We start from the raw sequence: 134,583 nt of genomic DNA on the forward strand, positions 1-134,583 counted from the left end.
ATATATAAAATTTTCTAAAAAAAAATTTAGTTAATCATATTTTAGATATATGTCGAATAATACTTTTTTAGTTTAGAACAAACATACATTTTTTTTATTTGTGTCCGGTTTTTCTTATTAAAAATCCTAATTTTTAAAATCAATAAAAAATCATACTATGTTATTATTTTAAATCGTCCTGAACAATTTTTTAATATTATTTTAATCAATTGATGGCGCGCTAACGTGATATTTGGTTTTTAACACAGTTTTTTAAAATCTTGCACAAATTGCTAAAATTTTGTTAATGTTGTTTAAACAATAGAATACATATATCAATTTTACATACATGATCATTGACTTTATATACATATTAATAAAAAGAGTAGATGCATTTACAACACTATTCCATATTACATCAGCAGACATTTATGGTTGTTGTTTATTTTTATCATAATTATGTTTGCGTTTGTGTCTGTATAGAAATAAGAGTCTATTCATATTATACATTACAAGAGTTAGGTGATTTTTTATGGGCGATAAAATTCCATTTATTTATATATGAAGTCAAATAGATTTAAAGGATATCTATTGCTCGATATTAAATTGTATTTTTGCGCGGTATAATATTTACGTCAGCATGAGGCCACCTCATAATGCCCATTGTACTAGTTACTTCTTTCAAATAGGAGCACGGTTATGCAGGTATAATACTTGGAGGTAAAATTTTTCTAGCGGAAATGTCAGGGCGCCCTGGAACTTGCCTTCACACAAAAGAAGCCAAGAGTTTAATTACCGGGCTTAGAAGGCTTGAATTTTTAGTAGCCTTGTGATATTAATCTTAATTTAAATATTTGATTATAAATTAAATTGAAGTATTACAAAAAATTAAAAGTTGGTGTCTATCTATTTATTTCTAAAATTGATGAGTACGTTTATTTGTTATTAGTTATTTTATTTAATAATCATGATGAGATAATGAAACGTGAATAGACGTTAATTTACATAAATAATTTAAAAAAAAATTACAGGAACAAAGATATAACCTTATACCATAAAATAATAATTTTGAGAGTACTAATATTTTTTACACTTTTTTTACAATAATTCTTTTTCTAACTACCAAATATTAAGTTATGTGTAAATGGAGGGAACGTTAATCTCAGAGTTGGATAATATTACGTCATCATTATAAATATATTACGGTATAATACGGAAAATATTGTTTCTATTAATGAAATAGTAATACATTGTATGACCCTATAAAAATTAAAATTTTTGTTGCCAGCATTGATTTATTGTTTGTGGCCGAGCTTCGTGCATGCGTTGACCGTTGACGTTATTCTTCAATTTACCTGGGTCGGCCATATTTCTCTGCCGACGTGCTCGTGTGTGCATCTTATTGAAGCACGTCTCAAGACCCTAGGTAATTATTATCTAAACGAAAATAATAGCAATTTGATCGATAAATGCTTTTAAGTGCGTGACATAAGATATTTAATGTAATCTTTATAGTTGGTGCTTTGGGGTAATTTAGCCTACTTGCCACCATGGTTCATTAAGTCGTGGAATTTGTGTATATTAAATCATGTGTCTGCAAACACAAGGTGCAAGCGTAGTTTTATGCAACGTGCGAATCGTCAGCTATTTCAGTTGGTGGATATGAGTGTTTTTTATTTGCAAGCCTTGCGGGATATCCATTTTGTTCTTAAATTTAACACTATTCTTTGTTGAGTGCTATTCTCATCAAGAATTATTAACTTCAATTAAATAATGAAATCAGTTTGCAACTTATAGTACAAGTGATTTTTTGGCTAAAATATATGCAATCAGCACATTTAGCTTCCCAATAAGTGATAAATTGTGCATAAATTAATTAATCTTAACTTACTACTTTATATCTCAATTATCATCGATTTTTTTTTATTTAGAAATAAAAGTGCCATCAATTCAAGTAACAATTAGTTTTGCAATATTCATACACTGTTCGAAACTCCGAGTATATATATATATACATATATATGTACTATAAATATGCATGTCAAAGACACATATGGAATGAAAATATTAAACATCAATTTAACTTCCTTCTTATAAATAATATCCTTTTTAATTAAATTGCTAAGGATACCTTAAAATTGTCTCATGCATTGAAATTACATTTCTTTAGGAAATATTGTAGTGTTTACTCTTTTGTTTGAATTTAAAGATAGTGTTTTGCCTTTCAAACTTTTAGTTAAATTTAAAAGATTTGTTGGAATAGAAAACCCTACTTCTGAATTCTAGTGGCTATATTATACATCATGACAAGTCTGAATTTTTGATTTTTGTATGCACCTACCAAACATTGCAGCAATCTTATAAACTGCAATATTTTTAAGCCATCCACTTACTTTTTTTAAATTTGTTATTTCTATTAGGGGGACCGAAAAGTTATGTAGCTTTCATAAGTTAAATTCACATGACTACATTTTAACAAGTTTTCATTTCTTCTCAACAATATATTAACCTTCATTATCAACAACCTTTTGCCATCTAGTATACAAATTTACTATTCCAGAGTGGTAAAAATCATCTGGTTTTTCTGTAAAATATGTAGACAGAAACACTTATTTTCCGTTCCCCCTAATAGATTTATTTACAGATGAACACCAACATTGCTTTGCATATAGTCATTTTTTGCCAAGTCCTAATTGAACCTTCATAATAATTAAATTACAATGATTTATATGGCATGTTTCTGTAATTATTATAGTTTTAAAGCTCAAAAAATACATGAATTAATCTGCCAGATACAAATTAACTTTTAGTTATAAAGTGTTTTGTTAAGCCGTGCGAATTATTTAATATTAAGTAAAATTTCAATTTCTTTTTAATGCGAGTGTTATTGAATACTTATTGTTAACAAACAAACATTATTTATAAATATATTTTAGTTTTAAGTGACATTATCTTCTATTTATAGGTTATTGCAGAATAATGTCTAAGCAATATCTTTTATTACAATAGAGCTTCAGTCACAACAAAGAAAATTTAAACAAAACAATTTTTTTGTCTATATAGCCAAAATGCATAAAACCTAGGGCACCACCACTTTTGTCAAATCACTATACATCAAACAAAAGCTGTACAAGCCTAAATATCGGGATTTATTGTAAAAATTTGTTTTGTTTAAATTTTCATTGCTGTGTAGGGTAGGGTATTAAAGAATATGTTACACTACATCTTGTGACCTAAATATACCTAGATAATAATCGATTTTGAAAAGAAATTGATTTGTTTTTACTCTATTTTAAACAACTTTGTTGTAGAGAGAAAGTAAAATGAACAAACCTAGAAAATGTAATCTAAATGAAACTATGTATGTTTTCTTTTAATATATGAGAGTTGCCATAAAAGTTTTTGGGAAATCTAAATTTACATAAAATTATAATTATAAATATGATTTGCTTTTCTATAAAATCATATATTGTAGCATCCTGTGGCATTGTGAAAACAGTGTGTGCCCCCTCTTTTTTGGAGGCCTCTTATGCAGCTATCATATCTTCGGCATCTTGAAACCATGTTCACTTGTGCTGCATCAATTTGATGTTAGTTTCAGTTTCAGTTGTGACTGTTGAAGGAAGCGCCTCACACAGATCATCATTTAGATTATAGTGCTACCAAACCGCTGTAGCAAGTTATAGATATGCACAGGGGTGGCGCTAATACCTTTTTTACCTCGGCCCCCACTTCCCAGTGGTTTCCTAAGTCGCGACTATAGTGTACTATAGTACAACCATGTTAGAACTTATTTTATTAGACCTTGGTGGGTTAAACCAGTTATAAATAGTATAACAAAATGGAACTATATCACCAAGAGCTATCAGAACTCTATTGTGACTTTGTTACTGATAGACTGCAACTAAAATTGTAATTAAATCTACAAATGACGATAAAACGTTATTTTTAAGTTAGCGCCAGTTTTTTTGAACAAATGACTATGAAGCAATGTTTCTGAAGATGAGTCACAGTTTGTTTCTTCAAATTTATTTGATATTATACTCTTTCGTAATATTATTTTTACATTATTTTAATTTTAAAAGCTTTTAGCCAGTGCATTATTTTGTAGCTGTTATATGACAGACAGTCTGGACAGATTTAACATTTTTAACATTGTTTATATACTTTTACAGTTATTATAAAATTCTCAGGGCTACTGTTGCTTGTAATACGGTACAAGTTATCCCCATAATTTGTTATAGATTTGTGAGTCGTTTTTGTTATTGGTTATTGATTTTGACCTAAGGTATTGCATTATAAAATTCTGTGTTTTCGCGGTTGGCCTCTGATTTTGCCCGGGTGTACTTACATATGGCGCCTCTGAATATTACGCGTGGTTTACTTAGTGATTAATTATTTTCGCGAACATAGGACGCGACAGATTGTCATATAACGCGTGTTTCTTTAAAATCGGATCATTGAAACTTGATGACGCATGTTATATTGGTGATACACTAAATTTTCGAATTTGTATTGAAACCTGAAACTGATGTTGCTAGCAAATAAATATGTTTGCAACCTCTCGGTTTTGTAAAGCATACATAATATAATAGTCCAGTACATTTTTCTAAGTAGAAATTAATTAATACATAACCTCCCTGTATGAATTAAATTAGACCATTAATTAAGAATATTCTCATTATGCATCTACATTACTAATTCATCAAGTTTGTTTGAAAACAATACTATCTAATGACTTTCTAATTTACTCAATGAAATTAACCAAAATAATGTTACTATTTACTTTAATGTTTTGTAATGTTGGCTTTTTTCATCACTAGGCGCCAATTTATAGTTATATAAGGAAATATAATTTAATTAAATCGTTACTATTTCGCGTATTAAAGTTTATTTTTTCATTTTACTGTTACAGTCGCTGCAGGACACAAGGTGCATTTCGCCTTACACAAAAGAAATCAATTATTGAGATGGGTGATCGCAATAACCCCATCAAGTTTGGTCCTGAGTGGTTGCGTAACTTTGCGCCAGAACGTAACGCTGGCGGTACTGTGAGCAGTAGTTCAAACACGAATTCCGGAATACCAACTTCGTCCGCTTCTACTGCATCCACTCAGCCTTCTGTGGTGTACACAAGGGCCGCGAGCCTTTCAGTTTTTCCTGGAACCTTAGGGAGTACGGTCACTTCAGGCACTGTAAGCCAAGGAGCAGCCGCCTGCTTGAATACAAACACCAGTACATCTCAGATCGCAAATTCTAGAAATCTCACAAACAATGCGCCAAAAGTGCTCCTTGCAAAACAACGGTGAGTAATTTGTTAACGAAGATCAATCGCTTTCATAGCAGTAAGCTAAACCTCGTTATAATCGAGTTTTTGGCTATAAATGTCCTTTTTCTCAATTATGCCCTCTTTATGGACTTACACTTTCTGGTCCACTTATCATACTTTATGACGCGTTTACTGTCCTCTTCAAGAATTTTCTTACAATCTGATATTCATTGTGAAAGCAATCTAGTCGAATACTTTTTTCGTGTCTTGAAACACTCATGACCTCGGAGACTTGATTTCTTTTCTCCGTTTCTAGGCCGTTTACACTATGCTATTAACATAGTCTGTAACTGAAGGGTTGGAAGGATTTTGTCACTGCGGACGCTTATTCATCGGCATATTGTGCCTAATTGGCAGGAGTTTAGAAGTCTTCGTAATTCCATAGTCGCATGTACAATGCTATCCATATACTTTTTTAAATTTTTTGCTAGAGGTTTTTTAGTTAGGTACTCCCATAGCACTATTTCTACCGTCATTGCGAATTAATCAATATTTGTCTTCTGACTTGACGAGCGCGGTCAATATTAAATTTACTGTGCCATTTAGACGTGCCCGTTTATTTCTGACTGTGCCCGCCATTTTTATTTCAATCAGTACCACTTTTAAAAATCTCTGGACCATTAAAGTCTACCGAGTTTCGCGGTCAATGATCCGCAATTGTCTGATGCATTCCATTCCATCTTTATTTGACATCATAAAGTTTGCGAGCTTCTGATTTCTTGTTTCTTTTTTAATTATGAAATCTTCCGGTGGATTGGATTTAGTTGTGTGAATGCGCCTTGATGTCTTGGTCCGCACTGAAATATTGTTTAATTTTAATAGTTAATTGAGAAAGCTTTCAAAACTAAATCACAGCAGTCATATATAACTCTGCCATCCCGATGGATGATTATTATTAGAAAATGCTTGCTTGTTTAAATATTGTGATTTTAATTAGCCATCAGTGACTGCTGTGTTAACAGACGTGACTTGATTTCATAGCAAAAAAATATGTAAATAAACAGGTGGCATAAACCATTTTTGTAATTCTTTTTTAAAGTTGCATGACGGTCGGATTTTCAGGATGTGATTTTTGCGTGATTTACTTTTAATTAACTTGCTTGCGTACTAGTTGAAGAGTTTTTAATTTTAGATTTAAATATTAAGCCAAAAAAGTTTTTGACTAGAACATTCAGAACTCGAACAAAATACACTATGTTTAACTCTTCAATATCCTATGTGGATCCGTCAGAAACTTTTGACTGACTAGAGATATACGTAAAGAATTTGCTTTATTACTAGTACATGATACGGACGTGACCTGTCGCGCTTTTCGTAGCAAATGTTTGTGTTGACTTCATAATCACAAAGAGTGATCTAAAACCAGTGACAAATGTTATAACAGCTTAGTCAAAGCAGTCGTTTATAACATTTTTGGCTATTTGAAGCACTTCTGTTAGAGTATGACATGATAAGTTGCATTTGTTGTGCAAGTTTTCCTATGTTCACGTTAAGTCGACTTTGACTTTCGTTTTTCCTATTTTGTTTAAATAAATGTTAATTTTTAGTGATTATTGGTAGATGAGGGGGCTTAAAATGGTTTTGCGTGGGCATTATTTAATTATAGGCATAGCTTGACATTTCAACTACCTTTTCACACTTTTTTTTTCTTTTTTACACTTAACGATAATATCGATATAATTGTGTATTTACATACATCTAATTAGTACTTAAAGGCAACCACAAAAATACATTTGATTATATTTAATGTTATTATGTTTATAATATTCAAACTTAAAAAATCCCTATTTGACATCAAAGAAAATCATTACTAGTTTTTTGACTTTTATTCCAATTGGTTAGTCAATACGAAATTACAGTTAAGAAATTGAAGCTGATATATATTAATATTATGCCTCAATTTATTAATGATACTGCTTTGATGTTTTTGCAATGTTATTTTATATTGACAAAAGTACTGCATGTAGGTTTTAAAGTCACAAAAGATTTTTTTTTTAATTTTAACAAGATCCACATCGTTTCAACTTTCCATAAAATATACTAACGCACCTATTTACTAATAGTTGTCATTGATGTAAGGAAATGTTATTATCATAGATGAGTTTACGCAATTTTAAATATTCTTTTTAATGAAGAGAGTATTGAGGAATGAGTCCAACATTGTTCAGTCGATTCATCTCGTTTTGACCTCTCGAGCGTCTAGTAAGGACTTCACCATTAATATATGTTGTTCAATGTTATGACCATCTTCTAACGTAATTCGATAAAGTGTAGCAAGCTATTGAATTCAATTTCGATATTTAAATCTGTTGATGCGTTGGTGTTGTCCACGTCACAATTTAGACTAGCCTTCATATGAGTAAATATCTCTATCAAAATAACCCTAGTTTTATCAGTTAACAGATGTTTAAAATCAACTCGCGGTTTCAATTGCCGTTTACAAATCCTGATAAGTCACATACGGTCTTTTGTTAACTAGCATGGAGTATAAACATCACTTGTCTATTTTTGGTATTGAGATGATCTTTTTTATATAATGGAAAAATTATTGCTTTAACAGTCTATTTTCTAGTGCTCAAGATGTTATTGCTTATTTAAGCCCATGTTATGTATGCACCAAATACATACAATGCTGGAAATTTTCAAAAAATCAATTATCTGTAGTCAATTAGTTCCGTGCAGGAATTTTTAACTTAAGGCATAGTTCACAATTAAGTAAAACTCATTAATCTCTTGATAAATAATTTATTTAAATAGCATTAGTTTACATTTATTATAGACTATTAATCATAGTAAAATTAAACAAATTGTTTTTATGTAGTGTTCATATGATGTACAGAAAATATATTTTATGTATACCAACAATACCAAATGTTTACCTAATTTTCTTTTCTTTTTTTTCAGGTATGGCAGGGAAGAGATGTTGGCATTATATGACAGAACTGTAGAAGCACCGGAAGAGTTAAAGCGCTTCGAGTTTCTATATAAGCCAAGAGGAAAATCACCAGTTGCATTAAATAGCACATTTGAAGAAATGGTAAATATGACCATGTAGTACTTGTTATACTATAAAAATAAAACTAATGAGATTTATATATAAAGAAGATGTAAATTGTTATATAACTATAAAAGTGCTGATACACATTGTTATGAAATAATTCCATCCATTTTGAAACAAATTAATTACTGACTCGCATTTATTCTAATTTAAGTAAAGGATGACCACAGCCAACTACATCCAAATTATTAATAATACAGTTATTTTGTTTTTAAATTAGTCAAAAACTAGTCTTCATTTTGTATTCTATGTAAATATGAGGTGAGCATTGCTTTTATTATTTAATGTTGACAGGTGTTAGGGAAAATCTATGAATTGTGTATAGTATCAACTTTTTTTTGTAACATAATACTGTAGTCACAGAATTACACTTTAATGCTAAAATTATTATTATTCAAACTGTAAATGCATTTAATGTCTGTGAATTGACAAGATTAAGTGGCAGTGGGCAGCCACATTGTACATAGTAGGGAGAATGGAGACCACCAACCAGCAAGCACAACAATGGACTACAACACACATGGGGGACAGATAACCTTGTTAAGGTCATTGGATAATTCCAGATGCAGGCTGCTTTCCAACAACACCAGTTTCTGATCTAAATCTAAGAGGGAAGTCTTATAGCTGAAATGATGATGAAACAAAATTATTCTTTATATGTGTAACATAAATATCAATTGATGGAATGGGATTTTAAAATTCTAAGTTAGCCAGCTAAAAATTCGTCTTAAACAATATGATGAATTTTTACTTATATAAGTATTAACAGCCACATTTTTTTGCAAATTGAAGCAGCGCGCCAATACCCGAGGAGGTCCATCAGTGGGCGCTGTATCGCAGGGAGAGAGGTTTAGTGGAGGTCGTGGAACAGGACGGGGTGGGGCCACTGAGAACCGCGGCCGTAGTCGCATGCCTTTTGTTAGGCAGTCTGCAAGGTAAAAAATGTCATTGTTTTCATTAAGCTTAAGTAATAATGTATTGTGCTTTTACATGGTATCTTTTTAAAAGGCCGTACATAATTTTCTTCATTTTTATCTTTATTACTTTTATCAATGGTAAAAAATAACAAAGCTTTCAAAAAGGTATCAAAACTCTTTACTTGGCAATATGATTTTTCAAATATTCCATTTAAGTTTGTGATGTCTATAACTCAACCACTAACTAATCCAAAATGAGTCGCCAGTTTCTGTCTGTCTCCATCATTGCAGACTGCAATTGGATGTAGTGGGATGACTTTTGTCAAGCTATTAACTTGGCATAACCTTCACAAGAAAACTTTTCCAAAGATAGATACACCGAAAATGAAAAAATCTGCATTATTTTTATATTGTGTCATAAGCAGCAATAAGTAACCTCAGTGATTAAATATTGTTTTATTTTATTATTATAGAACATTAAATTCCACCAAATTTCTTCAAATGGATTCATAAAGTCTATCAGTAATAAATCAGATCTCATGCCTACACTTTTTATATTGGTCATACAAATTAAATCAAGTATTACTTTATTTCATCCATTTCTTTTAGGCCATATTTTTGTGCAATTTAAACAGACTCAATTATTATTGATAATTCTTACTTTGATGTGCATGCTTCAATAAATAATTATGATGAGATTATAAAAATACTAATTTCTTTTTATTTAGAAGTGCATGGCACATGGGAAACACAAGACCACCAGTGTATAATACTGCCCCTGAACAAGATGCAAATCCTCTGAGACCATGGGGTGCAAACAATGGTATCACCCCTTTACCAGCAAGGTCAAATACTGAACAACAAGAATGGAATCCTAACAGAGTATTCCGTAGGTGAGTAATTATAACTTATTTCTGTTAGATTTTTTTTAGATTTATATTTTAATATTGACTATATAGTTCTTCACTGTTATATATTATATTGTTATAATGTTGGTAAAAATGAAGAAAATTAAACTAAACAGAGAATTACTAGTCAAAGACCTGATAAAAACAGATGTTTTGTTTTGTGAATTTAAAAAAGTCAAGCATTGGTGATGTGCAGTCTACTTATTATAAAATTGAACATTATTGCAGCTTTATATAACTAGTTAAATAAAGAAGTTTATGGAATAGTTTTGCTATGGTGACTGAAAGAAAACCTTCCAAAATTTTATAAATATCAGAGTGCTTAGGAATGATAAAAAATTAAAGTATTGCACATCTACTTTTTATGTTATCTAAATAATTGGATAATAAATACTTAATCTTAATATATCTTATATCTAATCACTATTTTTTAATAAAAATATTTAAATAACATTTCATGGATAAAAAAATGTCTTGTAAGTTTACACAACAAAAAATATACAATATGTACCAATTTATTTGTAATAGGTATATATCGTAAATTGACTATTTTGTATACAAAGTATACATTAATACTATTATATATAGAAATTATTATTATATAAATTAAAACTATTGAGATGAAAGTTTTTGGCTTTGATTTATATGAATAACACTCAAGCCTTTGAAAATTGTTGCAGACGCCAAGTTTATAATACTAATTGGAGGCAGCCACAAACTCGGGATGAAGGAGATAAATGGAGATCATCGGATGCAGCACGTGGTCGTTCTAACATCGACAAGTGGAGTAAGTTATTAAGTTAATATGTTATTCATAATATAGGGTAAATACATTCTCTTTATTTTATCATCCTGTTATGTTACATTTGTATTTTTAGACCGTGATTGGGGCGAGAGACTAGGGCAAGACCGTCCGCAGGCATGGAACTCTAATCGTCGGACGTGGGTTGGAGGGGAAAGACACAACGACGATAATCTACCAGAATGGTTAGTTTTATTTAACCATAATTCTCTCGATTTCAACATGTTTAATCAAGATTTTATGAAGTTACAGCAAAATTAATAAACAAAAATATTCAATTTTAAATCTTTGATTTTTTGCACAGATTTATATTTAATGTTCATAAATACATATGTTACTCTGTTTTCTCAGTAATGAATATCCTTGCGAAAAGTTTAAATATTTTCTTTAGCAATATTCAATATGCCAGTGAAGTTTAAGTGAAACATTTATGATTTTTATCCTGTGATATGTTGGGGCCTGAAATGAATACATATCCATAGATAAAAAATAGTTATTTTCATTAAAAACTTTATGTACATTTTTAAAAGACAAAAGTGTGCTGTGGTTCCTAGATTCATTAAAATCATTCTTAATTTGAGTATATGTGGTTGATTATGCCCTTCATTCTGTCATTTACAATGTAAAGCATAAAATTGTCAAGTGAAATAGTGCACTGATTTGCTGGTAGTTCTTATAGGTTTTGCAATTAACGTGGTGTTATTCACGGTGTGCTATGTTTGATGTCCAATAATTACACTTGTCTACCTTTCAAATCCAACTAAAACTAGTAGTAACTGGTGTTCAATATCGGAAATAAAAAAATATCTATATTTTTTAACAATTTGAAACAAATGATGTTATGTTATATCACATTTTCTATAACAAAAATTTCTTTTGACTTATTTGTAGCAGTTTAGGTTGTATTAATTTTTCCTAGATAAATAGGACTTAAAAAAATGTCTAATACTCTCTAGGGCCATGGACAATGCAATAGGCGGATCAGGTACTTTCGACTCTTCTGGAGCATTTCATGGTTATAGTAATGATGATACCAACTTGCCTAAGACACAGGATACCTCATTCTGTAAGTAACAAAATAAATGTTTTACAAAGTGAACATTTCTTATAAAAAATTTATTCATTATAAAATCTTATATCTTCATTATAAAATTAAAGTTATTGTTGGCACACATAGATTATTAAAGTTATAATAAACTATATGTGCCAACATGAGTGCCGTTGCTTCCCTCACTAGACAAGGCCTGTACCGCAGGGGCAGTGGTAATCTTGTGTATATGTAGTAATGTGTACATTGGGAGTAATCTACCAACATACAGCTTTTGGATCTAAAAACTTAATCTCATTTAATACTCATAAAGTTCTGGTAAATAGTAAAAAGTACTTTGTATTTGAAAACTATTTTTGATATAGTTACATTCTAAAATTTATAACCTTTTCTGCATTTTTTGGCTTTTTTATAATTAAGTTTTATTTACAGCTCTTGTACGTTCTCAAACACATGGGAGCTTTGTACGATCAAAAACTGACGAAGAACCATCTGAAGACTGGTGGGCTTCCGATAAAGCTAAAAAGTTATCAGAAAAGAAGTTTGATGCTAGCGATATCAAATTTAAGAAGGTATTCTTAAATTACTAACTTAATGAAATTCCTGTGTAAAAGAAAAAAACTACATATTTTTAAATTTTTAGCCATCAACCTCTGGTGCCAGTGAAGCAAATGTCAGTGGATCAAACACAGAAGAAACTAAGCAGGAGGAAACTGTTAACCATGAAAAATCGGAAGAATATTTAGCAGATCCATTGGATAAACCTGAAAATGCTGAAGAAACACTTGATAATATTAATCAAAGTGATGAAAAGGATGATAACTTGAAACCCAAGTTTACAGAAAGTAAAACCTTTGATGCACTTATGAGATCTGACATTGATATAGAAAAAGTTACTGATGACAGAGGCAACTTTCAATCTGTGATGATTACACAAAACAACAGCTTACGTCAAAAACATCAAAACATTGTAGCCTCTGGTAGTGAAAATGCTCCAAGACAGGGCCAGGGCCGTATCCCAGTTCTACAAATGCTTCATGGTACACAATCAAATGAAAAGTAAGAAAGTCCTGTTTTTTATATTTTTTATACTAGCAATATACAGGAAGATAGTTTATTCAGTAATCTCCAACAGCATTGTGAAAATGCAGGCATTTAAGTATTGACATATGCGGTGCTGAAACATTTACAGTTTGGTGATACAGCCTGCAGTCTACAACTAGTCAGTTGTAATAATATATTAAGAAGGAGGGCGTGAATCATGGTCCTACATAATTGGTTCATTTTTATGATTAGTCAATTTATTTAGTCAGTAATTATAGTTTAATACTTAATTTTGTTATGTTGCTTAGGAAGTCCTAAAGTAACAGATGAATTTAAACCAAACATGGTATTCCTGTGAATGAAGTTACACATGCTAATTTTAGAAAATTTGTTTATCTGAAATCTTAGGAAAAAGGTAAACCATTCATTTCAGAAATCCCTTAATAAATCTTTTGTTATTTTAGTGACTGCCGACAAACACCTGAGAAACTTGCGGAGGATATGTTTGATATGACCCTCGAGGACTCTAAGAATGCAACATCGAAAGGAAGTGTAAATGATTCTAACATTTCTGGTAGCCAAAGTGATCATCGATTGTTTACGCAAATACCAAATGCACCACCAGGAGGAATGTCTAGTATTCAGAGTTCTGGCATTTCTAATAAAGTTTTAACTATGACTTCCACTGTACCAACATCTAAAATTCAAGGCACTACATTAACTACACCAGGAATGCAAACTTGCGGAATGCTGTCTGTTGGAATTCAGTCTAATGCAATCCACTCTGCAGGGATTCAGTCAGGGGGAATCCAGGTGGGTGTGATTCAAGCGGGTGGTATCCAATCGGGCTCTCTCCAGGCAGGTGCACTACAAGCTAGAGACTTACAAACGGGTCTTATGCAACCTTCAGGGAAACAAGCCGTAGGGTTACAATCGGGAGTTATGCAATCAAGTGGGATACAACCGGGCGGAATGCAATCAGGTACTATGCAACCGAGTGGTATGCAACCTGGTGGGATGCAACCTGGCGGGATGCAACCTGGCGGAATGCAACCTGGCGGAATGCAACCTGGCGGAATGCAATCGAGCGGAATTCAACCCGGCGCAATGCAACCCGGCGCAATGCAACCCGGCGCAATGCAACCCGGCGCAATGCAACCTGTCGCAATGCAATCAAGCGGAATGCAACCGGGCGGAATGCAACCGGGCGGAATGCAACCGGGCGGTATGCAACCGGGCGGAATGCAACCGGGCGGAATGCAACCGGGCGGAATGCAACCGGGCGGAATGCAACCGGGCGGAATGCAACCGGGCGGAATGCAACCGGGCGGAATGCAACCGGGCGGAATGCAACCGGGCGGAATGCAACCGGGCGGAATGCAACCGGGCGGAATGCAACCGGGCGGAATGCAACCGGGCGGAATGCAACTTGGTGGAATGCAACATTGTCCAATACATTCTAGTGGTGTATTACCAGGTGGAATGCAGCAAAGTATTCAACAAGGTGGGATGCAACAAGTTCTACAGCGAAATATAATCCAACAAAGCAACATGCAGCCAGGAGGAATGCAATCAAGTAGCTTACAATCTACTATGTTACAAACAGGTATGCAAGGAACAGCAGGTTTGCAAGCACTTCAAGCTGCTGGGTTACAGGCTGCTGGTATGTCAACAGGAATACAAAATATCGGAATACAAAATGCTGCATTGAATTCCTCTTTGGGACTTTCTAATAATAATGGACTGATGCTATCTATGCAAGGAGTTTCAACACCAGTTCTACCTAGCTCGGCACTGTCAAATGCCGGGTTAGGTTCTGCAGGTTTGCAGCAACGCAGCTCTATGTTGCCCAATTTTCCATCAAGTGGATTATCTATGATGTCAAACCAAAATGTGGCTAATTCATCGCTATTTCTGGGACAGGGTACTACTTCAGTAAGTATTAATCAATTTTTATCTTTGTTAAAGATACATTTTAACTTTACATGACATATCCATCTACTAGATGGTAGTGATTACCATTGTAATAGCATTGGCAGATAGTTAATTCTGCTAAATATCATTTACCTATTTCTTTTATAAATCAACAATAATGTCAAGATAGTAGTAGTAATCACCAGCACAGCTCGAAGATTTCTCGTCTAAAGCGGCTGTGTGCGAGGCTCTTCGCTCGTTTAACGAAAAAGGCCGAATAGTTCTCAAATTGCCACTACGAGCCGGTAGACGCGGTGTGGGTAGATTTTTCACTTGGTGGATCGACATAGTTAAGGCCGCGAGAAGTCACAGGATGCGGGCAGCATATGACTGGTCTTTGTGGTGCTATTTGTGAGAGGTCTACGTCTTGCAGTGGGCGTCAATCGGCCGCAAAGAAGGAGAATAGTAAAATAAACTATTCATTCTCTTCAATAGATATGATAAATGTTAAATGATCCATGTTATACACAATTTGATTACTTTTCTACAGATGCAATCGTCAAATGATCTACAACTGCAAAGCCATGGAACCCAATCCAGCTTGTTCCCAATGCACAACCTTCAGCTTTCAAACTCGCAAGCATCATATGGATCAATATATAGCAACATCATTTCATCTTCGCAGGGACAATCTACACAAACTGCACAGAATCTTGCTGATCAGTGGTACTACCAAGATCCTGAGGTATTGCCACTTACATATATAATAATTGTGGTCTTAATACAATATATGTTATATATAATCCGTTGTTCAAACCCAGATTATATTTCATTTTACAAAGTCAGCAAATAGTGTAGGAGCATTGGTGATTATATTATTGTGTATGCAACAGTCTTACGTCAGTTAATTTTTCGCGTGTCGTTTGATATAACTTTAACTTATAAAAGAGGCATGTAATAACTTATACCTTCATTAGTATCCATTTTTAAATTAAGATTTAATTTTGAAATTTATTCCGGAACGAAATCAAAGTACAAGAAGATGGTCTTATGATGGACCTCTGGAAAAATAATTATTTGTTTAAAAAAGTTTAGATTGTGTTATTTATAATATGAGAAAGGAGACAATTGTAAGATACCAATTGGATTGTATGTTTGATGTGATGCTTCAGATTATTTGACTGGTTCTAAAGATAAAAGGAATGATTTCAAAAATGTCTGACAAAATAGTTAAGTTTAATTTTAAATGGGGCGGGAACTGCATGTTTTAAGTTTTTTGCTTACTCCATGTGAATTATTTTCTTTGTTATCGCAAAACAAGACCATTGGAAGAGAGGCAAAACAGGCGGTAAGACTGACAACTGTATTGTTTCAATTTTATTAATTGCGGTTCATGTCAAATAAGAACCTTTGTCTGTATTTAAGCAGAGACAATTATATCGAGTTTGTGTTTAAGTAAATTTTAATGTTAAAAATTTTAAGTTTTGTGTGGGATGAATTACATAATTTAATATGCATCATTAAATTATATAATAAATACATACCTAATATTTACTTTAACTATCCTAAATTCATTATTGAATTTGTTATTTTAATATATTTCATTTAAATTAATATTTCAGCATAAACCTTATCAATTTTTATATTTTATTAGTGTCATTGAAACTGAAAATTAATGTACATAAATTAAGTTTTGTAACAGGTTAATTATTATGAATGTTTATCCGCGACTATTTAACAGGTCCAATTTAGCAGACAGTTACTATTTTAGATATGTAGGTTAATCTTTATGTTTGTACTTTTGCTATGTATTTTTTTTTGTTTACTATGATTACATTGGTGACATTTTACCAGGACTTTTGTCTTAGTGTAGTTTTGGTCAGAATAAAGATATAATAAAACTACTTAGAGGAACTAAACTACTTAGTGGAGAGCTCATTATAGACTTAAAGAAAGTAAAGGATCTTTTTATTTATATATTTTTTAGTTTTGAGATTCATACTAATAAATTCCTTATCCACAAGAAGTCATTTTAAAAGTAGAAGGGACTAGTAGTTATGGGTGTAAAACATGATGTAATTGGACTCAACAAGTGAATATTTTTACAGTTAATATTATAAAATGTATTTTAATCAGTTGTCAATTAATTGTTATAACGGTACTGAAACACAATGGTATAGTTATAAATAAAATTGTTATATGTAAGTACTTATTCATTTAATAAATATCTTTAATAATATCTCTCGATAAACTCATGATAATTCTACCAACAGCTTTACCAAATGCAGAATTGTGATTAAGGTTAGGTATATAAGTTTGACCTGTGTTGTCAATTCCAACTATATAATTATCAAGTAGTTGGAATTGCTTGTTTTACTTAAGTCTTGCATAACAAAATTTACTTAAAATTATAGTTAGTTTTGTTTAGCTTTAGAAATCATAAATAATATAAATATAATTATATACATCCTATGTGCAGTTCTCGAAGTTGTAAACCGAATCGATATAATGTACTTAATATACACTAAAATATGCACCAAATTCCGTACCCTATTTACTATTTTATTATAAATTGGATTTATTACCATTTGGTTTTTAATCACTGTATGTTATAAACTAGTGTTAAAGGTTTATATATTAACGTAAAATTGGACCTGTTATATTATTCCGGGTTAGGAGAGTAAGTAGGTAAGAAGCAGGCAAATTTTTCATCTGTTGCAGAATGTCATTCAAGGTCCATTTTCATCAAAAGAAATGCACAAGTGGTACAGAGCGGGATTTTTCACCCCGAGCCTGATGGTTCGCAGGGCTTGTGACTCGCACATGCGTCCTCTTGGGTCTTACGGCTCCATGGTACCTTTCGCCCAGATTGTAAGTATTATCATTAATCATACATAAAAGGCATAATGACGAAAGTTACTTATAGAAGAAAATTCTGTAGTCACTTTTTAGTTATAAAAAAGTCCATGGGCATATCACAGGATGTAGAAATATTGATAAATATAATACGTTATTGTTCTTTCTGAAACGATGTAATATTACTTGATAATTTATTGTGTCAAAGAAGCCACATGGCAAGTGTTAAGGATGTGCTTGCAGAAGTGTCTGAATGTTATATTTTGTCATAGGAACTACCACCATTCCCGCTGTCCAGCGCTTTCGAAAGACGAACACAGGGGTCACGCGATATTATAAATCAATCCGGACTCGGATTAGACGTAAGTTGACATATGTGCTTCCTACTTAGTAAATTGCAGATAAAGATCACACACAAAATAATGTTTAATTAAGGCTTCAATCGGAATTGCTTGTTATGTGTGTTAATAGGAAACTATTTTACAGGACTCGCTTTGGAGTCAACCAACTGCTTCTCCTGACCTGATGTGGATGCAACAGGCTATGAACGCGCGGAACGAGTCGCGCGTTAACCACTTGCCGTTGTTTTTTTGGGACTCTCAGGTTTGTAAATCATCTATTTAATTACCATAGAGCCTTGCTTATGTCGCGACATCTAGTTTTGCATTTTTAATATTGGTTGATAAATTTCATGTAACAAAACTTTCATTCAATTTATCTCTTATGTTGTTCACTTCTCTTAACACAATGTATCCTTTATTTATAAAATTAAAATATTATTAGAAGAAGTTTAAGCGGAGTACAAAAGCAAACTAATCGCTTTTATTGCAAATGAATTTAATTACAATTTTAACTCAATAATCATTATTATTTTATTTTGCTTGCTGCTTTTTGCCACTCAAGATTTTTGAGAAAGTGTTTAATTTATTTTTATGATATAAAAATAAAATAAATACTTGTAGTATTAATTTTAACGAACTAAGTCACGACACAGCTTGTGGTCATATAACTGATTTAGTAATAGTTATTGGTAATTACTTATTAATTTGATTTTTGATGCTCATATCTAGAATTGTCTAACCAAGTTACATTTCACAAAGTGCTTCACAATTAACCAAGGAATCATGAACGACATTAATATATTTCTGATCATTTCTTCTTAAATCGTATAGCATTGTGTACTTTTAGAAGTAGAATTCATTTATTTACCTTTTCTTACTATAGCTGATATTGTACTAAATTTTGTGCGCCAACCTTTTTCTTTGCCAGCTTTTCCATTTTCTCTTTCGCTTGACTAGCGCCGGACGTGGACAATCAGTAAACTAGTTCAAATGTAAAACAATCCATAGACTTTGTAGACTTTGTTTAGTTTATTGACGCAATTTGCAATGTTTAACTTAAAATAAAATAAAATTTAATCAAAGTTAAACCAATGCAAAACAGAAAGATGATAACTAGTGTTTTTGCGGTGTGAAAGGCCAAGTTAAAAATATAAATATAATTGGAAAAAAAAAATTTAACCGCTAAAACTATTTATTTGCATAGCTCGCAGTATATTTGACCAACAATAAAAGCATTTCCAAGTCTTATCAAATTCAAATATTTTGTTTAGATCGTAGGAAAATCCTGGATGCTGGCGGCTTCCAATCAGTTTTGTGGGATGTCCTACGACTGAAATTATCACGTGGAATTCAGATAATTTAGTAGCGATATTAATCTTTAAGCTCTAGTTGTGACAAAACAAAAACCCTCTTCTATCAATCGCGCTAGATCATATTGGCTGTGCGACTCCAACAATGAGCGCGAAGATTAAGATTTTTATATCATATTCTCAGCCTAGTTTCTTATTGCTTTATTTAGGGCAATAATCGTTTGACAATTAACTTTTCTCTATAGAGCATATACTTTAGTGGTTTTCCATCACAAGATATGATTATTTTCTTCCGGTCGTTTCAATAAAATATGACTTAAAAAGTGCGAACGGCAACTAGATTTTGAAATAAATGTAGTAGGTTACATATACTTTGGGCCTACGAACATGTCACCACCATTTCGCGCTCAACGATATACTTAGTCTTGCCATAAATATTGTTATAAAGAAAAGCACGATTTTTTTTTTATACGTAACATTTATTCCTTTCATAGTGAGTTAGTTTAATACATCAATATATAACTATTAAAAATATACAATGTTTATTCGAAGTGGTCTCCATTGGCTGCAATACAGTCTTTTAAACGTTGAGGCCAGTTATCAATAGCAGCACGAACTCTTTCTAGAGGAAAATTCTTCACTGCCAACCGAATGGATCGTTTTAGGGACTCCAAATTATCATGGCGTTTAGAGCAAGCCTTACTCTCTAAAACTGACCATAAATCATAATCCAATGGATTTAGGTCAGGACTTGACGACGGCCAGTTTTCAGTGCTGATAAAGTCCGGAACGTTAGTTTTCAACCAAGATTGGGTGGATCGAGCTCTATGACCCGGTGCCGAGTCTTGTTGAAAGCACCATTCTTTGTTATTGAACATGGTGTTAGTTAAAGGCTTAACTACCGTCTCAAGAATGGTATTTTGATAAACTTGTGCCGACGTTTTAATACCTTTTTCACAAAAATATGGCTCAGTCACCCCTTCATAGCTAACACCCCACCAAACCATCACTGAAGTGGGATAATGCCCACGTTGTACTCTGTTTACTAATTGCGAAGCTTCTTTAGAGCTTCCAGCATAAATACGGTCATTTTGTTTATTAAAATACTGCTCAATTGTAAAAATTTTCTCATCCGTAAACAAAATTTTTTTGTGACCTCCCTTTGCGTACCGCTTAAGTAGTTGTTTGGATTTTACCACCCTATTCTTCTTTAAATTATCAGTTAAGAAGTGACCAGTACGTCTCTTATAGGCTGCAAGTCCTAAGTCATCTTTTAATATACGCGACATGGTTCTAGGAGCTATCTTCATCTCCCGAGATAAAATCTTTTGCTTACGGACAGGATTTCTTCGAATTCTTTCCCTAACTGCTTTAATCACCTTTTTCACACGAACGGTACGTGGACGGCCAGATCTTTTTCTGTCACAAACAGAGGAGGTATCATTGTACCTATCAATAGCCCGGTAAACAAACATTTGACTAATACCAAGCGGGTGGAGGGTTTTAAAAATTGCACTTTTCTCCATACCTACTTTATGTAAGGCAATCACAGCGATTCGGTTCTCTTTATCACCCCACTCCATTTTAATATAACAAAATATTTAACAATATAATGGCGCGAAAATAAGAAAACACATCAAGCAATCATATAAAAATGACAGATTCCAAATTCAAACGTAATATTTTCTTTTTTTGAATAGTAACAGTATTTATGGCCAGACTAAGTATTTATAAGCTGTGGCTTGTTTGTCGTTTTAATAAGCTTACAGATTTGTACATACAGCGCTAGTCACCTCGATTATATGACGGATTATGACAAGAATTTATCTCCGGACTCCGAAGAAATGTAATATAATCTTTTTAAGGTTAATTTCAAACGGTATGTACACTCAGTATTTGTTCTTTTGCAAGAATTTAGAAGACATGTATAGTACAGTTCTGTCTAAAGCCAACTAGGACAGAAGGTCAGACCTTTATATTTTAATTAGGTTTAGACATTTCCGACATAGTTTGAAGTATTGTAGTGTAGTTATTTAAAAGTATTTGTAGATGTTTGGGTAACGTATGTGAAGTCCATAGCTTCTTAGTCTATGGGCTTTATGTATCATGTGATTTCATGATGTTCTAAACTGTTAGTCTACTTTCATGGTTCCTTAATTTGCTTAAATAGCTAAAACCTATAATATTAGTATTAGCTTTATTTGATTTTTGACAATTATGCTCTTACTATTATTGATTTTTTGCCATGGCTAATTCTGTACATGACTTTAACAGCTATTAATAGTTTCCGCTAACACTGCTTATAGTTGCTTTGCTGTACCTGTAATGTATGCTTTGCTGTTCAATATTACTTTTATTCCGAAGGCAAAGTATGCATGGGACATTATTTACATATTTTTCCATTTTGCAAAAGTCTTTCCATGCCTGTAAAACTAATATTTCTTGAATACGTCGGAGATAAAAAATAATTTTCCATTTATTTTAGCTACAGTCTTCACCGTTTACTCGATATAAGTATATGCGAGTAAATTAATTTTTGATTAACGAATATTATATGTGGTTAATTCGTAGATTACATCAAAAGTTTTCAATAAAGAAATAATATTCTTGAAATAACATAAAATAATGCGTTACTATAACATTCACAATATCTATTGAAATCATATAAAAAAGGTTTCCCCTGCTGTTTTTAAGATTAAATAAGTACAAAAGAGCACTGGGCTGGCTTAATCAATGACCAGTACATGCTATTTCACATTGTCTTATACAAACGAAATTCTCCTCATCCCCTTTCTTGTAATTGTTTCGATGGTATTTTTGATTTATTATATACATCAAAGCAACTTTCTCTGCTGTTTTGTAGCTAAATGTGCATCCTTTCTTACATGTCATATCTAACTGTTAAAAAGAAAAGCTCTGTGCAATGTTTTGAATATTTTTCCTCGGTATTCTTCGCCATACCTATTAGTAGTTTTTTACGTGTGCAAGGTTGTAATTTTATCCATGTCAGATATCTCTGATTAATGTATTTGCTTATATGTTTTATTTAAAGCGTTCTGGTAATTTAGAAACTGACTTTTCGTGTTGCTTGCTTCCGCGGTGAAATCTTACTTATATAGAGCAAGCGCCCGCGAGCGCTAGGTCTTTGTTATTTTATAAAAAAACCTAAAAGTATATAGTAACTGTTATAGGAGACCTGTATAAAATAAAGACTTGATATCGTGAAAATACGAAGCGTTTCATTTTAATTTTTTTTAGAGTAATGACGTCATCTATTAGATATCCCTCAACAGCAATTGTAATTTTAGTTATGTTATAGTATAAAAAAAAGATTTTATTACGACTTTGTTACTTGAGTAACTACAACGAGATATTTCCTTAGTAGCCAGACAGTTTTAACAGTTCCATCCCACACCCGGACATTTGGTATCTGTTATTTACCATAGCCAAAATGAGTATTAACTTCATAGTTGACCATTGTTGCTATGTGTTCGGAGCATGTGATAATACATATGTGCTAATATAGTATAAGATTATATATATTGATATATAGATGATACACTATTAAAACATAAACCTTCAAAATGACGAGTCGTTAGAAAAAAATGGCTTCCATGAGATTTATTTTCTTTATTTGAGCTTTAAAATATTTTAAACATCTTTTAAATTTATTTGCGTTGAATTTTAAAGTCTTAATTTAAATTTCTTACGTTTTTTTTTTTCAATTTTACTTCTCGGTTATGCAGAATGTCTTCATCTGTCTTTCATGATTCCTAGAAAAGAATTTCCGTCTTAAGGTTTTAGAAATAGTTAATGGCCCATATGGTTTTCAGGATGAAACAATAAAAGAAATTAAATATGAAAATAAATTGGAGCTGTTTAATTGAAGAATTAATATTTAAAGTATGTTTTATGAATTTATTTCAGCGGAAGAGCTGATTAGGACGTATTTGTAATTATTTTAAAAGTAACTGGTTGCTGTGTTATATGTTTGCCTAAGCTCCTAGTTATTAGCAGATAAAAATATTTAAAAATTGAAATAAGTCACACCAGTCGTCGGCACATTTATTTCTATTAATTTGGATTTATTTACAATTACCTGTTTAATTTCATTTATTTTCAAGAAACTGTAAGGTTTTAAAAACGCACAATCAATTCTAACAAATTGCACTTTTTGATTTAGGCTTAGTACAGTTTGTATTGTTAATTTGTCCCTTTTGTTTTTTTGACGTATTAAGTCATAGGGAATATTTCGTTCGATGTTTTATTGGAACCGAATAAATAATTTATACAAATCAAATGTAGCAGTTTGTATATTCCGCAATACCGTATACACATTAAACCTGTGGCAGGACACTGCTCATTGGTTGCTCATAGCGCTATGGTCTCTACTTCGTGTAATTATTTAGTTGCTGTTGACTTTGTTGAGCAAACAAAAAATTTTACAAATACGTCCTTCAAAGTTGGTAGCTAGGCACTACCCTTAATTATTTTCTTTTTCATATAAATATGATCTAACGCGATTGACACGATGTTATTTTTATATTATGAAATTTGTCTATCACAAGTAATCGGTGTTTCATTTTTTATTTGCTTTAAATATAGAAAGCATTTTAATGTTTTCAATAGTTATTCAGTTCCTAAAAATGTATACGATTTATTTTCTGATTTTTCTGATGGTGTTCAGTAAATGTTTCTTAGTAGTGGACAAAGTTGTTCATCATTTTGAACATTTGCTGTTTATTATTACTACGTAGATCAATTTTTTTCTGATAAAAGAGACGACTTTTATGTTTAATTTAAATCGTTTTCGGAAAGTTTTACGTGGTAAAACAAAGAGGTCGACATTATTCATAGATTCACCGTGTCGGTGTGTGTATGTGTGTGTAATGTCAATAAAATTAATAAGATCAGGTAAGCAACATCCGTTTACAGAGACTCATTTCTTTATGAACTAGCCTCTACCCATAAAGTTACTTTTGTCGCAGTCATTTTGAGAATGAGACTTGTAAATAAATTTGAGTTGACATAAATGCCATTAATTTGTAACAATTCGTTAGCAATTTATAACAAAACTGAGTCGAGGGCGCAGAAAAAATATTTCTAGGTTATATGCCTATAAATATTTTTTCTCTGCGTAAAATCTCTTCCGTTTTTAAATCTGAGATTTTGCATAACAGAGAAATGTTTAAAACTAATTAATGGTTGAATGAAAAAAACTGCCTGGGTTGGAGCACTATTTTCATGTTCCTGTAGTATATTTCTTGTGTCAATGAACAGATTTCAAAAACAATTATTGTCCTAACATCGTAACATACATTGGAAATGTTCCTCCTGTTTGGAAGGATATTCTTCTCATTAAATCTTAGTTCATAAACTTGGCGTTGTCATCGTATTGTTATTATTATTAATATTAGTTATGCTTTAGATTTGCGTAGATTTATAGGAAAAAAAAATTAACGAACGATAGGGTTCCTTAAGCTTCTGTAATAAGCTAGAGTCCACGGCCTAGCGTGGACAAATAAGTTATAGCATACAGCCTTTTTTTAAATAAATGTACTGTTGTTAATGTTTTTTTCGTTTAGTGTTTCTCAAGAAATAAGCTGAATGCGTTTTTGATTCTAAAAATATTTGAATGAATTAGATGGAAAAATATGGAAAATAATATGATCCCAATTATTTAATCGACTTCTGAAAAAAATTAATGATATGTACGTCTTTCGCATTTATAGTTCTCAGGTACTCGTAACGTTTAAGCTACTCGTAACGTTTTTGAATGAACTAATTCAAAAGATGCACGTTGAAATAAATACTTTGTAAGAACATTTTATAATCCATACACTTATGTAAGAGCGTATTATATACTCTGAAGGATACCTTTTTTGAGTTGTATTCAAATAATAAGTACATGCAATAAAAATTGTGAATGTTTTGGTGAAAAAAAAGTTTTCGTTGTTTGTTGTTAAGGTGAAAATGTTCCATAAGAAATAATAACTTTAACAAATAAAATATCTGTATATAATTGATGTGTTTATTTAATATTATAAGCAATACTTACAGCTTTCGTCTTAGCACGGTTTTAATATTAAAAATGGTGGTGGAATGGTGGGTCAAACGTCGGTCATACTGTGCTTTGTTTATAAATACTTGTATACTTACATATGCATGTGCACGGAATTTACAAATTCAACTCAAACATCACAGACGTGATGTTTGAGTTGAATTTGTAAATTGAATGCTTATGGATTTTACTAAATTTGTTCCGGAGCTATCCAAGCAACAAAAAAAGAAACATTGGTGGTGGTATGACATTAAAATTTTATTGTGTTGTAAAATTTCACATATGCGAATAATTGAATAATTTTAGCTTGCGGACTGTTTTTTTTTTGAACCGTATCGTCGTAGTATTCCATTGTAATAATTTTATACAACAAATTGTTATATTTAAGTATTATTTCACTTTAACTCAACTGTACTACGATCAACTAATTATCTTGTTCGAGGAATGATAAGGCAGCACTTTTGGTGTAAAGACTTATTGTCGCATCGAACTATGTTCCGTCAAATGTCATCAATAATTAAGTCAAGATTACACTTACTAAATTATTTTTTATGAGAAATTAAGTTTGTTCCTTGAAATGTATTTTCTTAACGCTTGTACAAGGCGACGTTTAAAGATACAAACACCCGTGCTGCCCTGTCCTTGCATCTACATATACCTGTTCGTTTATAGCCTAAAAATTATGACGATAATGAAATATTTGCAGCCTTCCACCATAACTTCTAGCTCTCTAATGAACGAGGATTTAACCAAGGAAATGAAAACTGAAGATCAAATATTAGCACAACTTAGGGCGTCACAAAACATTAATTCTCAAACGTTGCCGTTTATTAGCAGCCAAAACTCAGTTTCCACTACTATTAGCAATAAACTCTCGGAGACATACTCTCCGAATGTTGGAGCAACCCCAAATATGGAGGAGTTACAAAAACTGATACAACCGGACGCTTTATCCTCTCCTTCTGCAAATATTGTACAACCTAAAACGGAAAATAAAGAACTTGAGGTAATGTCTCTTTTATTATTTATTAAGTGTAGACGGAGGCAGGACTAATTAATTATTCTTTTTTTATATTTTTTTGAAGTAAATTCCTTTTGATTCTTATCTATAAATAGCATTATTACAACAGGCAAAGGCGGAAAAACTTCCGAAGGACGAACCAGTCTCTAATGATAACATTGGGAAGCAACAGCAGCAGAATCAGAACAAAGGGGTTAACGAAACAAAACCGGCGAAATCATCGAAAGCTGAGAATGAAAAAATTGCAAAAAACAAGGAGAATAATACCACTAAGAGTAAGACGAAGAAGTCGAAAGAGGAAAAAAAGGAGGACGTTGTTGAGAGCAAGAGTAAAGAAGATGCACTTAAAACGGAGGTAAGTGTATTTTATTACCATTGTTGCAGGTATAGACGACTTAATACTGCAGTGAAGCTAATATTTGCTTATAATCAATTCTTTGAAAATATAGCTATGTTAATTATATTTTTTGATAAATAAAGTTTAAAACTGCGGTAATGCTATGCTTAGTGCCATCACGATAAAGTAACGCCTATTGCTAAGCTTAATTTATCCTATCTTAATACACGAGAGCCTTACATGTACCAAGTATTGCTTGATTTGAATTTAGATTTATTTTATTTGTGCATGATTATTTGCGTTGCAATTTTAAAGGCTTGACGGTAAAAAACAATAAAAATGTTATAAACCTTCTTTTTAGCAAAAAAGGTCCGTGGAGTCATCACCCTCAAAAAGTAGAAAAGAAGATAAACAAAATAAAAAAGAGCTAGAAAAAGAGAGAAAGGTATTTATTACCTATTAGATTGCCAGTTACGAATAAAGCACCTTTAACAATAATAACTTTTAAGATGAATCAATCTTCTCTTTATATTAAATTATTGTATATTGTATAGTATTTTATCTAAAGGTTGTATAAGACATAGCTTATTACTTATTGCTTTGTATTTTGTTGAAAGTCGTGCCAAAAAAGTGAGAAAAAATTATTTAATAAAAATGACTGGGTCAATTTTGAAAAGGAATAAAATTATGTTATCTAATAATTATTAATTTTATAAGAACATAATACATATTTATACACGTCGATAAAATGATATATAATAATACCATGCAAACAGTAAAGGAACGATGAATTTAATGAAAACACGAGCATAATACGTCTCGTTTTTATATATATTCACCAGTAGTTATGAATACAGTAGGATTTACGCACATAAAAACTATCGGTAACCCACCCGATTCGCGAACTTAATGAACGCCCCCTCAGCCTATAATCGAAAGTAATGTTCCTACATAATTTCAAGTCCCCAAGCCTTCTTGATTTTAAATTTACCGTTATGGTGAATGTATACATATTTATTTCTTATATAGGTATATAAGATATCTATGTAAAAACCGCTTTATCTAGTGTAATTACTATTAATGTAAAAGTTTTAAGCGTTCAGCCCAATTATGTTAATTATCTATATTAATAAATTTATCCCTTTAGTGGTTTCCGTAATTCGTATCTAAACGTATATCTTCATATCTGAAGTGCATAGATTTTAAGGTTAAATTGAGCGAACTATGTGTGTATACATAATTTTTATGCAATGTTAAGTAAGAATGTTTACTCGTTGGAATTTTTTTTATTTTTAATTTGATATGGCAGCGGGCAGGGCACATAGCGCGCAGAACAGACGGCCCCTGGCTCCTCCAAGTTCTGGAGTGGAGACCGCGGACAGGCAAGCACAGCATAGGATGTTCCACGACAAGGTGGACATACGAACTTGTTAAGATCCTCCTGTTGCCTATGTCCGGCAGCGCACGTCCTGTGTCTGAAATTTTAATGGTTTTCAGTAAAATTAGTAATATACTGAAATTGTAATTAAAATTTTTAATTGAACTAGTGTTCTTTGTTAAAGATTTTCCTTTAATATTAAAAATAATTTAAGCTTCTGTTTCGTCCTTTGAGAGTCCTCTTCTTTATTATTAAATAAAGTGAAGTAAATTTTATGTGGCATGACATATGTATTAATTTTTTTTAAACATCTCTTTTGGGCATTTTTATTAAGTGTGTTTTTTTTATTAGGAATGGGTTAAAGAGGGGTTTACTATTGTAAAAGGATCTGAAAAGAGCAATGTTAAGGATACGAAGAAAAAACCGGAAGAGAGAAAAAGCCCTGATGAGGTCGAGCGCAAAAGGTAAAAGTTTAAAAATAATGCTTCTATTGCGCAACGTATAAATTCACATTTGTAGGGAAAAATAGTTAACTTGATAAAATTGCAAGTCATGGAAATTTATTTCTGATCCCAGACTAAAACGGATTAGGTGACGTGCGCCAATAAATGCCAGCATGAGCTAACATTTAATTTAAATTTAAGTTTTGTTTAGTTTCATTTTTAAAGTTATGAAACTGTAGTCGAAAAAAAAACTCCTCTGCGTAGTACAGGGAATTAGTAAAGCCTTATGGTTATTGTAAAACACTTGAGTAATTTAATTGGATAAATAATAAAGCAATCGTTATTTTACTCTGTATTTACATCGTTTTTCCCCACATTATTTTTTGTATATAAAGGCTTACAGAGGGGATCTATTACTAGGTAATGCACTTTCACGATTAATACGTTGGACCCATTCGTACTAATCGTGAAAAAATTTATTTATAGTATTACGTGTTGCTATGTTGCAATTATAGTTGATCGAAATTTTGTACGGGGTTTTAAAACATTTTTAATTTGCAATTTGAAAGTTAAATAGAAAACTTTTGGAATAACTTCATAATTTCTTCAAAATTACGATCAACATATCTACCCCTTCCAACGCTATTTATTGTATGATCGGGCGCTTTATTGTTGTTACATAGCTTATATTAAAACAAACAAATCAATGTTCTTGCTGTCTTTCCTTTTAAATATTTGTCGAGCAAAATTCATAAATGTGCTAGCAGCATACTTTATATTTTATAGAGTTCTTATGTTAAAATGTTAATGCAGGAAAGAAGAGGAGAAAATCGCTACTGATGAGAAAAAAGAGAAAAAACAAAACGAGAACCAGAAAAAGTTTCAGGTATTCCAGAATTCGTAGTCGGCGCTATGAATTCAACTAATGTTATTAAAAAAAAATCTAGCATTGTTTTTCTGTGTTATTAAACTTTGTTAAATCTGTACTTATTATGGCTTTCTGTCATCTACTTAAAATCATTAAAATTGCCTTTGCCGCATTAACTTCCAAAAAAGGTATCAGGCCATTTTGTATAAAAGCACCCATTATGTATCAGTTCAATGATATTACTGATGATTGATATTAATAATATCCATGAGAATTGTTTGTGCATGGTAATTATGTATAACTACACAGTGTTGATTTGCTGACCATCCAAGTGTTGTGGTTATGGAATTGAATGTTTGAGTAAAAGTGTTAGAAATTGAGTCTTCAGATTATTCTACACGATTCGACTATAATGTACAAGTGGAAGATGCCGACCTGCAAGTGAGAAACGCTTCGAAGCTGTTACATACTTCAGGTCTACTAGGGTCATCAAAAGAATTAACAAATATTCTTGTGAAGTATGTCGGAAGAAACTTTGGATGCTATTATACCGATGTTAATATAAATATCATCAAAAGTTTCTATGTATTAAATAAAAGCCTTAAACATCTTTTCTGTAATAACCAATATATATTTTTGAACTATTATACTTTATCTTTTAACCAAACATATTGTTAATTAAACGTTTTTATGCATGGAATTGTTAACATTAATATGTAAGTTAGTAGTTAAGGGTAATTAAGGTTTTTTTATTTAATGTTTATATTGTTTAAATGTTTTTTTTTAACATCAAATTTTACTAATATCATAGACACGATTAATAATTTTAAGCGGTTTTTTATTATAAATTAATTGGCGGAGTAAGTAGACACTAATTAGGATTTTGTGGAAAATACAAATATTCTTGAGAAATCCGTATTCGGATTAAGTTGTTAATTTGCCAAATTATCTTGAACGTTTGTGTTTTCAGTGTTTATGTACAATGTACTTTTACGTTTGTAAGAGCGGATTTTTATAAATTTACACACACATACACACGCGAACGTGTAAGGAAACGAACATATGTGTCCTGTTTGTTCTCTTAATTTATTTATTTACGATAATTTTTGAATTTGTTAATAGTATGATCCGCAAATGCATCAGCAAGCAGAATCTATAGCTGTAGCCAGAAAAGCACCGTGGTCTGCGGCCGCAACGCAGGCGCAGGCAGTAAGCAAGGACAGCATCACCTTGGCTGAGATACAGCGCCTCGAGCGGGAGAAGAAGATGGAGCAGATGAAAGTACAGCAGCAGATGATGCAGATCATAGCGCAACAGCAGGCAGCTGCAGTGGCCAGGGAGCAGGTGATGGCGTGCTAACTTATAACTTACCTGCAATGTGATGGGGAAGCTGTTAATCTCTTATGAAATTGCTCAGGATTTCTTGAAGAATGCTTGGCTAATCATTGTAAATTTCTCTTTTCCTAAAAAATCCAAACTACTAGAAATCTCTTTGACGTACATGTAAATACAAACAATATAATAACTTTTGTTCACAGGAAGTTATTATTTTATGCAATCACAACATTTTTTTGCAAACTTTCCAACTATTGGAATAATTTAAGGCATACATACGTTACTTTATTTTTCCTAACATAACCTGAGTTTTTGCTGAAAAAAAAAAAATGTTTTTTCCTGGATTTAAAAAAGGTAAAATGCTTCGGGAAGCTCTATTTTCTAATGATCGTCCGCTAACCGGCATGCAATTGCAAATAAAATCAACGTGATTTTCAGATATTCGAGCACATTCAGTCGTTAATCATAGATTTCACAGATTATTATTCAAGCACGTATTGTGGTATGTTAGAAATTTATTCGAAATGTGATACAAATATGTTATTACAAACTTGTTTCATCTTAAATTATTTTAGTGAATAATTTATTTCTTGTCTATCTCGATTATTTGAAATGTTTAATTTAACAGGAAATGCAAGTTGGTTTCGGTTGGGCTAAAAAGAAAGGGTCTCAAGTCAATGCACCGGGCCAGAGTTTGGCAGAGATCCAGGTAAGTCTGTTGCTGAACTTTAAGTAAAGTTATGAATTTAAATTTGACTAAAATTTATGTTTATCGTGTAATTCAACAAATTTGTCGTCTTTACAAGGAACCTTGCGTTTTCTTCATTTATTGAACGGGCTGTTTAAAACGATACGCCTGTGTATGATTAAAATATTGATAAATCATAAATTTCATTTAGAATTTTCGTTAGTTTCATTGTATTTGATTTTAGGTAGTTTATAATGAAATGAGTTATAATTGTTTTTATTACATGACAGCACCTATGTACACTCCTGTGAAATGCCACTCATTTACACCATTAACTTAATAAGTATATATAATTGTTATAAGATTTTGTGACAATATTTTTTTACAGTGTAATCTGTAATTCCTCACTTTATTCCGCTTTTAATAGTATTGCCAGATATGTGTGGGTAGCCACCCAACTTGGTAAATTTAGTCTAAGTCGCTGGAAGTTGCTGGACGTTGCTGGTCATCGTGACGATCTTTGGCGAGGTCTTGCATTGATTGGGCTTCTATCGGCTGACATGATGATGATGATGATGATGATATCGACATTTGAAAACAATTTGTATGAATCTACCAGTTAGTTACCATAAAATGCTTTTGTCAAAGGCCGAGGCACGTAAGCAGGCAGCGGAAAATGCTGCAGCAGCTGCAGCTGCCGCTGCAGTGGCGACTCAAGTTTTAGAAGAAGCGCAGCTGGCCTCAGTACCCATCACCCACGTCACCTGGGCCACTCCCGGCAGTACAGGTAAGTCAAAAACATTATTTCTCATGAACATGGTTTTAACTAAAACGTCTGTGTTCTCTCTGCGTCGTGTTCATCACTATTGAGGATCGTAACCCTTTTTAGAAAGTTTATGGCGTTCATTATGTTTGGCAATCGGTGCCGGTTTAAAGACCACTATCTGAAAACTAGAGGGGTTCGAGTAAAATAGAACCACTTCTTCACCCTTTCTCAATCTTTTCTCACTTTTTCACATACTACGGTATATCTGCTCCTGAACTCCTTCCGTTTTTAAACGGAAACCAAAATTTATACCTTCACAGACAATTGTCATGCAGTAATATTATTTTTATTTAAAAACACACTTCTGTAACAACTTTGTTTGTCATCGTCGTCATCAAGTACTATATAATTGGAATTTTCAAGACTAGAAAGTTTAGAAAAATGTTTATTAAAATATCTTGAAATCATTGTCATTGAAAAAATGTGGATCGCATTGTTAAATACAACTCCAACTTTCATCAATAGTTAAATAAAATTCAGGTCAACTCGTTATTTTATTATTATTTCAGTTGGCGGCTTTTGGGATACACAGCCTAATGCTAATACCAATGCCAAAGCAGTCGAAAAACCACAAGAACCACAAAAATCGGGTGCCATTACCAAGATTAATAAGAAAAAATTCACACCGCCTGTAATCCCGAAGAAGGAATCGTCACCAGCTGTGGAGTTTGAATATTGGTGCAATAACGTCCTTGCCTTCTGGAGTACCAAAATTGATGGTGAGAACTCACTAATTTACCACATTTTACAAGTAATTAAAAAATTGCTTTTAGCGAAAAACTTACAAATGTTTATTTACATGATGCTAATAGCGGTAATTTGTCACTACTACATACAAACCACATTGTTTCTTTACCAGTATGAATATATTAACATTAGATAATCCCTTGTTACTAGTGCCTACTTTCGTCGCATTTCTCAAGGACCTCGAGTCACCCTACGAGGTTAAAGATTACGTGAAATTTTATCTGGGGGAGTCAAAGGATGCAAACGATTTCGCTCGCCAGTTTTTGGAGAGAAGGTTCGTTTTATTTAATTCTTTATGTAAACCTTGACATGTAGCTTTGTTGTATTGCTTCGTGAAATAAATAAAAGCTTCGTGAAAAATATTTGTAATTTACAGAGTTTTTATTGGTACCTAGTGTTCCTGATAAATCTAGAACAATTTTCTTTACTTGTCATGTTCTTCACATAATTTTAACAGACATAACGGTACAATGTTCTGTTGCTTCATATTGTCATTTTGCATTGAGCAAAGATAAAAAAAATTGAAAAATATTGCCAACAGGTCTAAACTGCTTCGCGTGGGCATGGTGACCCCTTCAGACGATCTCTGTTCTCCGGCTATAGCTGTAAACCCACGCCCTCAGTCTTGCTCAGACTATCAAGAGGTGAAGGTTTGTAGGAAACTATTTATTTTTTAAAATTGACAACGGTTGCAATAACATTTGAAATCGTTTCTTTTGCAGGGAAAAGGCAAGAAGACTAAGAAAAATAAGATGCTGAAAGTGGACTCTCGCATTCTTGGTTTCTCGGTGACGGCGGCGGAGGATCGGATAAACGTCGGCGACATTGACACAGCCTGAATGATAAAACCATTTTAATGTGTTCACTAAAAAACTTGCCTTGTGATGACATGCGGTTGGTAATTTTAATTAATAAAGAACTGTCTCTGCATGAATTCTTAAGTGCGTATAGCACGTCACAACGGCATCCTTTATTAGCGTGTGGCCTTCATAGTAATAAAAAAGTGTTTCGTTGTGTGGGATCAAAACGAAGACTTAACGTTAGCCTTATTGCCGATGCCGGTTATAATAAGGTTAAATGCTTAATACATTTCGCAATCTTACAACGGGAAGAATGATAATGCACTTACAATTCAACAACAAACAGTAACAACGGAAATGTACATAGAGTTGATCCCTTTTGTTTTGAATCACATGTGCTTCCTGCGCAATCGATCCCCAACACCAATAATGACTGTCGCACTTTTAAACACCTTTATCTATTTAATAATATTGTTAAAATGCGCAACATCTCCATTTAATTACATTTCTGAGATTATACACGTTTTATATTGTTAACAAAATTCAGAGGTAAAATAAAATTCAATTATTTGTGATTTTACCCTGGAATTGCATATTTCTGGGCACCTGTACATTAGAATTTGAACAGTCATTATCAGCGGAACTGTTTTGTTACATTGTATGCCACATAAAATTTACTTGATTTCCTCTCAAAAGCTGTGTTGATTGTGTACCACACGTAATTGGGGATCCTTTGTTGTAAAGCAAAACGTCACTGCAACTCCAATATATTTATGTACTATTAGATATTTTAATTATGTAAGAATTTTTTTTATGTGTGCATGTCGTTCAAATGTTTATATGTATATCTATGTAATTGTTTTTAATTGTAAACGATTAATGTTTTAAGGAATATAGTTTAAGAAGCGATGCATTATAATTAAGTACGCATATTATCAGAATGTTACTAGTCAATAATTAAAAAACTCTTAGCCAATTCCTTTTTAGTGTTAGAGCTGGTGCAAATGTCCCCTGAGCTATTTTAAAGTACAACACTTGTTTCATGGTTTCTTATTCTTTCTTTTCAACTCTTGTTGGCAATACAATAAGTGTATAACTCTGAGGGATAGTTTTTGAAAAACAAATATTTTTTTTAATCTTTCATTATTCAATGCTTAAATATATAATTTTAAAAATTTGCACTCTCTCTAACATTAAGCAAGTCTCATAATAACTTGTCTGTTCACTAAATGTTGCACAGGGGTCACGGTGCATAACCTGTTTATTATACTTTAGCGCTGTACTTTTCGAAAATGTCTTTACACACTTTCTTCTTTATAATTCCTATAGTATCCCTATTGATGGAGGGCAAAACAGTAGACGATGTAAAATATATTTTTCATTTTAAAAGATCGTCTTATATGTCTATGTGGAATAGTGAACAAGAATACCTTGTCTATGATATATGCTTAAATTAAAGAAAGGAAAGTCAGTGTTTGTACTTTAATTAGATATTCTAGAGTGTTTTAACATAGGCCTACGTGACGTCCGATAACACTACTTACTTGATTAGATTTATTATGTATTAAATGTGAATATTCAACGCAGGATTCTCCACAAACATTATCACTGTTATAAATTTCATACATTCATCATCGTTCATGTATTATCTTTAGAAATGATCGTGTCAATTTGAACAATTTTTCTCGATGAATGTCATTTTCGATAATGATGTTTCGTACTTTGTCTACTTAATTATATGTTACGTCTGCAATAAATATAAATTATTAAGAATTTGGTTTGATATTTAAATCTATTTCTTAAAATTGATGTTAGTTTCCCTACAAGTTTTATTAAACATTAATGTTTTCATGTATATAATAACTTGTCGTTTTTTATAATTTGTGTATAAATAGTCTGTCGTAGGCTTTCTAGCAGAAGACCTACTTTCAGCGTCGTTGGTTCGAGAATTTCGTACTGGCACGACATGCGCGAACAAATCGCTTCCAATTCCTAGTTACCCTTACCACATTAGTTCAATGTCTTTTGAGAAAAAGGCGATGTAACTACAACACTTGCTAAATTCCAAAATTTCTTCAAAGGTCTTTTCGTAAGACGTGGGATTTTTCGAATTTACGTACTGTTGAAATGTGTCGTTTGTTTCAATATGTTTTCATTTGAAAAAAAAACATTTCTAAATTTATCTATGTATTTTTTTTTCAATGTGTAGAAAATATAGTCAATACGAAACAATGTTTGGTTTAAATATCCAGTTTTGTTATTAATTATTATGGTTTCTGCTAGCAATCGCGTTTTTCAATTCAGTAATTCTTTTATGATTGTTATATATTTTATTTATTATGTATTTGATGTGTACAGCAGATAGAAATAATAAATAGAGATGTTTCAGTGTAGATGTAATATTAAGAAATGAAATATTGTTTGTCCATTTATCGATGTACAGTTAAGAGTTTATTGTGTAAATGATTTGTTTTAGAATCGTTAATTTACAATTGTTAGAAACATCTTTACTTATAATCTATTGAAATTATTGGTGAATTTTTGTATTTTAACATTTGAATTGAATTATTTGAAATGAAATAAATTATTGTACTGAAATTGCAATTATGAAATTGTCGTATTTATTTCACAGCCCGTACGTACATGCAATAATTAAGTTGGTGCATATAAAAAATACTTGTTACCGAAAATTTTCAACATTTAAATAAATTTTGCTTGCTTTGTCAATGTAACGCTTATGGCCTTTTTTGGAGTAACTTGTTAGAAAATATTAAAGAGAAATTTTAAGGTTATTTATAAAAATGGATGTATGAATAATTGTAAACAAACGAGGGAAACATCTGTTTATATTCAAATTAAAACAAGTTAATATTAGTACACAACAATTAGCTACGACTGTTATCATTTGAATTGAACATAAGTCAACTATTTCAATCCAGACGTTAGATTTTAATTTGTAAAGTAAGATTAGTTGGATTTCATTTTAGCTCTATCATTTCGATAAAAAAAGTGAATTAGATGTTTTCAGAACCTGCAATATGCCAAAATTCCCAAACAACCGGTATCTTTTATAACCGTCTTTCGAGGTAAACGAAATTATGTTATCGAAATTTCTCCTATTTTAATTTCTATTGTATGAAATAACATTTTTCTAATAAGATATGTCATTGTCACTACGGTTCCCACGCACACATTCCTCTTTATGTTTGTCGTATATATATGGTTGCGGGCTATAAAGACTAATATCGAATGTAAAAAATAATTCTTAACACTAGATAACTATCAATTTCGGCTTGACTGGTCGTTATAAATAAATGTAAATACTATTGTAATGTTAAATAAAATAATTGTTCTGTGGTAAACGTGTTTTTTTTAATCAAATTGTTATTTCTTTGGTCTTCTAAAAGTAGTAGTAAAGGTCACTGGATCATGGTCACCGATGGATGTTGGTGACCAAATGTTTAAGACACATCTAACTGAACTTCACCGTTTTAAAAAGACGTAAGCCTTCCGCAAAGATCGCTTCTATGACTGATTCTGTGCTGCCCGCATCCGGCGACTTCCCGCGACCTTAACTATGCCTTCAGTTCACCTAGTGGGGTGCCTAACGCGTCTATCGGTTCGTGGTCTCTATTCGAGAACCTTTCGGCCCCAACGGTCATCGGTTGCAAGAGCGATGTGCCCCGCTCGTTGTCACGTCAGACGAGAAATTCTCTGAACTTTATATAAACCTTGCGGTATTGAAATATCGTCAATGCGTCTTGCATAAATAAGTTTTTATAAGCATAACCAAAGGATATAATGTACTTACAATTTCGAGTCTACAAGTCCACGGTTTCGCTGGAAAACTCCTATACCTAGTCTAGCCATAAATTCTGTTACTGGCTGTTTACATACAATTAAAAAAATTAAACTTGAATTTTGAACATTAGCTTCTACGATAAATAATAGACTTTTTCCGCCATTATTGTATGTTTTTTGTTAAGAAATTATTTGTTTTGAAAATGATGTGGGGCAATAAAGAGAATAGGTTTGCAGTAATTGGACTGTACAAAATAGGTAAGGAGCCAGTCGACATATTTAATACATTGAAAAAGCTAGGGATTAGCCGAATGTTTGTGTATCGTACCATCCAAAGATGCACTGAAACCGTGTCTGTTGAAACCGTGACAGATCCAGCCGACCGCGGTCTATTCGAACAAACCAGACCGTTAATGCAGTCAAGGCCAGAATTCGACGAAATCCCATAAGGAAGCGGAATCTCCTTTCCAAAAAAACGACAATCGCACCGAGGGCACTTTCTCGGATTATAGAATAAAACTTAGGTCTAGGGGATACACAGAGTCTTACGGGAGATACACAGGACATGCCTTAAATTAGGCCCTATAACAAAAGAGAGTCTAAAAATCAAAACAACTGTTACTTCGATAAGCGGACGAAAAATACGGAAAAACTCTCTACCGATGAAATAAAATTTTGCAATCGAGGAGCACTACAACAAACAAAATGATCGAGTGTATGCACGCAGTTCTAAAGAAGTTTCCGAGGTAGTCGCTAAAGTTCAGCAAAGCCATCATCCAGCTTATGTCATGGTTTGGTATGGTTTCTCCTACCAAAGGGGTACAAAACTCCATTTTTGCGAAAAAGGAGTCAGAAAACTTCAGCCAAAGTGTATCAAGATACCATGTTAGAAACAGTAGTTACACCTCTCAACAGCACCTTGTTCAATAACGAAGTGTGGACGTTCCAACAAGATTCAGCCCCGGGTCATAAGGCGCGCACTACCCAAATTTGGCTTGAGCAAAATGTTCCAGACTTCATAAAGGCTGATAATTGGCCTTCGGCTAGTCCGGACTTAAACCCTTTGGACTTTAAATTGTGGTCTGTGTTAGATAACATGGTCTACTCTAAGGATCACCCAAATATTGAGTCGCACAAGAAATCTTTGGAGGAGTTGGAGCAGTGACTAAGTATTAGTTTAAATTATCGGCTATTTTCTTTGTAATGGAATTTATGGCTAGAGACTAGGTACTCAAATAAGCTCGTCACATATTTTTTTTTTATTTTTTCAATGAATTTTTATCCTACTACGTATTTAGAGAGTGCGAAACTGTTGCAGAAGCAACAATCATTTAAATAAATGGGTACTGTAAGCGAACTCAAGAGGAAAAAAAGCATTTTTTTTGTTTCGATGTAATAAATATGCTCTTACTATATTTTTTTTCCAAAAATTATAGATGCTTGTCATCGTTAGATAATATTAATTCATAATTAAAACTCATTTACCTTTTGACACATCATAAAGAATAAAGTAACAGAGAATCAAAATTAGAAGCAGTTCTTTTCTATCATGACATTGAATTGGATAAACTAATGTATATAATAGATTGAAAAATCATAATTATTTATTTCGTGACACGAAATTCGAAGTGGTTAACGTTACAAAAGTATTAAATTGTAATGACTACAGAAGAAATTTCTCAAAATGTTACACCAGCTGAGGTGGAGTCTGTCCCTCCGGGTGGGTTGATCATTAAGATTCTTCACGGCGCTAGAGATGGTGCTAAATTCACAGAGATTGTACGGCATTTACAATCTAATTATGGCAAATATAATAATGAGGAATTAAATCGAAATGTGGAAAAAATTTTGGAAAACGGAGCTGCCTTGGGGTTTCTCCAGAGAAAGGATTCTCATTATTTTAATTGGGAAGCGCGAGAATCATGTGGCAGGAGGCGCAGACGGCGAAGTAGCTGCCGTCGGCGAAGGAGCTGCCGTCGGAGAAGTTGTCGTCGGCGAAGAGGAATCTCCCGTCGAAGACGCCGGCGCAAGCGCCGCTGTTAACTGCAAACTGAAGTCATTAAGACGCCATTGTATTTTCGTGTTGCCAGTTCGTCAATTTGTTCATTGTTATATGGTAAACATACTTCTAACTTATCATTCTTTTCAAAACGTGAGCATACGTTTTGCTTATAAATTTATTAAAAGTGCACAAATTATGTTTGCCTATTGTTCGATGTACAGTTGAGTAAATGGTTGATTTTAGAACGATTAATTTATAAGAATATAAAATTTATACTAAAGTTTTGTATTTAACATTGAATTGATTCCTTTACAAAATAAACTGTTGTGTTGAAATTGCAATTATTTTACAGCCCTAACACACATTTAAATGCAAGTATTTTAAAAGCTAGTCTGTGAATATAATGACTTGGCCCTTTATTGAAATATACGCAAAGTCGTGGCCGACGCAGACGTCAACGATTCAACGCGGATGCTCTCGAAGTAGGAGGCAAGGCTGAAGTCAGTAAAGCGGACGATGATGACTTTCCGTCACTAAGGCGACGCCGTTGCCGTCACCGTTTGGTAAGGAGATGCTGACCGCCGACGACAATACTACGCTTGTGCAGACGCCGATCTCAACGTTGATTGTTGGGCCGACGCTGACGCCAACGCAGAAGACGGCGCTGAGGCCGGCAGTGTAGCAGACGCCATTGCCAAAGCCGTAGGTGATTCGGTCGCCGAGAACGAAAGCTGTAGCTAACGCTGACGCACGCAGGTTTCAAGTATTAGCCAACACCAACCCAACCACCACGACACCTCAAAGATGCTCATGAGGAGGCGGAATCCAAAGCAGAGCCTAACGTCGTTCGTCGACGTCACCGCCGAGGCAGACGCCGAAAAATGTGCCGACGCTCAAAAAGACACGACCGTTTTATTAGAAAAACGCACGGACGAGCACGACTGCTCGAAATGACGCTATCGCTTGATTGGTAAAAAGCGTGGACGTCGACGCAGACGTGTGTACCGATCGTATGCAATCACGCAGTTGCTTAATAGTACGTACGCACTGAAGCCGCCACCGAAGCGTGTTAAGTCTATAATAATACGGACGCTTAATTGGAAGACGCGCGGTCGCAGACGACGACGAGAGTGCCCACCGTTCGCAATGACGAGGTTGCTTAAATGAACGTATGCGCTGACGGAGACGCCGAAGCGTGTGCCGACTGCTCGCATAGCGAAGATGTTTACACGCACGTACGCACCGACACAGACGCCGACGCGTGTGCTGAAGACCACAATAACGCGGTTGCTTAACCGAACGTATGCGCTGATGCACACGCTGAAGCGTGAGCCGACCATCCACAATGTCGCGGTTGTTGATCGCTTGCAGTCACGCAGTTTCTGAATCTAACGTTGGCGCCGATGCCGTCGTGAAATGGTATGCCGACCGTCCATAATAACGCGGACGCGAGTGCCCACCGCTCGCATTGATGAGGTTGCTTAACTGAACGTACGCGCCGACGCATATGCTCACGCGTGTGCTGACTGTCCACAATGATGGGGACGCTCAATCGTATGAACATGCTGACTTAGATGACTACGCTTGTGCTGACGCCAAAAAAGAATGCGGACGCAGAGATCGACGAAAATGGCCTTGCCAAAGTTAATGCTGAAAATGACACTGACGTTAGCGAAGACACAAACGCATCTTCTGGCGCTAACATTGACTCTGACGTAGATATCGATGCCGATGAATTAGCCAAAGCCGATGCCGATAACGTCGCCGAAGCCAAAGCCAATGGCGACGCAAAAACGGACGCGGCCACTATTAAAGCGACGAACCTCAATGCGGACGCGGAAGTTGCAGCCGACGAACATTTGTTTTCCTTCTGATGTGTTTTTTGTACTCCTCGAGAAGCGTCTCATTATCGGTTATATGAGAGATAGAGACGACCGGTGCAGCAACGGCAACTGTGTAGCAAGAAAAAAAGATGTACGTGCACCTTTGCAATTAATGACTATGTACTATTTACTATTCGATAGTGGTGGCTCTCTCGGATCAAAAACTGTGTCTATAAAGCTATTGATTATGAAGCATTATGATATCGAGGTAAGGATACACGAATAACAAATGGGTACATGGCACAGATCTTAAGTTGAATAATCGTTTTGGGTAAACCGGAGGAATCGCTAGTGACCTTCTGTAGTGTGGATAAACAAAATATGGTTAAAAACTATATTTAATATTGTAGTGTAGATTGAGACGTTAAGTGGCGGTTATTTTGTTCAGTATAGTTTTACAGCTGCGGCAACGTGATTACCAGTCCTAAAATACACAGAGTCGTGCGTTTGTCAAGGTGGCCGTGTAGACGTTTCCTGAAAATATATAGCAACATTTTTGGAAAATTCATCCAGATTGGAGAGGACTATTTAAGGCTGAATTATTTTTATACACTTGCAATTATTAATCAAAGTATAATAAGTAAGAAAAGGACCAATATTTAGCCACTTCCGCACATGCAGAGGTAGTCGTGCAATAAAGTGCACCGCCCGTCAGCCCGCTGATAAATGCGTATGCGGCAAACAATGCGAATCACACAACCGCCACCGCTAAATTACTCAACACGTGTTTCACCCCTCCACGGGGCATCTTCAGGAGTTATGTTACACCGATTAGTGCCAAACACAGAGTAAGCTCAGTCTATTCTATTGTCTATTGTCTCGTATGATGTTGGTGCTGTTAGCCTTGCGGCTTTTACAGCTTCATCGGAGTTGAGTTCACGGAACGGAGGGGTCCGTGAATTTAAAAAAATTACAAGGTTTGAGTTTCGGAACTCGCATCAGTGCTCGGCGGATAGACGTCGAAGACGGAGGGAAGTGGCCGCAAGATGGAGGCAGCGGGGCAACCCAGCCAGCCCTCGAGGACACAAACCCAGCGCGACCTTGTTTGCCGGCCGAATCTACGACTAGCGCGCATGTCTGGTCAGTGTTGCTGAAGTGTACTGAGTGAGGAGTTAAGCGATGACGGCAGCGTGGACCACTCGGCAATCTAAGGAAGAATACTGATCCTATCTCGGATCGCCCACGCTGTTCGCGGCGGCGGTGCCGGAAGGCCGGCGCCGTTTACGTAACGGACAATGAAAAGTGTGGTGATTGATCTTTGAACATCGCACGCGTATTTTCGTGCGGTGAGCGGTCGCCAGTGGAGTGGTCGCTGTAGTTGGTGAGTTAGCGCTTGCAGTGTAGAGAGTGTCTGAAGCGTGCGGTGTGTGGTGAGTGGATTGTGGGAACCCTGCGATAGGATCGGTAAGGACGTCTTTAGGACGCCTCACGAGGTTTCTGAAGGAAGAGCTGGGGCTGTAGCGAGTGGAGTTCGCTATGTGGAGATTAAGGTGGAAAGAGGCCTTCTCGAAGTATGCCTTGGAGCAAGCCTAGAAGAACTCTTGTACGGTTTCTAATTGGAGGTCGCTGTGGAGGTCGATGTTACGTTGGAACCACCTGGCACCGGTTGCGAGCTTGGTGAAGCGATTCTGTAACACCTGTAAGGGTTGCAGCACATACGACGGGGCATGGGCGAAGACTACACTTGCGTAAGCGAAGTCGGGTCTTAGGCACGTTTTATAGAGTAGGAGTTTGTGTCTGAGAGAAAACTTGCTTGATGGGTTGAGGAATGGGTAAAGCCTGAACAGTATGGTGCGGGCTTTGTTTGCAACTAATCTCGTATGCTTCTGAAATTGTAATCTAGTATCGAAGGTGACACCTAGATATTTAACAGATTTCGACCAGGGTATAGGACGACCGTAGAGGGAAATGACGCCCGGGTTTTGACCGCGTCTACATCTGAGTTTACGGGATAATGTGAAGACGATCGCCTGACTTTTGTCAGGGTTCACGTCTATGCGTACTTGCGGAACCAATCGCCTAATTGATTGGTTGCGCTTTGTAGGTGGCGTGTTAAGATGGCTGTGTATTTGCCCGTGGCGAAGTGCGCAGTGTCGTCCGCGAATAGGGCTAGGTTGACATTCGGGTGAGTGGGTATGTCGCTGGTATATAGAGAGAATAGCAGCGGGGATAGGCAGGAGCCCTGGGGGACGCCTGCCCTGAGAGGTCGGAGGTTGGACAGAGTACCGTCTAAACGATATCTAAAGGTAGGATCCGATAAGAAAGCTTCTATGATCTTAACAAGCCGATCGGGCACTCCTTGAGCTCAGTCCGTCGCAGTTTGTTATTTATATGCCACCTCCTCCCCCACTACTACTCAGTCACGTGACCGATCACGTGGGCTATTTTTATTATACCCTCTATTACGCGTGAGTTATATTTGTGATTTCACGTAACAGACGAGCACCCCGACCGAGTCCCCCGGCAAACTTGCAATAATGGAGAGGAGGAAACATTGACTTGCTCGTTGAATATGGTTCCAATAGCCGCGTGTCTTATTATTTCTAACCGTTCCAACACGTCCATCCGCAATCCTTTGCTACAGGTATGCAGCACGTCATAGGAATGACCGTGCGGTATACTATGTCCCGACTCTAATAAATGTTTAGAGAAATGAGATCTTTCAGGGCGATCATTCCTATACGCGGAAATATGCTCCTTATAACGAATGTTAAATTTTCTACCAGTTTGACCCACGTATACCCCATCACAGCGGCGAATGGTGGATGGTTTAATTAAAAAGAAGGTAAACCAACAGGTGAGGGGTCTTTTATACCCAGCGACACCTGAACGCGGTATCCACAACTATAGATCTAGTTTATAATATTTAGGACCAATATCGGAAAAATTATCTAAAATATTATGAAACAACGGCGTTTATGTGGCGTTCAGAACCCACAACACTATTCGGCGTACGATTTGCAACGGCAAAGAAAGAACCGAGGTTGGCCGGAAGTCGGGCATCTATAGGTTGAAGTATGGTGGGTGTGATGGGGGAACTCCTGAAGATGCCCCGTGGAGGGGTGAAACACGTGTTGAGTAATTTGGCGGTGGTGGTTGTGTGATTCGCATTGCTTGCCGCATACGCATTTATCAGCGGGCTGGCGGGCGGTGCACTTTATTGCACGATTATCACTACATGTGCGGAAGTGGCTAAATATTGGTCCTTTTCTTACTTAGGATGGACTTCTGCGAGGTAACGCCTGATTCCATTAAATATCAAAGTATACTTAAAAAATCGCAGTGCACAATTTTTCTTTCTTAGGGTATTATTTGTGCGCATGGGAATGGTCAGAGCTAAGAACAATAAAATGAAGCCGAATAATTTACCATACTTAAAAAATCGATTGTATTTATTTCTTTTGTTAGAAGTTTGATTTATATTGAATTAATATTAATTATTGAAAGTATAGATGATTAATATTGGTGATAGTGAAGATAATGACGTCGCACTGAGGTCATAGTCTCTAAAACACTATTCTTAACACCAGCAGAACTTAGGTTTCGTTTTTTTTACCTAGTAATCTATAGTGGCTCGTATGTACACTTACCAAGTTCTGACTAATGGTACTTCGGAATTCTTAACATTTCTGTACCAAAAGGCAACGAGATTAGTCTCATTCATTACTTTTAATCTAAAACGACTCTGGCATGTGAGTAGGTGTACCACAAGCATAGAGCAAATCAAATTTAAAGTATAACATTATTATCGCTATCAATCGTAAATGAAAAAGTTTTAATCGAAGTAAATACTTGTCAGTATTTTCTGAGAGAAAATCAAATGAAAATTTTTAAAATGACTGGGCTGTTTCTAGGTACAGTACATGCCACACGCACAAAAATTTATGAAATTATAAGCAAATGCTGAAGGAAGTAATTTTACAATATGAAAACGCTCTGCAGTCTCATAAGAACATTCATTAGTTATATATTAAGTAAAATAAATAGCTGGCATTGAAATGAATTTGACAAAACTTATGCGCTTATGTTTTATTAATTTAAATTCCACGAAAAATATAAACACAGTTAATTTACGCTTACTCTTTTAGCATAATATACGAGGCACCAATTCCAGAATAGATGTAATAAATATAAAAATTATTAAGTAAATCAGAATTGAATTTGAATTTCATTTTGATAAACAAGTAATTTAATATCCTTTATATAAATAGCATTGGTACCTATCGGGAGCGACACGGGCGTCGTCGACGACAACGTTTTCGTCTCTTGAAACAAGGGAACCAGCTCCTTCTTCTTCTACGTTTACGTCTGCAACGACAAACGTCACGTGCAAGTCGTTCCACATACTTTTTTCCTCGTTTATTCAAAAAGCCTAGGGCTACACTTCTTTTTAAAGTCTCTTCAGCTTTGGAAGTCAAAACGTTTACCTTCCACACGTCGCCAAACTTGTGTTGGAGATATTTAGTTACGTCTTCGGCCGAAGCACCATTATTATCAGAGATTTTGTGGAATGCGCTCATCACTATTTTCGCCGTATTATTATTTTGTTCTTGGGTATTTAGTCTAGACATTATAAGAGATTTTGCTATTTCTTGATATTTAAATATACGAATCTATTGCGGAGGAGAATTGTCATATTTGTGACATTAATTAAAAAAATTATAAATAATAATACAAATTTGAAATGCAAGCTAAATATTATATGTATATACGAATTTGTTAAAGATTCTGTAAAATAAATTAATTATTGCTTTATATTTAATTTAAATAAAAATGAGGCTGTATTATCGTTACGTCTGATTATTCTATTTACATTGAAAACTCATTTATTTTTTTGGCACAATGTAACGAGTAAAATGACAGTATATTAAAATTAGAAGAAATATTTTTCTATAACGACATTAAATTGGGTAAATTTTGTCAGAAAGACAATTATTTACTTCCTGACACGAAATTTGAAGTGCTTAACTTTGTAAAATTATTAAATTGTAATGACTACAGAAGAAATTTCTCAAAATGTTACACCAACTGAGGTGGAGTCTGGCCCTCCGGGTGGGTTGATCATTAAGATTCTTCACGGCGCCAGAGACGGTGCTAAATTCACAGAGATTGTACGGCATTTACAATCTAATTATGGCAAATATAATAATGAACAGTTAAATCGAAATGTGGAAAAAATCTTGGAAGACGGTGCGGCGTTGGGATTTCTCCAGAGAAAGAATTCTCATTATTTTAATTGGGAAGCGCGGGAATTACGCGGCAGGAGACGCAGACGGCGAAGTAGCTGCCGTCGGCGAAGAAGTTGTCGTCGGAGGAGAAGTTGCCGGAGGCGAAGGCGAATCTCCCGTCGAGGACGCCGGCGCAAACGCCGCTGTTAACTGATTTAGACGCTTTAGTATTCTCGTGCTGTGGATTGTGTCCATTTGTTAATTATTATGTGGTAAACATGTACTTATCTTCTGTTCAATGCGAAAGAATACATTTTGTTTACAAATTTATTAAAAGTGCATAAATAATGATTGTCCATTGAGCGATGTACAATAAGATATTATTATATAATTTTTTGTAGAACAATATTTACTACTTTTTACAATTGTTGGAAGTATATTTACTCATAATAAAAATGAAGTTTCATGTGGACAATTTGGAATGGATTCTTTATGAAATTAATAGTTGTAATATATTTATAATGCACATAAAATTTTCGTCCGTATAGTAAGAGAAAACCTGTAAATTTTGATAAAATGTTGCTTGCTTTGGTGAATGTTGCTCTTTGTTGTAACATAATTGTCTTCTTCTTTTCAGCTAGTAAATGGCCACTGCAAGGCATAAACCAAGTATAGAATAATAATAGTAATAATTAACTATATTTTCTATCAGTTGATTATGACTGCTGACTTGTGTATATGTAATAAATCAAAGGGCAATTCTCCGAGAAGCGTGTTCTAGTAAAAAAGTATACATTCTCGATTGCCCTATATTAAATTGGGACAGATCACTAAGATCAAACCTTGAGTTGCTTAACGTTTGCAGTATACAATTATAACTAAAGTACGCAATTTTCGTCGGTTTCGGTAGTTGGAGTTTTCTTTTCATTATACTTAACGAGTAAAATTACCGGGAATTATCAATCCAGTAAAGTTGTCAGTAAAATTATATTAATTTGAAGACCTAATCATTATATTGATATGGACGCTGTTCGTTACAGATATTTGGTCGATGATGACTAAACAAAAAACAAATTATTTTGAAATTAATGATGCTAGCATTTTTATTAATTTAGTAAAATTTGTGATATTAATATAAAACCGGCGACGACGAGAAGTTTAACCGTTGGACGGTTATCATTACTAGGTATTAAACTTATAGAAATGGAGGAGCACAGCGATATGCTCTATATTGTAAAAGTAAATGCGACCAATCAATCCTGATTATGCCCAAAACGAGGTACACATGGAGTTAGACGTCTGTAAAATACAATAAACAAACCTGATATTGGTGTCTGTACCCAAGATATAAAAAGAAGCTGTTGGTCTATTAAAAAATATGCTAATAACTTGATTAAAAGTTACTACAGTCCAGTATTTGAAAAGTATATATATTAAGGTGCCATCTAAATTTTGTTTATTTCTGTTACCGGACTACTATAGTGACTAAAATTACTGCCTATCCCCATAGGTGGTTATTTTCAAAACGATGAAACGATGTACCTTATTATCATAGCGTAATTCAATTTGTTCTGATATATGATGTCATAAATATTTTTGCTTTTTCAGCAATTGTGCAAAATTGTGTTTTACTCATATAATGAATTCTTTCTTTTCCGTACATTTTGAGAACAAAAAGTTTTGTAGTATCTAGATAATTTCTAATTGTAACACAAATATTGTTTAATAATTTTAAAAGTAAAAAACGGTGCTATTTTATATTTCGTCATAATACTCAAAAGTTGAAATAAATGGTCGATATTGAAATGAGTTGTCAAAATTAACCAAACTTACGTGCTTCTGCTTTATTGATTTAAGCTCCACAAAAAATATTGAAAATCATAACAAACATAGCTAATATTTACTAATATGAGGTACCAATTCGAAACGATGCAATAGCCATAAAAATTACGAATTACGCACGCAAGATATAAATTCAGATAAACCAGACCTGAACTTAAATTTCGATTTGATAAACCAGATATCACTGGTACCTATCGGGAGCGACACGGGCGACGTCGACGACAACGCTTTCGTCTCTTGAAACATGGGAACCAGCTCCTTCTTCTTCTACGCTTACGCCTGCAACGACAAACGTCACGCGCAAGTCTTTCAACATACTTTTTTCCACGTTTGTTTAGAAAGCCTAGGGCTACACTTCTTTTTAAGGTTTCTTCCGCTTTCGAAGTCAAGATGTTCACCTTCCACACGTCGCCAAACTTGTGTTGTAGATATTTAGTTACTTCTTGCGCGGACGCACCGTTATTACCCGAAATTTTGTGAAATGCGCTGATTACTATTTTCGCTGTATTAGTATTTTGCTCTTGGTTATTTAGTTTAGACATTTTAGAAGTAGATTTTATGCAATAGATTTTGATATTTCTAGATGTTAAGAGTTAGCGATATCGTTGCAGGGGAGAGTTGTCACTCTTGTGACAGTCATTTGAAAAAAATTAATAGGTAGCGGAAGCGTATTATATATATTATAATAATATGCTAGGGATTCCATAATATAAATTCATTCATTACCCATTTTTATTTAAAAAAATATTAGGGCTTTGTTTTAGTTCGATATTAATAATTAATTTATACTGAAAACTCGTTTATCTTTTGACACAACATAAAGAATAATGTGTCAGAATATCAAAATTAGAAGCAATGTTATATCATGACATTGCATTGGGTATATATACTCTATTAAAAAGGCATAATTATTTAATTCCAGACACTAAATTCGTAGTTTAAACTTAAAAAATTTTGAAAGTGAAATGGGTACAGAAGATAATAAGCAAAATGTCACGCCAACAGTGGCAGAGTCCGGTCCTCCAGGTGGTTTGATTGTTAAGATTCTTCACGGCGCTAGAGATGGTGCTAAATTCGCAGAGATTGTTCGGTTTCTGCAATCTAACTATGGAAAATATAACCATAAGGAGTTATATCGAAATGTGAAGAAAATTTTGGAAGATGGGGCAGCTTTGGGGTTTCTACAAAGAAAGGGTTCGCGTTACTTAAATTGGGAAGCGCGAGAATCATGTGGAAGGAGACGCAGACGACGAGGTAGTTGCCGTCGACGTAGAAGCTGCCGTCGGAGAAGAAGCCGTCGTCGGCGGAGAAGTTGCCGTCGGCGAAGAGGAGTCTCTTGTCGTAAACCCAGGCGCAGGCGGCGCTGTTAAGTTGTCCGGACGCAGAAGAATTCTTTTGTTGCGAGTTTTTGGTCCCATTTACTTATTGTCATATGCTAATTTTTCTTTTGGAATATAAATTAAATAAAAGTGCATAATGTTTTGAAGTCCTTTATTTAAGTTTCTATTCTAATACATTGAGATAAGATCAAAGTTATACATACATGTTGGTTGGTTGATTATAATAAAGATAAGATTGTATGAGATTACGATAGACAGCAATACAACTTGATTAAACATTTAATTTAAGCGCCCAAGAGCTTCTTGACTGTGTATCCCGGCACCGAGTACACTAGGAGCAGCAACATGATGGCCACCAGGATTACCAAAGTAGCTTTGAGTATAGTCCACTTGTAGTTGTGCCACATGATGTAGCGAATAGATTTCAGTGGATTAAGGAACCACATGAAGGATGCATCGGGTCGACTGAAAGGAATTTTGTTTTGAGATCAGTAGGTAATAACGTAATTTAAATCAAGCTTCTATTGGTACTAAATTAGACGATTCGAAACATTGCGGATACAAACTTAATATCTAACGTACGGCGAAATGACTTTGGTCCATTAAGATTTATTAGTGTATTTAATTTTTTAATTTTATTTACTTCATATATTTACTTTTAATTTTAATATAATTGTGAGAAAAGTTATAAAATGAGATTAACAGGTTTCGCTTAATTTTATACCAACTTTGGTTTGTCCAAGGGATCTGGTTCATTGCGTCCTAGACCAGCGGGTACTTTATCGGCCTCCTCGCGTGTTAGCAGATGTATTTCTGCTTCAACTTTTCCAGTCAGTTCCATTTCTTCTGTATCTTTTTTGATGTAGAAGGGCCACCAGCCCTTGACACGCTTTTGCTTGAATATGTTCACCATAGGAACTGTGCCATCGTTACGTAACATATCCAAAGTGCAAAGCTGCGATGTTTTAGCTCCGCGCGGAAATCTGCTCAAGTCTAAAGTTATAGCTCCTGTGAAAGCATATCAAGCATTAAACGTGATTGTATATATTATTGAGAATAAAACTAAGCTGCTTTAAATATTACCCAAAAAGTCATCTGCAGAAAAGTGATCTGCGTCCCAGACTTGTAGTTCAAAGCGAGCTGGGATTTTACATTCGGTCTCATCCCAAGAGAAAACGTTCTCTTTTCTGGAAATTACAATGCGTTCTTCTGCTTCCAAATATTCGAAAGGATATATGAAGCGCCAATTAAAGTTCCCTTCGCCTGTCAAGGATCGGTAGTGGATGTCAGTGCATTGACAGTCATCTGGACCTTTAAGCCACCTTAACAGAAAAATACAGCGTTCTTAAATTGTACTTGATATATATTTTTTAACATTAGATATAAGATTTAGTTTACCCTTTGACATAAATGTCAGACATCTTTTCTCCGGTGAAGAAAGCATCATCCTCCAAAACGACATCATCAGTGTTCCAAATTATAACTCTCATTTCGTACGATTTCGGCTTACGAGGCGAAATATCGAGGGCCGGGCCAGGAAGAGGCATATCCATTGGGAACATGTCAACCCACATCTCCAGACGTCCTTGTTCGATACCTTATTGAAAAGATAATATACGGCATGATTTCATAAAGCCTACACTGTATTTTTAATTAGTATTTTAAAAAAGAAATTAAATAAAAATAAATCTACCTGGTTTATTGGGATTGTATAAGGATCTGGTTTCAACATGCTCTGTGACCAGACGTGTCCCAACACGTGGTACTTCTTGCCAGCGATGCAAGACCACTAATGCCATTTGCTCTTCAATTGTATCAGGGTTGGAAAATATTTCTGTGTCATCCATGGGCATATTGAATATGGTGCGACCAACCTTAACCCGTCCGTACTCATAAATTGGTGGATCTAGTTTTCCGTCTTTACACAACTTGGCTAAAATTTGCGTTGGTTTCATGGCGTCGCGCCATTTGTTATAGCCTTGCCTAAAACGTATATGAAATTAATTTAATAAAAGCAATTATAATTATAATAATTTAATTTAAAATATGAACATGATGAATATCTTATGATATGAGATTTATGTAAAAAGTTTCTGTCTATAAAAATAAAAGAAAGAGGGTGCATTAATTTTGTCTCTTCTAACGATTGCGGTTGTACTTAAAAATATTTTATCAATCTTTTTTTTCAACATAGATATTTATAATGAAATATTGTCCTTTTTATAGCGTGCATAGATTCTGAAGACTGTGACAAATTAAACAATTTTGCACGAATGTTATGAGTTGGAGTCGGTATACAAAATTACGGAGAAAAGAACCCAGTTATAATTGAAGCATGTATCGTAATTGAAAGTTTATACTAAATAACTTCAAAACATTATCGTTAAAAATTCTATACGTACTCTTCATATTTCATAGGCAATCCACAAGTTGCTCTATGACGGCTATAAAATCGATTTTCTAGGTCGATTTTAGTTTCTCCAATCAAGTCGTCAGAGCCGACTAAATCCCAGTCTAGAACTTGTATCGTTAGCATAGAATCTTGCGGAAAAGTAGCTTCAATTTCAAAACACTTTCCGAAAACTGGATTCAGTTGTTTAGATACATAATTTTCTTTGTCGCTGATTCTCTTCGATCCTAAATGCAAAACGATGTAGGGATCAGCTTTCCCATTCAAATCCATAGGATGTAAATCAGTCGCCTTTACTATGTAAACTCTCACTAAGACGTGGATTGGGTCGTTGCTTGGGACGCCTTGGAAAAATCCATGATTTGGATCAAATCCCATCACTGTGTGATCATCTATACCTTTCGGCAATGGCCACTTATATACTTTTATGGCACCCTAAAAAAGAACAGTTAACATTTGTAACGTAATAACAGCAAATTGAGGTTAAAGGAAAATATGTATACTATTTAATAACTCATAGTACACAAAACAGCCATCAAAATCGTCAATGGGAACAAGGAGAGGTTTAGTCTTGATAAAGTTTATAATATTAGTTAACCAAAGGAAACCGTCTAGTTTTTTTTAAATAGTAAAGACAACCAAAACATTTCAAGACTATCTCTTAATTCATAAATACCTTAAAAGCACCAACAACTCTACTTTCATCTTCTGTTTCATCGCCTGTTTTCTTTCCTCTGTAGAGTTCAAATGAATGTAACCATTCTTTAAATTCTTCATACTCAGGTACAGCTTCGAGCTCATGTGGATATACCTACAAGAAGAAAGTATATATTTTAGTAATAAATACATCCGTATCTTGATTAAATTGAAGAGTTTTTAAGCCAACTGATTATTGTAAATATCTGTAATAAATTAGTATTTACTAACCTTGGTCAAAGAGTGACTAGGTATTTCATTTTTTTTGGAAATTGTGGGGCTTAATGTTCCTCTTGGGGAGTACACTGCAACTTGTCGTTTGCTCATGTGCAATGGCGAAATAGCGTCTTCGCGAACGAATTTGTCATCAGTTGATGTTGATGGAGCTTGTAGAAAATCAGCTCGTTCCCTCTTAGCCTCTTTTTCTTCCTCGATCATGGACTCCACAGAAGCAAAATATTTTGTCCACCAATCTTTACTTGACTCATCACTGTCTAACAATGAATCAGTGCTTGTTCTACGTTTTTTACCTTTGTCGCGTTTGTTCAAACTTTTTCGAGTTGCAGGTTTTACGCCAGAACCATAAGTAGCATTACGTTCATTGCGAGTAAGAAGAGGACAACTCTCTCTTTCATTTTCCACTGTAAAAACGTCATCTTGAATTATACAGTTAGCTTTCAAATCTACGTTTTGCAATTGTATGAGAGACTTTTTTCTTTCTTCGATGTCCCTTTCTCTTTTACTCATCGGGGTGTATATATATTTGTGTATAGAATTTATGGTATGAGTGCCAACCAATGTAATTCTGCCAAAGCTTCGACTATCAACTACGCGAATTGTCAAAGGTGGTCTATATAAATCTTGATCTGGCAATTCCACATCAACAAATTTAATAGGATTTGTGAAATTCGGATTGCGCTTCGCGTTTTGTATTACTGTGGAATATATAATATTCCCTGCACATTCTATGTCGACTCTTGGTTTATCCACAGTTAATAAATGAACCCGTTTCAAATCCCTCAGACCCCAAAACAGTACTTCAATGCGATATTTTGAAAGCGTAGGGCGTATACCTCTCGGAACTGGTAAAATAGGTCCCTTATTAATATCGTGCGGTGACTTTCCGCTAGGCTCTCTAGGAGAGGGTAGCTCTGGTAGAACAGATGCGTCTTGTTTCGGTGGAATCTCAAGCAGTTCAAATGTCGCTAGTAGTTCACCAGCACTGTCGTCACCTCTTGTAATTTCAAACCATTCTAGAGATGGTGGAAACTGTGGTCTCTCATAGCTATCTTGAAAGGCTTTGATTGCAGGCCGTGCTATAGTGCGCCCGATAAATTCAGATTTTCCTACTTTATCTTGATCGAAAATTTCGATGACAATTGTCGGCGGGTCCGATTTAATTTGCTCGATTGAACTGTATAATAAAATATCATCGATAACCATCAGCTCATCCCATGTGGGACTCAAAGTTTCATCGATGACTTGAGTTGTAGCAGTGCTATCTCCAATTATTACTTTAGCAAATGGATCGGATAAACCAGAAGAATCTGAACCGATCAAAGATCTGGCTTGGTAAATGTAAGCCCGCAGTTGAAAGTTCTGAAAAATGCGAAGAACATGAAAGATAGATAATATTATAATACTTAAAAAATTGCTACAATTAATCTGAAGAATAATAAAGCTACTAACGTGTTTTTCTGCGTAAAATATGGCATTCGGTGCGTTTGATCGCAATTTTTCTGCATTGCGTAGTTCTGAGCCGACTTCAAAGCCAACTGGAAGACCATCGACATAATGTTTCTTGTCTTGGACACCACCTAGCCACATGTACACACGGATCATAGCGGGAATAGCCCATCCACTCGGGCTTGTCGCTTTCTTGCCGGGCCACTAAAAATAATAGTATTGTATATAGCAATCATTTGAAACAATAGATCTGATATATGGATAATAAAATTAAGTTATGCTTCATTTTTATTACCTTCAAGTTCAAGGTTTGCATTTTGCCACAGAATTTCCCAGATTCTTCGCTATGATCCGAATAAATTATATCTCTTGCTGGAACTCGATAATACGCTAAACGTTTTCCGTTGCTAATCATCCATATAAATATATCGGGCATTGCTTGTTGGGACTGTAATTATAAATTTAATATATAATTATTTAATATAATAAATAAGCTCGATATTATTTTGGGGTACTTACATCTTCGCAAAGATTCTTCATTCTGTTTAAATAGCTATACGCCGTGCGGATTCTGTCTTTTATCGAATGTTTAGTAATTAGAGCTCTAAGTCCTCTTGTCATAAGACATAAGTGATCCTGCAAATCACATATTTTAGGTAGAACTTTAACGAGAACAAATTCAGAAATTGGGCATATACACAGGTTTGTCATTATAATATCAGCCGGTGTCGGCCACTGCAAAGGCCTCTTTCAAAGATCGCCAAGACGACCGGTCTTGTGCTTTCCGATTACAGCGACTTCTTGCGACCTTAATTATGTTGTCGGTCTACCTGATGGCGGCACCCACGCTGCGCCTTTCGGCTCGCACCCGAGAACCTTCCAGTCCTAATGGTAATGGTCAATAAAAACAACCGCCTTATGATCATTTCAATAATATTCTTGGAACAATTTCTTCTTACATCTAATGTGACTAAAATGAACTTACAAATATTGAAAACTAAAAAAAAAATATGGTAATGGAACTAAGCAAGATAACAAAGTTTAAATGAAATCATTTAGACCGAGTGAAATGCAAGCTTAAAAAATTATATTTGCTATCTAGTAAACTGACCATTTCGTAGACGCACATCTTTTGCCGTTCACGGTCAAGTTTAGTGTTTCCAAGCGGTGGCGCGCTTTTCATATGTCGTACGTAAGCCGCGCAGGCATTGCTGATGCTCTCCAGCGTAGACTTTAATGCTGCCACACTGGTATTATCCACTCCCTTATCGGCTTCGATGGTCATCTGAGCATCTGATAAGCCTTCTTCCTGTGATTATAAATGTTAAGCATTTTTTACGACAAAATATTACCTATTACTATTACTTCTACTTTTTGCTTGAAATCAAAACATTTACTATTATATTATGCTAACAGATGTCAAGCAACGGTTATTTAAGGATCTTTTATAAAGAAAGCCCAGTACTGCGCTACTTTAAATTGACAGTTCAGGCCAGTCCGCATACCAAGAATGTTTACGTTTAAAAACGACCACAAATTACTGTCGTCCGATATCGTTTGTGTATATTTTTAAAAATGCTACAAAGTATATACGATATTCCGTGAATTGTCGCGTTGTTGGCTTATTTACTTCATTTAACCCAGACGTACTATATAGTTAATATTTCATTTGCAGATTTATTTTTCGTAATTAAAGAGGATGACTTTAAAAAAAGTCCAGTGCGGATTATTATTGTTATTTTTAATTAAAATTACAGTTAATGTATTAAAAATGATATTTTTTGAATACTCACAAATTTTTCGACAATTTTCGCGATCATGTTGGAGTTGTACATGCGGCGGCGATGATCTGGCCAAATGCTTCGCACGTGCATGCACTGCTTGTGATCCCAATAAGGTAAGTAATAATAATGCTTGTCCGCAGATATAGCCTTTGTTGGTTGGGTCACACTTTGCCAGTATCCAGTATCGGCGTTCAAATTGTCTAAAACGATTAAATAGAATAAGCACATAATTAAAGAAGCGAAATGAGAATAAAATTGATTTCTATGGGTACAGACCAAGATCCTCCAAATCTTGGGGTCTCTTCACCGATTCATTGTGACCGTCAAGAGAATTTCCGGAATTTCCGATGCTTAATTCAAACTGTAGCGGTTTATCTACGAGCCTCTTGTCGATCATATTAGCATCAAAAACACTTGCAAAGAGGAAAAATTCTTCATTTTTCTCAAAAGAAGAGTCAGTAATGGGAACGATCGGCTCGACTTCCACTTCTGATGCGGGTGAATCAATGCTGTCCATTATCTCGGTGCGAATCGATATAAGAACTCTGTAAATGTATAAGTAATTAATTGACCGTATGTTACTTGAATTATGAACAATCGGTTAAAAAAAGATATTTTATTACCTGGCCCTATAAGACACGCCCTCACCCATACCCGTGTTCAAGTTAGAATGCTGATCAATGATACTATAATCCCGAGTTGAACCATAGAGATAAACGTAAGCAGGTCCGAAAGTTGGCAAAAAGCCTATTAAAATAATAAGGTTCATGAATAAGTTTAAAATAAGTAAAAATCTTTATATATTTATGAATCGTAAATAAGCTTTGCTATGTGTTTAAATACCATACATAAATTTATTTCATTATTAGTCATTCCAAATAAATGGATATTAGATATACTTGTTCATCAGTACCTCTTTCGCCATCATTTGAAATGCTCTTAAGATCAATGAAGTGCGTCCCGATGACATTTGGATGCACTGGAGCATTATCCCTAAGCTGGATCTTAATCCGCTGACAGAGAGGCGGGAACATCTCCGTGAAGACAATTTGCTCATTCCATACGGGGGTGTAAGAGTTTTTCTTTACTGACGTACAACCCTAGAAATAACGTAATAATTGTAATCAATAGTAGAGACTTCTTCTGTATGAAAGTTTCTCAACGCATTTGAATTTGAATGTTTGTTACACGTTGATAATACACAAAATATAACTATATAAGGAATCATTAAAATATTTTTGATTAATCATACCGTCATCCCGGCGAAACAAACTTGCACGAACGGGTCAACCAGGTCCTGACTTTCTCCAGTGAATGCTCTTTTCATGTTCGCTAGTAAAGAATAGTTCATCTTGGGCAGACCATCGGCTTTGTGTATTTTGACAATGAATCTTGCGCGTTGTCGCTCTATTGGCACCCCATCAGGCAACAGCAGGTTCCTTTAATTATTTTCAACGATTTTTATTTTTCCTCGTATTAAGGTGTAACGAGCAAATTGAGAAATTTGTATGTTTAAACTTTTTTGTGAATGTTTTGGATATAGTAAGGTAAAATATTTAGTAGAGTTATCGTTATCTCCATCATTTGAGCTAAATTATGATTATTATAAAAGGAATATTTTTCACATACAAAGCTAGTTAAATCACGAATTCGTCTCTGGTTGTTATTTAAGTGGTAACCGTTTTAGTTAAAGCCAAAATGTTTGTCAGATTATCATTATGGCTTCAACCGAACGTCCACTGCTAGACATAGCTCTCCCACAGAATTCCAATAAAAAGACGAAAGCATCCAGCGTCTTTCGTCTGGAGATCCTACGCTACACGTGCCACTCTATGGTCTCCTCTAAAGAGCCTTAACACCTCAGCGTCTTGGCTGCCATTGTTACTTCAATTTACCAATCCGCTATGCTATACCAGTTACTTCCATTTGTCTACGGATCACTTCAAGCCAGATTAAATCAAGAGATATTCCGAGCACAGCCCGCTTCATGGCTTTTTGAGCGACTGTGAGCTCCTTGCCAATGAGGTCCGAAGTGACAGAAGACTCATTTTACTTTCCTAGGACATCCCACGCTTACAAATTAGGGCTCATATAAATCATTGTAAATAATAAATTTGTATAGTATCTTTGTAATTTTTTTTCTATTGATACTTACGCCTCAATGTCGTCTTCATCCTTTTCGCTCATTGGCGGTATTTTGATTGAATCTCCTTTACCGATGACACTTATGTCACATTTGAGGTAGCCCTTGGCACCTGCAGCTATGTCATCTGGGTCCGTAAGTAGCGCCCATTTGTGGTAGAATTGACGGTCTATTAACAAACATTGACATTACAGTTACTAAAAAAAAACGTTGAAAACAGACAGTATTTTTTTTAGACATTGATGCAATTTCAGTCTCAAGTGGATATTTTGGTACTTTTTATCAATAGAAATTTAGAAGATAAGTAGTAATGATATACTAAAATTTGTGGATTATTAGTTCAATACTTATGATATGAGGCGGCGGTATAGAATCACGTCAACAACAATTATTTCCAAAACAATCTATAAATAATTTCGATCATAAAACGAGAAAGTATTTATGACTACCTAATTTAAATTAAAAATATAGAATATTTTCCGGTCAACAAATGTTAAACACACGTGTTTTGGCGACGATATTTTTTTGAGTTATTTATGAAAATCAATGTATATTGGTGGAAGTAGTCGAAACAATTCCCAGTGAAAAGTGTTTGAGTGTGATATGGATATATTGACGAGTCTACAACTTTAATAGTTTTGATTGTAATTGTTGTTTATATTATCATTGTTATGCTTGTTAAAGTGCGTAAATAGAAATAATGTAATGCGTAAACAAATGTTTCACGGTTAACGCTATAGTTTCTAAAGTCTATAAATACTGGGTAAAGATTAAATTAAAAATAAGTCTACAACAAATTTAATGTGTGCAGTCTAAAGGTAATCAACAATCGTCAATATTGCAACTAATCGGTACCACTGTGAACGTTGAATTATTGCGATTTACTTCTTATGAAAGTATTATGAGTGATGAATAATCAATGGCAGGCGCGGCGCTAGCGATTTCCATTGATTTTATTAAATGAATAAGCATGAGTATAGTTTGGCAGACGCTTATGTCATTAAAAATCTTCTTTGTATCATACAAAATAAAATATTCTATGGCCTGTACAAATAACTATTTTTAAACTTTTAGCAGATGATCGGGACAAGATTGTCCTTGCTTAAAACTAATCAAGGCAAATTCTATATCTAAGAGCAAATAATTGCCGTAACTTATACAAGAAGTCGATGTTACTCTATGTTTAAGCTCGAATAAAATGGGTTAAGGCAAAAAAAAACCTTCCGTTGAACCAGAAAAAACTTACTTGATAAAATAAAATTAATAAAGTCAGAGGTTCCTCTTCCATAATAAAAATTTCCATTCCATAATAAATTTATAAAAAATATAATTTAGCGAATATCTCTTCGTATTTCTCGCTTGATCTTCCTGCTATTATATATTGTGTTTTTTGTTCTATGAAAGGACCATTGACGGCGTTTGCAAACATTAATACCTTCGAATATATACTCGTAGATAATGCCTTTTGCAGGAATTAATAAAATGTGGTATATATACAAACTATAGATAGCTAATAGATAAAAAAAATTGATAAAAATTTTAAGGTGCTGCCGAAATATTGCAAGAAGGGGTGAAAGAAAATATATACATTCTGATCTGATGATGATATTTATAGATTCCATGGGTTACGGAATAGCATATCTTTCCGTTTTCACACAATGGAAATTTGTTTTGTCTTTACATCGGACAAAAAGCAGGTCAAATATATTACTCGTTTATTATGTATATTTATTATATCATTCGAAGTTTTTTTCGTGTTACGTAAGGAATATAAACTCTATAAAAAATTGATTTGCAAGGGATGAAACATCATAATTTCTTTTTATTTAACAGACTTAAACAGAATAAAAAAATTTTACCTTACGCTTAAAGGTGTCGAGTTGTATCATTATTAGTATGTGTTTCAATTATTATTTCACCTTCGTATTAAGAAGTTATGTAAGTTTTAGAAACATTATTAAAAAAAGTTCGTCCAATTAATTGGTGTTACTTTTTCACAATACAATGAATGGGTTTAAGGAAAAATAAATTTAAATGATAAAATATCATGTAAGCAAAATGTACGAAATTGAACCAAAAATTCGCATTGCAAGAGCGCGTCAGCAATATTCGCATGCGAAAATGAATTATATTTCCCGCAATAAGTAGAACACAACTTTTTCTTTTGACTTGTCATTTTAATTAAAAATTTCAATTAATTACATTAAAATTTCGCATAGCGTAATATTGAAGCAGTACTCTTTATATAAATATTAACTTAATTGAAACAAACGAAGCAGCGCAGGGATATTAAGAAATTTGAGAATAAGATGCAAATAATAAAACTAAATTTACGGTCCACTTGACGATCAAATAATTTGATTTTTTAAGTATTTTAAAAAAGTGAATTTTAATATTTCGCTAAATTAAACTTTTTTAGATAATATATGCAAAATTTCAAAGATACCCGTATACTAATGTTGACTAAAAGAATCTAAGCCAAGTAGAAATAATTTTTGCACTGTACACTTTCGCGTGTGCCTAACGTCTATGCTATATATATATATATATATATATATATATATTTATATATATATATGCTATATATACTATATAATTAATAATATAATATTTTAGGTTATGCAAATAAAGCGTATGTAAATTTTTAAATAAGTTGTTCTTTTATGGAATGTTTGTTAATATTCGATCTCTTTATTGATTAGTATTTAGTATAGCTGAGCAGTTTTCCTAAATAATCAGACGGTGTATTAGTTCGGGGAAAATGATTTCCATATGTTTTGGTTTGTTTAGAATTTTTAGCTATGTTAACTTTAAGAGAAGGCTTCCAAAATTACTTCCCACGATTTTTTAATTAAAAGTCCAAAAATTTCCATAGCAACAGCATCATGTCACAGCATCTTAAAGATGGTAAAAGGCATTGATCAACACGGCACCTACATCTGCACTATAGTTAAATTTAAATAAACTTATATATATGTCTTGAATATTTATATAAAATATAAAAACTTTTCCCCGGTCTATTAAGAAGTAAGCTGTTTTTCGTTTCGTAAAAACTGTACAATGAACAGAAATGCAGAATGATGCACGTTGATGAACGATTGTTATGGTATTTATTTGAACATTCAAAAACTCAATGTTCATTTCGATTTTTGTCAATACGCTAATGTATAATGCTTCTGTAGTAAATTTGAAGTAGTTATTATTATTAGTGTGGTATGAATTCTATTTAACTAAATATAAGAAGTGAAGCAATAATGTAATACGAGATTACAGTACAAAGCCGATAGCAGAGTGCGGCGTGTGACAAATTCACACTAGATCTAATAATCTAAGTCTAATATTCTGAGGCAAAACATTTATACTTAAATGTGTAGACGGGAGATCGCTGTCAATCCGTAGTCGCGTTCTGAAATTGCGTGAAGGTAACGATAAAAGGTGCAGCAAGGAGAGAGAAATATAATAAATACAACACAAATGGATAGAACATAGGTATAGATTATAACAATTAAGAGACAACAATTGCATGCAGTTAATTAAGAAAAGTTTAACAAGAAGGGATAGTTTAAACGAATAAAGAATAATGTTACTAAATACAAAAATCAAATGATTTATTATCAGTGTATAGTGTAAGACAATACAATATGTAAGACATGATGTCATCACGTCTATTGACAATGTTTACGCACTTTAGATTCATTGATAGTTTTGAGTTTATATTTTACAATTTTTATATCTAACTGCAAACAATTTTCTTTATTTAAATTAAAATCTTGGTATACTGTATGACCTATTGATTTATAATACTAGTTACATAGATACAAGGTGAGATAAATAATTAAATAAATAACATCTCTTGTTTTTGAAGTAAAGCTAAAGATATTTCACTCTAAACTCTAGTTATTCTATTTCCATATTAAATTCAAAACAGCCTTCATTAGAGTATTCGTAAAAAAGATAAACAATTTTAAACGGCGAATTGTTCACAGAGCTTAGATTTTCAAGGAGCTCTTTAAATTGCCTTGAAATTTACTTTAGCTACTATGAATGGTTATTTAAACGGATCTTTGAGCTACAAAGTATATTAGGATAATAAATAAAAACATCATTTACCTAATAACAACATATTTTAACCCAAGCAATGAAGACAATGTCAAATATCGTAATCAATAATTAAAATTATAATAACTATGTACAAACACTATCGTGAAGAACAAATCAGAAAAAGAATATATACCTCTGTTTTATAAACGTGTAAGTAACTCCACTGTTGTATCAAGGCTTCCGGAGAATTTTCAGTGCTATTCCTATACTGTTCACGAATCAATATTTATCAATCAGAGAAACCAGAAGCTAACAGATATACCACTATATTCCTGTGTAATCTTTAAATATCAAAATAAATCTGACTTAATTTGAATTAAAATAAATAGGATAAAATTACACTACCAATAACACACACATATATATATATATACACACATACATATATGTGCCATCACGTCATCACGTGTATTATTATGACTTAATTTTTTAATGATAAATATTATTTTTAGTAGTATTAATCTCTCACATATAATATAAAAAATATATTAAAACAGAAAATATTAATATTTTTTTTATTGATGTATTTATAATTATAAAACTTTTAATAGAACGCTTCGTCGTGTTGCGAATCATTGCTCTCTCGCTTCATTTATTATTCTGTTATGGAACCTTTTTTAATACTAGTCGTACAGATCATATAAAAGATTTTATTTAGAGTATTAAAGCTCAATTTTTTAAATTACATTGAAGTGTTATTTCTCTAATTAATTGAGTTAATGTATTATTCAAGGACCATTGGAATTAATGGTACATTACTACAATATTCACCTCTTACCAACAATACTACCTAACATTGTTCACTATTCAACTAAACTAAAAAAAGTTTTACAAATAGTTATTACACATATATGTTCAAAATATTGATCCTAAAACATACATGAATTTCATTTTATTAAGAAATTTTGGAACGTAATTTAATTTACAATACGTTTAGTTTCCTTTAAATTTAATATGAAATGTTGAATATAAGATATCAAACATAAAGGTTTGTGTCTTAAATATAATCATAGTTGCGTATTACATTCCTAATTGGCCAAATGAATTACTACCTTTTATGATTTTCCCTAGAGATGCATTATTTATATTCTATATAGAACTTAATTTTTCGTATTTGATATACAAGCTATGCCGTACCTTATCTGTGCATTTTGTTTTTACATATTTTGAATAACAATAAAAAAAGAGACGAAGAATTTATTGAGTGACGACGTACCTGGTTGGTTCCACACGGTGGCGACGTCAAGCTTGAAGCTGCCTAGCAGTTTATTAGCGCGTAGAATGTTTCTTGATTGTAGTACCTGTGAACAGGGATGTTGCATGCGTCACGCTAGCAAATTTAACGACCCGTCACTCTGCACCATCAGTCGTTACGTGTGAGGCTACAGAGCAATTTGTTTATAACTAGTGGTAGTTGTTACAGCGCGTTTTGTGTTTTTGCTGCTTGCTTTATAAGTTGAAGTTCTACCACAGCCTCTTGGCCTGGTTTTGTATACCTAACAGTGGCCGACTGAACTGTGGACGATTGAAACATTCGTAAGTAATAGTACATTAATGGAATCCAATTGATATTTCTTTTAAAATAATATTTTGAATTAATATTGAATTTTAAATGTTATGTATTATATCACTATATTTTAAACAATATGTTTTTACAAAACTTACTTTATATCGCCTCTTCTTGCATATGCTTTTATTGATTTAATTTTTTTTGCATATTTTAATTTTACTTAATAGTTCAACCTTTTTTTAATAATCATATTTCAGCCACAACTGAACGTAAGATTTCTTATACAACAAGGTCATAATTTTAGAATTCTCACACGATAAAGTCATAATTTTTAGTAATTTTTCTAAAAAAAAAATATTCTTAAGAAAATATTCCGCAGTAGTATCCTCATAGCTACAAAGCATACTTCACACGTATTTTAGGTTAACTATGGATAACGATTTAAATAAGGAGGTATTAGGTGTTCCAAAGCGCGAATATTCTGTATAAAATATATGAATTTCGGCAGATTCGATTACCGGATAAATACAGATTAAATGTTTTGTTATGTCAAAAATGTTATGGCAACAAATCACGTACGGTAAAACACCTTTGCCAATAAGCAATGGCTTCATGTAAAAGTATTACTTATGTAGTAATTCTGTTAAAATATAAATATATGTTAATCTTATAAATATTACGTCGTTAGATAATTTTTTTTGTCTGCAATTATTTGTTAAGATAACTACTATGTTTTAAAATAAGTAGATTAAAGCAAGTTCAGTTATTTGCTTTGCGGTAACTAACAATAAATATATTTATATATTGAGTGTGCATGTTTATTGAATACGTTCTTTATGTAGATGTAAGAAAGACTTTTAAGCCAATTTTGTATGTATTACATTAGCGTTTGCCGTCAAATAATATTACGGCAGTAATGCGTTTGATATTAATTTGTTCTGGTATGAAGTTGTCGTGGAAAGCGAAATTTCAGCGCAGTCTCACCGTATTTGAAAATAAAAAAATAGAAGTGATTATATAAGCGTTGCGTATAACTTCTTACACGTTTCGAAATACTGTCGTTAAAAAATTGTTCTGTAAGAATATGTATAATTATTATAAAATTAAAAATACACTTAAAATCAAATCGCGTTTTTCTTTATGTTTATCATTTAATACACTGTAAAGTAATTTATCATCATTTTAGCCATAGGACGTTCACCGCTTGACATAGGTCTCCCCATTTATCCTAAGGGTTCTGGAGTGAAGAACATTGACCGAAATGCAGCGTGGTGCGTCATCAGGGGACGTTTATCCATGAAGTAGACTGTCAACCTTGTTAAGGTCGTTATAAGACGGAGGATGCAAGCAGCTTCCATCCAGTCCTATTGAAAACGTAAGGGAAGGATTATTAAGTAATCAGATGCTATTTACATTACTCTTTGTTGTTGCTTAACATGTTTACGTAATAAACACTATTACAATAATGTACCGGCGAAAAGTTATAAAGCAACTTTAACATGTTTATATTATCTTAAGATGGTTTCAGAACTTCTTTTATGACAATTAAGAAATTATTTTCCATTAAATTAGACGGAATCTCTTTATTGGAACGGATTATTTCTGAGTATTCCATTTCATGAGGTTCTTCAAATATGCTTAACAGGATTTGGCAGTGAGAACACATTACAAAAATAATTGTAAAATGGTTATAGCAGGTACAAATAACGCTTTTATATTTAATTACAATTAAATAATAATGTCAGTAATTTTTTAGGTATGCGAATTAGAACTTTAAGAACATGCTCCATGGTGTAATCTTGGTGAGGGTTTGTACTTGGAAATTTTACTTACAAAATGCAAAAGGAACTCTATACGTCACTATAGACTGTTTCGGACAGACTGCAACTATAATTATATAAATTCATACAATGGAAATTTTCATTTGTTAAACCAATAATGACATTGAAACTTTATTTTTTATTTGTCGTAAATTTGTCAAAATAAGACAGAATGATGTAATGTACGCGAATAAATTAGGAAAAAGTTTAATAAAATTTTGAAACTGGCTAATTCAAACAACTTTCAATGTCACTAATATATGCCTAAAAATCGAATTTAAAAGCATCGCCGAATACAAAAAGTATAAGTTCTTTTTTAACACTTATTGATTAGGCGAAGTAAATCCTATACAGTGATTTTAAATTTGAAAAAAGCCCTGGTTCTCTTTTATTACACTCTATAAAAACTTTTGAATATTTCGAAACACGAAACTCATTGAGCGCGTACTACTAAATACAAAACCCAATATCTCCACTGTTTCATGTTGCGTCTATTCTCTTTTTAAACTGGAATTAAATTAAATTTTAAGACGTTTTCTACATTAATTTTTTTATTCTATTTCACCAGAACTGATATTTATTTTCAATCCAATATTTGGAATTTAAATTAAAATTGGTATAAAATAAATAATCATTAAAATTATTTATTTTTTAAAAAATTATTATAATTCTTTAAAATATAATTTGAGGTGGTTTAGATTACCAATAAAATTATAAGAATAAAGGAAACGAGAGAAAGCGTCGGATCCACTAAGCGTATTTTCTTGTTTGTTATCTAAAACTTTATTGAAATCGTTTCAAATTTGTAATACCTGGCCTCACCATCAAATCCGATCACTTTAATTGAAATTTTAATTAAATGTTAATATAATATTGCTACGAAAATTAATAATTTTTAGACCGCTAGTAGTTGAACTTTATTACAAAAGTTGAAATAATTGTATAAAATTTGAAAAAAAATTACTCTGGGAGCGTGATAAATTGTGATCGAGGATATTTTCATATATTGGGATATAAAATTGTTGTAAGATTATAGTGTTGTACCACATAAGGGCTAAATAAAGCAATTCCGTGTGATGTGTAGATGTTCAAAGGGTACGTTTTTAATAAATAACTCCGTTTATAATAGCACAGGCCAGTTAGTACCGTAGTTTCTAATACTTTATTTACTTTAGTTTACATGGTAATATCTCTGGGTAAAACCGTTAACATGTGTAGTGTTCACGTAGCGTTTTGCTGACCGCAACAGTTTAAACACTTTCCTGTAAAATTATGCTTTCGAATTCAAATTGGAAAGCCTATTTCAATTCGGACCCCGTCAGTGATGAGTTCGCCGTTGCGTTAGAGTAAAGTAAATTGTAAATACTATTCGTACATCGCCGCCAAAGTGCGGGTGGTAAATCACTTCCATCCGCCACACGCCTATATTTCATCGAATGAAGATTCGATACGTGCTCGAGCAGTAACTCGCTTCGGTATATATGTTTCGCCAATCGTGTATATATGTTTAGCAATCCAACTGCTACATTGCACTATTTTTGATAAACATTTTTTCGTACTACTTTTGGGGTGTGCAGATAACTTTTGTGAGCCTGTTTAATCTATTTTTACGAAAGTTCAACGTTAACGGCTGCAGTGTGTAAAAGCTTTAAAAGATTGAATGTAAAGCTCGTCTGTCAGAAAACAATTTAAAGCTATTACATTTATATACAATCATACTGTGTTAAATGATCACTTTGAAATAGGTTATATAAATTGATTTTTTGTGTAAGAATGCGACAGCTCAATAACTTATAGCAAAACGAACTTGTGTGCATTGAAAGACAGTAAATAATAATTACATTAATATGTGTTACAGCGAATTATAAGAGCGATTTTTCTGTCTATATTATTATTACGCTATTTATTAACTCTGAACCCATTGGTTGTTGGATAGGCTGTGTTCCATACATTATTTGACTGCGAATATCTATACATTCACCTGTTTAAAACTTTTCCATATATAACCAATCAAACAAAAGTAATTTTGAATATTCAACTACGCAAAACTGGTTTTATATCGTCCTTGGTTTATAATTATAATTTCGGAAATAGAACAAAGTTGCTAGCTCATGGCATGTAATAAATTTGCAAGTTAAAAATGCTTGATTAATATTAGTAGAAAAAATGTTTACAGTTACGCCTTAGATATATTTATACGTTTCTTTTTTTGCAATGAACACTGGCGAGTCAGAAAACCAAGTTTATTTTATTATATTTTATTTATTAGTACGGTCTTGTCCACTTTCTATCACATTTTAAAGTAAAGTCACGTTTCCTAACTTCGGAATCTAATCGAAGCCTTTCTAAAGAAACTTCGTTATTGGATTTGCAATGAAGTCGATGACATCAACTATAATTACAAACTTCTTAGTTGTGATATTATTATATAAGATTAATAATATCATAATTAAAATTAAATTCACAAAAGATGTCTAAAAGTTAAATTTTTATACATATTCATAAAATATTTTACGGAGTTTTTTTTAAAATATTTGATACATAATTAAAGGTTTGGTCAAATTTATGTTTATAAAAAAATTAGGCGTTTTCCTATCCTAAATCGTCATGCAATGTGTTAAAGAAATTTTTATTTGTACAGATTTATTCGTGGACACTTTAGTCTAGGGGCACAGGCTTTGCTTTTCAGGTAGTTAGTAATATTAGAGATTTTAAGTACTATGGAATGTTAAAGCAAATCGTTTATGGGAGCACTATAAACTTCTGAATTCTTCGGCAAATTTACGGCATAGCAAACCATGTACTATTCACATGGTTACTTTTAATAAAAAAAAGTGATTTGTTAGAATTAATATTCTAACAACAAAAATCAAAAATCAGTACTGTAATATTAATTTACAAGCAAAACTTGATGTTGGACTAAGTTGAAAAGCCCTCAATCACAGAATTTGCGGTGCATTTAAGCCTTTGTGTAGTATCTTGGGACTTACAACACTCAAAGGATTTTGCAGCTCAATTTCCTAATACAAATTACGTATACATCATCAAATCTATGAACATGGTAAAAAGATAAAAATTACGAAATAGTATAAAACTCTCTTTTGTGATAGTTTTTTATATGAGATATCACTTATTTATTAGTAAATAAGGAAAAGTTTATCAAATAAATGCTACTTGCATAAGTAAAGGTTGAATATTAACGTTTACGGCAAATTATGGTTTATATAATTCCTAAAATGCTTTATGACTGACTTTCATAAAATTGAAAACTGAGTATAAATAAATAAAGTATTACCTAAACAATCTATGGTGATTTCAGTTGAAAAAATTTAAAAAGTTCAGTCGGTATTATAGCGCTTGTATGCACAAATAACAGGTTGTCAAATATCTCCCTTCCGCTTTTTTGCTCTTTATTCAATGCTTTATAAAAAGTGTTACAGTGATCGGATTTAGTTCAAATATGCGCCGTTTTGTTCGATAATCTGTTTCCATCTAGACGGCAACTTCATAATACCTCCCTCGTAGAAGCCCCCCTCCTTACTTGCGAAGAACTCGGATAGCCACTTTTCACAAACCTCTTTTGAGTTCAACTTTACACCACCAAGGGCGTTCGCCATGGACAGGAACAGGTGGTAATCACTTGGCGCTATGTCCGGGCTATATGGTGGATGTGATAAAACCTCCCATCCGAGCTCCCGTAGCTTCTGACGAGTCATCAACGAAGTGTGTGGTCTGGCGTTGTCCTGGTGGAACACTACACCCTTCCTGTTGGCCAATTCTGGACGCTTCTGGTCGATCGCCTGCTTCAAGCGGTCCAGTTGTTCGCAGTAGATGGTAAAATTAAGCGTCTGGCCATATGGGAGCAGCTCATAGTGGATGTCCAATCCCACCAAACACACAGCAAAACCTTCCTGGCCGTCAATACCGGCTTGGCCACTGTTTGGGACGATTCACCGGCCTTCGACCACGACCGTTTTCGCTTGATATTGTCGTATGTGATCCATTTTTCGTCGCCAGTCACCATCCGCTTCAAGAATGGGTCGAGTTCGTTCCGTTTCAGCAACATATCGCAGGCGTTGATTCGGTCCAGAAGGTTTTTTTGCTTCAAATCATGCGGCACCCAAACATCAAGCTTTTTTTTGTATCCAGCCTTCTGCAGATGGTTTAAAATGGTTTGGTGACTAACTCCCATTTCCTGGGCGATGTCACGAGATGCCACATGCCGGTCTAACTCGATGTAGTCCATGATTTGATCGGTATTTGTCGTCACAGGTCTTCCGCCGGCTGGCTTATCCATGGTGTCGTTTTCGCCGGCCCTGAATCGTCGAAACCACTCCTCCGCAGTTCGAAGTGATAGAGTACCATCCCCCAAAACACCATTAATCTCACGGAACGTTTCTCTAGCGGATTTGCCTTTAACGAAGGAAAACTTTAAAATAGCGCGAATTTCGGCGTTAGTGAACTCCATGTTTACACGTCTATAACTGTTGAACGCAATATCCAAACTAATCATGCATAGCGTCGTTTTGTAGGTTATGTCTTGACATACTTTCAAATTATGTATAGTATTGCCAGATACGAGCTCTGTAGCGCTTTGTACATAGCCGCGAAATTCAAAAGACAAAAAGGTGGAAGGGAGATATTTGACAACCTTTTATAGTGCAGGCGCTACTTTCGAATTACGAGCATAAATCAGTGATGGCTAACCTTTTTCAAAGTTTGCAATGAAAACCGGGTGCATCTTTTTTATGTCATCAGTAATAGAAGAAGTCAAATTTTATTCATATATTATATATAAATGAACATTTAATCGTATTCATAATTATTTATTTTAAAAACAAAAGAAACCTCAACGTGAATAAATTAATAAGAATTCACTGTGTATTATTCACACTGTTTCCACATACAAAGGGCTTTTAATGCTTTTCCTGAAAGGAAAACAATGTAGGTGAAAACTGTCAATACAGTTAGAACCCACACATAGTATTGTACTAATGACAAGCTCTTTAAATGTTTTTAAAGAGCTTCTCGCTTTAAGCTCTCTTACTTTCACGCCACAGTTCATTTTCTCTGTATATGTGGAACATAAACTTCTTACGTGCACTTAGGTGAAGCCAACGCAAACACATATATAATATAAATATCGGACATGATATATATTGTATTAATGTTGTATTTTTACGTCATTTTTACGCTTACCACATTCCTTTCCATTTTCCTCTACTCAGGTGTATTGTTCCGAAATAATTCACGAAGCGTGGATGAATTAGACCGAGCCTTACCGGATTATAGATTGTGAAGTGAATGCTCACGTACATATACCGTTAGACAGCTTTTGTAATTTAATTCATTTGTCAGGTGCTTGTGTTTTATAAAAGCGGCATATAGATGAGGACGAAAGATTACTTGTTTTTGGATATGATAACGATATGAAGTGTATTCAATTTTAGAAATTATGAAGCATACAGGTGATTACCTAAAGGTGTAAAAGCTTTAAATGGTGAATGTAAAAGCTCATTTGTCAGCAAAACTCTTTTAAACTTTTAATCATATTTCCCTGTATAGTGTTAGCAGTAACCCTGTATAAAGTGATAGCTCAGACAGATGTTAAATTAATTTATTTATAATGCCTATCGCATACAAATAGAAACTTCTAGTAGTGCAAACTCTACAGGTATAGATAGTAAACAATATTTAATTTTATTCTGTCATAATTTGAATTTAAAAACGTTTTCTCTGTCATATATTATTATTAAGTTATTAGTTATTTTTAAAACTAGTGTAAAAGTGGTAGTACCATACATTAATTAATAGCTAATGAGTTGTTTTATTTGTTCACACGTTTATTTGTTCACACGTTGATCGCTTCAAAGCTTTTACACCTATAACCTATCACACGGTACAATATTTAAGCTCCAAAAAGTGGTTGATTTTTTCACGCGGACAGTGTCTCTCGTCTGATGGTCGGTGTTTGTAACTTAGTAAGTGAATATTGTGAGCAACGATCTTTGTTTTGATAATTATTTGGGTATGTAACAGTGTATTTGTATACTAAGAAGTAAGGAAAGTAATAAGACGTACACTCAACTGTGATATGCTATTTCCGTAATGATATAAAATTGCTTGGAATTTTGAACTAAGAATTTGTTTCAGTAATTAGAGTACGCCTGTTGTCGTAAAAAGTAAGCTCTTCAAAACATAATAGTTTTATTACAAACACATAAGGTGCAATTGGATAAAATAATGCTTTAAAATTTATTTAATTATTTTAATTTTCGGTATAATTACTAAAATTACAAAATATGAGAACCTTATGTCTAACTTGTACTGAATGTTAGTATAAGGAGCCTTAGTTCTATTTATATTTGTAAATATTTAAATTTTATTAATTAAGGTCGCTGGCAGCACGAACATTTTTCATTTTTAATTAAATAACAATCAATGCAGTTGGTTTAAATTTATTTCGCAAATTTTCGCTTTGCAATAGAAACGCATTGCTTATCAAGTACTACTTACCGATAAGGTGATGATCTTGTCAAACAACATTACCGGCGGCATGTGGAAGTCGAAGACGAAATACTGAGAACAATGAAAAGCATTTCAAACTCTATACGATGTAACAACATACAACCATGTAATGTCAAATGAATGTGTAATAAATTTAAGAAATTTTGATCAAAATTTTGTAAAAAAAAGACGACAATTATAGTGAGGAAGATTTTAAGTGCAAAATGTTTTGTTTTTGTTTTGGCGCTGGCCCAACATGTAAATTTAATATCTCTCGTAACATCTCTCTTTAAAGAGCTTAACTTAACCTGCTCTTGTTTACATAAGGTTGTAACAGTGGCTTTTGCGTAGTTTTATGAAGTAACTGAAACCATTACGGGGAGATCGAGGATATCTTTGCTAGATTTTATCAACTATCAATTGTTACTTCTTACATCAAGAGAAATTTGAACTTACTTCATTATAATAGGGACAGTTTGTGCTCTCCTTAACGCTGGTGTACTTGCGCGTTTCTCCAACTTGAACACAAACCACCGGGTCCATGTTCAGACCAGCCAGTTGACGGGCCTCGACTACAGTCACGCATATTTGAAAATCTGCTGCTTTAAGAGCCGCCGGCCCCGTTGTATCAATTGCACAACGCCTAAAATTTGTGAAAACATGTCAATAACTAATAACGATGTAAGACAATAACAAAAAAGTTTTTCTATATCGCGTTCAACGTTTTTACAAAAATAAAAATGTTTACACTTTCTTCCTCATCTGTATTTCTTTGGGTGTTTGTGGTTCATCCTCCATTTCGTCAGATGAACCTGAGTCCTCCTGGCTGATGACGGGATCCGGTTCAGATGAGGGACCGGGCCTGTCAAGCAGGCCTTGCTCTTCGTCACCGCTGCTATTGGCGAAGCGTCCGCGGCCGAAGCGCATGAGAGATTTTACGTTTTTGAAGGTAGGAGCGCGTTTACGGTCAGCGACGGTGACCAATTTATCAGCGCCCAAGGAAAAGCCTCGTCTACAAACAAACATGGCACCTTAGAAAATTGATGATAAGATAATTGACAATTCATTTTTACAAGGCGACACAATTTTAGCAATATGACGTCCATGGTTGGCGCAGACCTCCCTCATAGATTATCAACAGAACTAATCGGAAGCGGCTGACATCCCGCGTCTTAGGACGACCTTATGAAGGTCGTCTATCCACCTTTAGAGTAGTTATTCTACGCTAGGATTGCCGATTCTAGGTGTTCACCATAGCCATATACATCAGTTCTGAGCGTTATAAATACTGCCCACTTCCACTTCAATTTGCCAATCCGCTGGACTATGTCGGTACTTTCGTTTATCTACGGATCTCATCATTCGCGTTACTGTCTTGCAAAGAAACCCTGAGCCCCTTCCATTGTTCATTGAGTGGTCAATGTAGCATGTAAGACACGTTTCATTGCCGTAAGTAATCAACGTAACATTGGTAATAGACCGTGTGAGACAATGCGTGTCATACGTACTATAATTGTACTCATTTGTGCCAAGAAAGTATTAACAATGAGAGGTTAATATAAATAACGATGATGAAAGAGAGTCGTTAGCATTTGGATCATTAGTAATTATTTCGAATCGCGATAGCGTAGTAGCTATATACCCATGTTCGCAAGTTTCACCTGCTAAGTTTTATTATTAATTCGTGCGTGTTTAAATAACATTAAGAACGTATACGAACTTTCTATGCCTCTTTCGTTAAAAGCATTGAAATGTATGCGATTGTGCAAACAACATGTTGTAGTCATTGAGTACTCTTATAATTTAGGACTTTGATTATATTGATAAATTTATATTAAACATTTATCTATAAAAATTGAGAATCAAAACTGGGTGCCTTAAAGCCTGGGTTAAAAATGATATTAATATTTGGTGTAAACTGTTAGTAGAAAAAACAAAATAGTATTGTAATAAATACATTATATCTAAAGTGGTTACATGTGGTCAATACATCTAAATATATTGAAATTTGATGACTTAATATTTAAAGGTGACTATTGTAAAATTTTACAACAGACTTAAATATAAATTGTCAGCTTAATAAGTTATTACTAATATAGGAATAAATTTGAGATGATTTTAAATAAATAAAGCTTACTTAAGTATGCGTTTTCCTGCCATCTTGAGCTTCCGTGTGCGCGATTCTTCGTCTGGTTCTATATCGATTACAGTGTCCCTGTTCTTCATGGATTGTTCAAGGCTGGCGATGTTGCGTTCAATATCTTCCAGAGCCTGATCGTCATCTACATCAGATGCTGGCGCTGAGCTTTGAGTCGAGCTTTGCCCGGAGCCTTGAGCGGGAGAATATCCAGCGTGGGAAGGGCCTGGATTTGATGGATACTCAACAGCACGCGCGCGACCGCGTCGTGGTCTATGAACGGATGGAAAATCAGGATTCTCTTTCGAAGTCGAAGGCATATCGGGGTTGATGGTCACTTCGTTAGATCGAGTTGGCAAGCGGTGTCCAAGAGGAGGACGATAACAGATATCCATGTCCACAAATACCTGTAGACAAACAAGCACATATAAAATATTATGAAACATCATATTCTTTTCCTTATTAAATAAACATTGTATTAAAAGTACGTGACTGCCAGATGTGCAGATCATTGATTTTGAGGTAAAGAAAAGCATGTATGCGTAAACTTATAGGCGTGGAAGGATTAAAAATTAAGCTTTTTAATTGTAGCTCGGTTGGTAATATAATAAAAAAAAAGAAATATAAAAGAATAAAATCGTACTTATGCCTAAATTACAAAAAGCAATAAAAATGTTGATACAAAATTTTAGGTAATTCCGTAAAATTAATAGCAAAAATGTAAAACTACAACAATTAATAAAAAAATTATTTTTCGACAAATAATTTTAAAGAAAATTATGAAAATTATTTCCATTATATAGCGAAAAAATTCTATTTGTAAAATCTAATGATCTGTTTCGATGATTCAACACACGCACATACAAACATATCCGTATGCTATCATAGTAGTTTTTCATTCGTAGTACGTACATTAATGCACAGGTTTCCATATAGATTTCCAAAAATACCAGTAAGAAACGGCCTACATCTTCCGGCGACTTTAACTAAGCCCACTTTGGGTGTACGTCTTACGTTGTCCTTGACAGCTCGTAATTTTCACTCCAGAACCCAATGGTCCCCGAGGTTATCTGGTCTGCAACTGCCACTTCAACCTGCCAATCCGCTATGATAATAAAAAGTGTTACTTTTTTATCTGCCAATTTTCTCATTTATCAAAATCTATCAAAATAATATATAGTAATGTACAGTGACAAAGGACAGGCAATGTGTTGTTACAATCACAACACGTCACCGTTTGATAGACGGGATAGATTCACTATGTTCAGAGCTATAAATTGTAATGCGAGACATAAATTGTAAGTTACACTGTCGTAAACGCCAGATTCTTGACAAAGCTTCCAAACTGTCTTCTGTTAGGTTGCAGTGGTATGGTGTCAGTTTACTAATCCATATGTTTAAATAATAAAAAAGATAGGAATGCTGAGCTTGCTGTAAGTTACGACTACTACGTCATTTATTGCTTTACGCGTCTGCGAAAAGGAAATGATACACATTTTTCGTTTTTCTGAAAAATGAACACATCTGTTGCCTTTTTTATATATATTTATATTTCCTTATGATTATAACAACAAACGATGCTTTTACTCTTGGGTTTACTGTCTCTAAAGCTTGAAAGGAAAAGTTTCGGTAATTTGTTATAACACGCTTACTTTAATTTAGTACTAAATAGATAAGTGTCTAAGTTTTTTATTGCTTTAAATTATTAAAACACAGATTTAAAAATAATTAAGTAGATAATTGTCATTTTATATTTTTGATGGGTCTCAATAGGAGTAATGTGAATTTTTTCTGGCCTTATCATATCGTACCAATCAAATCAGGTTTGACGCAATTTAAACATGTAATGGCGATTTTAATAAAAACAACGTATAACAACTAATACGCTTTTTTATTTTATTTTGTAATATTCAGTGTTAATAAATATTGGTAAACATACCAAGATTAATTTTAGTTTTTATCACCGAAACTTAGTATTTTTTTAACATTTAAAACATCGTAACTTTGCATATAAAAAAAAATAATATGTCAACATTTATGGACAATGTGCGGGGCTATATAACGTGCAGAACAGATGGCCGCTGGGATTTTAAGATTCTGCAGTAGAGACTACGAGCCGGCAGGCGTAGGGCGTCCATCCCCTGGGCGGAGACACAGCCTTGTTAAGGTCGTTAAAAAACAATGGATGCAAACTGCTTTTAACCGGTCCTATAGGAAATCTATGACAACGCCTAAGAGCGGCAGTAGATGCTTTACGACTGAAATTATTATTAAGATCAATGGGTAGCAGGCAGCATCGTCGGGTTATGTTATTCGTCACCGAACGACTTACTTCTCATTACTTTTTAAATTTCATTTGTATGCCGCTTACAAACAATAATGCCCTAACGAGAAGTGTATTGTATCACCTAGGCAACCCCTTTGCTAAAGATTCTCATCCCTTGTAATGGAAAGTATTCAGTGAGGGTACATTAATTTTTCTGTATTCATGTTTTGCTTTGCCGAACTTCATTGAGCCTTTAGTAATAAATAATGAGGCAACGCTGCCGCCCTGCATATAATCCAGCTTCTAATTTATGGATAAGTTTATACGAAATACTAAATGAGATTGTAACTTAGTGGGAAATTTCATTGAATATGCAAGCGTACGCTTATACATAGATTTGAAAATAAGATGATATCACCGTAATCGTTTTAGTTAAACGACGCCCACAGCTGGATATAGGTCTTTTCCGACGATTTTCAATAGACACGGTTGGAAGTCGCATTCTGTATCTTCTGGTGAATTTAATAATTTTGTTTGTCCACCTTGTAGGTGAATTTACTACTTTGCGCTTACCAATACGTAGTCTCTACTCTAGAACCTCAAGACCCCAGCGATCGTTTGTTTTGTACGTTACCTGGACTGACCACTGCCACTTCAACCTGCCAATCCGCTGGCCTATGTCGGATATGTCAAGAAAATATTAGTTAAAAGAAATATGGAGTGGTTCATACAACGAAGGTTCATAATTAAAATATCCCATTAATAAAATGTTACGTTTGTGCTGGATAAATAATTATTCGCAAAAATACCTACGAAAATTCCAAACAGTATTAGTTGACAAAGTCACATTATAAAGACAAAGTACAGACAGAAATTTGTTATAAAATAAAAGAGGTCAGTAGGCTGGGGAACTGTTTGTTTTAATTAAAATGCAACATCAAAATCCCAACGTGTATGGGTAGCAAGTAAATTATTCGGTTGTTATGATAAGACATTGCATATAGATTGAGTAATATTTTTTTATTTAAAGCATAAGAATAACACACACGTCTATTATTACTATTTATGATAGTTTAGATTAGATTTTAGAACTATACTATACTTCTATATTGTGAACTATACTATACTTCTATATTGTGAACGGTAAGTTTTTCACTGGCCATTATTATATAATTAGCAGCTGGGAAGATACCCGGCCTAAGTCGATTTCGCAAACGGAGCTACCGGTCCGGTTCTTTTGATCAGAGTACCACAGGGACCGTTGGCTCGTCTATCATATCGGCGGGAGGTGCCGTTTTAGGCTCGTAGCAGTAATATGGACGAATAAATGCGCGAAATAAAATCGGACGTATTCGTCTTGTCTGGTATGGTCAGTGATATACCGGTCGGCGTCGCGTGATATAAGTCATCATCTTGACTGGTCTTGCGAACGGATCGCATGTTGGGTCGTCGCACGATTAGAAGAGACCGATAGCAATAGCTTGCTGGTTGGTTTACTGGTTAACTTGTTGGTTACTGCAGGCCAAGTATTTTGTCTTCTTGGTAGTATATGCTAGATTTTATTATGAGAAAAAAAGTTAGTTTTATTAAATAATTCCGGTACAGTATCTGGACAAAAGAGGAGCCAGTTTATCTGGCGTCCTGAGGAAGAATTTAATGTTAGTGTAGTCTTGGTAGCAGATGGGAAGTGAGTAAGCCCTAAAACACTGTTACTTGCTTAGAAAGTCAGATAATGCACACGGGGCACACGGGGGGCTTACCTGCCGTCTGAATCGATTCAGACAAAACCAACATAAATAGGTCCCTGCCCACGGGTGCGCTTACTGTCCTTATTGATGTAACAGTTTGATACTTTGAGTCAAGTATAAACAAAATACGTAGAAATAGGAAAGAAAGGAAATTGGTCGTCATATTGTCAATTGTCAAGTTATTGTGAATTTCCTCTTATATTTAAAAAAAAACAACTTTCTTTCTGGAACTTATACAGAAACATATATCATCTGTGATATGCAAGCAACAATTAATTTATAAAGAAATTTTGATTCATAATATCATTTTTTTTTCTATTCTGGTTAATTAAAAATACAAATACATCAAAAAATTACAAGTTTTGTTTTACTTTATAGGTTTTTTACATTGAAATTCCGCAAGAAAACATAATAATCCAGTTTACCAAATCTATTTAAAAAGCTTATTAAATTACAGCTTTTCTAATGAGTTTGTTGAAATGCAGCTCTCTTATTTGCAGCTTTCTTATTTTGAAACCACTCTATTATAACTACGCGCGATTGTTGTTAACCGCGAATAAGAAAAATTATTATTTATGAGAAGTCATTATCATCATAATCATTTTAGCAGAGAGACGTCCTGACTGATGAACATAGGGCACCCTCGTTGATTTCCAATAGGATCTGGTTTAAGCGGTCTGCATCCAAGGTCTTCTGACGCGACCTTAGCAATCGCCTGTATACATTGTGTGTGAACGTTCTACATTGAGAATTAGCCGTAATTTATTTTAGAAAAGATAAGCATAAAGATTTTTAGAGTCAATAAAAGAATTTTACGTCAATAATGGTAACAAGCCATTGTTTACGAGCGCGAGGAAATAGGAAAATTCAACCTAATTCCAAAGTATTTTTAAAAGAACATTTTTTCATAACGGGATGATACAAGAAATCTAATTAAGAGGCCTATGTCCAGCCATGAACGTCCTTCGGTTGATGATGATTAGAAGCAGCTTCAATGGATGGCGACATTTATGACGATACATGCATGCCTAGAAGGTTTATCCTTAACTTGAACACTCCTAAGTTCGCATTATAAAAGTAACAGCAAAACACTTAGTGCTGGCTTAAGTGATTTCAACCGTGTATGGATATCGTGAATTCATGAATTTAGATGTCCGATGAAAGGAAGAAGATAGGGGAATTGATTCATGTAACTTCAACACATACTCTCCAACATGCAGCATATTCCACATCGATTACAGGCAACGTTTCGCCGATGCTCCAAGTTTTGATGCTTAGCGCTAGCGAAAGCATCGCTATCAATAAGCTTCTTGGCCCATCCGTGAATAGAGTCGAGCTGGTATTTCGCCAATCCATTCTCCAAATGGCTTACAAATTACCAGACAGAGAGCTGGTCTGGGTTAAAACCTTGCTGAACCGCCCCCATAATTTTGAAAGCTTTCTGGCAGCTAATTTAGAATATTACATATTACATAATTAAAACAGTGTGGTCTTAAAAGTAAATGAGAGAGTTGCATTTCATTAAATTAATTAGAAATTCTCAACTAAAATCCTTGCTTTGTGAATCCATTTAAATGATCGGAATTTAAAATTTGCGATACGGGTGTTCAAACACGTTATTAATATGTTTGCTCACCAAATTTCAATGTAAAAACCTACAAAGGAAAAAAAGGCTGTAATGGTTTTCATGCATGTGTATTTTTAATTAACAAGAACAGAAAAGAAAAAATAAATCATGAATAAAAATATGTTGAAAGTTGCATCGCATCTTTTTTAAATTTAATATTTTTACAATAGACATGGCATGGTTCTTGAGTGGCTGGTTCAATCTCTTCTTTTTTTTCATTTAACAAAAGCCCCGCAGCTAGGCCTAGGCCTCCCTCGAGATAGTCGCGATAATCGTTCCTGCACTGCCCGCATCTAACATGATTTCCTGCTAATTTAATCACTTTGATGCGGTGCTCGTCTCTCACAAAACCTTACTCACAGCCGAGCGTCTACTTTAGACGACGGTCATAATATGGATTCCACAGCCTTTAATATGAACGCGCACGACTTAGCGTCAACTGAGATATTTTAACTTATCTTTGCAATTATAGTTTCTTTCAGGTGAACGCAATGTTTCGTATCAGAATGATAGTGTGTGTATATTTATTCAGCAGTAGTGCTATTCTCTCGGCGCGGACGGCACTCTCTTTATGTAAAGGAAAAAAAAACCTTTGTTGAACAGATTTTGAGGAATACTCCACGGTCATATTTCGATAGTTTTTATAGTTAAATTATCAAAACATGCGCAATTACTTGCAGCTGTGGATACACTCGGTTGTGCCGCGCAGGTTTCAAGTAAAATTATAAGTACAAATTTTTGAAAAGCGCGACCAGCCTGAAAAGGTTTATTACCATCGTACCTCGTCCACGCCAGACGCGTGAAAAGTTACTGCCGCCTTCGAAGCATTTTCTCAAATCAAAACAAACGCTGTCTTAATTATATTACAATTAATATCCGCTTGTAATGTAAAATACTCTCATCAGAAATGTATTAAAGTGCAAGATGGGTTTAGATTAGGCACCTGCGCATCAACTATAGCCGACGCTTGCAAAGTGGATGATTTACCGAACTATGTCGTCGGTCCAGTGGTAGGCCTGACTATGCCACCTCTGCTGGTTCGTGGTCGCCATTCGAGAATCTTTTCAACAGCCGTCGGTCATGAAGGTTGTGCTCACCCACTGTCGCTTCAGACGAGCGTTTCGTTGAGCTACGTCCGTGACTATGGTTTTTCTGAGGATCTCTTCATTCATTTCCTGAATCAATCTTACAGTAAAATTCTGAGCACAGCCCTCATTGCTCTTTGGGTGACCTCTTTGTTAGTTCAATATCAGCATTTAATTATAATATACGTTCATTACTTCTTTTCAGTTCAGTTCACACAATTTCCACCTGAAAATTTTTACATCATAACAACTGCAGGGACTAAGCCTTTTGTTATTGTCAGGGCCACGAGAATCGTCGATACACAGGCAACAATAGAGCGAAATTAGTAAGGTCATACCTTTCTAATTTCGCTCTTTTGCCAGTTCCCGATTTCATTTTCACATCGTATATGAAAATTTGAATTTGTGTTCCCGTATTCTTAATAATTTGTAAAAATAACCTCAAAAAGGATCTTTCAGTTTGTGATAAATTTATTTATGAGGAAAAATTTTGGACAGGCTGATCAGTCGATATTTCTGCCATCGGGACCAGGTACAAATACGCAGAGCATTTCATAAATACGAAAGGAGAAAAGTGGATAAAGTTAAATACAGTTTCATATTTTCGCATGTATTTCACAAATGTTTGCTGAACTCCATCATGTGAAGTTCGTGCAAACATAAATAACGAACGTGAGGTCAGCACAGAAAATAATTTTACTGTGAATAAATGGTTAATTAATTTTAGGTTGCAACATTTGTAATATTAAATAAAAGGTTTTTCCATTTATTCCTATAGTTTAGTGGATCATATCTGTGTTTATATTATACTAATATTATTTTTATAGTGTTTTGTCTAATTAGGCTATTATTAATATATAATCTCATATTTGATCTAAGTTCTACCTTTAAGAACTATGACTTGTAAATTTAACTCTTTTATTGAACGCTATCTCATCCTCCTTGCGGGTGAAATTTCGTGAAATCTGTTTTACTACTTATTGGCGAAGGAATATTCCTTTCAAATTATCCTGCAAGCGACCCGTATCGATCACCCGGAAGGAGCAGAGATGGAGTCTGCAATGTATGGAGCTCTTTTCTTTTATGCTCCGGTGTATCCCAGAAAAATCCGTCCTTTTTAGAACTTTTTCGTCTCCGACACCGACATCGAGGACGACGCTGTCACATATAACGACGCCGTTACCGCCGTCGGCACCTATTCCGACGTCTAGAAAAATTATAACATCGATGCCTACCTTGATGCCCTCGCTGGAGCCGACGCCTAAACTATTTCCATAAACGACCCTGAAGCAAATATCGTCACGGATGCCGTATCTGACGCTATCACATATCACATATGCCAAAGCCGACGCCAACAATGCCTTAGCAGAAAGGACGCGGACGCAGACTCAGTGGCAGAGACAGATTAATTTGCAGACATAGCAACTTTCCGAGACCATTCCATCTCGAGATAGTTTCAATAGTTATATTAGAGCCAAATATTATGGTTAGTTTTTTAAACACAGTATTATGCTTGCCAAGTTTTTGTTTGATCTAGGGGATTTTAAAAATTTCTGCACAAATGAGCGCTGAGAATTGTGACGTTGAATTTTTCATGTCTAGACGTCATCGCCGACTCTTACGCCTACGCCCAAGCCGACGCCTACGCTTTAAATTACGCCGTCGCCTTCGCCGGTACATAAGCTCATGCCAAAAACGACGCAGATGCACTGTTCGACGACGACTAGTTTGTATAAACTCTCAAGGCGACGCCGATAATGACGAGTACAGAGACATTGATGTAATCACGGACGCAGACATAGACACGGCAATTTTCGAGATCTCTCCTCCCGTTCCAACTCGACATTACTGTCATTATCGGATATATTAGCGGCGACTATTATAGTATATTATTGTTTTCACATACAGTATTATCAAGCCTACCAGCGACGCCGTTTTCTACGACATCACCGACTACAACATCGCCGTCACTTTAGAGTATGTCGATGCCGTCACCGTCGCTTTAGGTTATGCCGATTCTGACGCCGTCACTGTAGGGTACGCCGACGCCGACGTTGTCACTTCAGGTTATGCCGATGCCGACGCCGTTACTTTAGGTTAAGCCGATGTCGATGCCGTCACTTTAGGTGATGCCAATGACGACGCCGGCGCTTTAGTTTGTGACTACGCCGACGTCATCACTGTAAGGTATGCCGAAGCCGACGCCGTCGATTTAGGTTATGCTGATGCCGACGCCATCACTATAGGATATGTCGACGCTGACGCCGCCACTTTAGCTTATGCCGATGCCGACGCCGTTACTTTAAGTTATGCCAATGCCGACGCCGTTACTTTAGGTTATGCCGATGCCGACGCCGTTGCATTACGTTGTGACTATGCCGACGCCATCACTTTAGGTTAAGCTGATGTCGATGCAGTGCAAACAAAACAAAGGTCTGAAGCGGAGGCAGATGCCGAAGCAGACGCCGACACGGTGCGGAAGCAGAAGTATGCGTTTATACCAACCACGACGCTTACGACGACGAAATTGCAGTTGCGGTCACTGGCGCAATGTTTACGCTGGCGACGGCGCCGAACTCGACAACCCTACGCCAACGATGGAGGTTGTAAACATTTCTATACAAATAACCGTAGTAATTTGTGATCATAATTTTTTTGTATTTGCGGGGGGCACTCCGTAGCTTATATTGTTTTTATTTTTCGATAGTAAATATGACCGAAGGGATTAAATATAAGATGAAAAATTATCAATGAAAAATGCCAGAAATGCACACTTCAAGCACTGTTTTGTGTGTCATTTGATTATTATCTTTTGTCTTGATTGACTCTGGTAAGTGGGTTTTTGGCGAGTGAGTGAGTGTGGTGAATGTGCACGCGAAAAGCAATATTACTTTTGTCTTTAGTCATCACAATATGAGTACAAACATAGGTGGAAATTTCAAATATACTTGTTTGGAAAAATAAAATTTACAAAATTTACTATTTGTTATAAATTGCCCGGCAAGTGGAATAAAATTCAACCTCACACAGTCGGTCATTAGCACGTAAAGACATAGGACAGAATAGAACACAATTAGTTCAGATTTATTTCGCAGTATAAAGGCTTCTTGGTTTTATTCATATACTAGACGAAACAGAACAGTTTGCAGCACTATCATAACGATATATGTACAGTACAGTACGATTGATTCCCTCCAGTGCAGATAATTATTATAGCGATTTCTTATTTATACCTGTAATAGTATAATATTTCACAGTCTTTGTTGATAATCCAAGGAATTCCTGTTTTGTTAATTATGTGCTCATTTCCAATTAACCGTAACTCGAAAAGAAATGTTTACATGCTTCTGTGAAGCCTTAACTCTAAATTAATACTGTAATCATTAAACCATTTTTCATTCTTGAGTGACAATACGCAGAGTATACTCAGCACCATGAATAAATCACCAGGTAGATCAGATGAATATAACATCAGGATCGTTTTATTCTACCTCTCATAGTGACCCTGCTAAAGGAATCGATTACTCGCACGCGAATTGGTCGCTGCCCGGACAGCACAGGTTCGTCTGCTCAATACGGACTAAGATTTTAGACAACCTAAGTGGCATTCAAGTAATAGTTGTGAACAAATTTCGCGAGTACTAGCTCTTACCAGGTACGTACATAAAAGTTGGTAGTATAAACAGTCTGTATTACAGATAAGAGATCAAATCAGAAGTTGAACTATCCGATAGACGAACCAAAGCAAAAGAAAAAACGACCTTGTTACCTTGTCGACTTTGGTCGTGGGAAAAAGCTGGATATAAGTTATTTCCTATCGGTTCTATTGGAAATCGATGGGTCGATGTCCAGGGGTGGACATCCTGCGGCTATAGTGATTACTTAAATTGTATGTGATGAATGAGAGCTAGAGCATAATCTAATATGACTCTGTTAAATAGTAAAATCTGTATAAAATTTTATATTGAGAGTACACACAATAATTTCATATATAAAACGTGAAACGTGCTACGACATCAATTCGTTGTAAACGAATGTTTGCTGTCCTGAAATATAAACGCTCCCATGTTTTGTTTTAGATCAGAATACATCGAAGAACGCAGTAATCGAGGGCACGTGTGCAAAAAAAAAATTAAAAACGATATTGAAATCACAAAAATTTTTTCCGGTTCGCTTTTATCGCAGATTCAATATTTTTTATTAAAATTTTTGTATTGAAGGAATTTATTGCAACGTTTGATATTACTAGCGTATATTTGAAATTGAGGTAGACAAAAAATCGTATTTGATATCTATATAAACTTATTTTAAATACATATAGGTACAGGTATTTCAATTTTGAGAAACCGATCAAACGCATTCAACTCTGCTAGGAATCGTTCAGGTAACTACGAAATATATTCTTGTCCGGGTTCAAATGCCACAAGATGAAGATCTACGACTAATGTTTGTTACCAGTGAAGACTTACGATACCGTAACGTGGTCTCACACTTCGAGCTTTGGTTGCAAAATTTAAATGAAAGAAAGAGCTATGCTCGGGATTTCCTTAAGAGTTCGAATCAGGAATGAGGATATCCCTAGAAGAAGAAAAGAAACAGATATAACCCAGCAGATTTGTAAGTTGAAGTGGTAGTATACAGGTCACATAGGAAGGTTCTTATCACCATTTTTATTATCCTAAAATATCTATTTCATATAATTATTGTAGGTAATGAAATTGTTAGAATGCCATAATTAATTAAACGTTGAATTGTGTATTCACTAAGAAATTGACCTATACATATTTTAGTGAGTGAAACACTTAGTACATTATTAATCCATTGTTTAAGTTTATATTAATTTTTCTGGATAATTTTCTTTTGAGAATTGGTTTATTTTGATTATATTTAATTACTTATTTAAATTAAATAATGTAAACATGTGTAGGTTGGTTTCATTACATTGTTTGGTTATATGTTTATATATTTGTTAGTTAAATTTAAATAAAATTAATTGCGTTCGAAATTTAGAACACAGTATTTTGAAATAGTTGTTATGATAGTAAAAGTTTTAGCTCGCGAACCGTCCCACGTGTCGTTAGCTGCAATGCATCGCAAAAAGAGAGACGAAGCACCTTTAATATTTTAATATTTCTCGTTTCTGTTTGCAGCTGGGCTCTTCCGTTAGTCAGCATTGTTAACCTATTTCAAGAATCAGATGTTTTTCCTTTTTCGGTTTTAACATTTTAATTGTCAATTATAGAGACTCTTACTCGACTTCCAGAAAATTAAAACAAGTTTTTCGATGTCAGAAAACTTCAAGCTATTAGGTGATGTTAACTAATCATGTAAAGATATATGTCAGTTATAATAAAACTAAATCTGACTTCAAGTAGATTACATGTACAGAGAAAAATGTCTCCCTATTATTATGGAGTGCTTGTTGAATAAATAAATATTTAACTGGAAAAGATACGTTCATTCAGGAAATAAAATATATGCTCAAGTCAATGTATCAGTGTAAAAAAAAACAGACACTCATGTTTTTCTTGTTGTGTAAATTTTTAGAAAACCTATTTTATTCTTCTTGTTTGAATATATTCTTAAGCTCATATTCTTGTCTTATTATGTCTCAACAGGCTGCTTTCCGAAATCAAGCGGTTTTGCATACATTTTACGATAGCATTAGGTTTTTGTTTAGCCAATTGATGCTTATATTCTATATTTTTTTATTTCTTCTAAACTTAATCTGAAAGGTTATTCTGATATTTCAGCTGCAGACGAACGAACTATTTGTGCCATTTAATATTTGAAGGCCTTTAAGCGTAAAATCCAAAGAAATTAAAGTTTCCACCTTTGCTTCTGAACATATGTATGGAAATAAAATTTATGGTATATCCACAAAAATTTTATTGATGTTCCCATGAAGCACATAAAACAGGAAAAAACTAAAAGGAGAAACTGGAAGAGAAAACAAATTTTGTTTAGTAGACCTGACTTAAGAAATAAGGAGAAATATAAAAACTCCGTTACATCATTTCAAAGACTAGTACATATTCGTGCTTTTAAGTGTTTTAATAGTTGTTACTATGAATTTCGAGAATTCGGAATAACCTTTTTGTTTCTAAAAGGTAGTAATAGAAATAGGCTGTGCCTTTGTGCAGTGTAATTGCGCAAGAGGAGAATATATTTGGCGTAATCGTGGCAAAACCACATCCCTTACAATTAACCGCCTCCACGTTCTCCTGGGACTTATTTATAACAGTCACCCGAAGATAATAAAGGTACTAGGCCTACTTTTGCAGCTTTCATAAATATGCGAATGAACAGAAATTATTATCTCATCCAAAAAGTAGATGCTACCCCGTGTGTGTGTGAACTATTTTATAATCGAAATTAGAATTAAATTGCATCGTTGCTAATAAGAAACATTAAAGACAGATTTTAAGTGTTGTCTTCAAAATCTTAAGGCCCTAGCGGTCATCTGTACTACGCACTGGGGGGCCTTCCCACCGCCACTTCACCCTGCCAATGCACTAGGCTATTCAATTACTTTACAGTAGTAGTAGTATAGTATTAATTTATAGTCGACGTCTGGCTGCTCTTATCCTTTATATGTCCAAAAAAAAAGTTTGTTTACGTATGCATTTTCGTGTTATCTACATATTCTATTTTTAAACTATACGTAGCCAATGATTTATCTTCAGTTATTTTTTTGTTAAGGTAATTACTTTCAGTTGTTTTATTTAATAGCCGTGTACGTCAATTTTACCGTTACTGTGTACAAAATCAACCTAATATCAGTATAAAGTTAATGCTACTTCATTTGGCGAGTTTTAGTGATTAATTACTTTTAACTAATTAACTCTGTGGTTAAATAAGTTTACTGATTAAGTTGACTTGTGTTTGTAGTGGATTTTGCGAATTTGCGAAACTTTATAAACTATTCTTAGTAAGTTTATTTTATGTAATTAATTTTAATATAGCATTGGCAAAAATGTTATTGTGTAAAATATTCAAATATGTGTGTCTGAAATCGAGATATCTCTCAAATTCATTTAAAAAATCGAATGCGTGGATAGTCTTCTAAGTTAACGAGAAATCTGAAAAATGGTTTCTTAGTTAGTTAAATAAATTTTAATATTCGTTTACTGTACGATAATTATAATCTCAACATCGTATTTGCAATATTTTTCTGAAGAATACCTTTGTTCAAAATAATTATTCATATCAACAATTGATCTGATTATTATATTATTACAGAAAAGAGAGTAAAACGATTGTGCAGGTGTGTTTCATTGCGTTAAATCTGCTGTAGTAGAAACCATTTTCTTTTCAACAAAAGATTTTAAACAAAACTGAAATCGTGGCTTTTATACGAAACGTCTGACAGCATTTTCTTTACGTTTAAGGTAGAAAAGTAACATACATCTTTTATGTACAAAAGCGATTTTGTAACAGCTAACTGCGATTCTTTTGTTCATTGTTAAGTTACGTAAAAGTATATAAGTGGTAAAATATTATTTTCAAATTTATTGTCCACATAGTGACAAAAGCAAGAATTATGTTGCAAAGTAGCCTAAGTTAAATAAAGTATCCATCCTATAATTGCATTTAATAAACATTTAGCTCTAAATTCACGTTAATACTTACATGACATCGAAGTATTAAAACAAAACTAAATGTAATATTTGATACACAGAAAATTTCGAAGCCGATATGTATTACTGGCAATCTTGGCAATCTATTATACATATATACTTGTGAATAATACCATAAAGGCGATTAGCACACGTCACGAACATGAACATTTACGAGTTTAAGCTGTACAAACAACATCAAAGGTTTTGTGTATTGTAAATTAAATTGTTTTAACTAATTTACGACATTCATAACTTTACACAAAGCCACGTAAGGAGCAAATAAATATCCTGTGAAAAGAAAACTTTTTATTTATATCACGTAGAAGCTTAGGAAATAATTATACAAACAACATAAAATAAATATATGTTAAAGTCACATACTATAATTTAACTCCGAAAAAGGTTTCGAATTTATAAAAGAATTTTCAACGTCTCACTCTAGGACAATCAATTTAATAAAGTCAACATTATCTGTCTAAAATATAGCCCTTATCGATAAATGAAATATTGGATTCTATAGTAAAAATAAGTATCTGAAGCCATGATCTTCCGAACCAACAAAATCAAAATATTTATATTAAAAATTTAATCTGTGTAAGCGTTGAAAGATAGCAATAAATATCGAACAGCTGTAGATGAAGCGATGCTCGGGATTTTTCTATGAGATCATCAGGACGACCGAAAGTAAGTAACAGACATAGGCCGCATGCATGCTTGCCGCTTTCAATAAGTCCTATTAGAAATTTAGGTCCAGCTATGTACATATAAAAGATATACGTAACGTATCTTATCGTACGGCTAGATGAAGTAAGACAAATTCTTAACAATCATTAATCAATGTAAGTTGTAAATATTGTTACGTGTCAGGATAGGGTTCGAAATAAAATATTATTTATTCTCAAAAGATATGTTTATTCACGGCACCTAGATAACGAATATCTACGGACGTACTGATTATTCGCGTAACGTTGACTTGTCGACTATCGCTTGTTATCGCTTTCTATGGCCGACGAGATGGCAGACGACAAAACTTCTGCCTTCCTCGAGACCGCTGGCAGGTAATTACTATCCGGTTCGATTCCAGATGGGGAGGTGTGGTAAAGAAACACCTGAAGAACGAGCTTCTGTTGTCCGTACTCTATTTCATCTCACCGCTTGCCAACGGCAGTGAAAGGTGCTATAAAACGATGGACGCGTAATAAAGCCCCATAACTATATTGCCTTAATTACTTTATCTGCATACTTTTGATGCGCGTTGTCAGCCCCAAATGTCTCGTTCGTGGAATTCGTCCTTTGTTCCCAGCGGTATCTCATGTGTATGATATTTGAGCAACGTACCTCGAAGAATTGCTTGTCTGGAGTGGCAAAGAGTGGGTCAAGTGGCGGCCACTACGCGGTCGGTAGGTCCGTCACTAGATGGACCCACAGCATAGTCAAGGTCGCAGGACGTCCGTGGATGGAGAGGCCTCACTTGCCTTGCAGTGGGCGTTTATCGGCTGATGATGATCATGTGTTTCATAAGCACACGCAAGACTTATTATTGACAAATATACGACTACAAAATACGTATCCTGTAATATTTTTATCCTCTCTTATGAAAACATTCCACTCACTGCTTAACGAAGGTTATCCTTAGCTCGGCTTGAAGAAGTATCAATTTATTTTAAAATTGCAAGAAATTTCCAACTTTTTAAAATATTTCACATATAGACTAGGATTTATTTTATTCTTAGATTTTTTATGAAGAAGCTGCGTCATGCTAACAATTTCTTTTCAGCTATATATAAAAGGAATTCTTTAATCGTTTAAGCTTCAAGTTTTATAGAAATTATAAGAAAGAGATTAAATTTTTCTTCATTTCAATATTCCAGCTACAATAAAATTGCAATCCGTTATATTCCTTCATTTAAAACTAGTCTACGACTGTCTTTAGGTAATTTTTCCGCAGCTGATATTTAGTCACATCTAAAATTTTAACCATAAATGATTGGTACTTTTCATCCGTCAAAAATTTATTTAAAGTTTGAAATATAAAATTTTAAAATATAATTGTAACATTCGTTTCAGTATTATCTGCATTTTTTGTTTGTAGGTACGTTAGATAAGCGATTAATGCTTGTGTCCATAACGAGTAGTGATAGCTTAACGATAGAGGGCTAAAACTTACGAACTTGGGTCGCGGGCTACACGGCCCTGTTCTACTCAGACAGGCATCAGGGCCGAATTACGATCAGGCTCCAACCCGCGGCCAACCGCCTAGGCGAATGGTTCCGGAAGTGGAGAATAGACATCAACCCGGACAAGAGCGAAGCCATTCTCTTCGGCCGGAGCTTTGAAAGAACACAGAAGCCCAGCCTCAAACCGATAGCCAAGAACAGGAAGCTCGGGCCATCACCCTTTTCGACCGTCCAATCCCATGGAAAAAATCGGTCAAATACTTGGGAGTCATCCTGGACTCCCATCTACACTTCACACCTCACATCAAAAACGTGAGGAACAAGACCGCATTCGTATTGGGTAAACTCCACTCTCTACTCTGTGGCTCCAGCAAACTAGCGCTGAGGCACAAAATCCATCTCTATCAGGCTTGCGTACGACCAATAATGTCCTGCGCGACCGTAGCCTTCGCTCACGTCAGTGAGTCGAAACTGAAATGCCTGCAAACCATCCAGAATCGCTTTGCCCGGAAAGCAACCGGAGCAAGGCCCTACCAGAGGGACGTCGATATCCACAGCGACTTGAACCTCCCAACCATGCAAGAACTTCCAAGACGCCGTACACCACCCGAACCGTCTGGTTGCCCTAGCGGCCGACTACGAGCCAGACAAACAATCATCGACAAAGCGTAGGCCACGCCACGCAATGCCGAACGAGGACGAACCAACCCCGAAAGGCATCAAAAGACGCCCCCCAAAAAGTCCAAGGGAACCACCAAGAAAGTCACGCACAAGGTGACAAGACACTCCCGAACAAGAGGGCGCACCGAATAGCAACTACCATGAGGTAGTTGCAAGAAGAACGAAGACATCAAGAAGAACATCGACGCCGACGCGGACTCCAACACCACCATCGAAGGAGAAAAGCAGCAGCAGCAATACAGCAAGTCTCTCGCAGCGCACCGAAGCGCCGTGAGGCGGCGACTAGTATGAAGCAGTAGGCGGAAAAAATTTTATTAGCTTGCGGGTCGCAGACCCGCGAGCCCTGAGTTCGACGAAATTGTAAGAGCCCCACAAGGCTAACAACAAGTGCAACATCCAGAATACAGAGAGAGGTCGCGGGTTCGATTCCCGGGATACAACGTTGTATAATTCACACATTATGCATTAATTATGTAGGATTGCAACTGCTCACAAACAAATTTCCAAAGGATGGGCAGCAGCCTCTTCTGTGTAAAACAATACGACACTGCGATCATTAACCTGCCTGCCGAGCGTGGTGATTATGGTATATCCCCCATAGATATCTTAGGGGCCTTCCCCTTACATTGCAGTAGGCATCAATCGGTCGAAACGACGATGAAGACGATGTTGTTAACATTATTTTTTAATTTTATTTATAGTCGTCTTTAAGTTTCGGTTGAAACCAGTAATGTGCATTACTTGATTACATAATTCAATCCACACTAGGTAACATCTACATTATGTTTGTTATAATGATATGTAAATGTGTCTATGCAATAGCATGCCGACTAGCAACTCAACAAGTATTTCGATTAGCATACCAACTAGCCTGCCGACTATTTTTCAAGCCAATGTGGATATTTGCACGCCGCCTATCATGCTGATATACCGGTTAGCTCGATGCTTAGCATGTCGACTAACATACCGATTGGCACGCCGACTAGCATGCCAACTAGTTGCAAAGTACGATTTTCTACAGCTTCACCCATCTCCGAGTTATATATAATGAACGATACAGTTTTCAAAAAAGATACCTCATGTACTATTACCGAAACCTTTATTAGACATAAAACCAAGCATTATTCGCTTTTCGATCCAAAACAAAAAATGTGTCACATTTCAATATTCTAGCTACTAACATATTGTCACGAAAACTAAAATATTAAGCTACATTTTTTAGCTTTTGCTAATTCAAAAATCACAAAAAGATAGCTAACGATATTGGTTTTAGTTGTAAAATCTCATAGTCTTTTAAAAGATAACTTTTTAGTTTAATAGTTTTATAATTGCAAAACGCTAATTGTTTCATTTTATTTGATAAAAAAACTTTTACTAAGTGTTCTCTAACAAGTGTCATATCTGGTTCTGTAACTTTGAACCAAAATAATTCCAAAGCTCTTCAAATTCGTGCCTGTCATTGCATTTAAAAGGAAAAGCCTTCGGGTACATAAAGGCTATCTTGATCAAACAAATTTAATTTCACATTATGCTATAACTAGTGTTTGTTTGTGGTCTTTTAATATTGTTATTATAAATATACAAGTAAATAGAAACGCAAACTTAATATTCTTTTTAATCCCTTATTGGAATTTCTCTCTCTCTCTCTCTCTGTGTTTGGTAGTTTCTTTAATGTATAAAATTGTCAAAAATGAGGACTGTTCCTGTCTTTAAACAAATAAGTCGTTTCTGTCAATTACTAAAAGTTCATATATTTTTACTTTCCGACTCAGGATCTTCCTGTTGATCAGATCATCGTGTTATCACCGTCTTTCCTTCTTTGCTGCTTACATTTTTTCTCTCGTCCACATCAGGGCTATATCATGCGCTATGTATTTGTCTAAATTCGTTTGACTTACTAATAGTAATACTCATTATATACGCAAATATAGAGTATCTCAGATTTAAAACATGTATTAGTTAAATTTTTATTGTTTTTTTTTCTCTTTTGCTCAAATAAAACCTCTGGTGTTCAGGTAGATGGTCATTTGACGCTTTTGTTAAATAAAATGTTAAACATGAGAAAGAAGACGTGTTGCTTCCCGATTCTTCTGTGCAAATAAAACAAACCTCCTTCTTCTTGCGTCATGTTCCTAACTACCGAGGATCGTAACCTTTTTTGGAAAGTTTGTGGTGCACTATGTTACGCCATTTATGACGAAGTGCACTGTCATGTCCCCCTACTTTCTAGTGATCAAGAGTTTTTTCAACTTGTCACCAATTATTCTGGCTATGTGTCTGAAAAACTCAAAAATATAACAAGTTATAATATAATATATACACCAAAACAAAAAATAACGAAAAAGCAGTAATAACAACGCAATGAAAACATCTCTATTACCATCAGAACGCCCTTAAGACATTTATGCCTGAATGGGGGCTATAATTCCGTTCGCCGTGTCAAATATTTTTCCTTAAACATAATGCTGGCAGTACCAAAACCGAATGCGGGATTAAAAATAGATTATACATAGGAATATATGTTATTGTTTTATTAATACTAAACTAACTCATTAGACACATAATAAAAATGCTTCTTCATAATAAAAATGTGATTATCGTATTATCGTATATATATTAGTGTCTTATTCCAATTTAACTAATTGGTAAATTTATAAGCCGATTAGAACAATGTCCATAAATGACTAAGATTATTAAAGATAACTATCATGCCTTTAAGAAGATGTTGAAAATTATCTACAAAGGAAATTACGTTTCATAGAGTATGCGGGTACACTATTGTAACCCGAACGGGTTGATCTATATAGAAGAATAATATTATATACACAGAACCAATCATTATAGCGTAAGGTAAATTTTAAATTGATATTTGTCATTATAAAATCCAAATAAGTGCAAATATTGACGGTTAGCCAGAAAACAGAACACTAATTATTACAAACGTCGACAGATTATTTTAGTTTGTATTACTAAAAACTGAGTTATTATGTAAAAATATAAATATTAGTAAGTAAGTCAGATGAAATTTATATGCTAAAAGTATTACTTGAAGAATTGTAGTTATTACTTTTCCAGTATAGCTTAAAACGATATTTTAAATATGACTCACTAATAGACTTCTGATATATTTATATTAGATATATTTAAAAAAATACGTCAATCAGTCATTTATTCAGTAAATTGGGACGTCCATCCTTTTTCCATTTTTAAATGATTTTTTTAAACATAATAATTACGAAACGAACCTATAAAATTGTGTCTGCTTTAGATACATAATCGTCGTTTTTAATTTTAAATTGATTTTTTTACTATTAGCTTGCATCGACTTCCAATTATTAATAATTAATATTCTTAATGAATAGTTTCAGAGGCAAATAAAAATCGAAAGTAATGAATCTTAATCATTAAAATGGAGTAGAGGGAATGTACTTAAATATGTATATTAAAATAAATTAAATACATTTTTATAAAAATAATGATATCCGTGATAGATGTTGGATTAGACCCTTACGTTTAAAGGCAGGTTTTCTCTCTCCGTTCCTTACGCTTTGTGTAATAACGTAGAATGTAACAGTGCCTACATTTGATATTCACTTAACATCTGTTTTTATTATAACGCATATACACAGTGATTTTGCAAAAAAATCAGATGTATATGTTTCTTTCTTGGGTATAAAGTCATAAAACGAGAGGATGATAAGATTTACAATATCTTATGTGAACGTAATATACACGAATAGACAAAAATATGTATCGGTTGTTTAGACATTTTTTCATAAACCTTCGCCCTTTGGGAGCCGATTAATTCTAACTACAAAACAAATATTAATTAAATTGATAATAGATATGAAAATAAATAAAAGATTATAATAAATATATTTACGTTTTATACGCATCTCGAAAATTTCAGGCAGGTTTAAAATTAATTTCGGCCACAGAAGTTTAAATTTCACGAATTAAATATTAAACAAGCTGCAACATTTAGTTAGTACTACCGCTTTGTTTGAGTGTAGTTTAATTTACAACCTTACCATGGAACCCTTTTAAAGTATGTTACAATTTGAATACGTACGTAATTAGAGAAATAATCTTTCCCAATTTGGTGTTAACAAAAGATGAACTTTATTAAATAACTAACAACTGTACTCACAAAAAGCGATACGCATGTGTTATTCTTATTAGCCATTACCTAAATGTATATTTCATGAAACATGCAGATGACTAAACCACTGAATGGCATTCAATCAGAACCTATTTTTGCTTTGTACATTCTAACGTTATCAGAGATGCAATTAGGATTTAAGGCTATACGGCGCTAATCGTAGAAGGAAATGTTATTAATATAGTGTATTGGTTATTGCAATGACTAAATTGCCTTCGCAATTACCAGTGCGGCTAATACTACTGGATTGTCTATAAGCGAAAGGAATTATAGATTTTTCGTATACGATGAAACGTTTCGTTGTTAGTGTGGATTTTACTTCCAACAATTGTAGCTTTTTTTGTAATTAACCTAATTGCACTTGTTTTATTATTTTAGGGTTAGTTATTTAATTTGAACAACGTTGAAACGGTGTAGTATTTATATCTTAATAAAGTTTTGGCTTTCATGGTATCAATCAAATTTTACTTTCAAATTAATTTAAAAATCTGTATTTTAATCACGTTTAATAACATCAAGTTTTATTGGCTTCAATAAGCTACACTCGTTACTATTTTAAAGAAAACCACTATTGTCTAATTAGTTAAAATTCCTTAAACTGAACATTATATAGAAAAGTTGATGATATTGGGAATAATAACACGATAGGGAATAATAACAATAAAGTTGCATTGAACTATTTTAATTGGAAGATAAAGTTTTGATTGCCAATAGCGCCAAAAGCGACGGGTGTAATGAAATAAAAGAGTAAGCAAGGCCATTAAAAACCAGTGTTATCCTCGAGCCTGCTAGTATACTAGTCGCCTTAGTTAGTGGCAGATTTAAAGAAATCGTCTCTAGTTACTCGCGAAGGATGCTGCGCATACCGTGGACAGCCATGAAAATCAAAAGATCAGTTCTTGATAGACTCTCCACGGCTCTCCATCAAAGACCAGGCTCTCCATTATCTGCCAGAAGCGGATTTTTGGCTACTTCGGCCACATAACTAGGAGGCAACCAGATAGTCTAGATAACCTGGTTGTCTTAAGAATAGTAAAGGGAAAGAGACTAAGAGGACGATAATCAATTCGATAGGAAGGCTCTGTGGGCGATCATGGTCCTCATAGTGACAGAAGCGCTTTGGAAGGCAGGCCAAAGAAACCTGTGTAGGCAACAATTGGAATTCTCGACCAAGGCTTTCCAGGAAGGTTATCCCTCCCTACAGATATGAAGATAAATAACCGAGAAGAAAATGGAATATGAAAGACTAAAAGCTTTTAGAAATCGAACCCATCGAAGATATTTCAAATAACAGGTTGTCAAATATCTCCCTTCCGCTTTTTTGCTCTTTATTCAATGCTTTATAAAAAGTGTTACAGTGATCGGATTTAGTTCAAATATGCGCCGTTTTGTTCGAAAATCTGTTTCCATCTAGACGGCAACTTCATAATACCTCCCTCGTAGAAGCCCCCCTCCTTACTTGCGAAGAACTCGGATAGCCACTTTTCACAAACCTCTTTTGAGTTCAACTTTACACCACCAAGGGCGTTCGCCATGGACAGGAACAGGTGGTAATCACTTGGCGCTATGTCCGGGCTATATGGTGGATGTGATGAAACCTCCCATCCGAGCTCCCGTAGCTTCTGACGAGTCATCAACGAAGTGTGTGGTCTGGCGTTGTCCTGGTGGAACACTACACCCTTCCTGTTGGCCAATTCTGGACGCTTCTGGTCGATCGCCTGCTTCAAGCGGTCCAGTTGTTCGCAGTAGATGGTAGAATTAAGCGTCTGGCCATATGGGAGCAGCTCATAGTGGATGATTCCCGTGCAATCCCACCAAACACACAGCAAAACCTTCCTGGCCGTCAATACCGGCTTGGCCACTGTTTGGGACGATTCACCGGCCTTCGACCACGACCGTTTTCGCTTGATATTGTCGTATGTGATCCATTTTTCGTCGCCAGTCACCATCCGCTTCAAGAATGGGTCGAGTTCGTTCCGTTTCAGCAGCATATCGCAGGCGTTGATTCGGTCCAGAAGGTTTTTTTGCTTCAAATCATGCGGCCCCCAAACATCAAGCTTTTTTTTGTATCCAGCCTTCTGCAGATGGTTTAAAATGGTTTGGTGACTAACTCCCATTTCCTGGGCGATGTCACGAGATGCCACATGCCGGTCTAACTCGATGTAGTCCATGATTTGATCGGTATTTGTCCTCACAGGTCTTCCGCCGGCTCGCTTATCCATGGTGTCGTTTTCGCCGGCTCTGAATCGTCGAAACCATTCCTCCGCGGTTCGAAGTGATAGAGTACCATCCCCTAAAATACCATTAATCTCACGGAACGTTTCTCTAGCGGATTTGCCTTTAACGAAGGAAAACTTTAAAATAGCGCGAATTTCGGCGTTAGTGAACTCCATGTTTACACGTCTATAACTGTTGAACGCAATATCCAAACTAATCATGCATAGCGTCGTTTTGTAGGTTATGTCTTGACATACTTTCAAATTATGTATAGTATTGCCAGATACGAGCTCTGTAGCGCTTTGTACATAGCCGCGAAATTCAAAAGACAAAAAGGCGGAAGGGAGATATTTGACAACCTTTTATATTTAGCATTTTTGCACCTAGCGTATAGCAATTATTTATACTTGTTAAATAGTATTAAATAAACATTTAAATTATTTGACAAAATTCCGTACTAGCTTCAACCGTTTTATATACTTTAGACGAAAAACAGGTAACCTATATATCCATAATTGAAATTTATCAATTAATGTATTTTTATAACACATATTTCTACATGAAATATATATAAAACCGTAATAAATATGAAATCGCTTTTATTTGCGAACACAGCGTCTTTGTGGGCAATGGTTTTTTCACAGTCACGTGTAGCTATATAACAATATCAGAGATTGCGAACGAATTTTATATTCAGTTTTAATATTGAATTTAATTACTACTGATACTTTCACACCTCTTTTACACCTCTATACAATGCTTGTATAGAGGTGTAAAAATTTTCAAATTAGAACTGAAATCATACAAGGCATGTGAAAGCCAGTGTAGTATTGATTTGAGCACCTCAACAATTTCGATACCGATACATACAGGTATACATAAAGATTTATATTACAGATAACAAATATATTTATGTTAACATAGTGTAGTTCTTAGCGAACAAACAGTTCAGATGAAATACTAAATTCAAGGAAATTTCACATTATATATTTCGCTTAATGTTTGAAGCAAATTTATTTTATTATTTTTATGTATGGTTAATCACTAAAGTATCCAAATTCCTGGCAAGGTGTAAGAAGTCACTATAACATGATACACTAAAATATAATTAACATAATTTCCTTATTAAAAACATACAAACATACTTTACAGAAAGAAATAACGTTTGTAAGATCAAACTAAATTTTAATAAAAAGAGTTTCGATTAATTCGAATTTGCATAAAACGAAGTTAATAGTTCATTGTAAGCAAAATTTTATTGGTATTTTCGTTTACATCCCTTACATGTATCCACTTCGCAATATTAAACTTAAGTAACAAGAAGAAAGTGCAATGCTCCACTTCTATCCATCGGATCTTGCTTTACAACTCTAATATTATATTTGCCTCTAATATTTAATCTTTTAACCTCTCGCAGTAAAGATACATTATCCTTATAATAAGTATTAACTCTCGGTGCAACATAAAATCCATATTTCATTCAGCGGGATTCCAACTGGAAAATCCACTGAAAAATTCCATTGATATTGGTTTGAAATGTTCAAAAAGTTTTTATGCGTGGTTTTATTGGTTATTTAATTATTACGTTATTAAATACATGATTATATTATTATTAACATTAACTTTTATGTTTAAAGGTTATAACAAGTTATGATTAGTGTAATACAATTATGACTACTTATTAGATTAAAACATAAGACGGTGATAAGTAGTGAAATACTTCAGAACTGTAAATTTTTAGTTTTGATAAAATTAAAAAGAATAAAGATTTTTATAAATGGCCAAGCTTAAAATTAGTACAAGCAATAAGAGTACCGACCAACACCATCATCACCATATCAGCCATTGAAGCCCTCTGCATAGGCCTCCCCCAGACATCGCGACTATAACTGATCTTGCGCTGTTCGTATTCAGCGATTTTTCGCGACCTTTACAATGTCGTCGGTCCACCAGTGCTGATTTTCAGTACCGGTGTACCAAACAGTTCTATGTTGATGCACAAATTTATTTATTTTATATAGAAACGATATGTACGATTATAGCAACGGTAACGGGTCACCTTTCACTTAGTCTTATTTTTATTAGTAATTTTTTTTACGACCTTCTATATATCTATATATAGTCTGATAACATAATCAACAAGTTGTTTACTCGTCTCGTTCTTATACTGTTAGATATATACATATAATTGGAACCCTCTTATGAATGGTAAAAAAATAAGTAGATAAAATATTACTCAAATGTTATTTTCATTTTCCTGAAATATTTTGTTATGGCCTTAAATTAACAATCCCTTGGGCGAATTTCATGATATTTACGTAAAATTGTAGCAATAACTCATATTATTAAGTATAAAAAACTTATTTCCGGTGCCATAATAAACAAATATTATTAAAGAGATTCTTTAAATGAAAGGTCTATTAATGTAGATAGGTGTTAGCTTTAAGTCGGCAATGATGCAATGATGTTGAATAAAGTACCACTCGTTACTTGATTACCGCCATGAGATTCAGACCTGGTCATATTCCGTTGAATAGCTATGGAAAACTTTCACTTTATGATGAAAACCGTATACTCCCAGAACAGTGTTTTTTGCAATTTTGTGGAAGATGCCTATTATATTATAATATAAAGTGTCCGGACTATGAATTTACGAAAGAGACTGTGCTTAAATATACATGCTATTGGTACTTATATTTACATTATAGTGCACGGAAGAACCAAAGTTACTTTGTAAACAGTACACGTATTTGGCCATAACTTATGAGAGTGACATACAAAACCCCACCTATTTGATCAATAAAAAAGCTTTTTTCGAAAGTAGGCATTGATACGAGCTTCATTCATTTGCTGTTATATTGGAATTAAGACTTATCTAAACTTTAATTAAAAACTTTAATGGTTTGTTCAAAAATACAATCAGCAATAAGTGTCTAAACTTTAACTATACAAAATTCCATAAATCCATATTTATATGTCACATGTAAACAAATAAAGTTCCTCATAAGAGAGATAAAAAATAAATGTTTTGAGATTAATTGAAAATATTTACCCCGTAAAGTAAAAATGCATTTAAAACTTTAAGAGGAATTTGGAGATTGCAAATAACACCAAACTGAGAAGCTCTCTACTTTAAAAAGCATAGGATTTTATAACATAAGTCGTAATTGTGATATAATCATTTAATACACATTAACAAAGCTATTTGTAGCTATCATACGGTCTTATGGCCGACGTGAACGTTCACGATCCATAAAAATTTCGTTGAAAATTACACTTTGCCCTTTATGTTACACCATTTATTACAATTTTATACTCAGGTTATGTGATACCAGGGAGTTTATGAAAAAAATTACTAGGATATATTAGTTGGGCATAAATCTTTTTATTTGTAAGATACGTCATAACTTTGTGACGCTGCTTATTATTTTCAAACCTTAAAGATATTTTGTTGAGCCCATGTCAAACACATTGTCGTAAGTGTTGAGAATTGAGTCATAAAATATATAATGTTGTCAGAGGTTTGAAATATTTTCAAAATTTTATACAAAACCATCATTATTTTTAATATGACACCACAGTTACTTTACATTATATGTACAGAGATTTACTTCATAAATTATCATCATTACTTTTTTGCATATAAACCTTTAGAGAATTTTTTATGTAAATACGTCTTTTCGAATATACTAGAGTAATAAATTTTAAATTACTTCCTGAGATTGCGGTAAAAGGACGGCCGGACTAAAGGAATTCATGTCAGTAACGATCTGCAGGGTCTTGATTGAAAGTCAGTGTATCGCCAACTGGGTGATTTTGGCCATTAAATTATGATCTATTTCATACTACTACAATACACGTCAATTATATCTGAAATATTATAAATAATTGTTAATATTTAATTTTTCTTCCTAATGTTTTGTTTTATTGTAGCTTACTTGTCAATGGTTTTCTTTCATTGTTGTAATAATATGGGCAATTATGTAATTATTATTTTTATTTTAATAATTTTCATAACGCTGTGCCGGTTTTATCCCATATTTCTGCATCGATTCACGCGAAACATTAAATAACCGTTACCGAATTCCATATTGAACTGAAATATGTAACAAACATAGTTTACGCTAGTTTTTCAACATGAACTGAAATAGATTTCAAAGGTAAAAGAAAAATACATGAATGAATAACAGGAAATTTGATATCGAGAGAGTTTATTTTCTCATATAGCCTTTGTAGTAAATTTACAAAGGTAATATCATTATGCAGACTTTGCGAGCTCACTGCCTGGAGCGTTCGGACTTTGCTTCTCTTATTGCTGACTTGCAATTAGGATACGCTTTCCTAGAACTCTGCGAAGTTGCTGGATGCGAGCAAAGCGAGATCGGTCATCGCGGCGATTTTTGGGGGAGGCCGATGCCTTCCATCGTTAGAAAAGAAGAACAACAAGAAAAAGTCCTTGGTATAGACACCTGGCGTTTTCAGCGTTTCGAGTGTCAGAAGTGCCTTCGGACTACCCCACCTTCCTCAAAACCTAAGGCCATTAAGTTTCTTGATAAGGGAACGACAAGGCGCCCCTGGAATTCGTATGTTCGGCTCGCGACCCCGCAACCAACGCTGTTCCCGTCGTTTTGGTCCGGTAGGCTACTCCGTATGTCTTTAGTTAAGTCGCAAGCTGAATCCGAACAACTCGCTTGGAACCATCTGTCGGTTTGCTCGCTCTCCACGTTTCCGCGTTCTTTGTCCCGGGTCCCTGTGTTTAAGAATATTAGGTAGACAAGATTAGTCGATTCCAGGCGCGTTTTACAGACTTCGGTTGACGCCACGTTTTAAGACCGTGTAAGGTTCCCGTATTCTCCTAGTGGCCATTTATTAAAACTTTATGACGCCCAATAGCACGGACTCACTTCTCTCCGGAGAAGTTTTTTAGTACAGAGGTGCCTAGAGTGACTTCCAAGGTCATATCGTTTAGATTTCTTGCTTATCCGCGTACTACATTTGTGAGGAGCCAAGTTTTTGATCACATAGGCACAAATCCAATTCGTAGCAGCCACGGCACAGTCCTGGTGCTACTATATATACTATACGAATCCCCCTGCTAGCGAGGATCCGTTCATCATTTTCGGCCGTTTAATGGCCACTAAGTACGAAAGTTAAGGCTCATGCCTGCAATCATTTCCAGGTAGGGGCCACTGCAAGCGGCGTCCTCCCCATCGTCCCGTCAGCGTCACAAAATCCGCCTCGTCTTCGGCTAGCTAGGCAATAAAGCCGTGTGTAAGCCCGCCGTCTCGGAGGTTCCCTGTAACTCCCAGTAAGCGGGTTCTCAAGGTCTTCTTTCCGGGAATCATACCTTCCATCCGTCTTTCTACATGATTAAAAATCGTGTAAAAACGTTCAAAAATAGCTCCTAGCTAACAATATGGATAAAGCTATAGCTATAGATAAGGAAAAAAACACAAGTCAAAAAAGAAGCCGCGAACGAGGAAAAGCAAGCGTCGGAAACCATTACACTGCCGACTGCTTTCGCCCGCGATTACAAAGGGTCCGCCTCCGTGGGTTCTCTGTAAGAGCTAGGGCTACCCTGCTAATTACAAGGCGTACTTCGAGCTACCCGAAAGGCGCGTACGGGGCGCTCTCGTTACTCACATCTTCCTAAAGATAGTGCTAAGCAGGCCCCTTCCACTCCCATGGCAAAACCTCTCTCTCTCCCTGCCTTCTGTTACACCAGCATGGGCTAAACCTTTCTATTCGAGAGATAAGCCTGCTTATCTTCTGCCGAGGAACTTAAAGCCCTTGCGCAATGCTCTCGAAAATAGACCTAGACGTTGTTATTAGCCGCTACTCCGCACAGCCTTCGATCCGTCGGAGCGTTTCCTGCCAATCATGGAACATACCGCGCTTCTCGCCACTCTTGAAGTGGAATTTAAAAAAAATTCCTCTCTTCGTTGTTATACCACGATATTCATCTCACATCGGTTCTCCGTAGGGCGCGATGCACTCATCACTCTCGTATTTACAATACCGGCGGCTGCGTCCGCCTTGCCCGCGTTCATACAAGGCTTCTCCTGATCACGAGAGGCACGTGTCGCTCCCGACCACCGAGTAGTCGTCGCTTCGCTAACCTACACTACACTTCGGTCACAACACTATACACCTACGCGGAAGCAGTCCCTTTTCGTGCGAATCTCTTATCGCTGTAACTGAAATACAATCGGCCAGGGTAAAGTTTAGCTCATGGACCTCTGTTTCCGTGAACTCACATGAAGCTGTACAAACCCTGAAGTAGCTAGAAGCGTAACATCATACACATTACAAGGTAGTACATTATTTTAATCTAGTTTGATTCCTTAATAAAATAATACAAATAATAATTAGAGACTCGTGTAAGCTAAAAGGAACGCAATAATTATTATATCAACCAATTGCATTTTATACAACACTTTTCTATTTATTTTACCGAACCTAAAGGTGTAATAAAGTTCTAAAACAGATAGTTGCAACTTTTTAATATTAATAAAGGCAAATGGAGCTTTAAAAGTTTTAGATTCTTGCGATGTATGTAGATGTTTTGTAGTATAATATATACCATAACAATTCTCGCAAAATATTTGGTGGTAATCATTGTCATTGTTTCAATCGTCTGGACATAAGCTAGACATAAGCTTCCGCCCAACGGTTGGAAACCCGGTTAGACGCAACTTGCACCCAGTAACCTTCGACGACCTTAACCAGCTCGTAAGTCCTCTTTGGTGGACGTCCCACGTTGCGCTTACCGATTTGTGATCTCCACTTTAGAATCTCAAAGACTTAGCGCCCATTTGTTATGATTTCGTTTATATTTCATATACTTTAATTAAAAAATTGTTGGTAATGTTTCGAGCAAATGGTTATGGTTTTTACTTTGAATATACAACACTTGTTTAAATGTTAAGCGTTTTAATAAAAATTCACTATTTTTGCACTACATTATGTGTTTTTCCAGATATCTATTGTTTTTAATGATAAACACTTGCAATTTTGTAGTCCTTTGTGCTACATAATTATTTGTGAAATAAACTACTTGGATTTGCCGTGGAATTTACGTTGCGTAAATTAATAAAAATTGCATCAATATGTACTGTTGTGATATATTTATAAGGTACTGTGCTGTTTGTAATATGCTCCAACAGAAACAGACAATACAATAAACATGACATTTAGACTGCGGCACTGGATATATTCTTGTCTAAATAAGATCTTATGATAATAAACATGAAAATGATTAGTAAATATGTTTTGTTATTGTAAGATACTGAGCGAAAATAATTATGGTGAATCTCTCTATTTCCATTCTAGTTTGTGCAGTGTTAAAAGTGTAATATTTCAACAAGTACATAGGTACTTGTTGAAATATTACACTTTTTACAGACTCGTTAGCATAGGCTAACGAATCTGTTTTAACCTTTAAAAAGCTTTTCCGGAGTTATAAAAATATAACATTTGTAGCAGTCTGACTACTTTTACTAGTACCATGAATTGAGTATGAATACCATGTACAATACCATGAATATAGTGTGTACCTGATTGCAAAGGTGTCATCCATATAACCTTGCGGTGCTTTGGCAGTATTTCCTTTAAGGCATTATTAATTAATAAGAGACGCATAACATGACTGTCATTTCACCCCTTCAAAGCCCTTCAATCACAGTTATTGCGTACTGCTATTTATTACTAAATACCGCAATGTTTGAACACAAAGGTCTGTTAATTGAGCAGTGTGTGTTACCGATGATGAGTTATGGAGCGCAGACGTGGTTGCTTACAATGAGCCTTATAAGAAATATCAACGTCACCTAGAACACATTAGTTTACCGAAGTGACATGTGTGGACTGGGTACATTACATTGGGTGGGGCCTATGACTTGTGGTAGGCATTTGTCGGCTGACATAATGGTGATAATTTATCATAGACGGCATTTTGCTAACAAAAAAAATTAAAGATCAAATTTGATTACTTACTATATACACTTTTTCTGTCTACTTACCGGCACGGCGCGATTGCGGTCGTCTACCAATGTGTCGGTAACGGCGAGCTGACCGTCCGATACGAGGATGTCCAAACCAAGACGGTAGACGCCCAGCACCCGCGGCGTGGTCCATCTACCGCGCATCAACAGTTGAACAATGATCACTTCTCCTGACGTCACCGGGTAAAGGACGGGCCATTCAAAGCGCTGAAAATAAAAAAGTTATTAACTATTTTTCCTTTTAAAATTCGGACGGAACGAATATCAGCATATTTTATTACATTACAGGAACCGAGAAATATTGAAGCAGGATCTTTACTTAAGTTTTAAAGATGTGAATGCTCATTGGCTATAAGTTAATCTATGATACTCCGTAATAAAAATCAATGGTTTCGGAAGTAATAAATAAAGTAATGCGTGAAAACTATTTTCAAAGAACGGATTACTACATATTAAACATAATTATTGTTTACAGTATGAGCTATACAATCAATCTTTTAACGCTTTTATACCAATCATTCTGTACATGCTATTAAAGTTCATATTTATAAAGAATGCGGTTTTACCAAGGTATAAATATAAAAGAATTGATTAAATATAAACCAGCAAAATAAAATAATTTAGTTTAAAGCGAGGGTTTGTTAATTGCTCAAAATCATACGTACGATTGTACCACTACGTATTTTATAGAACACGCCATGGCGTGTGTACGCAAGATTGGTATTATGACATGTCATAATACCAATCTTGCGTACACAGTCGTGTGACAAGCAAATAGACCAAAGGCTTTCCGAATCGAAATGGATGTTAATCATTTCTCGGTTATTCATCAATCAATGAAATACAATTGCTTTGAACGTTGACTGAGCATGTACACTATGTGCTCGTAGAATTTAATAATAATATATCCGACGAGTCACATCGACTAACAACAATACGGCGAAATTAATATACGAACGTATTTTAGCATTCCTTTGTACACCTGCATGAATTGTGGGTGGCTAAACATTGCAAGCAAATTGAAACACCGAGGCACAAACAAACTTATTTCTTAGTCGGATTCTGACAAAGGTTTCGAAATTCTTTAGAACTTTAGCTGAGTTTTATTACACTGTTTTTAAAAACAACAGTATTATTTTTTTTTGAGTAATATAGATTGTTTTTTTAAACAGCTATATTTTTCGATGAAGGACAAAAAAAGATGTCACTGATAGAAACCTCAAATCGTCCCCATTTATAGAATAATTACGCTTATAAAGCCCAAAATACCGTCGGAATATCAAATTTATCAAATAAAATAATGGCGTTTGAGTAGAAAGAAACCGCGACAATCGCTCGAACAATTGCGCATGTGAATCGCTACCTGCAAACTCATGTGTTGAATCAATATAACTTTACAATAGAACATTTAAATGTGGGCAGAATTTTACATGTGTATTGCGTTAAATGATTACGTAATTGCAATTTACATAAAAGTAGGAGTCAAAACTTTTATGTTTGGTAATAAAATTGGCATGAAAACATAAGTTTTTCAATATACGGAAGCAATAAATAAGTTTGTCCTTCGGGAAAACATTTTCCTTTAGAGAACGATGGAAGATAACCAATACTTTTCGGTTTAGCCGACCTCTCCAGTGTTTTATTAGGTTTGTGAAAAAAAATATGTATTAAAGAATATATAATGCACCTCTTGACTTGTGCTATGTAATACGATGAACATGTATATTGTATAATTTGCAAGTATTTATAGATAACATTGAAATCCGATTTTTAACGATGGTGCTTAAACGGCCATTTAACATTCATGCTTCAAGTGGTACTCGCGATCGCAATCAAATTCGAAATTCAACTCTTGTTGATTTTTATAAAGTTTAGCATGCAACGAAGGCCTACTTGTAAAGGTAATCGTTAAGAAAAATTATTAAACCCAACTCTATAAAAAGCTATTAAATATACCCAATCATCAAATATTCCAAAATATTTATGTCGTATAATGATATAATGCTTTAAGATAAAAGAATGCTTCCTTCGAATTTTAAATCTCCTATGCTTGTTCTTTATAAAATAACATCACTTAGTATAAGATAAAAAGCACAGGTTCCATATTCGTGTATCTTACCAAATACAACCTATTTTCAGAAAATCATGTAATGATTTTTATTTTTAAAATAAAGATTAAAGCGTGTTTTATATACTTTATATTTTATAGCAGTGAGGAAATATTTTTCAAATAAACCGGAAATCCTTACTTATACACTTACACACTACTTCGTAAGTGTTCTGTGATTTTAGGCTCAAAGTTTAAGAGTATATTAAGTTCCATATAGTTTTTAATCCAATAAAGAATGAACAAGTGCATGACGCGCAAAATGTTAAGGTTTAAGAAGGATTTGTATTACAACAATTTTATAAATATTTTCATATTAGAGAGCGGGATCGCGGTAGTCTAAATGAAGTGACCTCGGAGGTCACTCTGGGCACCCTTGTGCCGGACAGCGGCGTCCGGCGGGAGGTAAATCCGCGCTACTGAGCGTCACAACGCGTCATCAAATTTAACTAAACTCGGCGAAGACTGAACCCTAAACCTTCGTACCGATGCAGAGTCACCCGGCGTTCGTAAAACGCGCCTAACCTTTCCTACTTAATTTTCTAAGTAACTCTAACAGTTAGAAACAATAATTTGCGTCAGCTACTAAGGGAGGCGGGGAAGTCCGGAGACACTTCCGACTCTCCAAACGCTGATCGCGGGGTTTTCTTGCACTGAAGTGCAAGAAGGCAGACACTACGTCGGCAACTACGAGACGCGGGAAAGTCCGAGGACACTTCCGCTACTCTAAACGCCGGGCGTAGCGAATCCGTGCGCAGGGGTACAGGATTTGACGGGCAGCAACAGCGGAGAGGGCGGCGGGAAAGTCCGAAGACAATTCCGCACTTCCAAACGCTGTGCGCAGAAATTCCTTGCACTGGGGTGCAAAGCAACAAACCTTATTGCAAGTGAACAATACTAGAGGCGGGAAAGTCGGGAGACACGTCCGAACGCTCGAAGCGTTGAGCTCGCAATGGTGTACCAAAATTTCCTAACCGAACGTGCGATCCCTGCAGAATCTCAATTTGCGTCAGGTATAAGGGAGGCGGGGTAGTCCGGAGATGTAACTCTCCAAGCGCTTAAATCGCAAGCTGCCAGGTACAATGATGTGTAGAAATCAAGAGACAGGTTGCAAGTCAGCGATAAGGGAAGTCAGAAAGTCGTAAGACACGTGCGAACACATCAAAGGCTGAGCTCGCATTGTAAAGCTCGGCCTGATGCCACTCCAAATCAATCCATTCGTTGAAAGACGGAATAAATACCTGGTTGACGTTTATGATCTCTCCGCCGTCCATGAGAACCGTAGAGTACTTGGTGATACCTGAAACAATAAAAACAATAATTTAAAGAAATTAATAGAGGCAAAAATTTTATATTTTAATCAGAAAATCTGCAGTTTTCATTTTGGTCCCTAAATATCCTACGCTTAATTTATATATGAAATTGATGCAGTGTCAATTTATCTCTTAACTTCGTTTTTAAAACTGCTTAACGCAATAAACTATTTTACACAATGGATGATAAATTTTGATTGCCTTTTTATAAGACCAAGGAGATGTTGAAGAAAACAAACAAAAAAAGTACAAAAAACAACAAAAGTAAGCATCTTTAATGGCTTTTCTGAAATGATGTTTTAAATCTATTTATAGCTGTTCGCATTAATGATTTTTTTGTTATATTTGCGATAGGCAAAAGATTAGAAAATAAAAGCGATTTCTTGTAAATAAAACACAGATAACAATAAAAATGAGTTAACTTTTAAGAAGCATTTTTATATGCTATCTATAACTACCTAAACAATGGTTGTTCGGAGAACTTCAAGTTGAGGAGGGTAAAGTTTTGATTAGAAAATGTTAGTGTTACTTTTAATATATATAAAACATTTTGTTTATGTAGATTTGGAGGTTAATATAATTAATGCAGTATTATCATTTCAGGCGTAAGACGCCCACGGCTGGACATTGGACAAGCCCATAGATTTCTAAAAGACGGGTTGTCGTCGACCTTCTTAAAGTCCAACGCTACACTTGCCGATTCGTGGTCACCGCTCCAAAACCTTAAGCCCTCAGCGGCTATCTATTCTATGCTCTATGCCAGTTCAATTGCTAATACGTTTGGCCATGTCAGTTATTTTCGTTTGCCTACGAATTCTAATTCCTGAATCATTGTCCAAGAGAAATCCTGACATAGCCCTCTCCATAGCTCGTTGAGCGACAGTGAGCTTGCCATTGCGTCCCGAAGTGAGTGACGGTGTTTCAGTGCCGGAAACCCATAACAACATCTAATATATAAAATTCTCGTGTCACGGTGTTCGAACTTGAACTCCTATGAAACGACTCAACCGATTTTTACCAAATTTTATATGCATATTTAGTAGGTCTGAGGATCGGCCAACATCTATTTTTCATCCCCCTAAATGTTAAGTGTAGTCCACCCCTAAATTTTTTGTTTTTTATTTGGGCAAAATTTTTTGTTTTTATTTTTTTATGACACAGCATACAAAAATACATACAACCCTAAATTTTCACCCCTCTACGATCAACCCTTATATTTTATTTGTTAATTAAAAACTCTATTTTTTTTGCAAAACAACGTTTGCGGGATCAGCTAGTATTACATAATAACTAAAAATTCTATTAGAAACCAAATAAACGTGTACGTTGTAATGGTATAATAGTTTTCATGAAAATAGTCAATTCTGATAGAAAAAAAGCGAAAAATAAAATTATCGGACGAATGAAATAACCATTGATCCTTATAGCTAATTTTCTAAGCGATTATTTTATTTTACTTGATTACTATTTACTGCCAAAGCATATTGAACTTTTTTAAAAACAAAACAACAAAACAGATTTTTGTAAGAAAATAAACATTTCCTGTCGTAATAAAGCTCCTCAAAACAACGCGTATTAACTACGTGCCACACGTGACACGATAATGACTAGGAAAAAAATAATTTACCCTCGCAGAGCTGAAGTAGAATGTGCCGAATTAAATAAAAAACAAATTAGAGTACAACTCTTAAATTAAAATATTTAACAAGATGTTACGAAATCATAACTTTATATTTACTCGTTTCTTATATTTAAAAGTTGTTTAAACATTACAGCTTTTACACGAATATTAGTTACAATTTTAGGGTACAATATGCCCTCCTCCTAACTTTAAAGCTTAAAAAGCTCATCTGGACAATTGACAAAGTTAGTGCTCGCTTTATTTGATCACCCAATTTAAGATTAAGTTACTGTCGTTATCTCGTTATAACAGAGTCATTATTCAACTAATAATTTAAAAATGAGTAGCAGTTAAAATCTAGATCAACAATGAAAAGTCAAAAAATTTTTTACTCTCCTCCAGTAGATTTTTACTGCTAAACAAAGTTGCAAAAATGAACAAGTTTGAGCTCAAAGATCTAGAAAAGCTTTCCAATTAATCAGCTGATTACAACATAGACGTTATTATTAGTTTATTTGGGCTGGAGGCATTGTTACAGCAAATTTACGCTTGCTGCTAGACGCTTGAATTCAAAAATGGAAGAATCTTTTCTGGAACATTCTGAAAGTGCTTTGAGAATAGAATATAGGCTTCTATTGTTAAGAACCCGAAATTCTCAAAAGCCTATAGTGGAAAACCAAAAGTATAATTTCAGTCTGATGACTGCCAGGAATAAAAGATATGTGAGCGACACCATTGGAGAAATAATTTAAACTTCTTACTGCGTACAATTTGTATTTATTATATGTTTATGTTTTACAGTTATATTAGTTAATTATATGTTCGAGATTGTTGCATGACCGTCTGTCATTTTTCGTTCCTTTCGGTTGTCACACTCGTTCCTAACCTAACTAAATGTTGCCGCTATAAACATTAAACAATATTTACTTGAGTATGTGGCTATTCGCCACAGATATAAGAAAAATAAGCAAAAATGTCTTAAAGCTACGCGTTTATTTTTAATTAATTCTGGTTTGTTAGCATACTTGTGGTTGAATAAATTATCAATTAATCTAACACCGAGTTTAAATTGGTTATGTTCATAAATGTTTTTATGTAATTACTCTCACCCGTCACTTTGGCTTTTTGGCTTTTTATGAAATGACATTTCCATTTTAACAATATACAAAATGTTTTACGCGTATATATTTGTGAACATTCGTCGAGGATTACGAAGATTTTTTGTTTTTTTTTATTGGACCGGACTGTCACTCCTGCCCAAATGGGATTTTCCAAATCCGCGAATTTGATTTTATGTCTGGTGGCAGGGCGCAGAAAGCGCCAGGCCTAAAACCTCTATTAAAGTAGCGATGTTAGTAGACTCACGGGGGATGTCGGCTCTGGCCGCTATGTACTACTATTTTACCGAATGGAGGGGCCCTCGACCTCTTAGATGTCTTCGGTGAACGCTCCGTTGAGTGACTAGGCTCAAGGGCTTCTACAAGGGGACTTCGGGTTTAAATGTCACTCGTTGGTAATACTCGCTTAACAAACTAATAAAAGGGCGTCCGGTTGCTTTTCCTGACTAATATAACTACTACTATTTCGAAAAAGTAGAAGTTCGAGTAGTAGAAGTGGCGGAAGAAACTCCTGCAACGCTTCTATCTAATATGATCGGGGGTTGGCGTCCCCTGTGATATGTAACATGCGCGGAGCACGGGCTTACGTATGTGAGGAAGGGTCTGATAACATCTTTATAGAATATCACTTTATTCTACAGAGACTTTACTCCTGCTATTTAGTAATGGATAGCGGCGGCCGAGTACGAAGACCGCCATTTTTCGCGCCTGTATATTGAAAGTGAATTTGTCATCCAAGACGACACCTAGATAGAAGGTTTGAGTTCCCCATGGCACTGCAATGTCCATGACTGTAATCGAAGCTAGTGGAAGGGGCGTTTGCGCATTGAAAAGAGCTTTGCCGCGCTTTTAGAGGGCTTAATTTGAATCATACGAAACCGACACCATCGTCCCAGGACATTGTCTGTGGTCTGGGGGCGTTTGATGAAGGCGCTGGTAGCGACATCAAAATCATAAATGCAGGTGTCTTCTGCGAATAGGGTGAGCTCAACACTTGACTTTGACACGAGGGACGTCATTGGTGTTAAGCGTGTATATATTGTATAATTTGCTCCTATTGTGCGACTCGTTGGGACACCTGGTTGTGGTCTCTAACACCCTTTCTGCAGGCGTTGCAAGAGGGGCGGTGTGCCTTCCACGTGTAAGTGTTCCTGGTACCATCCATGTTATTGTGCAATCGATTGTCTTATTTTAGTTAAACCTAAGCAAAAGTCTAATTTAAGAAACCAGCGGATACTACATAGCCTGGTCGTGAACCGACGCTTACTAGGGTCCTATCCAAGGCCAGTGATGTCCTTTCCTTCCGAACTTTACAGTTTTCTCGGGGAGAAACGTGGACTGTCGGGGATTGCGCAAGTTAGCGCCGTCGGCATCGCGAGGTGTCCGCTATCTTCAAACAAATTACAATGTCCGTTAATAAAGAAACATCTGCTCTACGTGGTGAAAAGTAATTTTCACAGTATATTCTAATAAGTTCTGACGTTTTTTGTTCCAAAGTTGACACCTAACATAAAACTTTAGGTTCGCCGTTTATGTGCGCAGGTAGCTGAACGGGCGTCGATGGCCAACGAGCGGCGAGAAAGCGCAGAGCTCGCAAAGCAAAGTTTTTCATAAAACCAGTTCAGACGATGACGGAAGTGATAATTTTTTCTGCGGAAGTACCCTTATAAAAAGAAATTCGAGTTCATGTCCGAACTTTAACCCGCGTAAATCTTAAATTTGACTGCGTTATTTGAAATTTTACTCTAGACTTTTAAGACTTTGTTATTCTGTATGATACGATAATAATACCCTTGTTAATGATTAAGGTATTTAAATTCATGTTTATGATTTTGACGTTATCTAAGGTATTTAAGCAAAACATTATTATTAACCAGCTGCCCGTAGCCGCGGGTTTTGTGGGTATAATTTTGTAAAATCCTTTCTAGAAATAGTTTTGGAATGTTAACCAAAGAATACTCTGCCCAAGTTATTTACTTATAGGAACCAAAATGATAAAATTTTAATTTATTAAATGAACGCTTCCTCTGCTTCGTTCTTATATGCCCTCTTTTTAGTGTTAGGAATATTGTAAGGAAATTTATATATGTATATATATATATATATATATATATATATATATATATATATATATATATATATATATATATATATATAACATCGATTTATATACAGAAGAAATGTCAACCTATGTTCAGTATATAGGTGAAAATGGTTAAAATTTCCACGTATGCGCTGACTCATCCTTGTTTGGAACTAATCGGTGTAACATAACTCCTGAAGATGCCCCGTGGAGGGGTGAAACACGTGTTGAGTAATTTGGCGGTGGCGGTTGTGTGATTCGCATTATTTGCCGCATACGCATTTATCAGCGGGCTGGCGGTGCACTTTATTGCACGACTACCACTGCATGTGCGGAAGTGGCTAAATATTGATCCTTTTCTTACTTAGGATGGACTTCCGCGAGATAACGCCTGATTCCATTAAATATTGAAGACTTGGAGCCGACGCGTGATATCCTTGGTAACCTTCCAAGTCTTGCATTCATATAGCAACACGGTTTTCACATTGGACCGGAATATTTTGAGCTTAACTCTCCTAGTCAGCTTCCGTGATTACCATACAGAACGGAACCATGCGAAGTCTGCCTTTCCCTTGGAGATTCTCGAAGCGATATCCTCTTCGGTCCCTCCTGATTCCGATACTACGCTACCGAGGTAAAAAGAATGTGTGGACTCTCTACACTCCCTCTGTGCCAATAAGCAACGGCAAACTACTGTTGCTCAGCACCTCATTCTTGGGTCTTCCGGATGTTAATTTTAAGTCCCGTCTCCAAAGCCTCTCATCGTAAATCGTCCAGTTTAGCTTGCATGTCGGCATGTGTGTGGCTCAATAGGCATAGGGCATCGGCATAGTCTAAATCTTTCAAGATTGGACAGTCCCTACTCTATGCCATGGCGCTTGCCGTTGTTGGTGGTGTTCATGATGCCATCCAAAACGATTAGGAGAAGAAGAGGTAAGGGGAGTCATCTCTGTCGCACACCTGCATGGACCCTTATATCTTCCGAGACAAGGCCGTCAAGAGTCAATCTACAAGAATATTTCCCGTAGATGGCCTTGATTATGTTGGTGATTTTCTCGGGTACACCAATTTCACGCAGCCGGTTCCGGATACAACCCCATTAGAGCGTGTCGAAGGCTTTTTTAAAGCCCACGAAGGTCAAATACATTTCCCTTGGCCATTCTGATGCCTGTTCGAGGATTATGCGCAAGGTGTTGATCCGGTCCGTACACGATCGTTTGGGACGAAAGCGCGCCTGTTCTTTGCGAAGAAGAGGCTCTACAGCCACCGATAGCCTATCCAATATGATCCTGCAGAGCACCTTAAAAGAAATCGAGAGCAAAGTGATACTTCTCCAATTGCCACATTCACTGAGGTCCCTATTCTTGGGTACAGTGATGAGAGGGCCCTTAGTCCAGTCGTCGGGTAACTCTTCGGCTATCCAGGTGTTCCTCAGAAGTGGTGTCAGCGCACTTGCAGCGGTGGGTAAGTCGGCTTTTAGCATTTCCGCTGTAATGAGGTCCACTCCAGGAGCTTTTCTGTTCCTTAGAGAACGGATTGCCTTCACTACTTCCTCTCTCGAATAGGGAGATACATCAATGTCCAGGCTTTGTGCGGGCAGGCTTGTAGTAGTTGCCGCTCTAGAGACGGGGTCGTTCGAGACTCAGAAGATCTCCTCGAAGTGCTCTCGCCAGCGTTGAAGCTATCCCTCCGATGTCACGATAAGCTGTCCTCTCTCATCTTTCAAGGGCTTTTTCTTTCTCTGGTTTCAATTCCCGGTAAGTGTTTTCGTCGCCTTGTACACTTCTCTGAGATTACCGGAATTGGCAGCACGTTGAACGCAATCCGCAACACCTTCAGCCCATACTCGACGGTCATGACAAGTGCTGCGGTAGATTTTCCGGCGAATCCGTCTATATTTCACCTTCAGGTCTTTGCACACTGCCATATCGCTCGTATTCAGAAGTTGAAGATGGAGTTGGCGCCTTTCTTCAATGAGATTACAGGTCATCTGTGACATCCTGTCTTCTCGCGTATGTGTTTTATTACCAAGAACGACGGAGCTGGTCTCTGTGTAAGCCATTTTAATGTGGTTCTACTCCGCGTTGACAGATGTGGTAGAGTTCGTTCCGAGAACGGAGAAACGATTCCGCAGCTCCAATCTAAATTTGTCGCCTATGTATGGATCTTGCATCTTTTCGACCTCAAATCGTTTGCCCAGCTTGGAAGTCCCGTTAGCAGCTCATATTATAAATAATAAACGATACATAACATGTTAATAATAATCCCACTGTTTAATAAGAATCCCATACCAATGAGAAAAATGTCAGGATGGTTTTTTATTGACCCGTATAAACACACTTGGGTTATTAAAACTGAAACGATGATTTAGCTATACCACAAACAAAATGTAACTGTAACGTTAATACAATAGCTCAACTGGATATAAACTGGAATGATTTTAAGAAAAGTCTTGAAGAGAAACGTAAATGGTTGAGGTTGCCTTTAGTGAACTTTAGTGAATAAAAGATCTCTTTCTGTGATATTTTTAATTTGAAACAATTGTAACGTCAATATTACAAAGTAAAGTTATACCATTTTAATGAATACGGCTGCCAGTGGAGTTAATTCCGCATTTTACATTTCGACATCTGACGTTACTCTCAACAGACAACCTTTGCATACATGTTGAATATGAAAATTCTCGCCATACTGTAACTGACATACGGGAAATTGAGAACTGTAAAATGAAATGTTTGCTAATTTATTTTTACATCAGAAACATTTGCTGGCTGCCAGAATGATACGTACAAACATTTAAAGTACAATTTTCTCTTTTTGCTCTTTTTATACTTATGTATGATATATATGTATTTTGTACATTGTATTAAATTATTAAAATATGTCATCATTGTTGGGAATTACTTATTGGTAGGTTATCTTTATAGAGCCCCACTAAGTGGACCTTTCGACATGGTCTTAAGTTAACAGTAAGATTATTTAAGGCACACAGGATAAAACTTAAGAGCGCCACAGCTGCCGTAGTATTGAGTATTTGGACAATGAGATATACAATTTCATTTGATATTAAGCTGGAATTTCAAGCAGAATCGGCGCTCGTTTTCTTACCTTTTTTATTTTGTTAAAGAAAGAATAAGTCCCTCATCTCAAGCAATGTTAGTTACGCCGTTATTCCAATGACAATATTACCCGAAGACATTTTTTAATTTAAAATGTTATCATATTTTTTTTAACAACTGGACATTATCCATGGTATCTGCAACACGTATTCATTTGTATCCGCGTGTCTTCTATGTACAAAAATCCTCAAAGAAAATAAATTGTTTACCTTTTAATATTAACCGTATTAATTTTTACTTTGTTTTTCTATTTTAATAAACTAATATAACATAAATTTAAAACAATCGGTTATAATATACTTTCTTAATATCTATAACCTTCCCAGGGACGTTTGTTATGCACTGGAATAATACGTTTAATTATTATTACATATATTAGCATGCCGTGTATTCTATTTAATTTATCTTTTTATTAAATCATGATTAGAATATCAATGTAATGGAAAGCTTATTAACTGGAATAGGAAAAATTTTACAGCGTCACATTATCTGGTTTGCGGTTTAGTTCCAACGTCAATACAGTAATATTTCTGATTGCCACTATCATTAATATGATAATTATACCAATTTATCAAATTATATTCAATATCTAAAGACGTAAAATTTACAACCAAGAATTATACCTATGTCATATTAAATAAAGTGTGTGTGTGAAAAAAACTTGTTTTGGTTTTTCGGATGCTATTTATCACCTATTTCTTAATAAACCTTAAATTTAGGTTATTTTTTAATCTAAGAATTACATAATTGTATCATGTTTGTATATAGTATGTAAATCTTTAAAAGTAGGTTATATCTGTCAACAACATTAATTAATTATTAAAAAATGAACTATGAAAATGATTTTTCATTTTTAATATTTGATTTCCTTTTATAAAAACGTTACGTAGTTATCATCATAGCTATCGCAGTTACGTTTAGCGACCAAAAATTTAATCTCTCTAATTAAATTTATAAAGCGGGCATGCAATGTCATCGTTTTAAATTTTCAATTAACGCGAAAACGATTTTAAATGTAAAATATACTGAAATCTGAATGTTGTTAACTGGACCATGAGGAATGAAGTAATGTATGTAATATTTGGAAAATGGATAATTTTTACATTCTTTCTGTTGTAACGAAATGTCATTATCCATTAATTTAATAAAGTGATATCTAAATCAGTTTGTCATCATCATTTCAGCCGTGGGAAACGTAAACTGCTAGAAATAGGACAGATTTCAAGTAGGACCTATTGGAAGGAGCCTACATTAGGCGTCTTTTGTAGACTGAAACTAGGACTAGAACTTTGCCTGTTCACCTAGTGGTTGGACGATGTACGCTGCGCCCACCAGTTTGTGGTTTCTACTCCAGGACTTTAAATAGTGATTTAACTAACATTGCGAGTGAGCAGTCATTCATTATGTACGCTATATAGTCTAACCACTGCCATTTCAACTTGCAATCTCGCTTACGTTCATTCATCTACGGATTTTTTCAATCCCGATCCCGTCTCGTGCAGAATGTGCACGGATATCTCCATGGCTCGGTAAGAGATTGTGAGCTTGCCAGTGACGCCCGAAGTGAATTGCCACTGGCGGTGTTAGAGCTGATAATATTGTATGCATTGAGTGCATGGGCACAAGCGGCTTGAAAGCTGTTATTTCGCAGGCAGTTAGACACGGTCCAGCGAGACTTCGCACAGAAGATCACGAGAACCCACAGGATCGCGTCGCTGCACTCAGCCCTTATGTTTGCCTGGGTGCTTCCGCTGGACTTTCGAATTTATGAAACAAAACCTGATCATTCCCGGCAATTGGTAATGGACCGAGGACTCGGAGGTACCGGCTACCTGAGACTGCCGAACCCATCTCAAATTATTGTGGAGTACTCCTGCTTGGAGGAAACTGTAAAGGAAATCACTTGCCTTCCCGAATGGCGAATTGGTAGTTTATACCGACGGCAGTCGCATTGAGCACAAAATGGGTGCGTCACGCAAGACCAAGTAACTGAAGTCGTGCAACTTTTGCACTGTATACAAGGTAAAACTGCTGGCTTAAGCGACAGCACCAGGGTACGCGGCAGGGTGATTATTAAGTTGGCATAATTTATTATTATGTAACTTAATCCTAGATAAGCCGATTAAGGCAATTATTCAAAAAAACATTCCGTACTAATCGCAGTTTATTATAAAGCCGCTTGATGTTATTTTTTATACTTTGTTCGATGAAACTCGTCCTGCGTCAATTAAATAGCATAAAACTGTTGTGGCAAAGCATGAGTTTAAAACTTTTCTGAAAACTATTATATTTATACAACAACCGTTACTTGTCTCATAACATATGCGAAAAAATTTAGAAATAATATAGCCATTGCATAACGGTTTGTAGTGGTATCGAAAACGCTGTGCTACGCCTTAGAAAAGCACAAAGAGATGGGGATCGTAGATAAAAGAGCACGAGCGTTGACGGTGGACTGACGGAACTGAACAGTCACTGCCTCCCTCTCAAACATTCTAGCCGCGTGTAAACCTAATGCGCTATACAGCGATTTCGGTAGCATTATAATAGTATCCGTTGAAAAATATTTTTAACTATCTATCTAAAGGGTTAGGACCTTTGACGAATATGTTAGTTATACAAACACAATTTGTGTAATAAATATAAAAGTTTAAGGAGAAGCTAATGAACTGTGGGTTAGATATGGTGCACGACATGCATTACAGTTGAACAATTTGACAATTTTTGGCAGCGGAACTAAAGATTACTTGGGCCTAAGGTAGCGAGAAGGAATTGTACTCACTTACTCGTTTACTAGGTTATTTTGGCTTCGGAGCAGTGAATTTTCAGAAATCCTTTTAATTCAGATCTCGATCCATTAGTCTCTACTCTTATCAACTCTAAACTAGCCACTCCTTTTCTTTTCTATTTGAGAAGGGGATATTAGCCTCCCTGATGAGATGCTACGATGGGAAGTCGTCACTACAGCTTATGTATTAAAGAGCATTCCCGTGGACTTGTTCTGTTGAAACATCGGAAGGGTTTTAGTAGACACAAGTCCAACTCAAGCTAAACTTGCCCCCGGGGTGCGAGTACGGTAAGGTACGTAAAATCAATAATGACATATATGACGGGAAACTTTTGAAATTAAATTATTTAATGAAAATGAAATAGGCAAAAAAGGAAAAGAGCATTGTGCTGTAAAAAAAATTAAAAAGTATAACATTATGCTATTAAAAAATATATTTTCACTTTATAAATGTTCATATTTGAAACGCTTAACCTAACAAACACGGATAAAATTTGTGTCGGCTTCGCTAAGAAAATTTTCTCCCTTTATGCCCGTAATACTGAACTCGGCTACAGACTAGTTTGTAAAACGAATTTATGCAAAATTTTATTTCACATCCGTGCATCCCGAGTGTCATAGATCTTTGTTAATGATAATAATGTTTTATTGAATGTTATCGACTACTTTTACAAGTTGTCTCTTAAGAAAATCTTGGGAACATTCTCTATCCCCTTTGCCTGATGTAAAAAGCTGTGTCCACATCGAGCTGATTCAGTTTATTTATACACACATCAAACTCATTTCTATGTGAAATAAAAAATACAACAATTAGTCTTTTTACTATTGTAGTTAAGGCGTGTTTTTCTGCATATCTTGTATAAATCTTTAATCGAGGTGCCAAGCAGCACCATATCATCAGCGTAGCTCAATTTGTTGACATACCTTCCACCCAATCTAAGGCCTTCCATGATGCCGCTCATACAAATCGTTCATGTATAATGAAGTAGATCAGGATAGCTAAGCCATTTTTGACGCCACAGAAAAGTTGAAAACTTCGTCTAATCAACGCTCTATCTAATTTTACCTGTCTAATATTGTTGTGATATCAAAACGCGAGCAGTTAGATAATCGCACCCAGTATATTTCCATGGTTCCACAATTTGCTTCATAGCAGATCATTATGAAAATCCTGCTAATAACTAAGAAATTATTTTAGAGATAAATTGAGATATCTATGGAAACTTGCGGACGGTACCCGATTCGAAAGCCGTTGGTATTTAAACTACTCATGTGCAGCATCGCACGTTCAAAATGGCCACATTAGCCGGTAAGGGGACAGGTACGATTGACCTCGCTCGAGGTTTCCTATTTTATTTTAATTTGGTAACTTTCATTATGGCAACTATCACAGTACTTTAGTGTACTGTAGCTAAGCAGTAATGTTTTATGCAGGGAGAGAAAAGGCCCGCTCGAACCTGGCAAATATGTTGGCCTGCATATATATTAGATGTTTGATGCTAAGGCAATCATGCCCCGGGGATCGGCGGCCCACCGGCAACGTTTCATTTTTTGTTTCCTTTTTGAAATGATTCAGAAATATGCCTAGTTACGTATGTATAATTATTGTTGTTACCAATTTCGTATATGTGATTTTTAAATAAGTTTTTAATATTTATCTAATTTTTTTTCTGAACAGAAAGCTTTGCCCTTTATCAACTTAATGGTTGTTTCTTCTAAAAAAATAATCATCACCATAATCATCATTTCAGCCCTAAAATGCCACTGCAGGACATAGACCTCCTACTTAAATATCTAACCTGCCCTCGAGGACCTTAAGGCTTAAGTTTTAATACTGGATATAAAATCTATTACTTCTCTTTGACTATACAGAAGCAATAAAGATGTTAATGTTTGCATCATCAGTATCAGTAGTGTGCTGCAGATTTTTTTAAAAATTTCAAGGAACTAACACACAAATAAGGTGTTATAAATATATAATTATAACATGAGATGTGTTGCAACTTACAGTTTTTTTTTAAATTAAAAGATTTCAGAACGTATACATTACATAAGCAGCACCTTGCGTAAAATGCCCTGTATAATATCATTCCATTAATTAAAAATCATTTCAAAACTGTATTTACGTAAATTATTTTATTGGTTAATTATCGTACATATTATGCATCCTCAAATTACTTTATTCTTACGCTGCGTTTGCCAGATTGAAACATCTAAATTAAATGTTCGTCTGTAATTACTCCGCATAAGTTTGTTTATCGAAGTAATAAAATTACTGAACGCGATCTTGTTTGTAATAAAAAAATAGTGCTTTTGAAAAGAGTTAAATAATTAGCTAATTTATGAACATAAATAGGCTAAATATTGAGACTACCATCAAAATATCCCTGTGTTTCTGCGCATATACACCCACTACAAGGCATAGACCCCCCACAAAGATATCCGTAGGGGATAACCATAATCGCCACGCTTGGCATGAGGATTAGCGATCTCAATGAGGGAAAAAAAATTGTCAAAATCCATCGCTTTTATATGCAGAAATTTGTATGTAAAAATTACCTTGACCGATGGCGTAAAAGCTTTAAGTTAGTAATAGTTAATAGAGTAAGTTACTATTTACAAGACCGTCCAGTGCAAAATAACGCCATTACAAACGTTTTAAATGAACTATTAGCTGTTGGTCTTATTATCTTCATATAACTAATGGTCGCACGTATTAGAAAAGTGCTCAAATTTCAGAATATGATGTGTAGTTCAATCATTGTTTTTAATGTATTATTATTAGAGAAAACTTTTTGGGATAGTAAGGATCCTTTATAGAAATGTATACCAAATATTTCTCTTGTATTATAAGCAATAAAACAATGTGCGACTACGATCTGCTAATACTGTATCATTGTAATTATCAATTATCTGAAGAAAATATTTCTTCCTCGTGTTGCTAAGCAACAAGAAGTCGTTTCTTTATATTTGTTTTATGCAAGTTGTTGTTTTGCTTAGGCAAAACAAATGAATCTTCGTAAATTAAATATCTAAAATAAGTTGCAATCATCCTATCAGCCGATCGACGGCGCCATGCATAGGACATAAGACATAAGTTTTCATTACAATGCACACAAACTCGTGTAGGATTGCTACCGTGCGATCATCATTATAAAAATGTAATACGTCAGTCTAGTTTTGAAAAGAAACGGAAGGGTTCGTAAACTCATATCCGACGGAGCTGTAAAAGCCCGAAACACTAGGGGCCTACCCACTCCGCATAAGTTGCTAAATGACATGAAATTCGAACAAGGCACCGTAGTCAATCTATCTAATATTAATCTCCAATTACTCAACTCGCATGCATTTAGGTAACGTCTATTTTATAATTAGGTATTTCTTGTTCTTTATTGCAAGGAAGACCACACAATAAGTGGTTACGGTAGCCATTGTACGAGCGTGCTACTGGTGTTTCCGACGGATTTTAATGACGTGAATTAAAAAGGACATAAACGGGGATTATTGAGTGGGCAGTTTTAACTTCAAAAATGTATTTAAAGTTGAAGCTCATAATCATTTTGTTACAAAACTATGGAAAGCAAGCCCCGTGGAAATACTAAAAGCCTTTTTTAACCGGACTCTCGCTGTTGCATTTAGACAATGTCATTTACTGATTACCGTGGGCGGCAGGGCGCAGAGAGCGCCTAGCCTAAGACCTCGTTTAAGGTAGTGAAGCTCAGAGACTCCCGGCAAAGACTCGGTCCGTGCCGGGAGTTTTTGTATTGGGGGTTCTTTCGCCTCCATGACTCTCCTAATTTAGACGACGATTAATCTTACTTCCACTCTTTGATGAACAGTTTTTCAGTTATGCCGAATTTAAAGACAAGCAATAGGACCTGGATCATATCAGTCGAGAGTTTGACCACCTTACTGGTCATGCCATTGGAGCCCGAAGAAACAGAAAGCAATTCCATGATCATAAAAGAATCTTTCCCAAAACGCGTGAGAGTTAGCGGCAGGCGCCGTTATAATGGACAAAGAACTTAATAAATATGTTTTATAGAGGAAGAATACAAAATCACCTCTTATCTTTTCTATATAAATCGATAAAAGCACATCCGCTAATTCGCGTTAAGTGCTGCTCTATGTTACTCAATCGGCACAATAATTTGAGGTTTCTCAGTGCTATCATTATCTTCTATGTACGTATACATAATTGATTCCCTATTTCTCTTGCTTTATATAGTTGCCTCATTACTTGAAAACGACTTGACTGATTTTTTTATTAGACAATACTTTTGTAATAAATATTTTAAAAAATCTAACGACCATTGTAAGTTTCTTATCAATTTCGCGGTTTTTATAATTCGCTTTTAGGATTATTCACACCTTCGACTAAGAAAACGACCGTCGGGTCAGCAATTAAGTAATAAAAATTCATGCTTAATATAAAACTGTTCATAATTTATGTCACAATAATAAACAATTCTTTTATTAAATAGGTTCAATATATTATGCTCTGGAGAACCACCAAAGAACATGAAAAAATATTTAAAGAACATAATGCTGAGTATTTGTTGAGCCTTTGCTGGTTTTGACAATCTGATCGGATAATTACTGTGGATGTGCATAGTTAAGAATTGCAAATGATAATGAAAAAGCTCTCCAATAAATCTGCCCCACTACTCCTTCAAACGACAAATAGTTAATAAATTAGAGGAATTGCAGTCGAAGTCTTCGTTATTCAACACTCTCTCCAGACCTCATACTGATTACAATTTTTGGGAACTGAGATATCTTCTTCCGACGCAAAAAATTCAATACCAAAAACACAGTAAAAACAACTTTAAAAAATGATGACTCTCGTTCGCAAGCAGTTTTAAAATTCCTTGCAAATTTTCATTTTATGTGTCTTTGAACAAATCTTATTTGTTAATATAATAATAACTTATAATGTGATAAAGAATAAGTTATTTTTCAGATGTATCCGTTTTGGCACTTTAAGCCTCTGCGGTTAGTTATGCAGAAATTAAAAAAAGGAATTTAATTTAATGTTCAAATAAAAAAAAATCCCTTCCAAAACTTACGGATAATTTATGAAAGGTAATAAATAAACCATTCAAAGGTAACTGTGAGAAACTTGATATTCGCGCGATTTATTTAATAGTTATTAATTTCTCACAGAACAGCACATTTTGCGATAAACATGAATTCATCAAAGTAACAACAGAAATGTTATACTTCGATCTACAATATTGTTATTTTAAATGAAAAATCTGAATTCAGTATTATATTAAACGAAAAGGCAAATCCCAAATTATACAAGTTTTATTAGAAATAACGAACCTGTAAATATAGTTAAAAAATAAGTGACAACATTGGAAATAAGTGTTGAAATTAAGAAACGAAAAGAAGCTTTTTATTTTTGGTATGCAAAAATTTTAACTTTCTCTTGAGGTGAAAATCTAATAAGTATTTGATTTTATTAATTATTATGTTGTCTTTAAAACTATAGTATCAGATATTCTCGATAATTACAACTTATTTAAAAGCAAAAGCATTTTTTAGAAAGGTTTATTTTAAAAAAGCTTTCATTTCGTTTCTAAGACTTACCTCGAAACTCCAAACGCGCATACTTCTCGCTTTTGCATTTAAGTACCTTGAACCGATTTAATTTAACGGCGAGAGACATTTTTAACTATCACGAGCCCAACGAAAAAAATAAAAACGAAAACTAATATATTTTCGCGGCCTAAAGACCGCTCAGCATGATAGCGGAAACACGGAAAGAAAAAGACAGAATAACTTTTCGAACAACAGATCAGTAATGACAAGTTATGCGAACTGGCGAAGTAACTCTCGCAGCAGAGACGGGTGCTTCCGGAGCGAGTTGAAGCCAGAATGGCGTAGGGCGGGCGGGCTTTCCGCAAGCACCCCGTCGCCCGATCTCCGCCCAGGCGGAGCTCCACCAGAGTTGCGCAATTACTTAGATCTTTGTTCGAGGAATGATAAAGGTTCTTCGAGCACCAACTAATGTGTTCTGATCACATATTGTTATTAACTTTTTATAATTGTCACATATTTTTTAAATTATTGCAAAAAAAATTAAGTTATATTATCAATAATTGTTTTAAAGGATGTAATAAAATTAACTACTAAATATATTTTTCCTCTGAAAATAAGTAGAAATAATAGAGTTACCTACTTCACGGTATATAAAGAAGCGATTCCTTGACAAAGTTTGAAATGTCACATTTCCGACGGAAGCATAATTTTAATTTGAATCTTACCGGCTTAAGCTCGCTCATGTATTCCGTACTTTCTTTTGTTTACATTTCCTTTGTCTGTAAAGAAGAAAGAAACAAATACGTTTCCAAAATTAATCAACTCTTATTTTCAAACGTTATTATTGCAACTAACTTAATTTGCGATTATAAAACTTCGTATTAATTAAGGCAAAGTTGTTTAGACGTAATTATTTAATACTATCCGTACTCATCTGAATTGTTGTTACGATAAACTTTTACTTAAATTTTTCAGTACATAATATGGAACTGAGCACCACAGATGAAAATGTAAGCTGTTAATGCAACTTGAAATTAAATCTCTCGGAAGTAAACGTCTGTGGCTTAATGCGGAATAGAATGATATAAAGAAAAGATATATCGTGAATTGAAAGATGTATCAAATAACTTCAAATTGTAGATCTTATACTTTAATTGTAGACACGGATCTTTTGTCATGTCTTACGTACTTTAATAGTAAAACCGCCCAGAAGGTTAGGCTGTTTTTTAATTAATTAAATTTATTTATTGTTCTGTTATAATTTTGTAAAGTTTAAGTTAGAGCACTACACACTTTTTAAAAATAAATTTTATTTATTCCGAAGCGTTAAATCTAAACTAAAAAGAGTTTATTTACAACTGTTTTTACTTGCGAACTTTAAGAAAATATTAAATAAATTAATTGTAAATATATGCATATTATAAAGTTTTTGACACAGGAAAATACTTTTATTAGGTACAAGATCCTTAAATAGAAATAAAAAGAAAAGAATAATTAGATGATTCTTAAATACAATTTCATATGAAATTACGCTGTGTCAATAAACTAAACCGGTCCTATTGGAAATTTAGGGCTATAATTTATACATAGCAGAGGATGCCATACGGCTATAAAGACGATGATGATGAATAGACTAAATAACTTCATACTATTTCTTTATTTTAAGACTTTCTTTTAATTTTTTAAACATTGTTGGTAACATAAGTAGGCGCTCACGTCACTCCTAGAGATAGAATAATTATCGTGATCTGGATAGATAAAGTTCCGTGCCTCTAGCACCTGCCAAAAATTTATGCTAATTACAATCATGGACTGATTGAAGACACAACGACCTCAAGATCTTACTGAGTTTTGATATGGTAATAGGCCCAGTACGATCGTGCTCCTGATGAAGTTTTTCTTTATAAAATCTGTATATATTAGTACTAGACTGCTTAAGGCAATATTGGCAATTCTCATTACATCTTTGACTGTTCGTCGATATCTACCACAAAAATATCTGTTTAAAAAAAACAACAACAAACCTACGAAGTTTTTTCAATAATTTATACTCTCGCTTTCATGTAACATTTAGTAATATTTATATGTTGTATAAAGCTTTGTGGAGATCTCTTATTCTAACTGACAATAAATAAATCATATAGTTATAAATTGAAGATGTACACTTACACATGGTACGTCGATTTTTCAATAAATACCGTATAAATTAAAAATGTACTTAGAACGTACTATGAAAAACTTTAATTATTACCCTAGTTATAATTATCAGATCGAAGCGGGGCTATATGTCATATCGTATGAAAACCAAGTAATTATCGTATTATCAGCAATTTGTTTATAATGGATTTTTTACTGTTATAAATTATATAAGGTATTTAAATTTAATATTAATTCTGTCAAAAAGGTACTTTGTGAGAATAAACTATATGTATTAAAAATTGAATATAGAAAATATTCAATTGTATAAAAAGTATATTTTTAAAATATTTATAAACGTCATCAAATTTGATAGTTGATAAAATAAACATTTTAAAACAGTATTTGTGTTTGTACATACGCGGGGTATTGTAGAAAAATATTCTTTTTTCACATGTATTTACGAAAAAGTTCTTAAAAATAATATTCTCTAATGCCGAATAACAGAGCTTAATTATACATATCAAAAATGTCACACAGTCGAATATAGCTTTTGTTAATAACTTTTAAATTGCTGAATATGTTGAAAGGAAATATCGAAATTTTTTATTTCTTATTTTTCCGTAAAAGTAATTAGTGCGTAAAGATGGTTTTTAGCCCCTCAAATTCGAACTAAGAAAATTGTAGGTATTAGAGATTTACCTCATTTTAAATGTATCATCGTATTACTAATGTTTTCATATTAAGTTTAGAGTTAAAGAAGACGCAACTCTATTGCATTAGCATTTTAATGAGACATTTACAGGTCATGAAAATTATTTTTTGTCTATTGACTTACATAAAATAATAACTAATAATTAGTTCGTACTTGACCCTCCTACCTTCAAGGACTGATGATAGTCAAGGACAGAACAATTTTTTGCGTTGCCTTGTAACCACTTCCAATAAACTGCAGACCCTACACTTTTCTGGTGTGAACTGTATACATTATTATCAACTTATCTTAATAAATGTTCAATTGCATCTTAAATAAAAAAAATAGGTAAATTAATACTACTAACACTAATAATCTTTTTAGTGAATTTTTTTGTTCCTATTGTTTCAATAATTTTATTGCTGTTAGCCCTAAGGTTTTTAAAGCTTTGTCTGTTAGGAATTCACAGAGCGGTAGGGTCCGTGAACTATACTAAAATTTTAAGCGTTCGTGTTCCAGAACCTGCACTACGTTGGAGGTTTTTTTAATGCCCCCGCTATGCGTACTCGTGCTCCTATCTATTGTGGGACAGGGACCTTGTCTTTATTTAAGAATTTTTTATGTATAATTTTTATTTTCGCACTCTTCTATCGTTCTTCCTATGATCTTTCGTTCCTTTATTTTCTTTCTTTCTACAATTCTTCTTTCTTTCACTTTCATATCAATCTCTCCTTTTATTCGATATCATTATTTCTTCTCCTCGTACCTTAACTATTACGATTTATTTGTTTTTATTCTATATTACATTTTTGATCTTTTCTAAGTAAACATTTTTATATCTGTTATTTTATTTACTTATATATTTAATTACCTACTTTTACACTTTAATTTACAATTTTTAATTTTAGCTGAACCTTTGTCTGTTTTATCACGTTTTTCGCAATCGCTCTGCACATTTTTAGGAACGTTGGTCTTGCTTCATCATCGTTGATTAGTAAGGCCATAGGATCCTTGCTAACCTTAATGCTTAACCAGCATTCGGAGTCGACCCGCAGTCTTCCGAATACGGGACAGTGGGCTACCAGGTGAACCACGGTCTGATCCAGGCCCGGTTCAGAAGCACGGGGGGTCCTCATTGAGCTTAATCCGGTGAAGGTACTCGAAGAACCCCCGTGCCCCGTGAAGAGCTGGACCAAGACCACGACCACCTCGATACTGCGGAGCACGCGATAAGCTAACACGGCGTCCGGGACTTTGATGGAGGTTGAAGCAGCTAAGACGAGGCTTACCTGATCGTGTCAGTGTTTATGTTGGTCTAGAGCATTAGAGGGCAGCGTGGACCGTTCGGCACTCTAAGGAAGAAAGGATACTGATCCTACCTCGGATCGCCCACGCTGTTCGTAATGACGGGCCGACATCGTTTGCGTTTCGGACGGTGGAAAGTGTTGTGTTTGGGTTTTGTACATCGCACGCCTTTTTTGTGCATGTGGACGTCAGTGGTGTGTGGTGGTTGGGGTGAGAGGAGGCCTTTTCGAAATATGCTTTTGGGCGTTTGGAAGAAGTCTTGGACGGTCTCGAGTTTGAGGTCACTGTGCAGGTCGATGTTACGTTGGAACCACCTCGCGCCGGTTGCAAGCCAGGTGAAGCGGATCTGCAACGTCTGCAGAGGTTAAAGTGTGTGCGCCGGGGCATGGGCAAAGACAACACTTGCATAAGAGAATACAGATCTTACGCAGGTCTTGTATAGGAGGAGTGGGTCTAAAGGACAGCTTACTAGTGGGGCTAAGGAGGAGGTAAAGTCTGTATAGGATGGGGCAGACGTATTTCTGTCAAAGCCAGTGTGCTTGTGAAATTGTAGTCTAGTATATAAGTGATATCTTGGATATTTGACAGTAATCATCCATGGAATAGGATAACCGTAGAGCTATAAGACGTCCGGATTTTGACCGTGTCTATATCTACGTTGGCGGGAAAGTGCGAAGACAATCGCTTGAGTTTTGTCAGGATTTACGTCTATGCTTCATTTACGTAATCAATTTTTTTTGTAAAACCTCAACATATTTAGCGACTCCTTAGCTGGTATATCATGATAATTAATAAGAATAAATTTTGTCTCGTATTATTTAAATACATATATTTTAAAATGAATGTGAAAATACCCTTCCTCTACAACTTTTTAAATTGGATAAGTTATTATGCTATACTTCTTCTAGTAAATGCGTCACTTAATTGGCGAGTTCAGCAGGAATGAAAAATTTCTTGTAGTTGTGTGTATTAGAGTGTATAACTTTACACATCGATGACGCTCCTAAGGGAAATTTTCCTGTAATAGGATTAGAATCGCAGAGCTGTAAAATATTTTATCTACACTTTGTCGGGTCTAGATCAACAAATATTTCTAAAAAGGAGCTTGTTAATTCTGTTTAACATTAAATGTCGTTCGTAATGTTTTTTTTTTTATAATTTATTCTTTTTGTAATAGTTTTATTGTTTATATGAAGTTTTTGTATTATATTGTCAATATGACAACTCGTTACTCATAAGATAGAACAGTTGTTACGTTTATCGGTTTACTTAAAAGCAATAACTCCTTGATTTTTTCATTTTTGCTCGTTAAACAATTCTTCGTTTTTTTGTTTTACCGGGAATATAACATCCAGTATTAAAGTTGAATTTATCTTACCCTAATTGAGCGCCGTTACCAAGAGGTTTCTTCTTACCATTCTGTTTCTCAGAAATTATTCTTTAGTAAATCAATACAAGCGTTGGGATTAAAGCCGAAATCGTGAATCCATTGTAAAGTTGATCAAGAATCTTATTTCATAATGATAGATTATTTACACACCTTTTCGTAGTATTCTGTTAATCAATCGTACATAAAAACCAAAGAGAGTAATGGTTGCTTGTTATTTTCATTCTTCTCTAGCAATCGAATTAATCATAGTTGTAAATTAACGCAGGTGGCTGAAATAGGCAACCTGTCCCTAAGACGTATTGTAAAAACACTAGATCATAGAAGAAATTGTATTATTAATGTAACTAAAATCTTATGCGATTTTACTAGTATCAATCAATTTAATTCTAATGTACAGTTCTAATGTTTGTGAACGAAAAAAACCGACATACTGGTTGAGATGACAGCCGGCATGCCACATGGCACGCAGAACTCATAGCCGGTGCGGCTTTAATGTTCCGGAGTGAAGAAGATCCACGGGTAGGAAAGTGCAGCATAGGCCATCCACCCGCACGCTGGTCAGACGGTCTTGTTACATTAGTCTTAATATCTACCGTCTCGTTACATAATACGAGTCGAATGAAGGAATCCAACACGGTAGTCATCTTCCTCAACGTCTCTAAACCTTTCGACAAAGTTTAGCATAATTTACTCGCATAAAAGCTATACAACGCCGATATGCCGGGCCGTCTCGTATGCGTAATACGAGATTTTCTGAACAATTGCACGTTTCAGCATTACGTCTAGGGAGTCAACAACGCCCGGGTCGAGCGGGCGTACCCCGAGGATTGGTCTTCCGAACGTTTCTTTACACGCTCTATACCATCAACATTCCACGTAACAAAGATGTAGAGCTTGTCTTATTTGCAGACGAAACTTAGATTTATTGGATCTAAACTGGAGGAGCACAGAGCAGCCAGTTACAATAACCGGTGAAGTAATAAGAGAAGAAGCCGCTAACAGATATATGGTGGCCTACAGCGAAAGAGAGGTCTTGTACCTCTCTATAAAGAAGTGAGCATGCAGACAGACAGGTTACGCTTAACAGCTCTCAAAAAAACTTACATTTACACTTCTGCTGTCCCTACCGGCATCACAGGATGTAAGTTCGGGAAATTGAGTATCGAAACTACCAGTCCAGTGCTGTGGATCATTCAAACTCGCTATGTAGGTGTCGTACTGAATGATAAACTCCCTGTGTTAAAAAAGTGGCCTTGATCTTTGACCGCCTCTATCCATTGTTAAATCATGGTCGCTCTTCGATAACAAGCCTGTCTCGTAGGAAACGGGTTTGAAATATATATTAAAGGGAACGCCAACCCCCGATCACACTAGATAGAAGCGTTGCTGGAGTGCAGTTCCGTACAGTTCTCCTCTCAACGCTAAAGCTTTCCAAAATGATAGTAGTGTTATTACTTGTTGCCAGTGATACCAACCGACCGATTAGAAGTTCAGCCCGCTCGGGTGCCCTTGAACCTAGTCATACCGTGGGTCTAATAGTCGTTGAGATCCTCCGAGAGATCACGAGCTTCGCTACCTCAAATGAAGTCTTAGGCTGGGCGTCGTCTAGCCCCAGCCACCTCGAACCCGCGGAATCTACAAATGCCATTTGAGCACTGGTGCCAGTCCGGCCCAAAAAAAATCGTCATAAGTCGAAAATCTGTGGGGGGAGAGTCATGTCCAGCTGTGAACTTCTTCAACTGATGTGATGATATATTTCCTATAAAAATAGTAATTTATTTAAATTTCAAGCTTACAATATTTTATTATCATCAAATACCCATATGTTTATACAAAATACATATATAATATATAAATCACATCATGGCTCTGTTTTGTTGATGAAGTATATAAAATGGCATTAACTTTCGTAAATCTGTACACGGTAGTTCATATATTAATTAAATTTATATTACATGTGATCTGTCAGATATTTAAGTTATTTTAACATTAATTACTTTAAAAGCCTTCTATGAACAGATGAAAATGTTATTACTTCTACGAAACTGCCAATTACCGTGCATATTGATAAATAAAACGCGAGAAGGATCTTGACATATATTCAAATTAATTGCTATATTTTTTTTAAAATATTAAATTTGAAAATCACAAAGCTACCTAACCCAAGGCTAAAAATTTTTTTTGTTTGAAAAACTTAAAATTTTAATTTAATTTATTTAAACAATATGAATAAAAGTCGAATGTAAGCCGGCTCTAACCGGTGCTGTTTTTAAATCTGTGGGGGAGACCTGTGCTCAGCTGTGGACAATGTATGGCTGAAATTATGAAGACGGCGATGATTTAAAATTATAGCTTTTATATATCTAGTATGTTGTTGGCGGCATTACAAAGTGTACGATATCTTGCAGCCACTTACACTTGCAATTAAATGATACATTTAAATGCAAAAGTAGGAGTAGCTGTTGCCCAACTATTAACTACATAAAAAATAATTTAAATTTAAGACAGAAGTAGTGTGACCTAATCACCACACTAATATTTGTTATTTATTTACACGTAAAAGTGTATATATCTGTGAAGTTTTTATGGGTGTAAGGTGTGCACCGGATTCGCTCATCATCATAGCTATTTTAGAAGCCAATTTTGGATCTTTCATTTACAGTTATTGTGAGTGGTTAAATATTATTTTCACGCAATATTGCCAACAAACATGAGCTGTACTAAGAGAAATAATTAACGTGTTTTACTTTTGTAACTAGATCTTTAAAAAAAATTACAAATAATCCTCAATCTTTAGTTACATTTCTTGCTTCCTTAATGAAAAAAGTGCTACCATGTTGAGATTTTTAAATTTGGAAATATTTAACAGTTAATGACTGGAAAAGATATATATATATATATATATATATATATATATATATATATATATATATA

General features: G+C 34.7%; 2 protein-coding genes across 6 annotated transcripts; one reads left to right on the forward strand and one right to left on the reverse strand.

Annotated features, from left to right (window-relative positions):
• The first annotated feature begins 1,314 nt into the window (after positions 1–1,314).
• On the forward strand, positions 1,315–37,361 carry Gyf (GIGYF family protein Gyf). Of its 5 annotated transcripts, XM_068763697.1 has the most exons (28): positions 1,317–1,405; positions 4,895–5,284; positions 8,213–8,345; positions 9,159–9,301; positions 10,012–10,176; positions 10,872–10,978; positions 11,070–11,178; positions 11,950–12,059; positions 12,474–12,613; positions 12,685–13,100; positions 13,550–14,589; positions 14,692–15,020; positions 15,550–15,744; positions 17,721–17,870; positions 18,128–18,217; positions 18,342–18,458; positions 26,274–26,573; positions 26,698–26,943; positions 27,287–27,370; positions 28,655–28,767; positions 29,560–29,632; positions 30,737–30,958; positions 31,578–31,658; positions 32,286–32,424; positions 32,973–33,182; positions 33,361–33,484; positions 33,752–33,860; positions 33,933–37,361. In XM_068763697.1, exons 2-28 carry the CDS (start codon positions 4,950–4,952, stop codon positions 34,047–34,049), a joined length of 5,397 nt encoding a protein of 1,798 aa, XP_068619798.1. In that variant the 5' UTR covers positions 1,317–1,405; positions 4,895–4,949; the 3' UTR covers positions 34,050–37,361. The 5 variants fall into 5 exon arrangements, with proteins under 5 accessions (XP_068619808.1, XP_068619798.1, XP_068619773.1 ...); XM_068763672.1 differs by having other exon boundaries at positions 13,550–15,020; XM_068763680.1 differs by having other exon boundaries at positions 13,550–15,020; positions 33,752–33,854.
• Positions 37,362–50,198: 12,837 nt separating this feature from the next.
• LOC137932681 (otoferlin-like) lies at positions 50,199–81,653 on the reverse strand. The gene is made up of 24 exons (XM_068776318.1): positions 81,579–81,653; positions 74,841–75,247; positions 73,452–73,715; positions 73,160–73,346; positions 72,713–72,775; positions 64,083–64,167; positions 58,778–58,934; positions 57,875–58,061; positions 57,536–57,722; positions 57,246–57,369; positions 56,899–57,167; positions 56,632–56,822; positions 55,950–56,147; positions 55,358–55,474; positions 55,134–55,286; positions 54,842–55,042; positions 53,384–54,751; positions 53,133–53,267; positions 52,449–52,891; positions 51,740–52,029; positions 51,445–51,643; positions 51,130–51,368; positions 50,775–51,054; positions 50,199–50,511 (listed from the first exon to the last, which is right to left on the reverse strand). The coding sequence occupies exons 1-24, from the start codon at positions 81,651–81,653 to the stop codon at positions 50,331–50,333; spliced, it is 6,000 nt and encodes a 1,999-aa protein (XP_068632419.1). The 3' UTR covers positions 50,199–50,330.
• Between the last annotated feature and the right edge of the window lie 52,930 nt (positions 81,654–134,583).

The sequence above is a fragment of the Battus philenor genome, unplaced genomic scaffold, assembly GCF_028537555.1.
Source record: "Battus philenor isolate CCGP_79_NKW_IND1 unplaced genomic scaffold, ilBatPhil1.0.hap1 SCAF_1, whole genome shotgun sequence".
Lineage (NCBI taxonomy): Eukaryota > Metazoa > Arthropoda > Insecta > Lepidoptera > Papilionidae > Battus > Battus philenor.

What these genes read in the sequence shown, in the direction of transcription:
- LOC137932681 (XM_068776318.1), bottom strand. Translation starts at nt 81,653, where the DNA reads ATGAATGAAGAGATCCTCAGAAAAACCATAGTCACGGACGTAGCTCAA. An exon ending in GCAGGAAAACGCATACTTAA is followed by an intron (nt 73,716 to 74,840) that starts GTAAGCTTTATT and finishes GTTTGTTTGTAG; the next exon opens with ACGAGGCTTTTCCTTGGGCG. An exon ending in GAGTTGTTGGTGCTTTTAAG is followed by an intron (nt 52,892 to 53,132) that starts GTATTTATGAAT and finishes GTTCTTTTTTAG; the next exon opens with GGTGCCATAAAAGTATATAA.
- Gyf (XM_068763672.1), top strand. Translation starts at nt 4,950, where the DNA reads ATGGGTGATCGCAATAACCCCATCAAGTTTGGTCCTGAGTGGTTGCGT. An exon ending in AATCCGGACTCGGATTAGAC is followed by an intron (nt 18,218 to 18,341) that starts GTAAGTTGACAT and finishes ACTATTTTACAG; the next exon opens with GACTCGCTTTGGAGTCAACC. An exon ending in CGCCAGTTTTTGGAGAGAAG is followed by an intron (nt 33,485 to 33,751) that starts GTTCGTTTTATT and finishes TATTGCCAACAG; the next exon opens with GTCTAAACTGCTTCGCGTGG.